The following is a 144,179-nucleotide window of genomic DNA, read 5'->3' as shown; positions in this document are numbered from 1 at the left end:
ATTAAGTTCAAGGTATTATACCTGGGTACAGAATACTATTAAGTACAGAGCACTATACCAGGGTACAGAATACTATTTAGTACAGAGCATTATACCAGTGTATAGAATGCTATTAAGTACAGAGCGTTATACCAGGTTACAGAATAGTATTAAGTACAAGGTATTATACCAGGCTACAGAATACTATTAATTAAAGAGCATTTTACCAGGGTATAGAATGCTATTAAATACAGAGCATTATACCATAGTACATAATACTATTAAGTAAAGAGCATTATACCAGGGTATAGAATGCTTATAAGTACAGAGCATTATACCAGGGTACAGAATACTATTAAGTACAGAGAATTATACTTGAGTATATAACGCTATTAAGTACAGAGCATTATACATGGGTGTAGAATGCTATTAAGTACAGAGCATTACACCAGGGTACAGAATGCTATTAAGTACAGCGCATTATACCTGGGTGTAGAATGCTATTAAGTACAGAGCATTATACCAGGGTACAGAATACTATATAAGTACAGAGCATTATACCAGTGTATAGAATGCTATTAAGTACAGAGCATTATACCAGGGTACAGAATACTATTAAGTTCAAGGTATTATACCTGGGTACAGAATACTATTAAGTACAGAGCATTATATCAGGGTACAGAATACTATTAAGTTCAAGGTATTATACCAGGGTATAGAATACTATTAAGTACAGAGCATTATACCAGGGTACACAATACTATTAAGTACAGAGCGTTATGCCAGGGTACACAATACTATTAAGTTCAAGGTATTATACCAGGGTACAATATACTATGACGTACAGAGCGTTATTCCAGGGTATATAATGCTACTAAATACAAAGCATTATACCAGGGTACAGAATACTATTAAGAAAAGAGCATTATAACAGGGTACAGAATAACATTAAGTTCAAGGTATTATACCAGGGTACAGAATATTATTAAGTGCAGAGCATTATACCAGCATTATACCAGGGTATATAACGCTATTAAGTACAGAGCATTATACCAGGGTACACAATACTATTAAGTACAGACCATTATACCATGGTACAGAATACTTTTAAGTAAAGAGCATTATACCAGTGTACAGAATACTATTAAATACAGAGTACTATACCAGTTTACAGAATACTATTGAGTACAGAGCATTATACCAGGGTAGATAATACTATTAAGTACAGAGCATTATACCAGGGTACAGAATACTATTAAGTAAAGCGCATTATACCAGGGTATAGAATACTATTAAGTACAGAGCATTATACCAGGGTACAGAAAACTATTAAATAAAGCGCATTATACCAGGGTACAGAATACTATTAGGTAAAGAGCATTTGTACCAGGGTATAGCATGCTATTAAGTACAGAACATTATACCATGGTACAGAATACTATTAGGAAAAGAGCATTATACCAGGGTACAGAATACTATTAATTTCAAGGTATTATACCTGGGTACAGAATACTATTAAGTACAGAGCATTACACCAGGGTGTAGAATACTATTAAGTTCAAGGTATTATACCTGGGTACAGAATACTATTAAGTACAGAGCATTACACCAGGGTATAGAATGCCATTAAGTACAGAGCATTATACCTGGGTCTAGAATGCTATTAAGTACAGAGCATTATACCAGGGTACAGAATACTATTAAGTACAGAGCATTACACCAGGGTATAGAATGCTATTAAGTACAGAGCATTATACCTGGGTGTAGAATGCTATTAAGTACAGAGCATTATACCAGGGTACAGAATACTATTAAGTACAGAGCATTATACCAGGGTATAGAATACTATTAAGTACAGAGCATTATACCAGGGTACACAATACTATTAAGTACAGAGCATTATGCCAGGGTACACAATACTATTAAGTTCAAGGTATTATACCAGGGTACAATATACTATGACGTACAGAGCGTTTTTCCAGGGTATATAATGCTACTAAATACAGAGCGTTATACCAGGGTACAGAATACTATTAAGAAAAGAGCATTATAACAGGGTACAGAATGACATTAAGTTCAAGGTATTATACCAGGGTACAGAATACTATTAAGTGCAGAGCATTATACCAGCATTATACCAGGGTATATAACGCTATTAAGTACAGAGCATTATACCAGGGTACACAATACTATTAAGTACAGACCATTATACCATGGTACAGAATACTTTTAAGTATAGAGCATTATACCAGTGTACAGAATACTCTTAAATACAGAGTACTATACCAGTTTACAGAATACTATTGAGTACAGAGCATTATACCAGGGTAGATAATACTATTAAGTACAGAGCATTATACCAGTGTACAGAATACTATTAAGTAAAGCGCATTATACCACGGTACAGAATACTATTAAGTAAAGCGCATTATACCAGGGTATAGAATGCTATTAAGTACAGAGCATTATACCAGGGTACAGAATACTATTAATTAAAGCGCATTATACCAGGGTATAGAATACTATTAAGTTCAAGGTATTATACCTGGGTACAGAATACTATTAAGTACAGAGCGTTTTACCAGGGTACAGAATACTATTAAGTATAGAGCATTATACCAGTGTATAGAATGCTATTAATTACAGAGCATTATACTAGGGTACAGAATACTATTAAGTTCAAGGTATTATACCTAGGTACAGAATACTATTAAGGACAGAGCATTATACCAGGGTACAGAATACTATTAAGTTCAAGGTATTATACCTGAGTACAGAATACTATTAAGTACAGAGCATTACACCAGGGTATAGAATGCTATTAAGTACAGAGCATTATACCTGGGTGTAGAATGCTATTAAGTACAGAGCATTATACCAGGGTACAGAATACTATTAGGTAAAGAGCATTATACCAGGGTACAGAATACTATTAAGTTCAAGGTATTATACCTGGGTACAGAATACTATTAAGTACAGAGCTTTATACCAGGGTACAGAATACTATTAAGTACAGAGCATTGTACCAGTGTATAGAATGCTATTAAGTACAGAGCATTATACCAGGGTACAGAATACTATTAAGTTCAAGGTATTATACCTGGGTACAGAATACTATTAAGTACAGAGCATTATATGAGGGTACAGAATACTATTAAGTTCAAGGTATTATACCTGGGTACAGAATACTATTAAGTACAGAGCATTATACCTGGGTTTAGAATGCTATTAAGTACAGAGCATTATACCAGGGTACAGAATACTATTAGGTAAAGAGCATTATACCAGGGTACAGAATACTATTAAGTTCAAGGTATTATACCTGGGTACAGAATACTATTAAGTACAGAGCATTATACCAGGGTACAGAATACTATTAAGTACAGAGCATTATACCAGTGTATAGAATGCTATTAAGTACAGAGCATTATACCAGGTTACAGAATACTATTAAGTACAAGGTATTATACCAGGCTACAGAATACTATCAATTAAAGAGCATTTTACCAGGGTATAGAATGCTATTAAATACAGAGCATTATACCATAGTACATAATACTATTAAGTAAAGAGCATTATACCAGGGTATAGAATGCTTATAAGTACAGAGCATTATACCAGGGTACAGAATACTATTAAGTACAGAGCATTATACCATGGTACAGAATAGCATTAAGTATAGAGCATTATACCAGTGTACAGAATACTATTAAATAAATAGTACTATACCAGTTTACAGAATACTATTGAGTACAGCGCATTATACCAGGGTACAGAATACTATTAAGTACAAGGTATTATACCAGGCTACAGAATACTATTAATTAAAGAGCATTTTACCAGTGTATAGAATACTATTAAGTACAGAGCATTATACCAGGGTATGTTACGCTATTAAGTACAGAGCATTATACCTGGGTGTAGAATGCTATTAAGTACAGAGCATTATACCAGGGTACAGAATACTATTAAGTAAAGCGCATTATACCACGATACAGAATACTATTAAGTAGAGCGCATTATACCAGGGTATAGAATACTATTAAGTACAGAGCATTATACCAGGGTACAGAATACTATTAAGTAAAGCGCATTATACCAGGGTACAGAATACTATTAGGTAAAGAGCATTATACCAGGGTACAGAATACTATTAAGTTCAAGGTATTATACCTGGGTACAGAATACTATTAAGTACAGAGCATTATACCTGGGTGTAGAATGCTATTAAGTACAGAGCATTATACCAGGGTACAGAATACTATTGGGTAAAGAGCATTATACCAGGGTACAGAATACTATTAAGTTCAAGGTATTATACCTGGGTACGGAATACTATTAAGTACAGAGCATTATACCAGGGTACAGAATACTATTAAGTACAGAGCATTATACCAGTGTATAGAATGCTATTAAGTACAGAGCATTATACCAGGGTACAGAATACTATTAAGTTCAAGGTATTATACCTGGGTACAGAATACTATTAAGTACAGAGCATTATATCAGGGTACATAATACTATTAAGTTCAAGGTATTATACCTGGGTACAGAATACTATTAAGTACAGAGCATTATACCAGGGTACAGAATACTATTAAGTACAGAGCATTACACCAGGGTATAGAATGCTATTAAGTACAGAGCATTATACCTGGGTGTAGAATGCTATTAAGTACAGAGCATTATACCAGGGTACAGAATACTATTAAGTACAGAGCATTATACCAGGGTATAGAATACTATTAAGTACAGAGCATTATACCAGGGTACACAATACTATTAAGTACAGAGCATTATGCCAGGGTACACAATACTATTAAGTTCAAGGTATTATACCAGGGTACAATATACTATGACGTACAGAGCGTTATTCCAGGGTATATAATGCTACTAAATACAGAGCGTTATACCAGGGTACAGAATACTATTAAGAAAAGAGCATTATAACAGGGTACAGAATGACATTAAGTTCAAGGTATTATACCAGGGTACAGAATACTATTAAGTGCAGAGCATTATACCAGCATTATACCAGGGTATATAACGCTATTAAGTACAGAGCATTATACCAGGGTACACAATACTATTAAGTACAGACCATTATACCATGGTACAGAATACTTTTAAGTATAGAGCATTATACCAGTGTACAGAATACTCTTAAATACAGAGTACTATACCAGTTTACAGAATACTATTGAGTACAGAGCATTATACCAGGGTAGATAATACTATTAAGTACAGAGCATTATACCAGTGTACAGAATACTATTAAGTAAAGCGCATTATACCACGGTACAGAATACTATTAAGTAAAGCGCATTATACCAGGGTATAGAATGCTATTAAGTACAGAGCATTATACCAGGGTACAGAATACTATTAATTAAAGCGCATTATACCAGGGTATAGAATACTATTAAGTTCAAGGTATTATACCTGCGTACAGAATACTATTAAGTACAGAGCGTTTTACCAGGGTACAGAATACTATTAAGTATAGAGCATTATACCAGTGTATAGAATGCTATTAATTACAGAGCATTATACTAGGGTACAGAATACTATTAAGTTCAAGGTATTATACCTAGGTACAGAATACTATTAAGTACAGAGCATTATACCAGGGTACAGAATACTATTAAGTTCAAGGTATTATACCTGAGTACAGAATACTATTAAGTACAGAGCATTACACCAGGGTATAGAATGCTGTTAAGTACAGAGCATTATACCTGGGTGTAGAATGCTATTAAGTACAGAGCATTATACCAGGGTACAGAATACTATTAGGTAAAGAGCATTATACCAGGGTACAGAATACTATTAAGTTCAAGGTATTATACCTGGGTACAGAATACTATTAAGTACAGAGCTTTATACCAGGGTACAGAATACTATTAAGTACAGAGCATTGTACCAGTGTATAGAATGCTATTAAGTACAGAGCATTATACCAGGGTACAGAATACTATTAAGTTCAAGGTATTATACCTGGGTACAGAATACTATTAAGTACAGAGCATTATATCAGGGTACAGAATACTATTAAGTTCAAGGTATTATACCTGGGTACAGAATACTATTAAGTACAGAGCATTATACCTGGGTTTAGAATGCTATTAAGTACAGAGCATTATACCAGGGTACAGAATACTATTAGGTAAAGAGCATTATACCAGGGTACAGAATACTATTAAGTTCAAGGTATTATACCTGGGTACAGAATACTATTAAGTACAGAGCATTATACCGGGGTACAGAATACTATTAAGTACAGAGCATTATACCAGTGTATAGAATGCTATTAAGTACAGAGCATTATACCAGGTTACAGAATACTATTAAGTACAAGGTATTATACCAGGCTACAGAATACTATTAATTAAAGAGCATTTTACCAGGGTATAGAATGCTATTAAATACAGAGCATTATACCATAGTACATAATACTATTAAGTAAAGAGCATTATACCATGGTATAGAATGCTTATAAGTACAGAGCATTATACCAGGGTACAGAATACTATTAAGTACAGAGCATTATACCATGGTACAGAATAGCATTAAGTATAGAGCATTATACCAGTGTACAGAATACTATTAAATAAAGAGTACTATACCAGTTTACAGAATACTATTGAGTACAGCGCATTATACCAGGGTACATAATACTATTAAGTACAAGGTATTATACCAGGCTACAGAATACTATTAATTAAAGAGCATTTTACCAGTGTATAGAATACTATTAAGTACAGAGCATTATACCAGGGTATGTTACGCTATTAAGTACAGAGCATTATACCTGGGTGTAGAATGCTATTAAGTACAGAGCATTATACCAGGGTACAGAATACTATTAAGTAAAGCGCATTATACCACGGTACAGAATACTATTAAGTAAAGCGCATTATACCAGGGTATAGAATACTATTAAGTACAGAGCATTATACCAGGGTACAGAATACTATTAAGTAAAGCGCATTATACCAGGGTACAGAATACTATTAGGTAAAGAGCATTATACCAGTGTATAGAATGCTATTAAGTACAGAGCGTTATACCAGGTTACAGAATAGTATTAAGTACAAGGTATTATACCAGGCTACAGAATACTATTAATTAAAGAGCATTTTACCAGGGTATAGAATGCTATTAAATACAGAGCATTATACCATAGTACATAATACTATTAAGTAAAGAGCATTATACCAGGGTATAGAATGCTTATAAGTACAGAGCATTATACCAGGGTACAGAATACTATTAAGTACAGAGAATTATACTTGAGTATATAACTTTATTAAGTACAGAGCATTATACATGGGTGTAGAATGCTATTAAGTACAGAGCATTATACCAGGGTACAGAATACTATTAAGTAAAGCGCATTATACCAGGGTACAGAATACTATTAAGTAAAGCGCATTATACCAGGGTACAGAATACTATTAAGTAAAGCGCATTATACCAGGGTATAGAATACTATTAAGTACAGAGCATTATACCAGGGTACAGAATACTATTAAGTAAAGCGCATTATACCAGGGTACAGAATACTATTAGGTAAAGAGCATTATACCAGGGTATAGAATGCTATTAAGTACAGAACATTATACCAGGGTACAGAATACTATTAGGTAAAGAGCATTATACCAGGGTACAGAATACTATTAAGTTCAAGGTATTATACCTGGGTACAGAATACTATTAAGTACAGAGCATTATACCAGGGTACAGAATACTATTAAGTACAGAGCATTATACCATGGTACATAATACTATTAGGTAAAGAGCATTATACCAGGGTACAGAATACTATTAGGTAAAGAGCATTATACCAGGGTACAGAATACTATTAAGTACAGAGCATTATACCAGGGTACAGAATGCTAATAAGTACAGAGCATTATACCAGGGTACAGAATACTATTAAGTTCAAGGTATTATACCTGGGTACAGAATACTATTAAGTACAGAGCATTATACCAGGGTACAGAATACTATTAAGTTCAAGGTATTATACCTGGGTACAGAATACTATTAAGTACAGAGCATTATATCAGGGTACATAATACTATTAAGTTCAAGGTATTATACCTGGGTACAGAATACTATTAAGTACAGAGCATTATACCAGGGTACAGAATACTATTAAGTACAGAGCATTACACCAGGGTATAGAATGCTATTAAGTACAGAGCATTATACCTGGGTGTAGAATGCTATTAAGTACAGAGCATTATACCAGGGTACAGAATACTATTAAGTACAGAGCATTATACCAGGGTATAGAATACTATTAAGTACAGAGCATTATACCAGGGTACACAATACTATTAAGTACAGAGCATTATGCCAGGGTACACAATACTATTAAGTTCAAGGTATTATACCAGGGTACAATATACTATGACGTACAGAGCGTTATTCCAGGGTATATAATGCTACTAAATACAGAGCATTATACCAGGGTACAGAATACTATTAAGAAAAGAGCATTATAACAGGGTACAGAATGACATTAAGTTCAAGGTATTATACCAGGGTACAGAATACTATTAAGTGCAGAGCATTATACCAGCATTATACCAGGGTATATAACGCTATTAAGTACAGAGCATTATACCAGGGTACACAATACTATTAAGTACAGACCATTATACCATGGTACAGAATACTTTTAAGTATAGAGCATTATACCAGTGTACAGGATACTCTTAAATACAGAGTACTATACCAGTTTACAGAATACTATTGAGTACAGAGCATTATACCAGGGTAGATAATACTATTAAGTACAGAGCATTATACCAGTGTACAGAATACTATTAAGTAAAGCGCATTATACCACGGTACAGAATACTATTAAGTAAAGCGCATTATACCAGGGTATAGAATGCTATTAAGTACAGAGCATTATACCAGGGTACAGAATACTATTAATTAAAGCGCATTATACCAGGGTATAGAATACTATTAAGTTCAAGGTATTATACCTGCGTACAGAATACTATTAAGTACAGAGCGTTTTACCAGGGTACAGAATACTATTAAGTATAGAGCATTATACCAGTGTATAGAATGCTATTAATTACAGAGCATTATACTAGGGTACAGAATACTATTAAGTTCAAGGTATTATACCTAGGTACAGAATACTATTAAGTACAGAGCATTATACCAGGGTACAGAATACTATTAAGTTCAAGGTATTATACCTGAGTACAGAATACTATTAAGTACAGAGCATTACACCAGGGTATAGAATGCTATTAAGTACAGAGCATTATACCTGGGTGTAGAATGCTATTAAGTACAGAGCATTATACCAGGGTACAGAATACTATTAGGTAAAGAGCATTATACCAGGGTACAGAATACTATTAAGTTCAAGGTATTATACCTGGGTACAGAATACTATTAAGTACAGAGCTTTATACCAGGGTACAGAATACTATTAAGTACAGAGCATTGTACCAGTGTATAGAATGCTATTAAGTACAGAGCATTATACCAGGGTACAGAATACTATTAAGTTCAAGGTATTATACCTGGGTACAGAATACTATTAAGTACAGAGCATTATATCAGGGTACAGAATACTATTAAGTTCAAGGTATTATACCTGGGTACAGAATACTATTAAGTACAGAGCATTATACCTGGGTTTAGAATGCTATTAAGTACAGAGCATTATACCAGGGTACAGAATACTATTAGGTAAAGAGCATTATACCAGGGTACAGAATACTATTAAGTTCAAGGTATTATACCTGGGTACAGAATACTATTAAGTACAGAGCATTATACCAGGGTACAGAATACTATTAAGTACAGAGCATTATACCAGTGTATAGAATGCTATTAAGTACAGAGCATTATACCAGGTTACAGAATACTATTAAGTACAAGGTATTATACCAGGCTACAGAATACTATTAATTAAAGAGCATTTTACCATGGTATAGAATGCTTATAAGTACAGAGCATTATACCAGGGTACAGAATACTATTAAGTACAGAGCATTATACCATGGTACAGAATAGCATTAAGTATAGAGCATTATACCAGTGTACAGAATACTATTAAATAAAGAGTACTATACCAGTTTACAGAATACTATTGAGTACAGCGCATTATACCAGGGTACATAATACTATTAAGTACAAGGTATTATACCAGGCTACAGAATACTATTAATTAAAGAGCATTTTACCAGTGTATAGAATACTATTAAGTACAGAGCATTATACCAGGGTATGTTACGCTATTAAGTACAGAGCATTATACCTGGGTGTAGAATGCTATTAAGTACAGAGCATTATACCAGGGTACAGAATACTGTTAAGTAAAGCGCATTATACCACGGTACAGAATACTATTAAGTAAAGCGCATTATACCAGGGTATAGAATACTATTAAGTACAGAGCATTATACCAGGGTACAGAATACTATTAAGTAAAGCGCATTATACCAGGGTACAGAATACTATTAGGTAAAGAGCATTATACCAGTGTATAGAATGCTATTAAGTACAGAGCGTTATACCAGGTTACAGAATAGTATTAAGTACAAGGTATTATACCAGGCTACAGAATACTATTAATTAAAGAGCATTTTACCAGGGTATAGAATGCTATTAAATACAGAGCATTATACCATAGTACATAATACTATTAAGTAAAGAGCATTATACCAGGGTATAGAATGCTTATAAGTACAGAGCATTATACCAGGGTACAGAATACTATTAAGTACAGAGAATTATACTTGAGTATATAACTTTATTAAGTACAGAGCATTATACATGGGTGTAGAATGCTATTAAGTACAGAGCATTATACCAGGGTACAGAATACTATTAAGTAAAGCGCATTATACCCGGGTACAGAATACTATTAAGTAAAGCGCATTATACCAGGGTACAGAATACTATTAAGTAAAGCGCATTATACCAGGGTATAGAATACTATTAAGTACAGAGCATTATACCAGGGTACAGAATACTATTAAGTAAAGCGCATTATACCAGGGTACAGAATACTATTAGGTAAAGAGCATTATACCAGGGTATAGAATGCTATTAAGTACAGAACATTATACCAGGGTACAGAATACTATTAGGTAAAGAGCATTATACCAGGGTACAGAATACTATTAAGTTCAAGGTATTATACCTGGGTACAGAATACTATTAAGTACAGAGCATTATACCAGGGTACAGAATACTATTAAGTACAGAGCATTATACCATGGTACAGAATACTATTAGGTAAAGAGCATTATACCAGGGTACAGAATACTATTAGGTAAAGAGCATTATACCAGGGTACAGAATACTATTAAGTACAGAGCATTATACCAGGGTACAGAATGCTAATAAGTACAGAGCATTATACCAGGGTACAGAATACTATTAAGTTCAAGGTATTATACCTGGGTACAGAATACTATTAAGTACAGAGCATTATACCAGGGTACAGAATACTATTAAGTTCAAGGTATTATACCTGGGTACAGAATACTATTAAGTACAGAGCATTATACCAGGGTACAGAATACTATTTAGTACAGAGCATTATACCAGTGTATAGAATGCTATTAAGTACAGAGCGTTATACCAGGTTACAGAATAGTATTAAGTACAAGGTATTATACCAGGCTACAGAATACTATTAATTAAAGAGCATTTTACCAGGGTATAGAATGCTATTAAATACAGAGCATTATACCATAGTACATAATACTATTAAGTAAAGAGCATTATACCAGGGTATAGAATGCTTATAAGTACAGAGCATTATACCAGGGTACAGAATACTATTAAGTACAGAGAATTATACTTGAGTATATAACGCTATTAAATACAGAGCATTATACATGGGTGTAGAATGCTATTAAGTAAAGCGCATTATACCAGGGTACAGAACACTATTAAGTAAAGCGCATTATACCAGGGTATAGAATACTATTAAGTACAGAGCATTATACCAGGGTACAGAATACTATTAAGTAAAGCCCATTATACCAGGGTACAGAATACTATTAGGTAAAGAACATTATACCAGGGTATAGAATGCTATTAAGTACAGAACCTTATACCAGGGTACAGAATACTATTATGTAAAGAGCATTATACCAGGGTACAGAATACTATTAAGTTCAAGGTATTATACCTGGGTACAGAATACTATTAAGTACAGAGCATTATACCAGGGTACAGAATACTATTAAGTAAAGCGCATTATACCAGGGTACAGAATACTATTAAGTTCAAGGTATTATACCTGGGTACAGAATACTATTAAGTACAGAACATTATACCAGGGTACAGAATACTATTAAGTACAGAGCATTATACCAGTGTATAGAATGCTATTAAGTACAGAGTATTATACCAGGTTACAGAATACTATTAAGTAAAGCGCATTATACCAGGGTACAGAATACTATTAAGTACAGAGCATTATACCTGGGTATATAACGCTATTAAGTACAGAGTATTATACCTGGGTGTAGAATGCTATTAAGTACAGAGCATTATACCAGGGTACAGAATACTATTAAGTAAAGCGCATTATACCAGGGTACAGAATACTATTAAGTAAAGCGCATTATACCAGGGTATAGAATACTATTAAGTACAGAGCATTATACCAGGGTACAGAATACTATTAAGTAAAGCGCATTATACCAGGGTACAGAATACTATTAGGTAAAGACCATTATACCAGGGTATAGAATGCTATTAAGTACAGAACATTATACCAGGGTACAGAATACTATTAGGTAAAGAGCATTATACCAGGGTACAGAATACTATTAAGTTCAAGGTATTATACCTGGGTACAGAATACTATTAAGTACAGAGCATTATACCAGGGTACAGAATACTATTAAGTACAGAGCATTATACCAGGGTACAGAATACTATTAAGTAAAGCGCATTATACCAGGGTACAGAATACTATTAAGTACAGAGCATTATACCAGGGTACAGAATACTATTAAGTACAGAGCATTATACCATGGTACAGAATACTATTAAGTATAGAGCATTATATCAGGGTATAGAATACTATTGAGTACAGAGCATTATACCAGGTTACAGAATACTATTAAGTACAAGGTATTATACCAGGCTACAGAATACTATTAATTAAAGAGCATTATACCAGTGTATATAATACTATTAAGTACAGAGCATTATACCTGGGTATATAACGCTATTAAGTACAGAGCATTATACCTGGGTGTAGAATGCTATTAAGTACAGCGCATTATACCAGGGTACAGAATACTATTAAGTAAAGCGCATTATACCAGGGTACAGAATACTATTAAGTAAAGCGCATTATACCAGGGTATAGAATACTATTAAGTACAGAGCATTATACCAGGGTACAGAATACTATTAAGTAAAGCGCATTATACCAGGGTACAGAATACTATTAGGTAAAGAGCATTATACCAGGGTATAGCATGCTATTAAGTACAGAGCATTATACCAGGGTACAGAATACTATTAAGTTCAAGGTATTATACCTGGGTACAGAATACTATTAAGTACAGAGCATTATATCAGGGTACAGAATACTATTAAGTTAAAGGTATTATACCTGGGTACAGAATACTGTTAAGTACAGAGCATTATACCAGGGTACAGAATACTATTAAGTACAGAGTATTATACCAGTGTATAGAATGCTATTAAGTACAGAGCATTATACCAGGTTACAGAATACTATTAAGTACAAGGTATTATACCAGGCTACAGAATACTATTAATTAAAGAGCATTTTACCAGGGTATAGAATGCTATTAAATACAGAGCATTATACCATAGTACATAATACTATTAAGTAAAGAGCATTATACCAGGGTATATAATGCTTATAAGTACAGAGCATTATACCAGGGTACAGAATACTATTAAGTACAGAGCATTATACCATGGTACAGAATAGCATTAAGTATAGAGCATTATACCAGTGTACAGAATACTATTAAATAAAGAGTACTATACCAGTTTACAGAATACTATTGAGTACAGTGCATTATACCAGGGTACAGAATACTATTAAGTACAAGGTATTATACCAGGCTACAGAATACTATTAATTAAAGAGCATTTTACCAGTGTATAGAATACTATTAAGTACAGAGCATTATACCTGGGTATGTTACGCTATTAAGTACAGAGCATTATACCTGGGTACAGAATACTATTAAGTACAGAGCATTATACCAGGGTACAGAATACTATTAAGTAAAGTGCATTATACCACGGTACAGAATACTATTAAGTAAAGCGCATTATACCAGGGTATAGAATACTATTAAGTACAGAGCATTATACCAGGGTACAGAATACTATTAAGTAAAGTGCATTATACCAGGGTACAGAATACTATTAAGTAAAGCGCATTATACCAGGGTATATAACGCTATTAAGTACAGAGCATTATACCTGGGTGTAGAATGCTATTAAGTACAGAGCATTATACCAGGGTACAGAATACTATTAGGTAAAGAGCATTATACCAGGGTACAGAATACTATTAAGTTCAAGGTATTATACCTAGGTACAGAATACTATTAAGTACAGAGCATTATACCAGGGTACAGAATACTATTAGGTAAAGAGCATTATACCAGGGTACAGAATACTATTAAGTACAGAGCATTATACCAGGGTACAGAATACTATTAGGTAAAGAGCATTATACCAGGGTACAGAATACTATTAAGTTCAAGGTATTATACCTAGGTACAGAATGCTATTAAGTACAGAGCATTATACCAGGGTACAGAATACTATTAGGTAAAGAGCATTATACCAGGGTACAGAATACTATTAGGTAAAGAGCATTATACCAGGGTACAGAATACTATTAAGTTCAAGGTATTATACCTGGGTACAGAATACTATTAAGTACAGAGCATTATACCAGGGTACAGAATACTATTAAGTACAGAGTATTATACCAGTGTATAGAATGCTATTAAGTACAGAGCATTATACCAGGGTACAGAATACTATTAAGTTCAAGGTATTATACCTGGGTAAAGAATACTATTAAGTACAGAGCATTATACCAGGTTACAGAATACTATTAAGTACAAGGTATTATACCAGGCTACAGAATACTATTAAGTACAAGGTATTATACCAGGCTACAGAATACTATTAATTAAAGAGCATTATACCAGTGTATATAATACTATTAAGTACAGAGCATTATACCTGGGTATATAACGCTATTAAGTACAGAGCATTATACCTGGGTGTAGAATGCTATTAAGTACAGCGCATTATACCAGGGTACAGAATACTATTAAGTAAAGCGCATTATACCAGGGTACAGAATACTATTAAGTAAAGCGCATTATACCAGGGTACAGAATACTATTAAGTAAAGCGCATTATACCAGGGTACAGAATACTATTAAGTAAAGCGCATTATACCAGGGTACAGAATACTATTAGGTAAAGAGCATTATACCAGGGTATAGCATGCTATTAAGTACAGAGCATTATACCAGGGTACAGAATACTATTAAGTTCAAGGTATTATACCTGGGTACAGAATACTATTAAGTACAGAGCATTATATCAGGGTACAGAATACTATTAAGTTAAAGGTATTATACCTGGGTACAGAATACTGTTAAGTACAGAGCATTATACCAGGGTACAGAATACTATTAAGTACAGAGCATTATACCAGTGTATAGAATGCTATTAAGTACAGAGCATTATACCAGGTTACAGAATACTATTAAGTACAAGGTATTATACCAGGCTACAGAATACTATTAATTAAAGAGCATTTTACCAGGGTATAGAATGCTATTAAATACAGAGCATTATACCATAGTACATAATACTATTAAGTAAAGAGCATTATACCAGGGTATAGAATGCTTATAAGTACAGAGCATTATACCAGGGTACAGAATACTATTAAGTACAGAGCATTATACCATGGTACAGAATAGCATTAAGTATAGAGCATTATACCAGTGTACAGAATACTATTAAATAAAGAGTACTATACCAGTTTACAGAATACTATTGAGTACAGTGCATTATACCAGGGTACAGAATACTATTAAGTACAAGGTATTATACCAGGCTACAGAATACTATTAATTAAAGAGCATTTTACCAGTGTATAGAATACTATTAAGTACAGAGCATTATACCTGGGTATGTTACGCTATTAAGTACAGAGCATTATACCTGGGTACAGAATACTATTAAGTACAGAGCATTATACCAGGGTACAGAATACTATTAAGTAAAGTGCATTATACCACGGTACAGAATACTATTAAGTAAAGCGCATTATACCAGGGTATAGAATACTATTAAGTACAGAGCATTATACCAGGGTACAGAATACTATTAAGTAAAGCGCATTATACCAGGGTACAGAATACTATTAAGTAAAGCGCATTATACCAGGGTACAGAATACTATTAAGTACAGAGCATTATACCAGGGTACAGAATACTATTAGGTAAAGAGCATTATACCAGGGTACAGAATACTATTAAGTTCAAGGTATTATACCTAGGTACAGAATGCTATTAAGTACAGAGCATTATACCAGGGTACAGAATACTATTAGGTAAAGAGCATTATACCAGGGTACAGAATACTATTAGGTAAAGAGCATTATACCAGGGTACAGAATACTATTAAGTTCAAGGTATTATACCTGGGTACAGAATACTATTAAGTACAGAGCATTATACCAGGGTACAGAATACTATTAAGTACAGAGTATTATACCAGTGTATAGAATGCTATTAAGTACAGAGCATTATACCAGGGTACAGAATACTATTAAGTTCAAGGTATTATACCTGGGTAAAGAATACTATTAAGTACAGAGCATTATACCAGGTTACAGAATACTATTAAGTACAAGGTATTATACCAGGCTACAGAATACTATTAAGTACAAGGTATTATACCAGGCTACAGAATACTATTAATTAAAGAGCATTATACCAGTGTATATAATACTATTAAGTACAGAGCATTATACCTGGGTATATAACGCTATTAAGTACAGAGCATTATACCTGGGTGTAGAATGCTATTAAGTACAGCGCATTATACCAGGGTACAGAATACTATTAAGTAAAGCGCATTATACCAGGGTACAGAATACTATTAAGTAAAGCGCATTATACCAGGGTACAGAATACTATTAAGTAAAGCGCATTATACCAGGGTACAGAATACTATTAAGTAAAGCGCATTATACCAGGGTACAGAATACTATTAGGTAAAGAGCATTATACCAGGGTATAGCATGCTATTAAGTACAGAGCATTATACCAGGGTACAGAATACTATTAAGTTCAAGGTATTATACCTGGGTACAGAATACTATTAAGTACAGAGCATTATATCAGGGTACAGAATACTATTAAGTTAAAGGTATTATACCTGGGTACAGAATACTGTTAAGTACAGAGCATTATACCAGGGTACAGAATACTATTAAGTACAGAGCATTATACCAGTGTATAGAATGCTATTAAGTACAGAGCATTATACCAGGTTACAGAATACTATTAAGTACAAGGTATTATACCAGGCTACAGAATACTATTAATTAAAGAGCATTTTACCAGGGTATAGAATGCTATTAAATACAGAGCATTATACCATAGTACATAATACTATTAAGTAAAGAGCATTATACCAGGGTATAGAATGCTTATAAGTACAGAGCATTATACCAGGGTACAGAATACTATTAAGTACAGAGCATTATACCATGGTACAGAATAGCATTAAGTATAGAGCATTATACCAGTGTACAGAATACTATTAAATAAAGAGTACTATACCAGTTTACAGAATACTATTGAGTACAGTGCATTATACCAGGGTACAGAATACTATTAAGTACAAGGTATTATACCAGGCTACAGAATACTATTAATTAAAGAGCATTTTACCAGTGTATAGAATACTATTAAGTACAGAGCATTATACCTGGGTATGTTACGCTATTAAGTACAGAGCATTATACCTGGGTACAGAATACTATTAAGTACAGAGCATTATACCAGGGTACAGAATACTATTAAGTAAAGTGCATTATACCACGGTACAGAATACTATTAAGTAAAGCGCATTATACCAGGGTATAGAATACTATTAAGTACAGAGCATTATACCAGGGTACAGAATACTATTAAGTAAAGCGCATTATACCAGGGTACAGAATACTATTAAGTAAAGCGCATTATACCAGGGTACAGAATACTATTAAGTACAGAGCATTATACCAGGGTACAGAATACTATTAGGTAAAGAGCATTATACCAGGGTACAGAATACTATTAAGTTCAAGGTATTATACCTAGGTACAGAATACTATTAAGTACAGAGCATTATACCAGGGTACAGAATACTATTAGGTAAAGAGCATTATACCAGGGTACAGAATACTATTAAGTACAGAGCATTATACCAGGGTACAGAATACTATTAGGTAAAGAGCATTATACCAGGGTACAGAATACTATTAAGTTCAAGGTATTATACCTAGGTACAGAATGCTATTAAGTACAGAGCATTATACCAGGGTACAGAATACTATTAGGTAAAGAGCATTATACCAGGGTACAGAATACTATTAGGTAAAGAGCATTATACCAGGGTACAGAATACTATTAAGTTCAAGGTATTATACCTGGGTACAGAATACTATTAAGTACAGAGCATTATACCAGGGTACAGAATACTATTAAGTACAGAGTATTATACCAGTGTATAGAATGCTATTAAGTACAGAGCATTATACCAGGGTACAGAATACTATTAAGTTCAAGGTATTATACCTGGGTAAAGAATACTATTAAGTACAGAGCATTATACCAGGTTACAGAATACTATTAAGTACAAGGTATTATACCAGGCTACAGAATACTATTAAGTACAAGGTATTATACCAGGCTACAGAATACTATTAATTAAAGAGCATTATACCAGTGTATATAATACTATTAAGTACAGAGCATTATACCTGGGTATATAACGCTATTAAGTACAGAGCATTATACCTGGGTGTAGAATGCTATTAAGTACAGCGCATTATACCAGGGTACAGAATACTATTAAGTAAAGCGCATTATACCAGGGTACAGAATACTATTAAGTAAAGCGCATTATACCAGGGTACAGAATACTATTAAGTAAAGCGCATTATACCAGGGTATAGAATACTATTAAGTACAGAGCATTATACCAGGGTACAGAATACTATTAAGTAAAGCGCATTATACCAGGGTACAGAATACTATTAGGTAAAGAGCATTATACCAGGGTATAGCATGCTATTAAGTACAGAGCATTATACCAGGGTACAGAATACTATTAAGTTCAAGGTATTATACCTGGGTACAGAATACTATTAAGTACAGAGCATTATATCAGGGTACAGAATACTATTAAGTTAAAGGTATTATACCTGGGTACAGAATACTGTTAAGTACAGAGCATTATACCAGGGTACAGAATACTATTAAGTACAGAGCATTATACCAGTGTATAGAATGCTATTAAGTACAGAGCATTATACCAGGTTACAGAATACTATTAAGTACAAGGTATTATACCAGGCTACATAATACTATTAATTAAAGAGCATTTTACCAGGGTATAGAATGCTATTAAATACAGAGCATTATACCATAGTACATAATACTATTAAGTAAAGAGCATTATACCAGGGTATAGAATGCTTATAAGTACAGAGCATTATACCAGGGTACAGAATACTATTAAGTACAGAGCATTATACCATGGTACAGAATAGCATTAAGTATAGAGCATTATACCAGTGTACAGAATACTATTAAATAAAGAGTACTATACCAGTTTACAGAATACTATTGAGTACAGTGCATTATACCAGGGTACAGAATACTATTAAGTACAAGGTATTATACCAGGCTACAGAATACTATTAATTAAAGAGCATTTTACCAGTGTATAGAATACTATTAAGTACAAAGCATTATACCTGGGTATGTTACGCTATTAAGTACAGAGCATTATACCTGGGTACAGAATACTATTAAGTACAGAGCATTATACCAGGGTACAGAATACTATTAAGTAAAGTGCATTATACCACGGTACAGAATACTATTAAGTAAAGCGCATTATACCAGGGTATAGAATACTATTAAGTACAGAGCATTATACCAGGGTACAGAATACTATTAAGTAAAGCGCATTATACCAGGGTACAGAATACTATTAAGTAAAGCGCATTATACCAGGGTATATAACGCTATTAAGTACAGAGCATTATACCTGGGTGTAGAATGCTATTAAGTACAGAGCATTATACCAGGGTACAGAATACTATTAGGTAAAGAGCATTATACCAGGGTACAGAATACTATTAAGTTCAAGGTATTATACCTAGGTACAGAATACTATTAAGTACAGAGCATTATACCAGGGTACAGAATACTATTAGGTAAAGAGCATTATACCAGGGTACAGAATACTATTAAGTACAGAGCATTATACCAGGGTACAGAATACTATTAGGTAAAGAGCATTATACCAGGGTACAGAATACTATTAAGTTCAAGGTATTATACCTAGGTACAGAATGCTATTAAGTACAGAGCATTATACCAGGGTACAGAATACTATTAGGTAAAGAGCATTATACCAGGGTACAGAATACTATTAGGTAAAGAGCATTATACCAGGGTACAGAATACTATTAAGTTCAAGGTATTATACCTGGGTACAGAATACTATTAAGTACAGAGCATTATACCAGGGTACAGAATACTATTAAGTACAGAGTATTATACCAGTGTATAGAATGCTATTAAGTACAGAGCATTATACCAGGGTACAGAATACTATTAAGTTCAAGGTATTATACCTGGGTAAAGAATACTATTAAGTACAGAGCATTATACCAGGTTACAGAATACTATTAAGTACAAGGTATTATACCAGGCTACAGAATACTATTAAGTACAAGGTATTATACCAGGCTACAGAATACTATTAATTAAAGAGCATTATACCAGTGTATATAATACTATTAAGTACAGAGCATTATACCTGGGTATATAACGCTATTAAGTACAGAGCATTATACCTGGGTGTAGAATGCTATTAAGTACAGCGCATTATACCAGGGTACAGAATACTATTAAGTTCAAGGTATTATACCTGGGTACAGAATACTATTAAGTACAGAGCATTATATCAGGGTACAGAATACTATTAAGTTCAAGGTATTATACCTGGGTACAGAATACTATTAAGTACAGAGCATTATACCTGGGTTTAGAATGCTATTAAGTACAGAGCATTATACCAGGGTACAGAATACTATTAGGTAAAGAGCATTATACCAGGGTACAGAATACTATTAAGTTCAAGGTATTATACCTGGGTACAGAATACTATTAAGTACAGAGCATTATACCAGTGTATAGAATGCTATTAAGTACAGAGCATTATACCAGGTTACAGAATACTATTAAGTACAAGGTATTATACCAGGCTACAGAATACTATCAATTAAAGAGCATTTTACCAGGGTATAGAATGCTATTAAATACAGAGCATTATACCATAGTACATAATACTATTAAGTAAAGAGCATTATACCAGGGTATAGAATGCTTATAAGTACAGAGCATTATACCAGGGTACAGAATACTATTAAGTACAGAGCATTATACCATGGTACAGAATAGCATTAAGTATAGAGCATTATACCAGTGTACAGAATACTATTAAATAAAGAGTACTATACCAGTTTACAGAATACTATTGAGTACAGCGCATTATACCAGGGTACAGAATACTATTAAGTACAAGGTATTATACCAGGCTACAGAATACTATTAATTAAAGAGCATTTTACCAGTGTATAGAATACTATTAAGTACAGAGCATTATACCAGGGTATGTTACGCTATTAAGTACAGAGCATTATACCTGGGTGTAGAATGCTATTAAGTACAGAGCATTATACCAGGGTACAGAATACTATTAAGTAAAGCGCATTATACCACGATACAGAATACTATTAAGTAAAGCACATTATACCAGGGTATAGAATACTATTAAGTACAGAGCATTATACCAGGGTACAGAATACTATTAAGTAAAGCGCATTATACCAGGGTACAGAATACTATTAGGTAAAGAGCATTATACCAGGGTACAGAATACTATTAAGTTCAAGGTATTATACCTGGGTACAGAATACTATTAAGTACAGAGCATTATACCTGGGTGTAGAATGCTATTAAGTACAGAGCATTATACCAGGGTACAGAATACTATTAGGTAAAGAGCATTATACCAGGGTACAGAATACTATTAAGTTCAAGGTATTATACCTGGGTACGGAATACTATTAAGTACAGAGCATTATACCAGGGTACAGAATACTATTAAGTACAGAGCATTATACCAGTGTATAGAATGCTATTAAGTACAGAGCATTATACCAGGGTACAGAATACTATTAAGTTCAAGGTATTATACCTGGGTACAGAATACTATTAAGTACAGAGCATTATATCAGGGTACATAATACTATTAAGTTCAAGGTATTATACCTGGGTACAGAATACTATTAAGTACAGAGCATTATACCAGGGTACAGAATACTATTAAGTACAGAGCATTACACCAGGGTATAGAATGCTATTAAGTACAGAGCATTATACCTGGGTGTAGAATGCTATTAAGTACAGAGCATTATACCAGGGTACAGAATACTATTAAGTACAGAGCATTATACCAGGGTATAGAATACTATTAAGTACAGAGCATTATACCAGGGTACACAATACTATTAAGTAAAGAGCATTATGCCAGGGTACACAATACTATTAAGTTCAAGGTATTATACCAGGGTACAATATACTATGACGTACAGAGCGTTATTCCAGGGTATATAATGCTACTAAATACAGAGCGTTATACCAGGGTACAGAATACTATTAAGAAAAGAGCATTATAACAGGGTACAGAATGACATTAAGTTCAAGGTATTATACCAGGGTACAGAATACTATTAAGTGCAGAGCATTATACCAGCATTATACCAGGGTATATAACGCTATTAAGTACAGAGCATTATACCAGGGTACACAATACTATTAAGTACAGACCATTATACCATGGTACAGAATACTTTTAAGTATAGAGCATTATACCAGTGTACAGAATACTCTTAAATACAGAGTACTATACCAGTTTACAGAATACTATTGAGTACAGAGCATTATACCAGGGTAGATAATACTATTAAGTACAGAGCATTATACCAGTGTACAGAATACTATTAAGTAAAGCGCATTATACCACGGTACAGAATACTATTAAGTAAAGCGCATTATACCAGGGTATAGAATGCTATTAAGTACAGAGCATTATACCAGGGTACAGAATACTATTAATTAAAGCGCATTATACCAGGGTATAGAATACTATTAAGTTCAAGGTATTATACCTGCGTACAGAATACTATTAAGTACAGAGCGTTTTACCAGGGTACAGAATACTATTAAGTATAGAGCATTATACCAGTGTATAGAATGCTATTAATTACAGAGCATTATACTAGGGTACAGAATACTATTAAGTTCAAGGTATTATACCTAGGTACAGAATACTATTAAGTACAGAGCATTATACCAGGGTACAGAATACTATTAAGTTCAAGGTATTATACCTGAGTACAGAATACTATTAAGTACAGAGCATTACACCAGGGTATAGAATGCTATTAAGTACAGAGCATTATACCTGGGTGTAGAATGCTATTAAGTACAGAGCATTATACCAGGGTACAGAATACTATTAGGTAAAGAGCATTATACCAGGGTACAGAATACTATTAAGTTCAAGGTATTATACCTGGGTACAGAATACTATTAAGTACAGAGCTTTATACCAGGGTACAGAATACTATTAAGTACAGAGCATTGTACCAGTGTATAGAATGCTATTAAGTACAGAGCATTATACCAGGGTACAGAATACTATTAAGTTCAAGGTATTATACCTGGGTACAGAATACTATTAAGTACAGAGCATTATATCAGGGTACAGAATACTATTAAGTTCAAGGTATTATACCTGGGTACAGAATACTATTAAGTACAGAGCATTATACCTGGGTTTAGAATGCTATTAAGTACAGAGCATTATACCAGGGTACAGAATACTATTAGGTAAAGAGCATTATACCAGGGTACAGAATACTATTAAGTTCAAGGTATTATACCTGGGTACAGAATACTATTAAGTACAGAGCATTATACCAGGGTACAGAATACTATTAAGTACAGAGCATTATACCAGTGTATAGAATGCTATTAAGTACAGAGCATTATACCAGGTTACAGAATACTATTAAGTACAAGGTATTATACCAGGCTACAGAATACTATTAATTAAAGAGCATTTTACCAGGGTATAGAATGCTATTAAATACAGAGCATTATACCATAGTACATAATACTATTAAGTAAAGAGCATTATACCATGGTATAGAATGCTTATAAGTACAGAGCATTATACCAGGGTACAGAATACTATTAAGTACAGAGCATTATACCATGGTACAGAATAGCATTAAGTATAGAGCATTATACCAGTGTACAGAATACTATTAAATAAAGAGTACTATACCAGTTTACAGAATACTATTGAGTACAGCGCATTATACCAGGGTACATAATACTATTAAGTACAAGGTATTATACCAGGCTACAGAATACTATTAATTAAAGAGCATTTTACCAGTGTATAGAATACTATTAAGTACAGAGCATTATACCAGGGTATGTTACGCTATTAAGTACAGAGCATTATACCTGGGTGTAGAATGCTATTAAGTACAGAGCATTATACCAGGGTACAGAATACTGTTAAGTAAAGCGCATTATACCACGGTACAGAATACTATTAAGTAAAGCGCATTATACCAGGGTATAGAATACTATTAAGTACAGAGCATTATACCAGGGTACAGAATACTATTAAGTAAAGCGCATTATACCAGGGTACAGAATACTATTAGGTAAAGAGCATTATACCAGTGTATAGAATGCTATTAAGTACAGAGCGTTATACCAGGTTACAGAATAGTATTAAGTACAAGGTATTATACCAGGCTACAGAATACTATTAATTAAAGAGCATTTTACCAGGGTATAGAATGCTATTAAATACAGAGCATTATACCATAGTACATAATACTATTAAGTAAAGAGCATTATACCAGGGTATAGAATGCTTATAAGTACAGAGCATTATACCAGGGTACAGAATACTATTAAGTACAGAGAATTATACTTGAGTATATAACTTTATTAAGTACAGAGCATTATACATGGGTGTAGAATGCTATTAAGTACAGAGCATTATACCAGGGTACAGAATACTATTAAGTAAAGCGCATTATACCCGGGTACAGAATACTATTAAGTAAAGCGCATTATACCAGGGTACAGAATACTATTAAGTAAAGCGCATTATACCAGGGTATAGAATACTATTAAGTACAGAGCATTATACCAGGGTACAGAATACTATTAAGTAAAGCGCATTATACCAGGGTACAGAATACTATTAGGTAAAGAGCATTATACCAGGGTATAGAATGCTATTAAGTACAGAACATTATACCAGGGTACAGAATACTATTAGGTAAAGAGCATTATACCAGGGTACATAATACTATTAAGTTCAAGGTATTATACCTGGGTACAGAATACTATTAAGTACAGAGCATTATACCAGGGTACAGAATACTATTAAGTACAGAGCATTATACCATGGTACAGAATACTATTAGGTAAAGAGCATTATACCAGGGTACAGAATACTATTAGGTAAAGAGCATTATACCAGGGTACAGAATACTATTAAGTACAGAGCATTATACCAGGGTACAGAATGCTAATAAGTACAGAGCATTATACCAGGGTACAGAATACTATTAAGTTCAAGGTATTATACCTGGGTACAGAATACTATTAAGTACAGAGCATTATACCAGGGTACAGAATACTATTAAGTTCAAGGTATTATACCTGGGTACAGAATACTATTAAGTACAGAGCATTATACCAGGGTACAGAATACTATTTAGTACAGAGCATTATACCAGTGTATAGAATGCTATTAAGTACAGAGCGTTATACCAGGTTACAGAATAGTATTAAGTACAAGGTATTATACCAGGCTACAGAATACTATTAATTAAAGAGCATTTTACCAGGGTATAGAATGCTATTAAATACAGAGCATTATACCATAGTACATAATACTATTAAGTAAAGAGCATTATACCAGGGTATAGAATGCTTATAAGTACAGAGCATTATACCAGGGTACAGAATACTATTAAGTACAGAGAATTATACTTGAGTATATAACGCTATTAAATACAGAGCATTATACATGGGTGTAGAATGCTATTAAGTACAGAGCATTATACCAGGGTACAGAATACTATTAAGTAAAGCGCATTATACCAGGGTACAGAATACTATTAAGTAAAGCGCATTATACCAGGGTATAGAATACTATTAAGTACAGAGCATTATACCAGGGTACATAATACTATTAAGTAAAGCCCATTATACCAGGGTACAGAATACTATTAGGTAAATAACATTATACCAGGGTATAGAATGCTATTAAGTACAGAACCTTATACCAGGGTACAGAATACTATTATGTAAAGAGCATTATACCAGGGTACAGAATACTATTAAGTTCAAGGTATTATACCTGGGTACAGAATACTATTAAGTACAGAGCATTATACCAGGGTACAGAATACTATTAAGTAAAGCGCATTATACCAGGGTACAGAATACTATTAAGTTCAAGGTATTATACCTGGGTACAGAATACTATTAAGTACAGAACATTATACCAGGGTACAGAATACTATTAAGTACAGAGCATTATACCAGTGTATAGAATGCTATTAAGTACAGAGTATTATACCAGGTTACAGAATACTATTAAGTAAAGCGCATTATACCAGGGTACAGAATACTATTAAGTACAGAGCATTATACCTGGGTATATAACGCTATTAAGTACAGAGTATTATACCTGGGTGTAGAATGCTATTAAGTACAGAGCATTATACCAGGGTACAGAATACTATTAAGTAAAGCGCATTATACCAGGGTACAGAATACTATTAAGTAAAGCGCATTATACCAGGGTATAGAATACTATTAAGTACAGAGCATTATACCAGGGTACAGAATACTATTAAGTAAAGCGCATTATACCAGGGTACAGAATACTATTAGGTAAAGACCATTATACCAGGGTATAGAATGCTATTAAGTACAGAACATTATACCAGGGTACAGAATACTATTAGGTAAAGAGCATTATACCAGGGTACAGAATACTATTAAGTTCAAGGTATTATACCTGGGTACAGAATACTATTAAGTACAGAGCATTATACCAGGGTACAGAATACTATTAAGTACAGAGCATTATACCAGGGTACAGAATACTATTAAGTAAAGCGCATTATACCAGGGTACATAATACTATTAAGTACAGAGCATTATACCAGGGTACAGAATACTATTAAGTACAGAGCATTATACCATGGTACAGAATACTATTAAGTATAGAGCATTATATCAGGGTATAGAATACTATTGAGTACAGAGCATTATACCAGGTTACAGAATACTATTAAGTACAAGGTATTATACCAGGCTACAGAATACTATTAATTAAAGAGCATTATACCAGTGTATATAATACTATTAAGTACAGAGCATTATACCTGGGTATATAACGCTATTAAGTACAGAGCATTATACCTGGGTGTAGAATGCTATTAAGTACAGCGCATTATACCAGGGTACAGAATACTATTAAGTAAAGCGCATTATACCAGGGTACAGAATACTATTAAGTAAAGCGCATTATACCAGGGTATAGAATACTATTAAGTACAGAGCATTATACCAGGGTACAGAATACTATTAAGTAAAGCGCATTATACCAGGGTACAGAATACTATTAGGTAAAGAGCATTATACCAGGGTATAGCATGCTATTAAGTACAGAGCATTATACCAGGGTACAGAATACTATTAAGTTCAAGGTATTATACCTGGGTACAGAATACTATTAAGTACAGAGCATTATATCAGGGTACAGAATACTATTAAGTTAAAGGTATTATACCTGGGTACAGAATACTGTTAAGTACAGAGCATTATACCAGGGTACAGAATACTATTAAGTACAGAGTATTATACCAGTGTATAGAATGCTATTAAGTACAGAGCATTATACCAGGTTACAGAATACTATTAAGTACAAGGTATTATACCAGGCTACAGAATACTATTAATTAAAGAGCATTTTACCAGGGTATAGAATGCTATTAAATACAGAGCATTATACCATAGTACATAATACTATTAAGTAAAGAGCATTATACCAGGGTATAGAATGCTTATAAGTACAGAGCATTATACCAGGGTACAGAATACTATTAAGTACAGAGCATTATACCATGGTACAGAATAGCATTAAGTATAGAGCATTATACCAGTGTACAGAATACTATTAAATAAAGAGTACTATACCAGTTTACAGAATACTATTGAGTACAGTGCATTATACCAGGGTACAGAATACTATTAAGTACAAGGTATTATACCAGGCTACAGAATACTATTAATTAAAGAGCATTTTACCAGTGTATAGAATACTATTAAGTACAGAGCATTATACCTGGGTATGTTACGCTATTAAGTACAGAGCATTATACCTGGGTACAGAATACTATTAAGTACAGAGCATTATACCAGGGTACAGAATACTATTAAGTAAAGTGCATTATACCACGGTACAGAATACTATTAAGTAAAGCGCATTATACCAGGGTATAGAATACTATTAAGTACAGAGCATTATACCAGGGTACAGAATACTATTAAGTAAAGTGCATTATACCAGGGTACAGAATACTATTAAGTAAAGCGCATTATACCAGGGTATATAACGCTATTAAGTACAGAGCATTATACCTGGGTGTAGAATGCTATTAAGTACAGAGCATTATACCAGGGTACAGAATACTATTAGGTAAAGAGCATTATACCAGGGTACAGAATACTATTAAGTTCAAGGTATTATACCTAGGTACAGAATACTATTAAGTACAGAGCATTATACCAGGGTACAGAATACTATTAGGTAAAGAGCATTATACCAGGGTACAGAATACTATTAAGTACAGAGCATTATACCAGGGTACAGAATACTATTAGGTAAAGAGCATTATACCAGGGTACAGAATACTATTAAGTTCAAGGTATTATACCTAGGTACAGAATGCTATTAAGTACAGAGCATTATACCAGGGTACAGAATACTATTAGGTAAAGAGCATTATACCAGGGTACAGAATACTATTAGGTAAAGAGCATTATACCAGGGTACAGAATACTATTAAGTTCAAGGTATTATACCTGGGTACAGAATACTATTAAGTACAGAGCATTATACCAGGGTACAGAATACTATTAAGTACAGAGTATTATACCAGTGTATAGAATGCTATTAAGTACAGAGCATTATACCAGGGTACAGAATACTATTAAGTTCAAGGTATTATACCTGGGTAAAGAATACTATTAAGTACAGAGCATTATACCAGGTTACAGAATACTATTAAGTACAAGGTATTATACCAGGCTACAGAATACTATTAAGTACAAGGTATTATACCAGGCTACAGAATACTATTAATTAAAGAGCATTATACCAGTGTATATAATACTATTAAGTACAGAGCATTATACCTGGGTATATAACGCTATTAAGTACAGAGCATTATACCTGGGTGTAGAATGCTATTAAGTACAGCGCATTATACCAGGGTACAGAATACTATTAAGTAAAGCGCATTATACCAGGGTACAGAATACTATTAAGTAAAGCGCATTATACCAGGGTACAGAATACTATTAAGTAAAGCGCATTATACCAGGGTACAGAATACTATTAAGTAAAGCGCATTATACCAGGGTACAGAATACTATTAGGTAAAGAGCATTATACCAGGGTATAGCATGCTATTAAGTACAGAGCATTATACCAGGGTACAGAATACTATTAAGTTCAAGGTATTATACCTGGGTACAGAATACTATTAAGTACAGAGCATTATATCAGGGTACAGAATACTATTAAGTTAAAGGTATTATACCTGGGTACAGAATACTGTTAAGTACAGAGCATTATACCAGGGTACAGAATTCTATTAAGTACAGAGCATTATACCAGTGTATAGAATGCTATTAAGTACAGAGCATTATACCAGGTTACAGAATACTATTAAGTACAAGGTATTATACCAGGCTACAGAATACTATTAATTAAAGAGCATTTTACCAGGGTATAGAATGCTATTAAATACAGAGCATTATACCATAGTACATAATACTATTAAGTAAAGAGCATTATACCAGGGTATAGAATGCTTATAAGTACAGAGCATTATACCAGGGTACAGAATACTATTAAGTACAGAGCATTATACCATGGTACAGAATAGCATTAAGTATAGAGCATTATACCAGTGTACAGAATACTATTAAATAAAGAGTACTATACCAGTTTACAGAATACTATTGAGTACAGTGCATTATACCAGGGTACAGAATACTATTAAGTACAAGGTATTATACCAGGCTACAGAATACTATTAATTAAAGAGCATTTTACCAGTGTATAGAATACTATTAAGTACAGAGCATTATACCTGGGTATGTTACGCTATTAAGTACAGAGCATTATACCTGGGTACAGAATACTATTAAGTACAGAGCATTATACCAGGGTACAGAATACTATTAAGTAAAGTGCATTATACCACGGTACAGAATACTATTAAGTAAAGCGCATTATACCAGGGTATAGAATACTATTAAGTACAGAGCATTATACCAGGGTACAGAATACTATTAAGTAAAGCGCATTATACCAGGGTACAGAATACTATTAAGTAAAGCGCATTATACCAGGGTACAGAATACTATTAAGTACAGAGCATTATACCAGGGTACAGAATACTATTAGGTAAAGAGCATTATACCAGGGTACAGAATACTATTAAGTTCAAGGTATTATACCTAGGTACAGAATACTATTAAGTACAGAGCATTATACCAGGGTACAGAATACTATTAGGTAAAGAGCATTATACCAGGGTACAGAATACTATTAAGTACAGAGCATTATACCAGGGTACAGAATACTATTAGGTAAAGAGCATTATACCAGGGTACAGAATACTATTAAGTTCAAGGTATTATACCTAGGTACAGAATGCTATTAAGTACAGAGCATTATACCAGGGTACAGAATACTATTAGGTAAAGAGCATTATACCAGGGTACAGAATACTATTAGGTAAAGAGCATTATACCAGGGTACAGAATACTATTAAGTTCAAGGTATTATACCTGGGTACAGAATACTATTAAGTACAGAGCATTATACCAGGGTACAGAATACTATTAAGTACAGAGTATTATACCAGTGTATAGAATGCTATTAAGTACAGAGCATTATACCAGGGTACAGAATACTATTAAGTTCAAGGTATTATACCTGGGTAAAGAATACTATTAAGTACAGAGCATTATACCAGGTTACAGAATACTATTAAGTACAAGGTATTATACCAGGCTACAGAATACTATTAAGTACAAGGTATTATACCAGGCTACAGAATACTATTAATTAAAGAGCATTATACCAGTGTATATAATACTATTAAGTACAGAGCATTATACCTGGGTATATAACGCTATTAAGTACAGAGCATTATACCTGGGTGTAGAATGCTATTAAGTACAGCGCATTATACCAGGGTACAGAATACTATTAAGTAAAGCGCATTATACCAGGGTACAGAATACTATTAAGTAAAGCGCATTATACCAGGGTACAGAATACTATTAAGTAAAGCGCATTATACCAGGGTATAGAATACTATTAAGTACAGAGCATTATACCAGGGTACAGAATACTATTAAGTAAAGCGCATTATACCAGGGTACAGAATACTATTAGGTAAAGAGCATTATACCAGGGTATAGCATGCTATTAAGTACAGAGCATTATACCAGGGTACAGAATACTATTAAGTTCAAGGTATTATACCTGGGTACAGAATACTATTAAGTACAGAGCATTATATCAGGGTACAGAATACTATTAAGTTAAAGGTATTATACCTGGGTACAGAATACTGTTAAGTACAGAGCATTATACCAGGGTACAGAATACTATTAAGTACAGAGCATTATACCAGTGTATAGAATGCTATTAAGTACAGAGCATTATACCAGGTTACAGAATACTATTAAGTACAAGGTATTATACCAGGCTACATAATACTATTAATTAAAGAGCATTTTACCAGGGTATAGCATGCTATTAAATACAGAGCATTATACCATAGTACATAATACTATTAAGTAAAGAGCATTATACCAGGGTATAGAATGCTTATAAGTACAGAGCATTATACCAGGGTACAGAATACTATTAAGTACAGAGCATTATACCATGGTACAGAATAGCATTAAGTATAGAGCATTATACCAGTGTACAGAATACTATTAAATAAAGAGTACTATACCAGTTTACAGAATACTATTGAGTACAGTGCATTATACCAGGGTACAGAATACTATTAAGTACAAGGTATTATACCAGGCTACAGAATACTATTAATTAAAGAGCATTTTACCAGTGTATAGAATACTATTAAGTACAAAGCATTATACCTGGGTATGTTACGCTATTAAGTACAGAGCATTATACCTGGGTACAGAATACTATTAAGTACAGAGCATTATACCAGGGTACAGAATACTATTAAGTAAAGTGCATTATACCACGGTACAGAATACTATTAAGTAAAGCGCATTATACCAGGGTATAGAATACTATTAAGTACAGAGCATTATACCAGGGTACAGAATACTATTAAGTAAAGCGCATTATACCAGGGTACAGAATACTATTAAGTAAAGCGCATTATACCAGGGTATATAACGCTATTAAGTACAGAGCATTATACCTGGGTGTAGAATGCTATTAAGTACAGAGCATTATACCAGGGTACAGAATACTATTAGGTAAAGAGCATTATACCAGGGTACAGAATACTATTAAGTTCAAGGTATTATACCTAGGTACAGAATACTATTAAGTACAGAGCATTATACCAGGGTACAGAATACTATTAGGTAAAGAGCATTATACCAGGGTACAGAATACTATTAAGTACAGAGCATTATACCAGGGTACAGAATACTATTAAGTACAGAGCATTATATCAGGGTACAGAATACTATTAAGTTCAAGGTATTATACCTGGGTACAGAATACTATTAAGTACAGAGCATTATACCTGGGTTTAGAATGCTATTAAGTACAGAGCATTATACCAGGGTACAGAATACTATTAGGTAAAGAGCATTATACCAGGGTACAGAATACTATTAAGTTCAAGGTATTATACCTGGGTACAGAATACTATTAAGTACAGAGCATTATACCAGGGTACAGAATACTATTAAGTACAGAGCATTATACCAGTGTATAGAATGCTATTAAGTACAGAGCATTATACCAGGTTACAGAATACTATTAAGTACAAGGTATTATACCAGGCTACAGAATACTATTAATTAAAGAGCATTTTACCAGGGTATAGAATGCTATTAAATACAGAGCATTATACCATAGTACATAATACTATTAAGTAAAGAGCATTATACCATGGTATAGAATGCTTATAAGTACAGAGCATTATACCAGGGTACAGAATACTATTAAGTACAGAGCATTATACCATGGTACAGAATAGCATTAAGTATAGAGCATTATACCAGTGTACAGAATACTATTAAATAAAGAGTACTATACCAGTTTACAGAATACTATTGAGTACAGCGCATTATACCAGGGTACATAATACTATTAAGTACAAGGTATTATACCAGGCTACAGAATACTATTAATTAAAGAGCATTTTACCAGTGTATAGAATACTATTAAGTACAGAGCATTATACCAGGGTATGTTACGCTATTAAGTACAGAGCATTATACCTGGGTGTAGAATGCTATTAAGTACAGAGCATTATACCAGGGTACAGAATACTGTTAAGTAAAGCGCATTATACCACGGTACAGAATACTATTAAGTAAAGCGCATTATACCAGGGTATAGAATACTATTAAGTACAGAGCATTATACCAGGGTACAGAATACTATTAAGTAAAGCGCATTATACCAGGGTACAGAATACTATTAGGTAAAGAGCATTATACCAGTGTATAGAATGCTATTAAGTACAGAGCGTTATACCAGGTTACAGAATAGTATTAAGTACAAGGTATTATACCAGGCTACAGAATACTATTAATTAAAGAGCATTTTACCAGGGTATAGAATGCTATTAAATACAGAGCATTATACCATAGTACATAATACTATTAAGTAAAGAGCATTATACCAGGGTATAGAATGCTTATAAGTACAGAGCATTATACCAGGGTACAGAATACTATTAAGTACAGAGAATTATACTTGAGTATATAACTTTATTAAGTACAGAGCATTATACATGGGTGTAGAATGCTATTAAGTACAGAGCATTATACCAGGGTACAGAATACTATTAAGTAAAGCGCATTATACCCGGGTACAGAATACTATTAAGTAAAGCGCATTATACCAGGGTACAGAATACTATTAAGTAAAGCGCATTATACCAGGGTATAGAATACTATTAAGTACAGAGCATTATACCAGGGTACAGAATACTATTAAGTAAAGCGCATTATACCAGGGTACAGAATACTATTAGGTAAAGAGCATTATACCAGGGTATAGAATGCTATTAAGTACAGAACATTATACCAGGGTACAGAATACTATTAGGTAAAGAGCATTATACCAGGGTACATAATACTATTAAGTTCAAGGTATTATACCTGGGTACAGAATACTATTAAGTACAGAGCATTATACCAGGGTACAGAATACTATTAAGTACAGAGCATTATACCATGGTACAGAATACTATTAGGTAAAGAGCATTATACCAGGGTACAGAATACTATTAGGTAAAGAGCATTATACCAGGGTACAGAATACTATTAAGTACAGAGCATTATACCAGGGTACAGAATGCTAATAAGTACAGAGCATTATACCAGGGTACAGAATACTATTAAGTTCAAGGTATTATACCTGGGTACAGAATACTATTAAGTACAGAGCATTATACCAGGGTACAGAATACTATTAAGTTCAAGGTATTATACCTGGGTACAGAATACTATTAAGTACAGAGCATTATACCAGGGTACAGAATACTATTTAGTACAGAGCATTATACCAGTGTATAGAATGCTATTAAGTACAGAGCGTTATACCAGGTTACAGAATAGTATTAAGTACAAGGTATTATACCAGGCTACAGAATACTATTAATTAAAGAGCATTTTACCAGGGTATAGAATGCTATTAAATACAGAGCATTATACCATAGTACATAATACTATTAAGTAAAGAGCATTATACCAGGGTATAGAATGCTTATAAGTACAGAGCATTATACCAGGGTACAGAATACTATTAAGTACAGAGAATTATACTTGAGTATATAACGCTATTAAATACAGAGCATTATACATGGGTGTAGAATGCTATTAAGTACAGAGCATTATACCAGGGTACAGAATACTATTAAGTAAAGCGCATTATACCAGGGTACAGAATACTATTAAGTAAAGCGCATTATACCAGGGTATAGAATACTATTAAGTACAGAGCATTATACCAGGGTACATAATACTATTAAGTAAAGCCCATTATACCAGGGTACAGAATACTATTAGGTAAATAACATTATACCAGGGTATAGAATGCTATTAAGTACAGAACCTTATACCAGGGTACAGAATACTATTATGTAAAGAGCATTATACCAGGGTACAGAATACTATTAAGTTCAAGGTATTATACCTGGGTACAGAATACTATTAAGTACAGAGCATTATACCAGGGTACAGAATACTATTAAGTAAAGCGCATTATACCAGGGTACAGAATACTATTAAGTTCAAGGTATTATACCTGGGTACAGAATACTATTAAGTACAGAACATTATACCAGGGTACAGAATACTATTAAGTACAGAGCATTATACCAGTGTATAGAATGCTATTAAGTACAGAGTATTATACCAGGTTACAGAATACTATTAAGTAAAGCGCATTATACCAGGGTACAGAATACTATTAAGTACAGAGCATTATACCTGGGTATATAACGCTATTAAGTACAGAGTATTATACCTGGGTGTAGAATGCTATTAAGTACAGAGCATTATACCAGGGTACAGAATACTATTAAGTAAAGCGCATTATACCAGGGTACAGAATACTATTAAGTAAAGCGCATTATACCAGGGTATAGAATACTATTAAGTACAGAGCATTATACCAGGGTACAGAATACTATTAAGTAAAGCGCATTATACCAGGGTACAGAATACTATTAGGTAAAGACCATTATACCAGGGTATAGAATGCTATTAAGTACAGAACATTATACCAGGGTACAGAATACTATTAGGTAAAGAGCATTATACCAGGGTACAGAATACTATTAAGTTCAAGGTATTATACCTGGGTACAGAATACTATTAAGTACAGAGCATTATACCAGGGTACAGAATACTATTAAGTACAGAGCATTATACCAGGGTACAGAATACTATTAAGTAAAGCGCATTATACCAGGGTACATAATACTATTAAGTACAGAGCATTATACCAGGGTACAGAATACTATTAAGTACAGAGCATTATACCATGGTACAGAATACTATTAAGTATAGAGCATTATATCAGGGTATAGAATACTATTGAGTACAGAGCATTATACCAGGTTACAGAATACTATTAAGTACAAGGTATTATACCAGGCTACAGAATACTATTAATTAAAGAGCATTATACCAGTGTATATAATACTATTAAGTACAGAGCATTATACCTGGGTATATAACGCTATTAAGTACAGAGCATTATACCTGGGTGTAGAATGCTATTAAGTACAGCGCATTATACCAGGGTACAGAATACTATTAAGTAAAGCGCATTATACCAGGGTACAGAATACTATTAAGTAAAGCGCATTATACCAGGGTATAGAATACTATTAAGTACAGAGCATTATACCAGGGTACAGAATACTATTAAGTAAAGCGCATTATACCAGGGTACAGAATACTATTAGGTAAAGAGCATTATACCAGGGTATAGCATGCTATTAAGTACAGAGCATTATACCAGGGTACAGAATACTATTAAGTTCAAGGTATTATACCTGGGTACAGAATACTATTAAGTACAGAGCATTATATCAGGGTACAGAATACTATTAAGTTAAAGGTATTATACCTGGGTACAGAATACTGTTAAGTACAGAGCATTATACCAGGGTACAGAATACTATTAAGTACAGAGTATTATACCAGTGTATAGAATGCTATTAAGTACAGAGCATTATACCAGGTTACAGAATACTATTAAGTACAAGGTATTATACCAGGCTACAGAATACTATTAATTAAAGAGCATTTTACCAGGGTATAGAATGCTATTAAATACAGAGCATTATACCATAGTACATAATACTATTAAGTAAAGAGCATTATACCAGGGTATAGAATGCTTATAAGTACAGAGCATTATACCAGGGTACAGAATACTATTAAGTACAGAGCATTATACCATGGTACAGAATAGCATTAAGTATAGAGCATTATACCAGTGTACAGAATACTATTAAATAAAGAGTACTATACCAGTTTACAGAATACTATTGAGTACAGTGCATTATACCAGGGTACAGAATACTATTAAGTACAAGGTATTATACCAGGCTACAGAATACTATTAATTAAAGAGCATTTTACCAGTGTATAGAATACTATTAAGTACAGAGCATTATACCTGGGTATGTTACGCTATTAAGTACAGAGCATTATACCTGGGTACAGAATACTATTAAGTACAGAGCATTATACCAGGGTACAGAATACTATTAAGTAAAGTGCATTATACCACGGTACAGAATACTATTAAGTAAAGCGCATTATACCAGGGTATAGAATACTATTAAGTACAGAGCATTATACCAGGGTACAGAATACTATTAAGTAAAGTGCATTATACCAGGGTACAGAATACTATTAAGTAAAGCGCATTATACCAGGGTATATAACGCTATTAAGTACAGAGCATTATACCTGGGTGTAGAATGCTATTAAGTACAGAGCATTATACCAGGGTACAGAATACTATTAGGTAAAGAGCATTATACCAGGGTACAGAATACTATTAAGTTCAAGGTATTATACCTAGGTACAGAATACTATTAAGTACAGAGCATTATACCAGGGTACAGAATACTATTAGGTAAAGAGCATTATACCAGGGTACAGAATACTATTAAGTACAGAGCATTATACCAGGGTACAGAATACTATTAGGTAAAGAGCATTATACCAGGGTACAGAATACTATTAAGTTCAAGGTATTATACCTAGGTACAGAATGCTATTAAGTACAGAGCATTATACCAGGGTACAGAATACTATTAGGTAAAGAGCATTATACCAGGGTACAGAATACTATTAGGTAAAGAGCATTATACCAGGGTACAGAATACTATTAAGTTCAAGGTATTATACCTGGGTACAGAATACTATTAAGTACAGAGCATTATACCAGGGTACAGAATACTATTAAGTACAGAGTATTATACCAGTGTATAGAATGCTATTAAGTACAGAGCATTATACCAGGGTACAGAATACTATTAAGTTCAAGGTATTATACCTGGGTAAAGAATACTATTAAGTACAGAGCATTATACCAGGTTACAGAATACTATTAAGTACAAGGTATTATACCAGGCTACAGAATACTATTAAGTACAAGGTATTATACCAGGCTACAGAATACTATTAATTAAAGAGCATTATACCAGTGTATATAATACTATTAAGTACAGAGCATTATACCTGGGTATATAACGCTATTAAGTACAGAGCATTATACCTGGGTGTAGAATGCTATTAAGTACAGCGCATTATACCAGGGTACAGAATACTATTAAGTAAAGCGCATTATACCAGGGTACAGAATACTATTAAGTAAAGCGCATTATACCAGGGTACAGAATACTATTAAGTAAAGCGCATTATACCAGGGTACAGAATACTATTAAGTAAAGCGCATTATACCAGGGTACAGAATACTATTAGGTAAAGAGCATTATACCAGGGTATAGCATGCTATTAAGTACAGAGCATTATACCAGGGTACAGAATACTATTAAGTTCAAGGTATTATACCTGGGTACAGAATACTATTAAGTACAGAGCATTATATCAGGGTACAGAATACTATTAAGTTAAAGGTATTATACCTGGGTACAGAATACTGTTAAGTACAGAGCATTATACCAGGGTACAGAATTCTATTAAGTACAGAGCATTATACCAGTGTATAGAATGCTATTAAGTACAGAGCATTATACCAGGTTACAGAATACTATTAAGTACAAGGTATTATACCAGGCTACAGAATACTATTAATTAAAGAGCATTTTACCAGGGTATAGAATGCTATTAAATACAGAGCATTATACCATAGTACATAATACTATTAAGTAAAGAGCATTATACCAGGGTATAGAATGCTTATAAGTACAGAGCATTATACCAGGGTACAGAATACTATTAAGTACAGAGCATTATACCATGGTACAGAATAGCATTAAGTATAGAGCATTATACCAGTGTACAGAATACTATTAAATAAAGAGTACTATACCAGTTTACAGAATACTATTGAGTACAGTGCATTATACCAGGGTACAGAATACTATTAAGTACAAGGTATTATACCAGGCTACAGAATACTATTAATTAAAGAGCATTTTACCAGTGTATAGAATACTATTAAGTACAGAGCATTATACCTGGGTATGTTACGCTATTAAGTACAGAGCATTATACCTGGGTACAGAATACTATTAAGTACAGAGCATTATACCAGGGTACAGAATACTATTAAGTAAAGTGCATTATACCACGGTACAGAATACTATTAAGTAAAGCGCATTATACCAGGGTATAGAATACTATTAAGTACAGAGCATTATACCAGGGTACAGAATACTATTAAGTAAAGCGCATTATACCAGGGTACAGAATACTATTAAGTAAAGCGCATTATACCAGGGTACAGAATACTATTAAGTACAGAGCATTATACCAGGGTACAGAATACTATTAGGTAAAGAGCATTATACCAGGGTACAGAATACTATTAAGTTCAAGGTATTATACCTAGGTACAGAATACTATTAAGTACAGAGCATTATACCAGGGTACAGAATACTATTAGGTAAAGAGCATTATACCAGGGTACAGAATACTATTAAGTACAGAGCATTATACCAGGGTACAGAATACTATTAGGTAAAGAGCATTATACCAGGGTACAGAATACTATTAAGTTCAAGGTATTATACCTAGGTACAGAATGCTATTAAGTACAGAGCATTATACCAGGGTACAGAATACTATTAGGTAAAGAGCATTATACCAGGGTACAGAATACTATTAGGTAAAGAGCATTATACCAGGGTACAGAATACTATTAAGTTCAAGGTATTATACCTGGGTACAGAATACTATTAAGTACAGAGCATTATACCAGGGTACAGAATACTATTAAGTACAGAGTATTATACCAGTGTATAGAATGCTATTAAGTACAGAGCATTATACCAGGGTACAGAATACTATTAAGTTCAAGGTATTATACCTGGGTAAAGAATACTATTAAGTACAGAGCATTATACCAGGTTACAGAATACTATTAAGTACAAGGTATTATACCAGGCTACAGAATACTATTAAGTACAAGGTATTATACCAGGCTACAGAATACTATTAATTAAAGAGCATTATACCAGTGTATATAATACTATTAAGTACAGAGCATTATACCTGGGTATATAACGCTATTAAGTACAGAGCATTATACCTGGGTGTAGAATGCTATTAAGTACAGCGCATTATACCAGGGTACAGAATACTATTAAGTAAAGCGCATTATACCAGGGTACAGAATACTATTAAGTAAAGCGCATTATACCAGGGTACAGAATACTATTAAGTAAAGCGCATTATACCAGGGTATAGAATACTATTAAGTACAGAGCATTATACCAGGGTACAGAATACTATTAAGTAAAGCGCATTATACCAGGGTACAGAATACTATTAGGTAAAGAGCATTATACCAGGGTATAGCATGCTATTAAGTACAGAGCATTATACCAGGGTACAGAATACTATTAAGTTCAAGGTATTATACCTGGGTACAGAATACTATTAAGTACAGAGCATTATATCAGGGTACAGAATACTATTAAGTTAAAGGTATTATACCTGGGTACAGAATACTGTTAAGTACAGAGCATTATACCAGGGTACAGAATACTATTAAGTACAGAGCATTATACCAGTGTATAGAATGCTATTAAGTACAGAGCATTATACCAGGTTACAGAATACTATTAAGTACAAGGTATTATACCAGGCTACATAATACTATTAATTAAAGAGCATTTTACCAGGGTATAGCATGCTATTAAATACAGAGCATTATACCATAGTACATAATACTATTAAGTAAAGAGCATTATACCAGGGTATAGAATGCTTATAAGTACAGAGCATTATACCAGGGTACAGAATACTATTAAGTACAGAGCATTATACCATGGTACAGAATAGCATTAAGTATAGAGCATTATACCAGTGTACAGAATACTATTAAATAAAGAGTACTATACCAGTTTACAGAATACTATTGAGTACAGTGCATTATACCAGGGTACAGAATACTATTAAGTACAAGGTATTATACCAGGCTACAGAATACTATTAATTAAAGAGCATTTTACCAGTGTATAGAATACTATTAAGTACAAAGCATTATACCTGGGTATGTTACGCTATTAAGTACAGAGCATTATACCTGGGTACAGAATACTATTAAGTACAGAGCATTATACCAGGGTACAGAATACTATTAAGTAAAGTGCATTATACCACGGTACAGAATACTATTAAGTAAAGCGCATTATACCAGGGTATAGAATACTATTAAGTACAGAGCATTATACCAGGGTACAGAATACTATTAAGTAAAGCGCATTATACCAGGGTACAGAATACTATTAAGTAAAGCGCATTATACCAGGGTATATAACGCTATTAAGTACAGAGCATTATACCTGGGTGTAGAATGCTATTAAGTACAGAGCATTATACCAGGGTACAGAATACTATTAGGTAAAGAGCATTATACCAGGGTACAGAATACTATTAAGTTCAAGGTATTATACCTAGGTACAGAATACTATTAAGTACAGAGCATTATACCAGGGTACAGAATACTATTAGGTAAAGAGCATTATACCAGGGTACAGAATACTATTAAGTACAGAGCATTATACCAGGGTACAGAATACTATTAGGTAAAGAGCATTATACCAGGGTACAGAATACTATTAAGTTCAAGGTATTATACCTAGGTACAGAATGCTATTAAGTACAGAGCATTATACCAGGGTACAGAATACTATTAGGTAAAGAGCATTATACCAGGGTACAGAATACTATTAGGTAAAGAGCATTATACCAGGGTACAGAATACTATTAAGTTCAAGGTATTATACCTGGGTACAGAATACTATTAAGTACAGAGCATTATACCAGGGTACAGAATACTATTAAGTACAGAGTATTATACCAGTGTATAGAATGCTATTAAGTACAGAGCATTATACCAGGGTACAGAATACTATTAAGTTCAAGGTATTATACCTGGGTAAAGAATACTATTAAGTACAGAGCATTATACCAGGTTACAGAATACTATTAAGAACAAGGTATTATACCAGGCTACAGAATACTATTAAGTACAAGGTATTATACCAGGCTACAGAATACTATTAATTAAAGAGCATTATACCAGTGTATATAATACTATTAAGTACAGAGCATTATACCTGGGTATATAACGCTATTAAGTACAGAGCATTATACCTGGGTGTAGAATGCTATTAAGTACAGCGCATTATACCAGGGTACAGAATACTATTAAGTAAAGCGCATTATACCAGGGTACAGAATACTATTAAGTAAAGCGCATTATACCAGGGTACAGAATACTATTAAGTAAAGCGCATTATACCAGGGTATAGAATACTATTAAGTACAGAGCATTATACCAGGGTACAGAATACTATTAAGTAAAGCGCATTATACCAGGGTACAGAATACTATTAGGTAAAGAGCATTATACCAGGGTATAGCATGCTATTAAGTACAGAGCATTATACCAGGGTACAGAATACTATTAAGTTCAAGGTATTATACCTGGGTACAGAATACTATTAAGTACAGAGCATTATATCAGGGTACAGAATACTATTAAGTTAAAGGTATTATACCTGGGTACAGAATACTGTTAAGTACAGAGCATTATACCAGGGTACAGAATACTATTAAGTACAGAGCATTATACCAGTGTATAGAATGCTATTAAGTACAGAGCATTATACCAGGTTACAGAATACTATTAAGTACAAGGTATTATACCAGGCTACATAATACTATTAATTAAAGAGCATTTTACCAGGGTATAGAATGCTATTAAATACAGAGCATTATACCATAGTACATAATACTATTAAGTAAAGAGCATTATACCAGGGTATAGAATGCTTATAAGTACAGAGCATTATACCAGGGTACAGAATACTATTAAGTACAGAGCATTATACCATGGTACAGAATAGCATTAAGTATAGAGCATTATACCAGTGTACAGAATACTATTAAATAAAGAGTACTATACCAGTTTACAGAATACTATTGAGTACAGTGCATTATACCAGGGTACAGAATACTATTAAGTACAAGGTATTATACCAGGCTACAGAATACTATTAATTAAAGAGCATTTTACCAGTGTATAGAATACTATTAAGTACAGAGCATTATACCTGGGTATGTTACGCTATTAAGTACAGAGCATTATACCTGGGTACAGAATACTATTAAGTACAGAGCATTATACCAGGGTACAGAATACTATTAAGTAAAGTGCATTATACCACGGTACAGAATACTATTAAGTAAAGCGCATTATACCAGGGTATATAATACTATTAAGTACAGAGCATTATACCAGGGTACAGATTACTATTAAGTAAAGCGCATTATACCAGGGTACAGAATACTATTAAGTAAAGCGCATTATACCAGGGTATATAACGCTATTAAGTACAGAGCATTATACCTGGGTGTAGAATGCTATTAAGTACAGAGCATTATACCAGGGTACAGAATACTATTAGGTAAAGAGCATTATACCAGGGTACAGAATACTATTAAGTTCAAGGTATTATACCTAGGTACAGAATACTATTAAGTACAGAGCATTATACCAGGGTACAGAATACTATTAGGTAAAGAGCATTATACCAGGGTACAGAATACTATTAAGTACAGAGCATTATACCAGGGTACAGAATACTATTAGGTAAAGAGCATTATACCAGGGTACAGAATACTATTAAGTTCAAGGTATTATACCTAGGTACAGAATGCTATTAAGTACAGAGCATTATACCAGGGTACAGAATACTATTAGGTAAAGAGCATTATACCAGGGTACAGAATACTATTAGGTAAAGAGCATTATACCAGGGTACAGAATACTATTAAGTTCAAGGTATTATACCTGGGTACAGAATACTATTAAGTACAGAGCATTATACCAGGGTACAGAATACTATTAAGTACAGAGTATTATACCAGTGTATAGAATGCTATTAAGTACAGAGCATTATACCAGGGTACAGAATACTATTAAGTTCAAGGTATTATACCTGGGTAAAGAATACTATTAAGTACAGAGCATTATACCAGGTTACAGAATACTATTAAGTACAAGGTATTATACCAGGCTACAGAATACTATTAAGTACAAGGTATTATACCAGGCTACAGAATACTATTAATTAAAGAGCATTATACCAGTGTATATAATACTATTAAGTAAAGCGCATTATACCAGGGTACAGAATACTATTAAGTAAAGCGCATTATACCTGGGTACAGAATACTATTAAGTAAAGCGCATTATACCAGGGTATAGAATACTATTAAGTACAGAGCATTATACCAGGGTACAGAATACTATTAAGTAAAGCGCATTATACCAGGGTACAGAATACTATTAGGTAAAGAGCATTATACCAGGGTATAGCATGCTATTAAGTACAGAGCATTATACCAGGGTACAGAATACTATTAAGTTCAAGGTATTATACCTGGGTACAGAATACTATTAAGTACAGAGCATTATATCAGGGTACAGAATACTATTAAGTTAAAGGTATTATACCTGGGTACAGAATACTGTTAAGTACAGAGCATTATACCAGGGTACAGAATACTATTAAGTACAGAGCATTATACCAGTGTATAGAATGCTATTAAGTACAGAGCATTATACCAGGTTACAGAATACTATTAAGTACAAGGTATTATACCAGGCTACATAATACTATTAATTAAAGAGCATTTTACCAGGGTATAGAATGCTATTAAATACAGAGCATTATACCATAGTACATAATACTATTAAGTAAAGAGCATTATACCAGGGTATAGAATGCTTATAAGTACAGAGCATTATACCAGGGTACAGAATACTATTAAGTACAGAGCATTATACCATGGTACAGAATAGCATTAAGTATAGAGCATTATACCAGTGTACAGAATACTATTAAATAAAGAGTACTATACCAGTTTACAGAATACTATTGAGTACAGTGCATTATACCAGGGTACAGAATACTATTAAGTACAAGGTATTATACCAGGCTACAGAATACTATTAATTAAAGAGCATTTTACCAGTGTATAGAATACTATTAAGTACAGAGCATTATACCTGGGTATGTTACGCTATTAAGTACAGAGCATTATACCTGGGTACAGAATACTATTAAGTACAGAGCATTATACCAGGGTACAGAATACTATTAAGTAAAGTGCATTATACCACGGTACAGAATACTATTAAGTAAAGCGCATTATACCAGGGTATAGAATACTATTAAGTACAGAGCATTATACCAGGGTACAGAATACTATTAAGTAAAGCGCATTATACCAGGGTACAGAATACTATTAAGTAAAGCGCATTATACCAGGGTATATAACGCTATTAAGTACAGAGCATTATACCTGGGTGTAGAATGCTACTAAGTACAGAGCATTATACCAGGGTACAGAATACTATTAGGTAAAGAGCATTATACCAGGGTACAGAATACTATTAAGTTCAAGGTATTATACCTAGGTACAGAATACTATTAAGTACAGAGCATTATACCAGGGTACAGAATACTATTAGGTAAAGAGCATTATACCAGGGTACAGAATACTATTAAGTACAGAGCATTATACCAGGGTACAGAATACTATTAGGTAAAGAGCATTATACCAGGGTACAGAATACTATTAAGTTCAAGGTATTATACCTAGGTACAGAATGCTATTAAGTACAGAGCATTATACCAGGGTACAGAATACTATTAGGTAAAGAGCATTATACCAGGGTACAGAATACTATTAGGTAAAGAGCATTATACCAGGGTACAGAATACTATTAAGTTCAAGGTATTATACCTGGGTACAGAATACTATTAAGTACAGAGCATTATACCAGGGTACAGAATACTATTAAGTACAGAGTATTATACCAGTGTATAGAATGCTATTAAGTACAGAGCATTATACCAGGGTACAGAATACTATTAAGTTCAAGGTATTATACCTGGGTAAAGAATACTATTAAGTACAGAGCATTATACCAGGTTACAGAATACTATTAAGTACAAGGTATTATACCAGGCTACAGAATACTATTAAGTACAAGGTATTATACCAGGCTACAGAATACTATTAATTAAAGAGCATTATACCAGTGTATATAATACTATTAAGTACAGAGCATTATACCTGGGTATATAACGCTATTAAGTACAGAGCATTATACCTGGGTGTAGAATGCTATTAAGTACAGCGCATTATACCAGGGTACAGAATACTATTAAGTAAAGCGCATTATACCAGGGTACAGAATACTATTAAGTAAAGCGCATTATACCAGGGTACAGAATACTATTAAGTAAAGCGCATTATACCAGGGTATAGAATACTATTAAGTACAGAGCATTATACCAGGGTACAGAATACTATTAAGTAAAGCGCATTATACCAGGGTACAGAATACTATTAAGTACAGAGCATTATACCAGTGTATAGAATGCTATTAAGTACAGAGCATTATACCAGGTTACAGAATACTATTAAGTACAAGGTATTATACCAGGCTACATAATACTATTAATTAAAGAGCATTTTACCAGGGTATAGAATGCTATTAAATACAGAGCATTATACCATAGTACATAATACTATTAAGTAAAGAGCATTATACCAGGGTATAGAATGCTTATAAGTACAGAGCATTATACCAGGGTACAGAATACTATTAAGTACAGAGCATTATACCATGGTACAGAATAGCATTAAGTATAGAGCATTATACCAGTGTACAGAATACTATTAAATAAAGAGTACTATACCAGTTTACAGAATACTATTGAGTACAGTGCATTATACCAGGGTACAGAATACTATTAAGTACAAGGTATTATACCAGGCTACAGAATACTATTAATTAAAGAGCATTTTACCAGTGTATAGAATACTATTAAGTACAGAGCATTATACCTGGGTATGTTACGCTATTAAGTACAGAGCATTATACCTGGGTACAGAATACTATTAAGTACAGAGCATTATACCAGGGTACAGAATACTATTAAGTAAAGTGCATTATACCACGGTACAGAATACTATTAAGTAAAGCGCATTATACCAGGGTATAGAATACTATTAAGTACAGAGCATTATACCAGGGTACAGAATACTATTAAGTAAAGCGCATTATACCAGGGTACAGAATACTATTAAGTAAAGCGCATTATACCAGGGTATATAACGCTATTAAGTACAGAGCATTATACCTGGGTGTAGAATGCTACTAAGTACAGAGCATTATACCAGGGTACAGAATACTATTAGGTAAAGAGCATTATACCAGGGTACAGAATACTATTAAGTTCAAGGTATTATACCTAGGTACAGAATACTATTAAGTACAGAGCATTATACCAGGGTACAGAATACTATTAGGTAAAGAGCATTATACCAGGGTACAGAATACTATTAAGTACAGAGCATTATACCAGGGTACAGAATACTATTAGGTAAAGAGCATTATACCAGGGTACAGAATACTATTAAGTTCAAGGTATTATACCTAGGTACAGAATGCTATTAAGTACAGAGCATTATACCAGGGTACAGAATACTATTAGGTAAAGAGCATTATACCAGGGTACAGAATACTATTAGGTAAAGAGCATTATACCAGGGTACAGAATACTATTAAGTTCAAGGTATTATACCTGGGTACAGAATACTATTAAGTACAGAGCATTATACCAGGGTACAGAATACTATTAAGTACAGAGTATTATACCAGTGTATAGAATGCTATTAAGTACAGAGCATTATACCAGGGTACAGAATACTATTAAGTTCAAGGTATTATACCTGGGTAAAGAATACTATTAAGTACAGAGCATTATACCAGGTTACAGAATACTATTAAGTACAAGGTATTATACCAGGCTACAGAATACTATTAAGTACAAGGTATTATACCAGGCTACAGAATACTATTAATTAAAGAGCATTATACCAGTGTATATAATACTATTAAGTACAGAGCATTATACCTGGGTATATAACGCTATTAAGTACAGAGCATTATACCTGGGTGTAGAATGCTATTAAGTACAGCGCATTATACCAGGGTACAGAATACTATTAAGTAAAGCGCATTATACCAGGGTACAGAATACTATTAAGTAAAGCGCATTATACCAGGGTACAGAATACTATTAAGTAAAGCGCATTATACCAGGGTATAGAATACTATTAAGTACAGAGCATTATACCAGGGTACAGAATACTATTAAGTAAAGCGCATTATACCAGGGTACAGAATACTATTAGGTAAAGAGCATTATACCAGGGTATAGCATGCTATTAAGTACAGAGCATTATACCAGGGTACAGAATACTATTAAGTTCAAGGTATTATACCTGGGTACAGAATACTATTAAGTACAGAGCATTATATCAGGGTACAGAATACTATTAAGTTAAAGGTATTATACCTGGGTACAGAATACTGTTAAGTACAGAGCATTATACCAGGGTACAGAATACTATTAAGTACAGAGCATTATACCAGTGTATAGAATGCTATTAAGTACAGAGCATTATACCAGGTTACAGAATACTATTAAGTACAAGGTATTATACCAGGCTACATAATACTATTAATTAAAGAGCATTTTACCAGGGTATAGAATGCTATTAAATACAGAGCATTATACCATAGTACATAATACTATTAAGTAAAGAGCATTATACCAGGGTATAGAATGCTTATAAGTACAGAGCATTATACCAGGGTACAGAATACTATTAAGTACAGAGCATTATACCATGGTACAGAATAGCATTAAGTATAGAGCATTATACCAGTGTACAGAATACTATTAAATAAAGAGTACTATACCAGTTTACAGAATACTATTGAGTACAGTGCATTATACCAGGGTACAGAATACTATTAAGTTCAAGGTATTATACCTGGGTACAGAATACTATTAAGTACAGAGCATTATACCAGGGTACAGAATACTATTAAGTACAGAGTATTATACCAGTGTATAGAATGCTATTAAGTACAGAGCATTATACCAGGGTACAGAATACTATTAAGTTCAAGGTATTATACCTGGGTAAAGAATACTATTAAGTACAGAGCATTATACCAGGTTACAGAATACTATTAAGTACAAGGTATTATACCAGGCTACAGAATACTATTAAGTACAAGGTATTATACCAGGCTACAGAATACTATTAATTAAAGAGCATTATACCAGTGTATATAATACTATTAAGTAAAGCGCATTATACCAGGGTACAGAATACTATTAAGTAAAGCGCATTATACCTGGGTACAGAATACTATTAAGTAAAGCGCATTATACCAGGGTATAGAATACTATTAAGTACAGAGCATTATACCAGGGTACAGAATACTATTAAGTAAAGCGCATTATACCAGGGTACAGAATACTATTAGGTAAAGAGCATTATACCAGGGTATAGCATGCTATTAAGTACAGAGCATTATACCAGGGTACAGAATACTATTAAGTTCAAGGTATTATACCTGGGTACAGAATACTATTAAGTACATAGCATTATATCAGGGTACAGAATACTATTAAGTTAAAGGTATTATACCTGGGTACAGAATACTGTTAAGTACAGAGCATTATACCAGGGTACAGAATACTATTAAGTACAGAGCATTATACCAGTGTATAGAATGCTATTAAGTACAGAGCATTATACCAGGTTACAGAATACTATTAAGTACAAGGTATTATACCAGGCTACATAATACTATTAATTAAAGAGCATTTTACCAGGGTATAGAATGCTATTAAATACAGAGCATTATACCATAGTACATAATACTATTAAGTAAAGAGCATTATACCAGGGTATAGAATGCTTATAAGTACAGAGCATTATACCAGGGTACAGAATACTATTAAGTACAGAGCATTATACCATGGTACAGAATAGCATTAAGTATAGAGCATTATACCAGTGTACAGAATACTATTAAATAAAGAGTACTATACCAGTTTACAGAATACTATTGAGTACAGTGCATTATACCAGGGTACAGAATACTATTAAGTACAAGGTATTATACCAGGCTACAGAATACTATTAATTAAAGAGCATTTTACCAGTGTATAGAATACTATTAAGTACAGAGCATTATACCTGGGTATGTTACGCTATTAAGTACAGAGCATTATACCTGGGTACAGAATACTATTAAGTACAGAGCATTATACCAGGGTACAGAATACTATTAAGTAAAGTGCATTATACCACGGTACAGAATACTATTAAGTAAAGCGCATTATACCAGGGTATAGAATACTATTAAGTACAGAGCATTATACCAGGGTACAGAATACTATTAAGTAAAGCGCATTATACCAGGGTACAGAATACTATTAAGTAAAGCGCATTATACCAGGGTATATAACGCTATTAAGTACAGAGCATTATACCTGGGTGTAGAATGCTATTAAGTACAGAGCATTATACCAGGGTACAGAATACTATTAGGTAAAGAGCATTATACCAGGGTACAGAATACTATTAAGTTCAAGGTATTATACCTAGGTACAGAATACTATTAAGTACAGAGCATTATACCAGGGTACAGAATACTATTAGGTAAAGAGCATTATACCAGGGTACAGAATACTATTAAGTACAGAGCATTATACCAGGGTACAGAATACTATTAGGTAAAGAGCATTATACCAGGGTACAGAATACTATTAAGTTCAAGGTATTATACCTAGGTACAGAATGCTATTAAGTACAGAGCATTATACCAGGGTACAGAATACTATTAGGTAAAGAGCATTATACCAGGGTACAGAATACTATTAGGTAAAGAGCATTATACCAGGGTACAGAATACTATTAAGTTCAAGGTATTATACCTGGGTACAGAATACTATTAAGTACAGAGCATTATACCAGGGTACAGAATACTATTAAGTACAGAGTATTATACCAGTGTATAGAATGCTATTAAGTACAGAGCATTATACCAGGGTACAGAATACTATTAAGTTCAAGGTATTATACCTGGGTAAAGAATACTATTAAGTACAGAGCATTATACCAGGTTACAGAATACTATTAAGTACAAGGTATTATACCAGGCTACAGAATACTATTAAGTACAAGGTATTATACCAGGCTACAGAATACTATTAATTAAAGAGCATTATACCAGTGTATATAATACTATTAAGTACAGAGCATTATACCTGGGTATATAACGCTATTAAGTACAGAGCATTATACCTGGGTGTAGAATGCTATTAAGTACAGCGCATTATACCAGGGTACAGAATACTATTAAGTAAAGCGCATTATACCAGGGTACAGAATACTATTAAGTAAAGCGCATTATACCAGGGTACAGAATACTATTAAGTAAAGCGCATTATACCAGGGTATAGAATACTATTAAGTACAGAGCATTATACCAGGGTACAGAATACTATTAAGTAAAGCGCATTATACCAGGGTACAGAATACTATTAGGTAAAGAGCATTATACCAGGGTATAGCATGCTATTAAGTACAGAGCATTATACCAGGGTACAGAATACTATTAAGTTCAAGGTATTATACCTGGGTACAGAATACTATTAAGTACAGAGCATTATATCAGGGTACAGAATACTATTAAGTTAAAGGTATTATACCTGGGTACAGAATACTGTTAAGTACAGAGCATTATACCAGGGTACAGAATACTATTAAGTACAGAGCATTATACCAGTGTATAGAATGCTATTAAGTACAGAGCATTATACCAGGTTACAGAATACTATTAAGTACAAGGTATTATACCAGGCTACATAATACTATTAATTAAAGAGCATTTTACCAGGGTATAGAATGCTATTAAATACAGAGCATTATACCATAGTACATAATACTATTAAGTAAAGAGCATTATACCAGGGTATAGAATGCTTATAAGTACAGAGCATTATACCAGGGTACAGAATACTATTAAGTACAGAGCATTATACCATGGTACAGAATAGCATTAAGTATAGAGCATTATACCAGTGTACAGAATACTATTAAATAAAGAGTACTATACCAGTTTACAGAATACTATTGAGTACAGTGCATTATACCAGGGTACAGAATACTATTAAGTACAAGGTATTATACCAGGCTACAGAATACTATTAATTAAAGAGCATTTTACCAGTGTATAGAATACTATTAAGTACAGAGCATTATACCTGGGTATGTTACGCTATTAAGTACAGAGCATTATACCTGGGTACAGAATACTATTAAGTACAGAGCATTATACCAGGGTACAGAATACTATTAAGTAAAGTGCATTATACCACGGTACAGAATACTATTAAGTAAAGCGCATTATACCAGGGTATAGAATACTATTAAGTACAGAGCATTATACCAGGGTACAGAATACTATTAAGTAAAGCGCATTATACCAGGGTACAGAATACTATTAATTAAAGCGCATTATACCAGGGTATATAACGCTATTAAGTACAGAGCATTATACCTGGGTGTAGAATGCTATTAAGTACAGAGCATTATACCAGGGTACAGAATACTATTAGGTAAAGAGCATTATACCAGGGTACAGAATACTATTAAGTTCAAGGTATTATACCTAGGTACAGAATACTATTAAGTACAGAGCATTATACCAGGGTACAGAATACTATTAGTTAAAGAGCATTATACCAGGGTACAGAATACTATTAAGTACAGAGCATTATACCAGGGTACAGAATACTATTAGGTAAAGAGCATTATACCAGGGTACAGAATACTATTAAGTTCAAGGTATTATACCTAGGTACAGAATGCTATTAAGTACAGAGCATTATACCAGGGTACAGAATACTATTAGGTAAAGAGCATTATACCAGGGTACAGAATACTATTAGGTAAAGAGCATTATACCAGGGTACAGAATACTATTAAGTTCAAGGTATTATACCTGGGTACAGAATACTATTAAGTACAGAGCATTATACCAGGGTACAGAATACTATTAAGTACAGAGTATTATACCAGTGTATAGAATGCTATTAAGTACAGAGCATTATACCAGGGTACAGAATACTATTAAGTTCAAGGTATTATACCTGGGTAAAGAATACTATTAAGTACAGAGCATTATACCAGGTTACAGAATACTATTAAGTACAAGGTATTATACCAGGCTACAGAATACTATTAAGTACAAGGTATTATACCAGGCTACAGAATACTATTAATTAAAGAGCATTATACCAGTGTATATAATACTATTAAGTACAGAGCATTATACCTGGGTATATAACGCTATTAAGTACAGAGCATTATACCTGGGTGTAGAATGCTATTAAGTACAGCGCATTATACCAGGGTACAGAATACTATTAAGTAAAGCGCATTATACCAGGGTACAGAATACTATTAAGTAAAGCGCATTATACCAGGGTATAGAATACTATTAAGTACAGAGCATTATACCAGGGTACAGAATACTATTAAGTAAAGCGCATTATACCAGGGTACAGAATACTCTTAGGTAAAGAGCATTATACCAGGGTATAGCATGCTATTAAGTACAGAACATTATACCATGGTACAGAATACTATTAGGAAAAGAGCATTATACCAGGGTACAGAATACTATTAAGTTCAAGGTATTATACCTGGGTACAGAATACTATTAAGTACAGAGCATTACACCAGGGTGTAGAATACTATTAAGTTCAAGGTATTATACCTGGGTACAGAATACTATTAAGTACAGAGCATTACACCAGGGTATAGAATGCTATTAAGTACAGAGCATTATACCTGGGTCTAGAATGCTATTAAGTACAGAGCATTATACCAGGGTACAGAATACTATTAGGTAAAGAGCATTATACCAGGGTACAGAATACTATTAAGTTCAAGGTATTATACCTGGGTACAGAATACTATTAAGTACAGAGCATTATACCAGGGTACAGAATACTATTAAGTACAGAGTATTATACCAGTGTATAGAATGCTATTAAGTACAGAGCATTATACCAGGGTACAGAATACTATTAAGTTCAAGGTATTATACCTGGGTACAGAATACTATTAAGTACAGATCATTATACCAGGGTACAGAATACTATTAAGTTCAAGGTATTATACCTGGGTACAGAATACTATTAAGTACAGAGCATTATACCAGGGTACAGAATACTATTAAGTACAGAGCATTATACCATGGTACAGAATACTATTAAGTATAGAGCATTATACCAGGGTATAGAATACTGTTGAGTACAGAGCATTATACCAGGTTACAGAATACTATTAAGTACAAGGTATTATACCAGGCTACAGAATACTATTAATTAAAGAGCATTATACCAGTGTATATAATACTATTAAGTACAGAGCATTATACCTGGGTATATAACGCTATTAAGTACAGAGCATTATACCTGGGTGTAGAATGCTATTAAGTACAGCGCATTATACCAGGGTACAGAATACTATTAAGTAAAGCGCATTATACCAGGGTACAGAATACTATTAAGTAAAGCGCATTATACCAGGGTATAGAATACTATTAAGTACAGAGCATTATACCAGGGTACAGAATACTATTAAGTAAAGCGCATTATACCAGGGTACAGAATACTATTAGGTAAAGAGCATTATACCAGGGTATAGCATGCTATTAAGTACAGAGCATTATACCAGGGTACAGAATACTATTAAGTTCAAGGTATTATACCTGGGTACAGAATACTATTAAGTACAGAGCATTATATCAGGGTACAGAATACTATTAAGTTAAAGGTATTATACCTGGGTACAGAATACTGTTAAGTACAGAGCATTATACCAGGGTACAGAATACTATTAAGTACAGAGCATTATACCAGTGTATAGAATGCTATTAAGTACAGAGCATTATACCAGGTTACAGAATACTATTAAGTACAAGGTATTATACCAGGCTACAGAATACTATTAATTAAAGAGCATTTTACCAGGGTATAGAATGCTATTAAATACAGAGCATTATACTATAGTACATAATACTATTAAGTAAAGAGCATTATACCAGGGTATAGAATGCTTATAAGTACAGAGCATTATACCAGGGTACAGAATACTATTAAGTACAGAGCATTATACCATGGTACAGAATAGCATTAAGTATAGAGCATTATACCAGTGTACAGAATACTATTAAATAAAGAGTACTATACCAGTTTACAGAATACTATTGAGTACAGTGCATTATACCAGGGTACAGAATACTATTAAGTACAAGGTATTATACCAGGCTACAGAATACTATTAATTAAAGAGCATTTTACCAGTGTATAGAATACTATTAAGTACAGAGCATTATACCTGGGTATGTTACGCTATTAAGTACAGAGCATTATACCTGGGTACAGAATACTATTAAGTACAGAGCATTATATCAGGGTACAGAATACTATTAAGTAAAGTGCATTATACCACGGTACAGAATACTATTAAGTAAAGCGCATTATACCAGGGTATAGAATACTATTAAGTACAGAGCATTATACCAGGGTACAGAATACTATTAAGTAAAGCGCATTATACCAGGGTACAGAATACTATTAAGTACAGAGCATTATACCTGGGTGTAGAATGCTACTAAGTACAGAGCATTATACCAGGGTACAGAATACTATTAGGTAAAGAGCATTATACCAGGGTACAGAATACTATTAAGTTCAAGGTATTATACCTAGGTACAGAATACTATTAAGTACAGAGCATTATACCAGGGTACAGAATACTATTAGGTAAAGAGCATTATACCAGGGTACAGAATACTATTAAGTACAGAGCATTATACCAGGGTACAGAATACTATTAGGTAAAGAGCATTATACCAGGGTACAGAATACTATTAAGTTCAAGGTATTATACCTAGGTACAGAATGCTATTAAGTACAGAGCATTATACCAGGGTACAGAATACTATTAGGTAAAGAGCATTATACCAGGGTACAGAATACTATTAGGTAAAGAGCATTATACCAGGGTACAGAATACTATTAAGTTCAAGGTATTATACCTGGGTACAGAATACTATTAAGTACAGAGCATTATACCAGGGTACAGAATACTATTAAGTACAGAGTATTATACCAGTGTATAGAATGCTATTAAGTACAGAGCATTATACCAGGGTACAGAATACTATTAAGTTCAAGGTATTATACCTGGGTAAAGAATACTATTAAGTACAGAGCATTATACCAGGTTACAGAATACTATTAAGTACAAGGTATTATACCAGGCTACAGAATACTATTAAGTACAAGGTATTATACCAGGCTACAGAATACTATTAATTAAAGAGCATTATACCAGTGTATATAATACTATTAAGTACAGAGCATTATACCTGGGTATATAACGCTATTAAGTACAGAGCATTATACCTGGGTGTAGAATGCTATTAAGTACAGCGCATTATACCAGGGTACAGAATACTATTAAGTAAAGCGCATTATACCAGGGTACAGAATACTATTAAGTAAAGCGCATTATACCAGGGTACAGAATACTATTAAGTAAAGCGCATTATACCAGGGTATAGAATACTATTAAGTACAGAGCATTATACCAGGGTACAGAATACTATTAAGTAAAGCGCATTATACCAGGGTACAGAATACTATTAGGTAAAGAGCATTATACCAGGGTATAGCATGCTATTAAGTACAGAGCATTATACCAGGGTACAGAATACTATTAAGTTCAAGGTATTATACCTGGGTACAGAATACTATTAAGTACAGAGCATTATATCAGGGTACAGAATACTATTAAGTTAAAGGTATTATACCTGGGTACAGAATACTGTTAAGTACAGAGCATTATACCAGGGTACAGAATACTATTAAGTACAGAGCATTATACCAGTGTATAGAATGCTATTAAGTACAGAGCATTATACCAGGTTACAGAATACTATTAAGTACAAGGTATTATACCAGGCTACATAATACTATTAATTAAAGAGCATTTTACCAGGGTATAGAATGCTATTAAATACAGAGCATTATACCATAGTACATAATACTATTAAGTAAAGAGCATTATACCAGGGTATAGAATGCTTATAAGTACAGAGCATTATACCAGGGTACAGAATACTATTAAGTACAGAACATTATACCATGGTACAGAATAGCATTAAGTATAGAGCATTATACCAGTGTACAGAATACTATTAAATAAAGAGTACTATACCAGTTTACAGAATACTATTGAGTACAGTGCATTATACCAGGGTACAGAATACTATTAAGTTCAAGGTATTATACCTGGGTACAGAATACTATTAAGTACAGAGCATTATACCAGGGTACAGAATACTATTAAGTACAGAGTATTATACCAGTGTATAGAATGCTATTAAGTACAGAGCATTATACCAGGGTACAGAATACTATTAAGTTCAAGGTATTATACCTGGGTAAAGAATACTATTAAGTACAGAGCATTATACCAGGTTACAGAATACTATTAAGTACAAGGTATTATACCAGGCTACAGAATACTATTAAGTACAAGGTATTATACCAGGCTACAGAATACTATTAATTAAAGAGCATTATACCAGTGTATATAATACTATTAAGTAAAGCGCATTATACCAGGGTACAGAATACTATTAAGTAAAGCGCATTATACCTGGGTACAGAATACTATTAAGTAAAGCGCATTATACCAGGGTATAGAATACTATTAAGTACAGAGCATTATACCAGGGTACAGAATACTATTAAGTAAAGCGCATTATACCAGGGTACAGAATACTATTAGGTAAAGAGCATTATACCAGGGTATAGCATGCTATTAAGTACAGAGCATTATACCAGGGTACAGAATACTATTAAGTTCAAGGTATTATACCTGGGTACAGAATACTATTAAGTACATAGCATTATATCAGGGTACAGAATACTATTAAGTTAAAGGTATTATACCTGGGTACAGAATACTGTTAAGTACAGAGCATTATACCAGGGTACAGAATACTATTAAGTACAGAGCATTATACCAGTGTATAGAATGCTATTAAGTACAGAGCATTATACCAGGTTACAGAATACTATTAAGTACAAGGTATTATACCAGGCTACATAATACTATTAAGTAAAGAGCATTATACCAGGGTATAGAATGCTTATAAGTACAGAGCATTATACCAGGGTACAGAATACTATTAAGTACAGAGCATTATACCATGGTACAGAATAGCATTAAGTATAGAGCATTATACCAGTGTACAGAATACTATTAAATAAAGAGTACTATACCAGTTTACAGAATACTATTGAGTACAGTGCATTATACCAGGGTACAGAATACTATTAAGTACAAGGTATTATACCAGGCTACAGAATACTATTAATTAAAGAGCATTTTACCAGTGTATAGAATACTATTAAGTACAGAGCATTATACCTGGGTATGTTACGCTATTAAGTACAGAGCATTATACCTGGGTACAGAATACTATTAAGTACAGAGCATTATACCAGGGTACAGAATACTATTAAGTAAAGTGCATTATACCACGGTACAGAATACTATTAAGTAAAGCGCATTATACCAGGGTATAGAATACTATTAAGTACAGAGCATTATACCAGGGTACAGAATACTATTAAGTAAAGCGCATTATACCAGGGTACAGAATACTATTAAGTAAAGCGCATTATACCAGGGTATATAACGCTATTAAGTACAGAGCATTATACCTGGGTGTAGAATGCTATTAAGTACAGAGCATTATACCAGGGTACAGAATACTATTAGGTAAAGAGCATTATACCAGGGTACAGAATACTATTAAGTTCAAGGTATTATACCTAGGTACAGAATACTATTAAGTACAGAGCATTATACCAGGGTACAGAATACTATTAGGTAAAGAGCATTATACCAGGGTACAGAATACTATTAAGTACAGAGCATTATACCAGGGTACAGAATACTATTAGGTAAAGAGCATTATACCAGGGTACAGAATACTATTAAGTTCAAGGTATTATACCTAGGTACAGAATGCTATTAAGTACAGAGCATTATACCAGGGTACAGAATACTATTAGGTAAAGAGCATTATACCAGGGTACAGAATACTATTAGGTAAAGAGCATTATACCAGGGTACAGAATACTATTAAGTTCAAGGTATTATACCTGGGTACAGAATACTATTAAGTACAGAGCATTATACCAGGGTACAGAATACTATTAAGTACAGAGTATTATACCAGTGTATAGAATGCTATTAAGTACAGAGCATTATACCAGGGTACAGAATACTATTAAGTTCAAGGTATTATACCTGGGTAAAGAATACTATTAAGTACAGAGCATTATACCAGGTTACAGAATACTATTAAGTACAAGGTATTATACCAGGCTACAGAATACTATTAAGTACAAGGTATTATACCAGGCTACAGAATACTATTAATTAAAGAGCATTATACCAGTGTATATAATACTATTAAGTACAGAGCATTATACCTGGGTATATAACGCTATTAAGTACAGAGCATTATACCTGGGTGTAGAATGCTATTAAGTACAGCGCATTATACCAGGGTACAGAATACTATTAAGTAAAGCGCATTATACCAGGGTACAGAATACTATTAAGTAAAGCGCATTATACCAGGGTACAGAATACTATTAAGTAAAGCGCATTATACCAGGGTATAGAATACTATTAAGTACAGAGCATTATACCAGGGTACAGAATACTATTAAGTAAAGCGCATTATACCAGGGTACAGAATACTATTAGGTAAAGAGCATTATACCAGGGTATAGCATGCTATTAAGTACAGAGCATTATACCAGGGTACAGAATACTATTAAGTTCAAGGTATTATACCTGGGTACAGAATACTATTAAGTACAGAGCATTATATCAGGGTACAGAATACTATTAAGTTAAAGGTATTATACCTGGGTACAGAATACTGTTAAGTACAGAGCATTATACCAGGGTACAGAATACTATTAAGTACAGAGCATTATACCAGTGTATAGAATGCTATTAAGTACAGAGCATTATACCAGGTTACAGAATACTATTAAGTACAAGGTATTATACCAGGCTACATAATACTATTAATTAAAGAGCATTTTACCAGGGTATAGAATGCTATTAAATACAGAGCATTATACCATAGTACATAATACTATTAAGTAAAGAGCATTATACCAGGGTATAGAATGCTTATAAGTACAGAGCATTATACCAGGGTACAGAATACTATTAAGTACAGAGCATTATACCATGGTACAGAATAGCATTAAGTATAGAGCATTATACCAGTGTACAGAATACTATTAAATAAAGAGTACTATACCAGTTTACAGAATACTATTGAGTACAGTGCATTATACCAGGGTACAGAATACTATTAAGTACAAGGTATTATACCAGGCTACAGAATACTATTAATTAAAGAGCATTTTACCAGTGTATAGAATACTATTAAGTACAGAGCATTATACCTGGGTATGTTACGCTATTAAGTACAGAGCATTATACCTGGGTACAGAATACTATTAAGTACAGAGCATTATACCAGGGTACAGAATACTATTAAGTAAAGTGCATTATACCACGGTACAGAATACTATTAAGTAAAGCGCATTATACCAGGGTATAGAATACTATTAAGTACAGAGCATTATACCAGGGTACAGAATACTATTAAGTAAAGCGCATTATACCAGGGTACAGAATACTATTAATTAAAGCGCATTATACCAGGGTATATAACGCTATTAAGTACAGAGCATTATACCTGGGTGTAGAATGCTATTAAGTACAGAGCATTATACCAGGGTACAGAATACTATTAGGTAAAGAGCATTATACCAGGGTACAGAATACTATTAAGTTCAAGGTATTATACCTAGGTACAGAATACTATTAAGTACAGAGCATTATACCAGGGTACAGAATACTATTAGTTAAAGAGCATTATACCAGGGTACAGAATACTATTAAGTACAGAGCATTATACCAGGGTACAGAATACTATTAGGTAAAGAGCATTATACCAGGGTACAGAATACTATTAAGTTCAAGGTATTATACCTAGGTACAGAATGCTATTAAGTACAGAGCATTATACCAGGGTACAGAATACTATTAGGTAAAGAGCATTATACCAGGGTACAGAATACTATTAGGTAAAGAGCATTATACCAGGGTACAGAATACTATTAAGTTCAAGGTATTATACCTGGGTACAGAATACTATTAAGTACAGAGCATTATACCAGGGTACAGAATACTATTAAGTACAGAGTATTATACCAGTGTATAGAATGCTATTAAGTACAGAGCATTATACCAGGGTACAGAATACTATTAAGTTCAAGGTATTATACCTGGGTAAAGAATACTATTAAGTACAGAGCATTATACCAGGTTACAGAATACTATTAAGTACAAGGTATTATACCAGGCTACAGAATACTATTAAGTACAAGGTATTATACCAGGCTACAGAATACTATTAATTAAAGAGCATTATACCAGTGTATATAATACTATTAAGTACAGAGCATTATACCTGGGTATATAACGCTATTAAGTACAGAGCATTATACCTGGGTGTAGAATGCTATTAAGTACAGCGCATTATACCAGGGTACAGAATACTATTAAGTAAAGCGCATTATACCAGGGTACAGAATACTATTAAGTAAAGCGCATTATACCAGGGTATAGAATACTATTAAGTACAGAGCATTATACCAGGGTACAGAATACTATTAAGTAAAGCGCATTATACCAGGGTACAGAATACTCTTAGGTAAAGAGCATTATACCAGGGTATAGCATGCTATTAAGTACAGAACATTATACCATGGTACAGAATACTATTAGGAAAAGAGCATTATACCAGGGTACAGAATACTATTAAGTTCAAGGTATTATACCTGGGTACAGAATACTATTAAGTACAGAGCATTACACCAGGGTGTAGAATACTATTAAGTTCAAGGTATTATACCTGGGTACAGAATACTATTAAGTACAGAGCATTACACCAGGGTATAGAATGCTATTAAGTACAGAGCATTATACCTGGGTCTAGAATGCTATTAAGTACAGAGCATTATACCAGGGTACAGAATACTATTAGGTAAAGAGCATTATACCAGGGTACAGAATACTATTAAGTTCAAGGTATTATACCTGGGTACAGAATACTATTAAGTACAGAGCATTATACCAGGGTACAGAATACTATTAAGTACAGAGTATTATACCAGTGTATAGAATGCTATTAAGTACAGAGCATTATACCAGGGTACAGAATACTATTAAGTTCAAGGTATTATACCTGGGTACAGAATACTATTAAGTACAGATCATTATACCAGGGTACAGAATACTATTAAGTTCAAGGTATTATACCTGGGTACAGAATACTATTAAGTACAGAGCATTATACCAGGGTACAGAATACTATTAAGTACAGAGCATTATACCATGGTACAGAATACTATTAAGTATAGAGCATTATACCAGGGTATAGAATACTGTTGAGTACAGAGCATTATACCAGGTTACAGAATACTATTAAGTACAAGGTATTATACCAGGCTACAGAATACTATTAATTAAAGAGCATTATACCAGTGTATATAATACTATTAAGTACAGAGCATTATACCTGGGTATATAACGCTATTAAGTACAGAGCATTATACCTGGGTGTAGAATGCTATTAAGTACAGCGCATTATACCAGGGTACAGAATACTATTAAGTAAAGCGCATTATACCAGGGTACAGAATACTATTAAGTAAAGCGCATTATACCAGGGTATAGAATACTATTAAGTACAGAGCATTATACCAGGGTACAGAATACTATTAAGTAAAGCGCATTATACCAGGGTACAGAATACTATTAGGTAAAGAGCATTATACCAGGGTATAGCATGCTATTAAGTACAGAGCATTATACCAGGGTACAGAATACTATTAAGTTCAAGGTATTATACCTGGGTACAGAATACTATTAAGTACAGAGCATTATATCAGGGTACAGAATACTATTAAGTTAAAGGTATTATACCTGGGTACAGAATACTGTTAAGTACAGAGCATTATACCAGGGTACAGAATACTATTAAGTACAGAGCATTATACCAGTGTATAGAATGCTATTAAGTACAGAGCATTATACCAGGTTACAGAATACTATTAAGTACAAGGTATTATACCAGGCTACAGAATACTATTAATTAAAGAGCATTTTACCAGGGTATAGAATGCTATTAAATACAGAGCATTATACTATAGTACATAATACTATTAAGTAAAGAGCATTATACCAGGGTATAGAATGCTTATAAGTACAGAGCATTATACCAGGGTACAGAATACTATTAAGTACAGAGCATTATACCATGGTACAGAATAGCATTAAGTATAGAGCATTATACCAGTGTACAGAATACTATTAAATAAAGAGTACTATACCAGTTTACAGAATACTATTGAGTACAGTGCATTATACCAGGGTACAGAATACTATTAAGTACAAGGTATTATACCAGGCTACAGAATACTATTAATTAAAGAGCATTTTACCAGTGTATAGAATACTATTAAGTACAGAGCATTATACCTGGGTATGTTACGCTATTAAGTACAGAGCATTATACCTGGGTACAGAATACTATTAAGTACAGAGCATTATATCAGGGTACAGAATACTATTAAGTAAAGTGCATTATACCACGGTACAGAATACTATTAAGTAAAGCGCATTATACCAGGGTATAGAATACTATTAAGTACAGAGCATTATACCAGGGTACAGAATACTATTAAGTAAAGCGCATTATACCAGGGTACAGAATACTATTAAGTAAAGCGCATTATACCAGGGTATATAACGCTATTAAGTACAGAGCATTATACCTGGGTGTAGAATGCTATTAAGTACAGAGCATTATACCAGGGTACAGAATACTATTAGGTAAAGAGCATTATACCAGGGTACAGAATACTATTAAGTTCAAGGTATTATACCTAGGTACAGAATACTATTAAGTACAGAGCATTATACCAGGGTACAGAATACTATTAGGTAAAGAGCATTATACCAGGGTATAGCATGCTATTAAGTACAGAGCATTATACCAGGGTACAGAATACTATTAAGTTCAAGGTATTATACCTGGGTACAGAATACTATTAAGTACAGAGCATTATATCAGGGTACAGAATACTATTAAGTTAAAGGTATTATACCTGGGTACAGAATACTGTTAAGTACAGAGCATTATACCAGGGTACAGAATACTATTAAGTACAGAGCATTATACCAGTGTATAGAATGCTATTAAGTACAGAGCATTATACCAGGTTACAGAATACTATTAAGTACAAGGTATTATACCAGGCTACAGAATACTATTAATTAAAGAGCATTTTACCAGGGTATAGAATGCTATTAAATACAGAGCATTATACCATAGTACATAATACTATTAAGTAAAGAGCATTATACCAGGGTATAGAATGCTTATAAGTACAGAGCATTATACCAGGGTACAGAATACTATTAAGTACAGAGCATTATACCATGGTACAGAATAGCATTAAGTATAGAGCATTATACCAGTGTACAGAATACTATTAAATAAAGAGTACTATACCAGTTTACAGAATACTATTGAGTACAGTGCATTATACCAGGGTACAGAATACTATTAAGTACAAGGTATTATACCAGGCTACAGAATACTATTAATTAAAGAGCATTTTACCAGTGTATAGAATACTATTAAGTACAGAGCATTATACCTGGGTATGTTACGCTATTAAGTACAGAGCATTATACCTGGGTACAGAATACTATTAAGTACAGAGCATTATACCAGGGTACAGAATACTATTAAGTAAAGTGCATTATACCACGGTACAGAATACTATTAAGTAAAGCGCATTATACCAGGGTATAGAATACTATTAAGTACAGAGCATTATACCAGGGTACAGAATACTATTAAGTACAGAGCATTATACCAGGGTACAGAATACTATTAGGTAAAGAGCATTATACCAGGGTACAGAATACTATTAAGTTCAAGGTATTATACCTAGGTACAGAATGCTATTAAGTACAGAGCATTATACCAGGGTACAGAATACTATTAGGTAAAGAGCATTATACCAGGGTACAGAATACTATTAGGTAAAGAGCATTATACCAGGGTACAGAATACTATTAAGTTCAAGGTATTATACCTGGGTACAGAATACTATTAAGTACAGAGCATTATACCAGGGTACAGAATACTATTAAGTACAGAGTATTATACCAGTGTATAGAATGCTATTAAGTACAGAGCATTATACCAGGGTACAGAATACTATTAAGTTCAAGGTATTATACCTGGGTAAAGAATACTATTAAGTACAGAGCATTATACCAGGTTACAGAATACTATTAAGTACAAGGTATTATACCAGGCTACAGAATACTATTAAGTACAAGGTATTATACCAGGCTACAGAATACTATTAATTAAAGAGCATTATACCAGTGTATATAATACTATTAAGTACAGAACATTATACCATGGTACAGAATACTATTAGGAAAAGAGCATTATACCAGGGTACAGAATACTATTAAGTTCAAGGTATTATACCTGGGTACAGAATACTATTAAGTACAGAGCATTATACCAGGGTACAGAATACTATTAAGTAAAGTGCATTATACCACGGTACAGAATACTATTAAGTAAAGCGCATTATACCAGGGTATAGAATACTATTAAGTACAGAGCATTATACCAGGGTACAGAATACTATTAAGTAAAGCGCATTATACCAGGGTACAGAATACTATTAAGTAAAGCGCATTATACCAGGGTATATAACGCTATTAAGTACAGAGCATTATACCTGGGTGTAGAATGCTATTAAGTACAGAGCATTATACCAGGGTACAGAATACTATTAGGTAAAGAGCATTATACCAGGGTACAGAATACTATTAAGTTCAAGGTATTATACCTAGGTACAGAATACTATTAAGTACAGAGCATTATACCAGGGTACAGAATACTATTAGGTAAAGAGCATTATACCAGGGTATAGCATGCTATTAAGTACAGAGCATTATACCAGGGTACAGAATACTATTAAGTTCAAGGTATTATACCTGGGTACAGAATACTATTAAGTACAGAGCATTATATCAGGGTACAGAATACTATTAAGTTAAAGGTATTATACCTGGGTACAGAATACTGTTAAGTACAGAGCATTATACCAGGGTACAGAATACTATTAAGTACAGAGCATTATACCAGTGTATAGAATGCTATTAAGTACAGAGCATTATACCAGGTTACAGAATACTATTAAGTACAAGGTATTATACCAGGCTACAGAATACTATTAATTAAAGAGCATTTTACCAGGGTATAGAATGCTATTAAATACAGAGCATTATACCATAGTACATAATACTATTAAGTAAATAGCATTATACCAGGGTATAGAATGCTTATAAGTACAGAGCATTATACCAGGGTACAGAATACTATTAAGTACAGAGCATTATACCATGGTACAGAATAGCATTAAGTATAGAGCATTATACCAGTGTATAGAATACTATTAAATAAAGAGTACTATACCAGTTTACAGAATACTATTGAGTACAGTGCATTATACCAGGGTACAGAATACTATTAAGCACAAGGTATTATACCAGGCTACAGAATACTATTAATTAAAGAGCATTTTACCAGTGTATAGAATACTATTAAGTACAGAGCATTATACCTGGGTTTGTTACGCTATTAAGTACAGAGCATTATACCTGGGTACAGAATACTATTAAGTACAGAGCATTATACCAGGGTACAGAATACTATTAAGTAAAGTGCATTATACCACGGTACAGAATACTATTAAGTAAAGCGCATTATACCAGGGTATAGAATACTATTAAGTACAGAGCATTATACCAGGGTACAGAATACTATTAAGTACAGAGCATTATACCTGGGTATGTTACGCTATTAAGTACAGAGCATTATATCTGGGTACAGAATACTATTAAGTACAGAGCATTATACCAGGGTACAGAATACTATTAAGTAAAGTGCATTATACCTGGGTACAGAATACTATTAAGTAAAGCGCATTATACCAGGGTACAGAATACTATTAAGTAAAGCGCATTATACCAGGGTACAGAATACTATTAAGTTCAAGGTATTATACCTGGGTAAAGAATACTATTAAGTACAGAGCATTATACCAGGTTACAGAATACTATTAAGTACAAGGTATTATACCAGGCTACAGAATACTATTAGGTAAAGAGCATTATACCAGGGTACAGAATACTATTAAGTTCAAGGTATTATACCTAGGTACAGAATGCTATTAAGTACAGAGCATTATACCAGGGTACAGAATACTATTAGGTAAAGAGCATTATACCAGGGTACAGAATACTATTAAGTTCAAGGTATTATACCTGGGTAAAGAATACTATTAAGTACAGAGCATTATACCAGGTTACAGAATACTATTAAGTACAAGGTATTATACCAGGCTACAGAATACTATTAAGTACAAGGTATTATACCAGGCTACAGAATACTATTAATTAAAGAGCATTATACCAGTGTATATAATACTATTAAGTACAGAGCATTATACCTGGGTATATAACGCTATTAAGTACAGAGCATTATACCTGGGTGTAGAATGCTATTAAGTACAGCGCATTATACCAGGGTACAGAATACTATTAAGTAAAGCGCATTATACCAGGGTACAGAATACTATTAAGTAAAGCGCATTATACCAGGGTACAGAATACTATTAAGTAAAGCGCATTATACCAGGGTATAGAATACTATTAAGTACAGAGCATTATACCAGGTTACAGAATACTATTAAGTACAAGGTATTATACCAGGCTACAGAATACTATTAAGTACAAGGTATTATACCAGGCTACAGAATACTATTAATTAAAGAGCATTATACCAGTGTATATAATACTATTAAGTACAGAGCATTATACCTGGGTATATAACGCTATTAAGTACAGAGCATTATACCTGGGTGTAGAATGCTATTAAGTACAGCGCATTATACCAGGGTACAGAATACTATTAAGTAAAGCGCATTATACCAGGGTACAGAATACTATTAGGTAAAGAGCATTATACCAGGGTACATTATACTATTAAGTTCAAGGTATTATACCTGGGTACAGAATACTATTAAGTACAGAGCATTATACCAGGGTACAGAATACTATTAGGTAAAGAGCATTATACCAGGGTACAGAATACTATTAAGTACAGAGCACTATACCAGGGTACAGAATACTATTAGGTAAAGAGCATTATACCAGGGTACAGAATACTATTAAGTTCAAGGTATTATACCTAGGTACAGAATGCTATTAAGTACAGAGCATTATACCAGGGTACAGAATACTATTAGGTAAAGAGCATTATACCAGGGTACAGAATACTATTAGGTAAAGAGCATTATACCAGGGTACAGAATACTATTAAGTTCAAGGTATTATACCTGGGTACAGAATACTATTAAGTACAGAGCATTATACCAGGGTACAGAATACTATTAAGTACAGAGTATTATACCAGTGTATAGAATGCTATTAAGTACAGAGCATTATACCAGGGTACATAATACTATTAAGTTCAAGGTATTATACCTGGGTAAAGAATACTATTAAGTACAGAGCATTATACCAGGTTACAGAATACTATTAAGTACAAGGTATTATACCAGGCTACAGAATACTATTAAGTACAAGGTATTATACCAGGCTACAGAATACTATTAATTAAAGAGCATTATACCAGTGTATATAATACTATTAAGTACAGAGCATTATACCTGGGTATATAACGCTATTAAGTACAGAGCATTATACCTGGGTGTAGAATGCTATTAAGTATAGCGCATTATACCAGGGTACAGAATACTATTAAGTAAAGCGCATTATACCAGGGTACAGAATACTATTAAGTAAAGCGCATTATACCAGGGTATAGAATACTATTAAGTACAGAGCATTATACCAGGGTACAGAATACTATTAAGTAAAGCGCATTATACCAGGGTACAGAATACTCTTAGGTAAAGAGCATTATACCAGGGTATAGCATGCTATTAAGTACAGAACATTATACCATGGTACAGAATACTATTAGGAAAAGAGCATTATACCAGGGTACAGAATACTATTAAGTTCAAGGTATTATACCTGGGTACAGAATACTATTAAGTACAGAGCATTACACCAGGGTGTAGAATACTATTAAGTTCAAGGTATTATACCTGGGTACAGAATACTATTAAGTACAGAGCATTACACCAGGGTATAGAATGCTATTAAGTACAGAGCATTATACCTGGGTCTAGAATGCTATTAAGTACAGAGCATTATACCAGGGTACAGAATACTATTAGGTAAAGAGCATTATACCAGGGTACAGAATACTATTAAGTTCAAGGTATTATACCTGGGTACAGAATACTATTAAGTACAGAGCATTATACCAGGGTACAGAATACTATTAAGTACAGAGTATTATACCAGTGTATAGAATGCTATTAAGTACAGAGCATTATACCAGGGTACAGAATACTATTAAGTTCAAGGTATTATACCTGGGTACAGAATACTATTAAGTACAGATCATTATACCAGGGTACAGAATACTATTAAGTTCAAGGTATTATACCTGGGTACAGAATACTATTAAGTACAGAGCATTATACCAGGGTACAGAATACTATTAAGTACAGAGCATTATACCATGGTACAGAATACTATTAAGTATAGAGCATTATACCAGGGTATAGAATACTGTTGAGTACAGAGCATTATACCAGGTTACAGAATACTATTAAGTACAAGGTATTATACCAGGCTACAGAATACTATTAATTAAAGAGCATTATACCAGTGTATATAATACTATTAAGTACAGAGCATTATACCTGGGTATATAACGCTATTAAGTACAGAGCATTATACCTGGGTGTAGAATGCTATTAAGTACAGCGCATTATACCAGGGTACAGAATACTATTAAGTAAAGCGCATTATACCAGGGTACAGAATACTATTAAGTAAAGCGCATTATACCAGGGTATAGAATACTATTAAGTACAGAGCATTATACCAGGGTACAGAATACTATTAAGTAAAGCGCATTATACCAGGGTACAGAATACTATTAGGTAAAGAGCATTATACCAGGGTATAGCATGCTATTAAGTACAGAGCATTATACCAGGGTACATAATACTATTAAGTAAAGAGCATTATACCAGGGTATAGAATGCTTATAAGTACAGAGCATTATACCAGGGTACAGAATACTATTAAGTACAGAGCATTATACCATGGTACAGAATAGCATTAAGTATAGAGCATTATACCAGTGTACAGAATACTATTAAATAAAGAGTACTATACCAGTTTACAGAATACTATTGAGTACAGTGCATTATACCAGGGTACAGAATACTATTAAGTACAAGGTATTATACCAGGCTACAGAATACTTTTAATTAAAGAGCATTTTACCAGTGTATAGAATACTATTAAGTACAGAGCATTATACCTGGGTATGTTACGCTATTAAGTACAGAGCATTATACCTGGGTACAGAATACTATTAAGTACAGAGCATTATACCAGGGTACAGAATACTATTAAGTAAAGTGCATTATACCACGGTACAGAATACTATTAAGTAAAGCGCATTATACCAGGGTATAGAATACTATTAAGTACAGAGCATTATACCAGGGTACAGAATACTATTAAGTACAGAGCATTATACCATGGTACAGAATAGCATTAAGTATAGAGCATTATACCAGTGTACAGAATACTATTAAATAAAGAGTACTATACCAGTTTACAGAATACTATTGAGTACAGTGCATTATACCAGGGTACAGAATACTATTAAGTACAAGGTATTATACCAGGCTACAGAATACTATTAATTAAAGAGCATTTTACCAGTGTATAGAATACTATTAAGTACAGAGCATTATACCTGGGTATGTTACGCTATTAAGTACAGAGCATTATACCTGGGTACAGAATACTATTAAGTACAGAGCATTATACCAGGGTACAGAATACTATTAAGTAAAGTGCATTATACCACGGTACAGAATACTATTAAGTAAAGCGCATTATACCAGGGTATAGAATACTATTAAGTACAGAGCATTATACCAGGGTACAGAATACTATTAAGTAAAGCGCATTATACCAGGGTACAGAATACTATTAAGTAAAGCGCATTATACCAGGGTATATAACGCTATTAAGTACAGAGCATTATACCTGGGTGTAGAATGCTATTAAGTACAGAGCATTATACCAGGGTACAGAATACTATTAGGTAAAGAGCATTATACCAGGGTACAGAATACTATTAAGTTCAAGGTATTATACCTATGTACAGAATACTATTAAGTACAGAGCATTATACCAGGGTACAGAATACTATTAGGTAAAGAGCATTATACCAGGGTATAGCATGCTATTAAGTACAGAGCATTATACCAGGGTACAGAATACTATTAAGTTCAAGGTATTATACCTGGGTACAGAATACTATTAAGTACAGAGCATTATATCAGGGTACAGAATACTATTAAGTTAAAGGTATTATACCTGGGTACAGAATACTGTTAAGTACAGAGCATTATACCAGGGTACAGAATACTATTAAGTACAGAGCATTATACCAGTGTATAGAATGCTATTAAGTACAGAGCATTATACCAGGTTACAGAATACTATTAAGTACAAGGTATTATACCAGGCTACAGAATACTATTAATTAAAGAGCATTTTACCAGGGTATAGAATGCTATTAAATACAGAGCATTATACCATAGTACATAATACTATTAAGTAAAGAGCATTATACCAGGGTATAGAATGCTTATAAGTACAGAGCATTATACCAGGGTACAGAATACTATTAAGTACAGAGCATTATACCATGGTACAGAATAGCATTAAGTATAGAGCATTATACCAGTGTACAGAATACTATTAAATAAAGAGTACTATACCAGTTTACAGAATACTATTGAGTACAGTGCATTATACCAGGGTACAGAATACTATTAAGTACAAGGTATTATACCAGGCTACAGAATACTATTAATTAAAGAGCATTTTACCAGTGTATAGAATACTATTAAGTACAGAGCATTATACCTGGGTTTGTTACGCTATTAAGTACAGAGCATTATACCTGGGTACAGAATACTATTAAGTACAGAGCATTATACCAGGGTACAGAATACTATTAAGTAAAGTGCATTATACCACGGTACAGAATACTATTAAGTAAAGCGCATTATACCAGGGTATAGAATACTATTAAGTACAGAGCATTATACCAGGGTACAGAATACTATTAAGTACAGAGCATTATACCTGGGTATGTTACGCTATTAAGTACAGAGCATTATATCTGGGTACAGAATACTATTAAGTACAGAGCATTATACCAGGGTACAGAATACTATTAAGTAAAGTGCATTATACCTGGGTACAGAATACTATTAAGTAAAGCGCATTATACCAGGGTACAGAATACTATTAAGTAAAGCGCATTATACCAGGGTACAGAATACTATTAAGTTCAAGGTATTATACCTGGGTAAAGAATACTATTAAGTACAGAGCATTATACCAGGTTACAGAATACTATTAAGTACAAGGTATTATACCAGGCTACAGAATACTATTAGGTAAAGAGCATTATACCAGGGTACAGAATACTATTAAGTTCAAGGTATTATACCTAGGTACAGAATGCTATTAAGTACAGAGCATTATACCAGGGTACAGAATACTATTAGGTAAAGAGCATTATACCAGGGTACAGAATACTATTAAGTTCAAGGTATTATACCTGGGTAAAGACTACTATTAAGTACAGAGCATTATACCAGGTTACAGAATACTATTAAGTACAAGGTATTATACCAGGCTACAGAATACTATTAAGTACAAGGTATTATACCAGGCTACAGAATACTATTAATTAAAGAGCATTATACCAGTGTATATAATACTATTAAGTACAGAGCATTATACCTGGGTATATAACGCTATTAAGTACAGAGCATTATACCTGGGTGTAGAATGCTATTAAGTACAGCGCATTATACCAGGGTACAGAATACTATTAAGTAAAGCGCATTATACCAGGGTACAGAATACTATTAAGTAAAGCGCATTATACCAGGGTACAGAATACTATTAAGTAAAGCGCATTATACCAGGGTATAGAATACTATTAAGTACAGAGCATTATACCAGGTTACAGAATACTATTAAGTACAAGGTATTATACCAGGCTACAGAATACTATTAAGTACATGGTATTATACCAGGCTACAGAATACTATTAATTAAAGAGCATTATACCAGTGTATATAATACTATTAAGTACAGAGCATTATACCTGGGTATATAACGCTATTAAGTACAGAGCATTATACCTGGGTGTAGAATGCTATTAAGTACAGCGCATTATACCAGGGTACAGAATACTATTAAGTAAAGCGCATTATACCAGGGTACAGAATACTATTAGGTAAAGAGCATTATACCAGGGTACATTATACTATTAAGTTCAAGGTATTATACCTGGGTACAGAATACTATTAAGTACAGAGCATTATACCAGGGTACAGAATACTATTAGGTAAAGAGCATTATACCAGGGTACAGAATACTATTAAGTACAGAGCATTATACCAGGGTACAGAATACTATTAGGTAAAGAGCATTATACCAGGGTACAGAATACTATTAAGTTCAAGGTATTATACCTAGGTACAGAATGCTATTAAGTACAGAGCATTATACCAGGGTACAGAATACTATTAGGTAAAGAGCATTATACCAGGGTACAGAATACTATTAGGTAAAGAGCATTATACCAGGGTACATTATACTATTAAGTTCAAGGTATTATACCTGGGTACAGAATACTATTAAGTACAGAGCATTATACCAGGGTACAGAATACTATTAAGTACAGAGTATTATACCAGTGTATAGAATGCTATTAAGTACAGAGCATTATACCAGGGTACAGAATACTATTAAGTTCAAGGTATTATACCTGGGTAAAGAATACTATTAAGTACAGAGCATTATACCAGGTTACAGAATACTATTAAGTACAAGGTATTATACCAGGCTACAGAATACTATTAAGTACAAGGTATTATACCAGGCTACAGAATACTATTAATTAAAGAGCATTATACCAGTGTATATAATACTATTAAGTACAGAGCATTATACCTGGGTATATAACGCTATTAAGTACAGAGCATTATACCTGGGTGTAGAATGCTATTAAGTACAGCGCATTATACCAGGGTACAGAATACTATTAAGTAAAGCGCATTATACCAGGGTACAGAATACTATTAAGTAAAGCGCATTATACCAGGGTACAGAATACTATTAAGTAAAGCGCATTATACCAGGGTATAGAATACTATTAAGTACAGAGCATTATACCAGGGTACAGAATACTATTAAGTAAAGCGCATTATACCAGGGTACAGAATACTATTAGGTAAAGAGCATTATACCAGGGTATAGCATGCTATTAAGTACAGAGCATTATACCAGGGTACAGAATACTATTAAGTTCAAGGTATTATACCTGGGTACAGAATACTATTAAGTACAGAGCATTATATCAGGGTACAGAATACTATTAAGTTAAAGGTATTATACCTGGGTACAGAATACTGTTAAGTACAGAGCATTATACCAGGGTACAGAATACTATTAAGTACAGAGCATTATACCAGGGTACAGAATACTATTAAGTACAGAGCATTATACCTGGGTACAGAATACTATTAAGTACAGAGCATTATACCAGGGTACAGAATACTATTAAGTAAAGTGCATTATACCACGGTACAGAATACTATTAAGTAAAGCGCATTATACCAGGGTATAGAATACTATTAAGTACAGAGCATTATACCAGGGTACAGAATACTATTAAGTAAAGCGCATTATACCAGGGTACAGAATACTATTAAGTAAAGCGCATTATACCAGGGTATATAACGCTATTAAGTACAGAGCATTATACCTGGGTGTATAATGCTATTAAGTACAGAGCATTATACCAGGGTACAGAATACTATTAGGTAAAGAGCATTATACCAGGGTACAGAATACTATTAAGTTCAAGGTATTATACCTAGGTACAGAATACTATTAAGTACAGAGCATTATACCAGGGTACAGAATACTATTAGGTAAAGAGCATTATACCAGGGTACAGAATACTATTAAGTACAGAGCATTATACCAGGGTACAGAATACTATTAGGTAAAGAGCATTATACCAGGGTACAGAATACTATTAAGTTCAAGGTATTATACCTAGGTACAGAATGCTATTAAGTACAGAGCATTATACCAGGGTACAGAATACTATTAGGTAAAGAGCATTATACCAGGGTACAGAATACTATTAGGTAAAGAGCATTATACCAGGGTACAGAATACTATTAAGTTCAAGGTATTATACCTGGGTACAGAATACTATTAAGTACAGAGCATTATACCAGGGTACAGAATACTATTAAGTACAGAGTATTATACCAGTGTATAGAATGCTATTAAGTACAGAGCATTATACCAGGGTACAGAATACTATTAAGTTCAAGGTATTATACCTGGGTAAAGAATACTATTAAGTACAGAGCATTATACCAGGTTACAGAATACTATTAAGTACAAGGTATTATACCAGGCTACAGAATACTATTAAGTACAAGGTATTATACCAGGCTACAGAATACTATTAATTAAAGAGCATTATACCAGTGTATATAATACTATTAAGTACAGAGCATTATACCTGGGTATATAACGCTATTAAGTACAGAGCATTATACCTGGGTGTAGAATGCTATTAAGTACAGCGCATTATACCAGGGTACAGAATACTATTAAGTAAAGCGCATTATACCAGGGTACAGAATACTATTAAGTAAAGCGCATTATACCAGGGTATAGAATACTATTAAGTACAGAGCATTATACCAGGGTACAGAATACTATTAAGTAAAGCGCATTATACCAGGGTACAGAATACTCTTAGGTAAAGAGCATTATACCAGGGTATAGCATGCTATTAAGTACAGAACATTATACCATGGTACAGAATACTATTAGGAAAAGAGCATTATACCAGGGTACAGAATACTATTAAGTTCAAGGTATTATACCTGGGTACAGAATACTATTAAGTACAGAGCATTACACCAGGGTGTAGAATACTATTAAGTTCAATGTATTATACCTGGGTACAGAATACTATTAAGTACAGAGCATTACACCAGGGTATAGAATGCTATTAAGTACAGAGCATTATACCTGGGTCTAGAATGCTATTAAGTACAGAGCATTATACCAGGGTACAGAATACTATTAGGTAAAGAGCATTATACCAGGGTACAGAATACTATTAAGTTCAAGGTATTATACCTGGGTACAGAATACTATTAAGTACAGAGCATTATACCAGGGTACAGAATACTATTAAGTACAGAGTATTATACCAGTGTATAGAATGCTATTAAGTACAGAGCATTATACCAGGGTACAGAATACTATTAAGTTCAAGGTATTATACCTGGGTACAGAATACTATTAAGTACAGATCATTATACCAGGGTACAGAATACTATTAAGTTCAAGGTATTATACCTGGGTACAGAATACTATTAAGTACAGAGCATTATACCAGGGTACAGAATACTATTAAGTACAGAGCATTATACCATGGTACAGAATACTATTAAGTATAGAGCATTATACCAGGGTATAGAATACTGTTGAGTACAGAGCATTATACCAGGTTACAGAATACTATTAAGTACAAGGTATTATACCAGGCTACAGAATACTATTAATTAAAGAGCATTATACCAGTGTATATAATACTATTAAGTACAGAGCATTATACCTGGGTATATAACGCTATTAAGTACAGAGCATTATACCTGGGTGTAGAATGCTATTAAGTACAGCGCATTATACCAGGGTACAGAATACTATTAAGTAAAGCGCATTATACCAGGGTACAGAATACTATTAAGTAAAGCGCATTATACCAGGGTAGAGAATACTATTAAGTACAGAGCATTATACCAGGGTACAGAATACTATTAAGTAAAGCGCATTATACCAGGGTACAGAATACTATTAGGTAAAGAGCATTATACCAGGGTATAGCATGCTATTAAGTACAGAGCATTATACCAGGTTACAGAATACTATTAAGTACAAGGTATTATACCAGGCTACAGAATACTATTAATTAAAGAGCATTTTACCAGGGTATAGAATGCTATTAAATACAGAGCATTATACCATAGTACATAATACTATTAAGTAAAGAGCATTATACCAGGGTATAGAATGCCTATAAGTACAGAGCATTATACCAGGGTACAGAATACTATTAAGTACAGAGCATTATACCATGGTACAGAATAGCATTAAGTATAGAGCATTATACCAGTGTACAGAATACTATTAAATAAAGAGTACTATACCAGTTTACAGAATACTATTGAGTACAGTGCATTATACCAGGGTACAGAATACTATTAAGTACAAGGTATTATACCAGGCTACAGAATACTATTAATTAAAGAGCATTTTACCAGTGTATAGAATACTATTAAGTACAGAGCATTATACCTGGGTATGTTACGCTATTAAGTACAGAGCATTATACCTGGGTACAGAATACTATTAAGTACAGAGCATTATACCAGGGTACAGAATACTATTAAGTAAAGTGCATTATACCACGGTACAGAATACTATTAAGTAAAGCGCATTATACCAGGGTATAGAATACTATTAAGTACAGAGCATTATACCAGGGTACAGAATACTATTAAGTAAAGCGCATTATACCAGGGTACAGAATACTATTAAGTAAAGCGCATTATACCAGGGTATATAACGCTATTAAGTACAGAGCATTATACCTGGGTGTAGAATGCTATTAAGTACAGAGCATTATACCAGGGTACAGAATACTATTAGGTAAAGAGCATTATACCAGGGTACAGAATACTATTAAGTTCAAGGTATTATACCTAGGTACAGAATACTATTAAGTACAGAGCATTATACCAGGGTACAGAATACTATTAGGTAAAGAGCATTATACCAGGGTATAGCATGCTATTAAGTACAGAGCATTATACCAGGGTACAGAATACTATTAAGTTCAAGGTATTATACCTGGGTACAGAATACTATTAAGTACAGAGCATTATATCAGGGTACAGAATACTATTAAGTTAAAGGTATTATACCTGGGTACAGAATACTGTTAAGTACAGAGCATTATACCAGGGTACAGAATACTATTAAGTACAGAGCATTATACCAGTGTATAGAATGCTATTAAGTACAGAGCATTATACCAGGTTACAGAATACTATTAAGTACAAGGTATTATACCAGGCTACAGAATACTATTAATTAAAGAGCATTTTACCAGGGTATAGAATGCTATTAAATACAGAGCATTATACCATAGTACATAATACTATTAAGTAAAGAGCATTATACCAGGGTATAGAATGCTTATAAGTACAGAGCATTATACCAGGGTACAGAATACTATTAAGTACAGAGCATTATACCATGGTACAGAATAGCATTAAGTATAGAGCATTATACCAGTGTACAGAATACTATTAAATAAAGAGTACTATACCAGTTTACAGAATACTATTGAGTACAGTGCATTATACCAGGGTACAGAATACTATTAAGTACAAGGTATTATACCAGGCTACAGAATACTATTAATTAAAGAGCATTTTACCAGTGTATAGAATACTATTAAGTACAGAGCATTATACCTGGGTATGTTACGCTATTAAGTACAGAGCATTATACCTGGGTACAGAATACTATTAAGTACAGAGCATTATACCAGGGTACAGAATACTATTAAGTAAAGTGCATTATACCACGGTACAGAATACTATTAAGTAAAGCGCATTATACCAGGGTATAGAATACTATTAAGTACAGAGCATTATACCAGGGTACAGAATACTATTAAGTAAAGCGCATTATACCAGGGTACAGAATACTATTAAGTAAAGCGCATTATACCAGGGTATATAACGCTATTAAGTACAGAGCATTATACCTGGGTGTAGAATGCTATTAAGTACAGAGCATTATACCAGGGTACAGAATACTATTAGGTAAAGAGCATTATACCAGGGTACAGAATACTATTAAGTTCAAGGTATTATACCTAGGTACAGAATACTATTAAGTACAGAGCATTATACCAGGGTACAGAATACTATTAGGTAAAGAGCATTATACCAGGGTACAGAATACTATTAAGTACAGAGCATTATACCAGGGTACAGAATACTATTAGGTAAAGAGCATTATACCAGGGTACAGAATACTATTAAGTTCAAGGTATTATACCTAGGTACAGAATGCTATTAAGTACAGAGCATTATACCAGGGTACAGAATACTATTAAGTACAGAGTATTATACCAGTGTATAGAATGCTATTAAGTACAGAGCATTATACCAGGGTACAGAATACTATTAAGTTCAAGGTATTATACCTGGGTACAGAATACTATTAAGTACAGAGCATTATACCAGGTTACAGAATACTATTAAGTACAAGGTTTTATACCAGGCTACAGAATACTATTAATTAAAGAGCATTTTACCAGGGTATAGAATGCTATTAAATACAGAGCATTATGCCATAGTACATAATACTATTAAGTAAAGAGCATTATACCAGGGTATAGAATGCTTATAAGTACAGAGCATTATACCAGGGTACAGAATACTATTAAGTAAAGCGCATTATACCAGGGTACAGAATACTATTAAGTACAGAGCACTATACCTGGGTATATAACGCTATTAAGTACAGAGTATTATACCTGGGTGTAGAATGCTATTAAGTACAGAGCATTATACCAGGGTACAGAATACTATTAAGTAAAGCGCATTATACCAGGGTACAGAATACTATTAAGTAAAGCGCATTATACCAGGTTATAGAATACTATTAAGTACAGAGCATTATACCAGGGTACAGAATACTATTAAGTAAAGCGCATTATACCAGGGTACAGAATACTATTAGGTAAAGAGCATTATACCAGGGTATAGAATGCTATTAAGTACAGAACATTATACCAGGGTACAGAATACTATTAGGTAAAGAGCCTTATACCAGGGTACAGAATACTATTAAGTTCAAGGTATTATACCTGGGTACAGAATACTATTAAGTACAGAGCATTATACCAGGGTACAGAATACTATTAAGTACAGAGCATTATACCAGGGTACAGAATACTATTAAGTAAAGCGCATTATACCAGGGTACAGAATACTATGAAGTACAGAGCATTATACCAGGGTACAGAATACTATTAAGTACAGAGCATTATACCATGGTACAGAATACTATTAAGTATAGAGCATTATACCAGGGTATAGAATACTATTGAGTACAGAGCATTATACCAGGTTACAGAATACTATTAAGTACAAGGTATTATACCAGGCTACAGAATACTATTAATTAAAGAGCATTATACCAGTGTATATAATACTATTAAGTACAGAGCATTATACCTGGGTATATAACGCTATTAAGTACAGAGCATTATACCTGGGTGTAGAATGCTATTAAGTACAGCGCATTATACCAGGGTACAGAATACTATTAAGTAAAGCGCATTATACCAGGGTACAGAATACTATTAAGTAAAGCGCATTATACCAGGGTATAGAATACTATTAAGTACAGAGCATTATACCAGGGTACAGAATACTATTAAGTAAAGCGCATTATACCAGGGTACAGAATACTATCAGGTAAAGAGCATTATACCAGGGTATAGCATGCTATTAAGTACAGAACATTATACCATGGTACAGAATACTATTAGGTAAAGAGCATTATACCAGGGTACAGAATACTATTAAGTTCAAGGTATTATACCTGGGTACAGAATACTATTAAGTACAGAGCATTACACCAGGGTGTAGAATACTATTAAGTTCAAGGTATTATACCTGGGTACAGAATACTATTAAGTACAGAGCATTACACCAGGGTATAGAATGCTATTAAGTACAGAGCATTATACCTGGGTCTAGAATGCTATTAAGTACAGAGCATTATACCAGCGTACAGAATACTATTAGGTAAAGAGCATTATACCAGGGTACAGAATACTATTAAGTTCAAGGTATTATACCTGGGTACAGAATACTATTAAGTACAGAGCATTATACCAGGGTACAGAATACTATTAAGTACAGAGTAGTATACCAGTGTATAGAATGCTATTAAGTACAGAGCATTATACCAGGGTACAGAATACTATTAAGTTCAAGGTATTATACCTGGGTACAGAATACTATTAAGTACAGAGCATTATACCAGGGTACAGAATACTATTAAGTTCAAGGTATTATACCTGGGTACAGAAAACTATTAAGTACAGAGCATTATACCAGGGTACAGAATACTATTTAGTACAGAGCATTATACCAGTGTATAGAATGCTATTAAGTACAGAGCATTATACCAGGTTACAGAATACTATTAAGTACAAGGTATTATACCAGGCTACAGAATACTATTAATTAAAGAGCATTTTACCAGGGTATAGAATGCTATTAAATACAGAGCATTATACCATAGTACATAATACTATTAAGTAAAGAGCATTATACCAGGGTATAGAATGCTTATAAGTACAGAGCATTATACCAGGGTACAGAATACTATTAAGTACAGAGAATTATACCTGGGTATATAACGCTATTAAGTACAGAGCATTATACCTGGGTGTAGAATGCTATTAAGTACAGAGCATTATACCAGGGTACAGAACACTATTAAGTAAAGCGCATTATACCAGGGTACAGAATACTATTAAGTAAAGCGCATTATACCAGGGTATAGAATACTATTAATTAAAGAGCATTTTACCAGTGTATAGAATACTATTAAGTACAGAGCATTATACCAGGGTACAGAATACTATTAAGTACAGAGCATTATACCATGGTACAGAATACTATTAAGTATAGCGCATTATACCAGTGTATAGAATACTATTAAGTACAGAGCATTATACCATGGTACAGAATACTATTAAGTATAGAGCATTATACCAGTGTATAGAATGCTATTAAGTACAGAGCATTATACCATGGTACAGAATACTATTAAGTACAGAGCATTATACCAGTGTATAGAATGCTATTAAGTACAGAGCGTTATACCAGGTTACAGAATAGTATTAAGTACAAGGTATTATACCAGGCTACAGAATACTATTAATTAAAGAGCATTTTACCAGGGTATAGAATGCTATTAAATACAGAGCATTATACCATAGTACATAATACTATTAAGTAAAGAGCATTATACCAGGGTATAGAATGCTTATAAGTACAGAGCATTATACCAGGGTACAGAATACTATTAAGTACAGAGAATTATACCTGGGTATATAACGCTATTAAGTACAGAGCATTACACCAGGGTGTAGAATACTATTACGTTCAAGGTATTATACCTGGGTACAGAATACTATTAAGTACAGAGCATTACACCAGGGTATAGAATGCTATTAAGTACAGAGCATTATACCTGGGTCTAGAATGCTATTAAGTACAGAGCATTATACCAGGGTACAGAATACTATTAGGTAAAGAGTATTATACCAGGGTACAGAATACTATTAAGTTCAAGGTATTATACATGGGTACAGAATACTATTAAGTACAGAGCATTATACCAGGGTACAGAATACTATTAAGTACAGAGTATTATACCAGTGTATAGAATGCTATTAAGTACAGAGCATTATACCAGGGTACAGAATACTATTAAGTTCAAGGTATTATACCTGGGTACAGAATACTATTAAGTACAGAGCATTATACCAGGTTACAGAATACTATTAAGTACAAGGTTTTATACCAGGCTACAGAATACTATTAATTAAAGAGCATTTTACCAGGGTATAGAATGCTATTAAATACAGAGCATTATGCCATAGTACATAATACTATTAAGTAAAGAGCATTATACCAGGGTATAGAATGCTTATAAGTACAGAGCATTATACCAGGGTACAGAATACTATTAAGTAAAGCGCATTATACCAGGGTACAGAATACTATTAAGTACAGAGCACTATACCTGGGTATATAACGCTATTAAGTACAGAGTATTATACCTGGGTGTAGAATGCTATTAAGTACAGAGCATTATACCAGGGTACAGAATACTATTAAGTAAAGCGCATTATACCAGGGTACAGAATACTATTAAGTAAAGCGCATTATACCAGGTTATAGAATACTATTAAGTACAGAGCATTATACCAGGGTACAGAATACTATTAAGTAAAGCGCATTATACCAGGGTACAGAATACTATTAGGTAAAGAGCATTATACCAGGGTATAGAATGCTATTAAGTACAGAACATTATACCAGGGTACAGAATACTATTAGGTAAAGAGCCTTATACCAGGGTACAGAATACTATTAAGTTCAAGGTATTATACCTGGGTACAGAATACTATTAAGTACAGAGCATTATACCAGGGTACAGAATACTATTAAGTACAGAGCATTATACCAGGGTACAGAATACTATTAAGTAAAGCGCATTATACCAGGGTACAGAATACTATGAAGTACAGAGCATTATACCAGGGTACAGAATACTATTAAGTACAGAGCATTATACCATGGTACAGAATACTATTAAGTATAGAGCATTATACCAGGGTATAGAATACTATTGAGTACAGAGCATTATACCAGGTTACAGAATACTATTAAGTACAAGGTATTATACCAGGCTACAGAATACTATTAATTAAAGAGCATTATACCAGTGTATATAATACTATTAAGTACAGAGCATTATACCTGGGTATATAACGCTATTAAGTACAGAGCATTATACCTGGGTGTAGAATGCTATTAAGTACAGCGCATTATACCAGGGTACAGAATACTATTAAGTAAAGCGCATTATACCAGGGTACAGAATACTATTAAGTAAAGCGCATTATACCAGGGTATAGAATACTATTAAGTACAGAGCATTATACCAGGGTACAGAATACTATTAAGTAAAGCGCATTATACCAGGGTACAGAATACTATTAGGTAAAGAGCATTATACCAGGGTATAGCATGCTATTAAGTACAGAACATTATACCATGGTACAGAATACTATTAGGTAAAGAGCATTATACCAGGGTACAGAATACTATTAAGTTCAAGGTATTATACCTGGGTACAGAATACTATTAAGTACAGAGCATTATACCAGGGTACAGAATACTATTAAGTACAGAGCATTATACCAGGGTACAGAATACTATTAAGTACAGAGCATTACACCAGGGTATAGAATGCTATTAAGTACAGAGCATTATACCTGGGTCTAGAATGCTATTAAGTACAGAGCATTATACCAGCGTACAGAATACTATTAGGTAAAGAGCATTATACCAGGGTACAGAATACTATTAAGTTCAAGGTATTATACCTGGGTACAGAATACTATTAAGTACAGAGCATTACACCAGGGTATAGAATGCTATTAAGTACAGAGCATTATACCTGGGTCTAGAATGCTATTAAGTACAGAGCATTATACCAGCGTACAGAATACTATTAGGTAAAGAGCATTATACCAGGGTACAGAATACTATTAAGTTCAAGGTATTATACCTGGGTACAGAATACTATTAAGTACAGAGCATTATACCAGGGTACAGAATACTATTAAGTACAGAGTAGTATACCAGTGTATAGAATGCTATTAAGTACAGAGCATTATACCAGGGTACAGAATACTATTAAGTTCAAGGTATTATACCTGGGTACAGAATACTATTAAGTACAGAGCATTATACCAGGGTACAGAATACTATTAAGTTCAAGGTATTATACCTGGGTACAGAAAACTATTAAGTACAGAGCATTATACCAGGGTACAGAATACTATTTAGTACAGAGCATTATACCAGTGTATAGAATGCTATTAAGTACAGAGCATTATACCAGGTTACAGAATACTATTAAGTACAAGGTATTATACCAGGCTACAGAATACTATTAATTAAAGAGCATTTTACCAGGGTATAGAATGCTATTAAATACAGAGCATTATACCATAGTACATAATACTATTAAGTAAAGAGCATTATACCAGGGTATAGAATGCTTATAAGTACAGAGCATTATACCAGGGTACAGAATACTATTAAGTTCAAGGTATTATACCTGGGTACAGAATACTATTAAGTACAGAGCATTATACCAGGGTACAGAATACTATTAAGTACAGAGCATTATACCAGGGTACAGAATACTATTAAGTACAGAGCATTATACCAGGGTACAGAATACTATTAAGTACAGAGCATTATACCAGGGTACAGAATACTATTAAGTACAGAGCATTACACCAGGGTATAGAATGCTATTAAGTACAGAGCATTATACCTGGGTCTAGAATGCTATTAAGTACAGAGCATTATACCAGCGTACAGAATACTATTAGGTAAAGAGCATTATACCAGGGTACAGAATACTATTAAGTTCAAGGTATTATACCTGGGTACAGAATACTATTAAGTACAGAGCATTATACCAGGGTACAGAATACTATTAAGTACAGAGTAGTATACCAGTGTATAGAATGCTATTAAGTACAGAGCATTATACCAGGGTACAGAATACTGTTAAGTTCAAGGTATTATACCTGGGTACAGAATACTATTAAGTACAGAGCATTATACCAGGGTACAGAATACTATTAAGTTCAAGGTATTATACCTGGGTACAGAAAACTATTAAGTACAGAGCATTATACCAGGGTACAGAATACTATTTAGTACAGAGCATTATACCAGTGTATAGAATGCTATTAAGTACAGAGCATTATACCAGGTTACAGAATACTATTAAGTACAAGGTATTATACCAGGCTACAGAATACTATTAATTAAAGAGCATTTTACCAGGGTATAGAATGCTATTAAATACAGAGCATTATACCATAGTACATAATACTATTAAGTAAAGAGCATTATACCAGGGTATAGAATGCTTATAAGTACAGAGCATTATACCAGGGTACAGAATACTATTAAGTACAGAGAATTATACCTGGGTATATAACGCTATTAAGTACAGAGCATTACACCAGGGTGTAGAATACTATTACGTTCAAGGTATTATACCTGGGTACAGAATACTATTAAGTACAGAGCATTACACCAGGGTATAGAATGCTATTAAGTACAGAGCATTATACCTGGGTCTAGAATGCTATTAAGTACAGAGCATTATACCAGGGTACATAATACTATTAGGTAAAGAGTATTATACCAGGGTACAGAATACTATTAAGTTCAAGGTATTATACATGGGTACAGAATACTATTAAGTACAGAGCATTATACCAGGGTACAGAATACTATTAAGTACAGAGTATTATACCAGTGTATAGAATGCTATTAAGTACAGAGCATTATACCAGGGTACAGAATACTATTAAGTTCAAGGTATTATACCTGGGTACAGAATACTATTAAGTACAGAGCATTATACCAGGTTACAGAATACTATTAAGTACAAGGTTTTATACCAGGCTACAGAATACTATTAATTAAAGAGCATTTTACCAGGGTATAGAATGCTATTAAATACAGAGCATTATGCCATAGTACATAATACTATTAAGTAAAGAGCATTATACCAGGGTATAGAATGCTTATAAGTACAGAGCATTATACCAGGGTACAGAATACTATTAAGTAAAGCGCATTATACCAGGGTACAGAATACTATTAAGTACAGAGCACTATACCTGGGTATATAACGCTATTAAGTACAGAGTATTATACCTGGGTGTAGAATGCTATTAAGTACAGAGCATTATACCAGGGTACAGAATACTATTAAGTAAAGCGCATTATACCAGTGTACAGAATACTATTAAGTAAAGCGCATTATACCAGGTTATAGAATACTATTAAGTACAGAGCATTATACCAGGGTACAGAATACTATTAAGTAAAGCGCATTATACCAGGGTACAGAATACTATTAGGTAAAGAGCATTATACCAGGGTATAGAATGCTATTAAGTACAGAACATTATACCAGGGTACAGAATACTATTAAGTTCAAGGTATTATACCTGGGTACAGAATACTATTAAGTACAGAGCATTATACCAGGGTACAGAATACTATTAAGTACAGAGCATTATACCAGGGTACAGAATACTATTAAGTAAAGCGCATTATACCAGGGTACAGAATACTATGAAGTACAGAGCATTATACCAGGGTACAGAATACTATTAAGTACAGAGCATTATACCATGGTACAGAATACTATTAAGTATAGAGCATTATACCAGGGTATAGAATACTATTGAGTACAGAGCATTATACCAGGTTACAGAATACTATTAAGTACAAGGTATTATACCAGGCTACAGAATACTATTAATTAAAGAGCATTATACCAGTGTATATAATACTATTAAGTACAGAGCATTATACCTGGGTATATAACGCTATTAAGTACAGAGCATTATACCTGGGTGTAGAATGCTATTAAGTACAGCGCATTATACCAGGGTACAGAATACTATTAAGTAAAGCGCATTATACCAGGGTACAGAATACTATTAAGTAAAGCGCATTATACCAGGGTATAGAATACTATTAAGTACAGAGCATTATACCAGGGTACAGAATACTATTAAGTAAAGCGCATTATACCAGGGTACAGAATACTATTAGGTAAAGAGCATTATACCAGGGTATAGCATGCTATTAAGTACAGAACATTATACCATGGTACAGAATACTATTAGGTAAAGAGCATTATACCAGGGTACAGAATACTATTAAGTTCAAGGTATTATACCTGGGTACAGAATACTATTAAGTACAGAGCATTACACCAGGGTGTAGAATACTATTAAGTTCAAGGTATTATACCTGGGTACAGAATACTATTAAGTACAGAGCATTATACCAGGGTACATAATACTATTAAGTAAAGAGCATTATACCAGGGTATAGAATGCTTATAAGTACAGAGCATTATACCAGGGTACAGAATACTATTAAGTACAGAGAATTATACCTGGGTATATAACGCTATTAAGTACAGAGCATTACACCAGGGTGTAGAATACTATTACGTTCAAGGTATTATACCTGGGTACAGAATACTATTAAGTACAGAGCATTACACCAGGGTATAGAATGCTATTAAGTACAGAGCATTATACCTGGGTCTAGAATGCTATTAAGTACAGAGCATTATACCAGGGTACAGAATACTATTAGGTAAAGAGTATTATACCAGGGTACAGAATACTATTAAGTTCAAGGTATTATACATGGGTACAGAATACTATTAAGTACAGAGCATTATACCAGGGTACAGAATACTATTAAGTACAGAGTATTATACCAGTGTATAGAATGCTATTAAGTACAGAGCATTATACCAGGGTACAGAATACTATTAAGTTCAAGGTATTATACCTGGGTACAGAATACTATTAAGTACAGAGCATTATACCAGGTTACAGAATACTATTAAGTACAAGGTTTTATACCAGGCTACAGAATACTATTAATTAAAGAGCATTTTACCAGGGTATAGAATGCTATTAAATACAGAGCATTATGCCATAGTACATAATACTATTAAGTAAAGAGCATTATACCAGGGTATAGAATGCTTATAAGTACAGAGCATTATACCAGGGTACAGAATACTATTAAATAAAGCGCATTATACCAGGGTACAGAATACTATTAAGTACAGAGCACTATACCTGGGTATATAACGCTATTAAGTACAGAGTATTATACCTGGGTGTAGAATGCTATTAAGTACAGAGCATTATACCAGGGTACAGAATACTATTAAGTAAAGCGCATTATACCAGGGTACAGAATACTATTAAGTAAAGCGCATTATACCAGGTTATAGAATACTATTAAGTACAGAGCATTATACCAGGGTACAGAATACTATTAAGTAAAGCGCATTATACCAGGGTACAGAATACTATTAGGTAAAGAGCATTATACCAGGGTATAGAATGCTATTAAGTTCAAGGTATTATACCTGGGTACAGAATACTATTAAGTACAGAACATTATACCAGGGTACAGAATACTATTAGGTAAAGAGCCTTATACCAGGGTACAGAATACTATTAAGTTCAAGGTATTATACCTGGGTACAGAATACTATTAAGTACAGAGCATTATACCAGGGTACAGAATACTATTAAGTACAGAGCATTATACCAGGGTACAGAATACTATTAAGTAAAGCGCATTATACCAGGGTACAGAATACTATGAAGTACAGAGCATTATACCAGGGTACAGAATACTATTAAGTACAGAGCATTATACCATGGTACAGAATACTATTAAGTATAGAGCATTATACCAGGGTATAGAATACTATTGAGTACAGAGCATTATACCAGGTTACAGAATACTATTAAGTACAAGGTATTATACCAGGCTACAGAATACTATTAATTAAAGAGCATTATACCAGTGTATATAATACTATTAAGTACAGAGCATTATACCTGGGTATATAACGCTATTAAGTACAGAGCATTATACCTGGGTGTAGAATGCTATTAAGTACAGCGCATTATACCAGGGTACAGAATACTATTAAGTAAAGCGCATTATACCAGGGTACAGAATACTATTAAGTAAAGCGCATTATACCAGGGTATAGAATACTATTAAGTACAGAGCATTATACCAGGGTACAGAATACTATTAAGTAAAGCGCATTATACCAGGGTACAGAATACTATTAGGTAAAGAGCATTATACCAGGGTATAGCATGCTATTAAGTACAGAACATTATACCATGGTACAGAATACTATTAGGTAAAGAGCATTATACCAGGGTACAGAATACTATTAAGTTCAAGGTATTATACCTGGGTACAGAATACTATTAAGTACAGAGCATTACACCAGGGTGTAGAATACTATTAAGTTCAAGGTATTATACCTGGGTACAGAATACTATTAAGTACAGAGCATTACACCAGGGTATAGAATGCTATTAAGTACAGAGCATTATACCTGGGTCTAGAATGCTATTAAGTACAGAGCATTATACCAGCGTACAGAATACTATTAGGTAAAGAGCATTATACCAGGGTACAGAATACTATTAAGTTCAAGGTATTATACCTGGGTACAGAATACTATTAAGTACAGAGCATTATACCAGGGTACAGAATACTATTAAGTACAGAGTAGTATACCAGTGTATAGAATGCTATTAAGTACAGAGCATTATACCAGGGTACAGAATACTATTAAGTTCAAGGTATTATACCTGGGTACAGAATACTATTAAGTACAGAGCATTATACCAGGGTACAGAATACTATTAAGTTCAAGGTATTATACCTGGGTACAGAAAACTATTAAGTACAGAGCATTATACCAGGGTACAGAATACTATTTAGTACAGAGCATTATACCAGTGTATAGAATGCTATTAAGTACAGAGCATTATACCAGGTTACAGAATACTATTAAGTACAAGGTATTATACCAGGCTACAGAATACTATTAATTAAAGAGCATTTTACCAGGGTATAGAATGCTATTAAATACAGAGCATTATACCATAGTACATAATACTATTAAGTAAAGAGCATTATACCAGGGTATAGAATGCTTATAAGTACAGAGCATTATACCAGGGTACAGAATACTATTAAGTACAGAGAATTATACCTGGGTATATAACGCTATTAAGTACAGAGCATTATACCTGGGTGTAGAATGCTATTAAGTACAGAGCATTATACCAGGGTACAGAACACTATTAAGTAAAGCGCATTATACCAGGGTACAGAATACTATTAAGTAAAGCGCATTATACCAGGGTATAGAATACTATTAATTAAAGAGCATTTTACCAGTGTATAGAATACTATTAAGTACAGAGCATTATACCAGGGTACAGAATACTATTAAGTACAGAGCATTATACCATGGTACAGAATACTATTAAGTATAGCGCATTATACCAGTGTATAGAATACTATTAAGTACAGAGCATTATACCATGGTACAGAATACTATTAAGTATAGAGCATTATACCAGTGTATAGAATGCTATTAAGTACAGAGCATTATACCATGGTACAGAATACTATTAAGTACAGAGCATTATACCAGTGTATAGAATGCTATTAAGTACAGAGCGTTATACCAGGTTACAGAATAGTATTAAGTACAAGGTATTATACCAGGCTACAGAATACTATTAATTAAAGAGCATTTTACCAGGGTATAGAATGCTATTAAATACAGAGCATTATACCATAGTACATAATACTATTAAGTAAAGAGGATTATACCAGGGTACAGAATACTATTAAGTACAGAGAATTATACCTGAGTATATAACGCTATTAAGTACAGAGCATTATACCTGGGTGTAGAATGCTATTAAGTACAGAGCATTATACCAGGGTACAGAATACTATTAAGTAAAGCGCATTATACCAGGGTACAGAATACTATTAAGTAAAGCGCATTATACCAGGGTATAGAATACTATTAAGTACAGAGCATTATACCAGGGTACAGAATACTATTAAGTAAAGCGCATTATACCAGGGTACAGAATACTATTAGGTAAAGAACATTATACCAGGGTATAGAATGCTATTAAGTACAGAACATTATACCAGGGTACAGAATACTATTATGTAAAGAGCATTATACCAGGGTACAGAATACTATTAAGTTCAAGGTATTATACCTGGGTACAGAATACTATTAAGTACAGAGCATTATACCAGGGTACAGAATACTATTAAGTACAGAGCATTATACCAGGGTACAGAATACTATTAAGTAAAGCGCATTATAACAGGGTACAGAATACTATTAAGTTCAAGGTATTATACCTGGGTACAGAATACTATTAAGTACAGAGCATTATACCAGGGTACAGAATACTATTAAGTACAGAGCATTATACCAGTGTATAGAATGCTATTAAGTACAGAGCATTATACCAGGGTAAAGAATACTATTAAGTTCAAGGTATTATACCTGGGTACAGAATACTATTAAGTACAGAGCATTATACCAGGGTACAGAATACTATTAAGTTCAAGGTATTATACCTGGGTACAGAATACTATTAAGTACAGAACATTATACCAGGGTACAGAATACTATTAAGTACAGAGCATTATACCAGTGTATAGAATGCTATTAAGTACAGAGCATTATACCAGGTTACAGAATACTATTAAGTAAAGCGCATTATACCAGGGTACAGAATACTATTAAGTACAGAGCATTATACCTGGGTATATAACGCTATTAAGTACAGAGTATTATACCTGGGTGTAGAATGCTATTAAGTACAGAGCATTATACCAGGGTACAGAATACTATTAAGTACAGAGAATTATACCTGAGTATATAACGCTATTAAGTACAGAGCATTATACCTGGGTGTAGAATGCTATTAAGTACAGAGCATTATACCAGGGTACAGAATACTATTAAGTAAAGCGCATTATACCAGGGTACAGAATACTATTAAGTAAAGCGCATTATACCAGGGTATAGAATACTATTAAGTACAGAGCATTATACCAGGGTACAGAATACTATTAAGTAAAGCGCATTATACCAGGGTACAGAATACTATTAGGTAAAGAACATTATACCAGGGTATAGAATGCTATTAAGTACAGAACATTATACCAGGGTACAGAATACTATTATGTAAAGAGCATTATACCAGGGTACAGAATACTATTAAGTTCAAGGTATTATACCTGGGTACAGAATACTATTAAGTACAGAGCATTATACCAGGGTACAGAATACTATTAAGTACAGAGCATTATACCAGGGTACAGAATACTATTAAGTAAAGCGCATTATAACAGGGTACAGAATACTATTAAGTTCAAGGTATTATACCTGGGTACAGAATACTATTAAGTACAGAGCATTATACCAGGGTACAGAATACTATTAAGTACAGAGCATTATACCAGTGTATAGAATGCTATTAAGTACAGAGCATTATACCAGGGTAAAGAATACTATTAAGTTCAAGGTATTATACCTGGGTACAGAATACTATTAAGTACAGAGCATTATACCAGGGTACAGAATACTATTAAGTTCAAGGTATTATACCTGGGTACAGAATACTATTAAGTACAGAACATTATACCAGGGTACAGAATACTATTAAGTACAGAGCATTATACCAGTGTATAGAATGCTATTAAGTACAGAGCATTATACCAGGTTACAGAATACTATTAAGTAAAGCGCATTATACCAGGGTACAGAATACTATTAAGTACAGAGCATTATACCTGGGTATATAACGCTATTAAGTACAGAGTATTATACCTGGGTGTAGAATGCTATTAAGTACAGAGCATTATACCAGGGTACAGAATACTATTAAGTAAAGCGCATTATACCAGGGTACAGAATACTATTAAGTAAAGCGCATTATACCAGGGTATAGAATACTATTAAGTACAGAGCATTATACCAGGGTACAGAATACTATTAAGTAAAGCGCATTATACCAGGGTACAGAATACTATTGGGTAAAGAGCATTATACCAAGGTATAGAATGCTATTAAGTATAGAGCATTATACCAGTGTATAGAATACTATTAAGTACAGAGCATTATACCATGGTACAGAATACTATTAAGTATAGAGCATTATACCAGTGTATAGAATGCTATTAAGTACAGAGCATTATACCATGGTACAGAATACTATTAAGTACAGAGCATTATACCAGTGTATAGAATGCTATTAAGTACAGAGCGTTATACCAGGTTACAGAATAGTATTAAGTACAAGGTATTATACCAGGCTACAGAATACTATTAATTAAAGAGCATTTTACCAGGGTATAGAATGCTATTAAATACAGAGCATTATACCATAGTACATAATACTATTAAGTAAAGAGCATTATACCAGGGTACAGAATACTATTAAGTACAGAGAATTATACCTGAGTATATAACGCTATTAAGTACAGAGCATTATACCTGGGTGTAGAATGCTATTAAGTACAGAGCATTATACCAGGGTACAGAATACTATTAAGTAAAGCGCATTATACCAGGGTACAGAATACTATTAAGTAAAGCGCATTATACCAGGGTATAGAATACTATTAAGTTCAAGGTATTATACCTGGGTACAGAATACTATTAAGTACAGAGCATTATACCAGGGTACAGAATACTATTAGGTAAAGAGCATTATACCAGGGTATAGCATGCTATTAAGTACAGAACATTATACCATGGTACAGAATACTATTATGTAAAGAGCATTATACCAGGGTACAGAATACTATTAAGTTCAAGGTATTATACCTGGGTACAGAATACTATTAAGTACAGAGCATTACACCAGGGTGTAGAATACTATTACGTTCAAGGTATTATACCTGGGTACAGAATACTATTAAGTACAGAGCATTACACCAGGGTATAGAATGCTATTAAGTACAGAGCATTATACCTGGGTCTAGAATGCTATTAAGTACAGAGCATTATACCAGGGTACAGAATACTATTAGGTAAAGAGCATTATACCAGGTTACAGAATACTATTAAGTTCAAGGTATTATACCTGGGTACAGAATACTATTAAGTACAGAGCATTATACCAGGGTACAGAATACTATTAAGTACAGAGTATTATACCAGTGTATAGAATGCTATTAAGTACAGAGCATTATACCAGGGTACAGAATACTATTAAGTTCAAGGTATTATACCTGGGTACAGAATACTATTAAGTACAGAGCATTATACCAGGTTACAGAATACTATTAAGTACAAGGTTTTATACCAGGCTACAGAATACTATTAATTAAAGAGCATTTTACCAGGGTATAGAATGCTATTAAATACAGAGCATTATGCCATAGTACATAATACTATTAAGTAAAGAGCATTATACCAGGGTATAGAATGCTTATAAGTACAGAGCATTATACCAGGGTACAGAATACTATTAAGTACAGAGAATTATACCTGGGTATATAACGCTATTAAGTACAGAGCATTATACCTGGGTGTAGAATGCTATTAAGTACAGAGAATTATACCAGGGTACAGAACACTATTAAGTAAAGCGCATTATACCAGGGTACAGAATACTATTAAGTACAGAGCATTATACCTGGGTATATAACGCTATTAAGCACAGAGTATTATACCTGGGTGTAGAATGCTATTAAGTACAGAGCATTATACCAGGGTACAGAATACTATTTAGTAAAGCGCATTATACCAGGGTACAGAATACTATTAAGTAAAGCGCATTATACCAGGGTACAGAATACTATTAGGTAAAGAGCATTATACCAGGGTATAGAATGCTATTAAGTACAGAACATTATACCAGGGTACAGAATACTATTAGGTAAAGAGCATTATACCAGGGTACAGAATACTATTAAGTTCAAGGTATTATACCTGGGTACAGAATACTATTAAGTACAGAGCATTATACCAGGGTACAGAATACTATTAAGTACAGAGCATTATACCAGGGTACAGAATACTATTAAGTAAAGCGCATTATACCAGGGTACAGAATACTATGAAGTACAGAGCATTATACCAGGGTACAGAATACTATTAAGTACAGAGCATTATACCATGGTACAGAATACTATTAAGTATAGAGCATTATACCAGGGTATAGAATACTATTGAGTACAGAGCATTATACCAGGTTACAGAATACTATTAAGTACAGAGCATTATACCATGGTACAGAATACTATTAAGTATAGAGCATTATACCAGGGTATAGAATACTATTGAGTACAGAGCATTATACCAGGTTACAGAATACTATTAAGTACAAGGTATTATACCAGGCTACAGAATACTATTAATTAAAGAGCATTATACCAGTGTATATAATACTATTAAGTACAGAGCATTATACCTGGGTATATAACGCTATTAAGTACAGAGCATTATACCTGGGTGTAGAATGCTATTAAGTACAGCGCATTATACCAGGGTACAGAATACTATTAAGTAAAGCCCATTATACCAGGGTACAGAATACTATTAAGTAAAGCGCATTATACCAGGGTATAGAATACTATTAAGTACAGAGCATTATACCAGGGTACAGAATACTATTAAGTAAAGCGCATTATACCAGGGTACAGAATACTATTAGGTAAAGAGCATTATACCAGGGTATAGCATGCTATTAAGTACAGAACATTATACCATGGTACAGAATACTATTAGGTAAAGAGCATTATACCAGGGTACAGAATACTATTAAGTTCAAGGTATTATACCTGGGTCCAGAATACTATTAAGTACAGAGCATTACACCAGGGTGTAGAATACTATTAAGTTCAAGGTATTATACCTGGGTACAGAATACTATTAAGTACAGAGCATTACACCAGGGTATAGAATGCTATTAAGTACAGAGCATTATACCTGGGTCTAGAATGCTATTAAGTACAGAGCATTATACCAGGGTACAGAATACTATTAGGTAAAGAGCATTATACCAGGGTACAGAATACTATTAAGTTCAAGGTATTATACCTGGGTACAGAATACTATTAAGTACAGAGCATTATACCAGGGTACAGAATACTATTAAGTACAGAGTAGTATACCAGTGTATAGAATGCTATTAAGTACAGAGCATTATACCAGGGTACAGAATACTATTAAGTTCAAGGTATTATACCTGGGTACAGAAAACTATTAAGTACAGAGCATTATACCAGGGTACAGAATACTATTTAGTACAGAGCATTATACCAGTGTATAGAATGCTATTAAGTACAGAGCGTTATACCAGGTTACAGAATACTATTAAGTACAAGGTATTATACCAGGCTACAGAATACTATTAATTAAAGAGCATTTTACCAGGGTATAGAATGCTATTAAATACAGAGCATTATACCATAGTACATAATACTATTAAGTAAAGAGGATTATACCAGGGTACAGAATACTATTAAGTACAGAGAATTATACCTGAGTATATAACGCTATTAAGTACAGAGCATTATACCTGGGTGTAGAATGCTATTAAGTACAGAGCATTATACCAGGGTACAGAATACTATTAAGTAAAGCGCATTATACCAGGGTACAGAATACTATTAAGTAAAGCGCATTATACCAGGGTATAGAATACTATTAAGTACAGAGCATTATACCAGGGTACAGAATACTATTAAGTAAAGCGCATTATACCAGGGTACAGAATACTATTAGGTAAAGAACATTATACCAGGGTATAGAATGCTATTAAATACAGAACATTATACCAGGGTACAGAATACTATTATGTAAAGAGCATTATACCAGGGTACAGAATACTATTAAGTTCAAGGTATCATACCTGGGTACAGAATACTATTAAGTACAGAGCATTATACCAGGGTACAGAATACTATTAAGTACAGAGCATTATACCAGGGTACAGAATACTATTAAGTAAAGCGCATTATACCAGGGTACAGAACACTATTAAGTTCAAGGTATCATACCTGGGTACAGAATACTATTAAGTACAGAGCATTATACCAGGGTACAGAATACTATTAAGTACAGAGCATTATACCAGTGTATAGAATGCTATTAAGTACAGAGGATTATACCAGGGTACAGAATACTATTAAGTACAGAGAATTATACCTGAGTATATAACGCTATTAAGTACAGAGCATTATACCTGGGTGTAGAATGCTATTAAGTACAGAGCATTATACCAGGGTACAGAATACTATTAAGTAAAGCGCATTATACCAGGGTACAGAATACTATTAAGTAAAGCGCATTATACCAGGGTACAGAATACTATTAAGTACAGAGCATTATACCTGGGTATATAACGCTATTAAGTACAGAGTATTATACCTGGGTGTAGAATGCTATTAAGTACAGAACATTATACCAGGGTACAGAATACTATTAAGTAAAGCGCATTATACCAGGGTACAGAATACTATTAGGTAAAGAGCATTATACCAGGGTATAGCATGCTATTAAGTACAGAACATTATACCATGGTACAGAATACTATTATGTAAAGAGCATTATACCAGGGTACAGAATACTATTAAGTTCAAGGTATTATACCTGGGTACAGAATACTATTAAGTACAGAGCATTACACCAGGGTGTAGAATACTATTACGTTCAAGGTATTATACCTGGGTACAGAATACTATTAAGTACAGAGCATTACACCAGGGTATAGAATGCTATTAAGTACAGAGCATTATACCTGGGTCTAGAATGCTATTAAGTACAGAGCATTATACCAGGGTACAGAATACTATTAGGTAAAGAGCATTATACCAGGGTACAGAATACTATTAAGTTCAAGGTATTATACCTGGGTACAGAATACTATTAAGTACAGAGCATTATACCAGGGTACAGAATACTAATAAGTAAAGCGCATTATACCAGGGTACAGAATACTATTAAGTAAAGCGCATTATACCAGGGTATAGAATACTATTAAGTTCAAGGTATTATACCTGGGTACAGAATACTATTAAGTACAGAGCATTATACCAGGGTACAGAATAATATTAGGTAAAGAGCATTATACCAGGGTATAGCATGCTATTAAGTACAGAACATTATACCATGGTACAGAATACTATTATGTAAAGAGCATTATACCAGGGTACAGAATACTATTAAGTTCAAGGTATTATACCTGGGTACAGAATACTATTAAGTACAGAGCATTACACCAGGGTGTAGAATACTATTACGTTCAAGGTATTATACCTGGGTACAGAATACTATTAAGTACAGAGCATTACACCAGGGTATAGAATGCTATTAAGTACAGAGCATTATACCTGGGTCTAGAATGCTATTAAGTACAGAGCATTATACCAGGGTACAGAATACTATTAGGTAAAGAGCATTATACCAGGGTACAGAATACTATTAAGTTCAAGGTATTATACCTGGGTACAGAATACTATTAAGTACAGAGCATTATACCAGGGTACAGAATACTATTAAGTACAGAGTATTATACCAGTGTATAGAATGCTATTAAGTACAGAGCATTATACCAGGGTACAGAATACTATTAAGTTCAAGGTATTATACCTGGGTACAGAATACTATTAAGTACAGAGCATTATACCAGGTTACAGAATGCTATTAAGTACAAGGTTTTATACCAGGCTACAGAATACTATTAATTAAAGAGCATTTTACCAGGGTATAGAATGCTATTAAATACAGAGCATTATGCCATAGTACATAATACTATTAAGTAAAGAGCATTATACCAGGGTATAGAATGCTTATAAGTACAGAGCATTATACCAGGGTACAGAATACTATTAAGTACAGAGAATTATACCTGGGTATATAACGCTATTAAGTACAGAGCATTATACCTGGGTGTAGAATGCTATTAAGTACAGAGCATTATACCAGGGTACAGAACACTATTAAGTAAAGCGCATTATACCAGGGTACAGAATACTATTAAGTACAGAGCATTATACCTGGGTATATAACGCTATTAAGTACAGAGCATTATACCAGGGTACAGAATACTATTTAGTAAAGCGCATTATACCAGGGTACAGAATACTATTAAGTAAAGCGCATTATACCAGGGTATAGAATACTATTAAGTACAGAGCATTATACCAGGGTACAGAATACTATTAAGTAAAGCGCATTATACCAGGGCACAGAATACTATTAGGTAAAGAGCATTATACCAGGGTATAGAATGCTATTAAGTACAGAACATTATACCAGGGTACAGAATACTATTAGGTAAAGAGCATTATACCAGGGTACAGAATACTATTAAGTTCAAGGTATTATACCTGGGTACAGAATACTATTAAGTACAGAGCATTATACCAGGGTACAGAATACTATTAATTACAGAGCATTATACCAGGGTACAGAATACTATTAAGTAAAGCGCATTATACCAGGGTACAGAATACTATGAAGTACAGAGCATTATACCAGGGTACAGAATACTATTAAGTACAGAGCATTATACCATGGTACAGAATACTATTAAGTATAGAGCATTATACCAGGGTATAGAATACTATTGAGTACAGAGCATTATACCAGGTTACAGAATACTATTAAGTACAAGGTATTATACCAGGCTACAGAATACTATTAATTAAAGAGCATTATACCAGTGTATATAATACTATTAAGTACAGAGCATTATACCTGGGTATATAACGCTATTAAGTACAGAGCATTATACCTGGGTGTAGAATGCTATTAAGTACAGCGCATTATACCAGGGTACAGAATACTATTAAGTAAAGCCCATTATACCAGGGTACAGAATACTATTAAGTAAAGCGCATTATACCAGGGTATAGAATACTATTAAGTACAGAGCATTATACCAGGGTACAGAATACTATTAAGTAAAGCGCATTATACCAGGGTACAGAATACTATTAGGTAAAGAGCATTATACCAGGGTACAGAATACTATTAAGTTCAAGGTATTATACCTGGGTACAGAATACTATTAAGTACAGAGCATTACACCAGGGTGTAGAATACTATTAAGTTCAAGGTAGTATACCTGGGTACAGAATACTATTAAGTACAGAGCATTACACCAGGGTATAGAATGCTATTAAGTACAGAGCATTATACCTGGGTCTAGAATGCTATTAAATACAGAGCATTATACCAGGGTACAGAATACTATTAGGTAAAGAGCATTATACCAGGGTACAGAATACTATTAAGTTCAAGGTATTATACCTGGGTACAGAATACTATTAAGTACAGAGCATTATACCAGGGTACAGAATACTATTAAGTACAGAGTAGTATACCAGTGTATAGAATGCTATTAAGTACAGAGCATTATACCAGGGTACAGAATACTATTAAGTTCAAGGTATTATACCTGGGTACAGAATACTATTAAGTACAGAGCATTATACCAGGGTACAGAATACTATTAAGTTCAAGGTATTATACCTGGGTACAGAAAACTATTAAGTACAGAGCATTATACCAGGGTACAGAATACTATTTAGTACAGAGCATTATACCAGTGTATAGAATGCTATTAAGTACAGAGCGTTATACCAGGTTACAGAATACTATTAAGTACAAGGTATTATACCAGGCTACAGAATACTATTAATTAAAGAGCATTTTACCAGGGTATAGAATGCTATTAAATACAGAGCATTATACCATAGTACATAATACTATTATGTAAAGAGCATTATACCAGGGTACAGAATACTATTAAGTTCAAGGTATCATACCTGGGTACAGAATACTATTAAGTACAGAGCATTATACCAGGGTACAGAATACTATTAAGTACAGAGCATTATACCAGGGTACAGAATACTATTAAGTAAAGCGCATTATACCAGGGTACAGAACACTATTAAGTTCAAGGTATCATACCTGGGTACAGAATACTATTAAGTACAGAGCATTATACCAGGGTACAGAATACTATTAAGTACAGAGCATTATACCAGTGTATAGAATGCTATTAAGTACAGAGCATTATACCAGGGTAAAGAATACTATTAAGTTCAAGGTATTATACCTGGGTACAGAATACTATTAAGTACAGAGCATTATACCAGGGTACATAATACTATTAAGTTCAAGGTATTATACCTGGGTACAGAATACTATTAAGTACAGAACATTATACCAGGGTACAGAATACTATTAAGTACAGAGCATTATACCAGTGTATAGAATGCTATTAAGTACAGAGCATTATACCAGGTTACAGAATACTATTAAGTAAAGCGCATTATACCAGGGTACAGAATACTATTAAGTACAGAGCATTATACCTGGGTATATAACGCTATTAAGTACAGAGTATTATACCTGGGTGTAGAATGCTATTAAGTACAGAACATTATACCAGGGTACAGAATACTATTAAGTAAAGCGCATTATACCAGGGTACAGAATACTATTAAGTACAGAGCATTATACCTGGGTATATAACGCTATTAAGTACAGAGTATTATACCTGGGTGTAGAATGCTATTAAGTACAGAACATTATACCAGGGTACAGAATACTATTAAGTAAAGCGCATTATACCAGGGTACAGAATACTATTAAGTTCAAGGTATCATACCTGGGTACAGAATACTATTAAGTACAGAGCATTATACCAGGGTACAGAATACTATTAAGTACAGAGCATTATACCAGGGTACAGAATACTATTAAGTAAAGCGCATTATACCAGGGTACAGAACACTATTAAGTTCAAGGTATCATACCTGGGTACAGAATACTATTAAGTACAGAGCATTATACCAGGGTACAGAATACTATTAAGTACAGAGCATTATACCAGTGTATAGAATGCTATTAAGTACAGAGGATTATACCAGGGTACAGAATACTATTAAGTACAGAGAATTATACCTGAGTATATAACGCTATTAAGTACAGAGCATTATACCTGGGTGTAGAATGCTATTAAGTACAGAGCATTATACCAGGGTACAGAATACTATTAAGTAAAGCGCATTATACCAGGGTACAGAATACTATTAAGTAAAGCGCATTATACCAGGGTACAGAATACTATTAAGTACAGAGCATTATACCTGGGTATATAACGCTATTAAGTACAGAGTATTATACCTGGGTGTAGAATGCTATTAAGTACAGAACATTATACCAGGGTACAGAATACTATTAAGTAAAGCGCATTATACCAGGGTACAGAATACTATTAGGTAAAGAGCATTATACCAGGGTATAGCATGCTATTAAGTACAGAACATTATACCATGGTACAGAATACTATTATGTAAAGAGCATTATACCAGGGTACAGAATACTATTAAGTTCAAGGTATTATACCTGGGTACAGAATACTATTAAGTACAGAGCATTACACCAGGGTGTAGAATACTATTACGTTCAAGGTATTATACCTGGGTACAGAATACTATTAAGTACAGAGCATTACACCAGGGTATAGAATGCTATTAAGTACAGAGCATTATACCTGGGTCTAGAATGCTATTAAGTACAGAGCATTATACCAGGGTACAGAATACTATTAGGTAAAGAGCATTATACCAGGGTACAGAATACTATTAAGTTCAAGGTATTATACCTGGGTACAGAATACTATTAAGTACAGAGCATTATACCAGGGTACAGAATACTATTAAGTACAGAGTATTATACCAGTGTATAGAATGCTATTAAGTACAGAGCATTATACCAGGGTACAGAATACTATTAAGTTCAAGGTATTATACCTGGGTACAGAATACTATTAAGTACAGAGCATTATACCAGGGTACAGAATACTAATAAGTAAAGCGCATTATACCAGGGTACAGAATACTATTAAGTAAAGCGCATTATACCAGGGTATAGAATACTATTAAGTTCAAGGTATTATACCTGGGTACAGAATACTATTAAGTACAGAGCATTATACCAGGGTACAGAATAATATTAGGTAAAGAGCATTATACCAGGGTATAGCATGCTATTAAGTACAGAACATTATACCATGGTACAGAATACTATTATGTAAAGAGCATTATACCAGGGTACAGAATACTATTAAGTTCAAGGTATTATACCTGGGTACAGAATACTATTAAGTACAGAGCATTACACCAGGGTGTAGAATACTATTACGTTCAAGGTATTATACCTGGGTACAGAATACTATTAAGTACAGAGCATTACACCAGGGTATAGAATGCTATTAAGTACAGAGCATTATACCTGGGTCTAGAATGCTATTAAGTATAGAGCATTATACCAGGGTACAGAATACTATTAAGTTCAAGGTATTATACCTGGGTACAGAATACTATTAAGTACAGAGCATTATACCAGGTTACAGAATACTATTAAGTACAAGGTTTTATACCAGGCTACAGAATACTATTAATTAAAGAGCATTTTACCAGGGTATATAATGCTATTAAATACAGAGCATTATGCCATAGTACATAATACTATTAAGTAAAGAGCATTATACCAGGGTATAGAATGCTTATAAGTACAGAGCATTATACCAGGGTACAGAATACTATTAAGTACAGAGAATTATACCTGGGTATATAACGCTATTAAGTACAGAGCATTATACCTGGGTGTAGAATGCTATTAAGTACAGAGCATTATACCAGGGTACAGAACACTATTAAGTAAAGCGCATTATACCAGGGTACAGAATACTATTAAGTACAGAGCATTATACCTGGGTATATAACGCTATTAAGTACAGAGCATTATACCAGGGTACAGAATACTATTTAGTAAAGCGCATTATACCAGGGTACAGAATACTATTAAGTAAAGCGCATTATACCAGGGTATAGAATACTATTAAGTACAGAGCATTATACCAGGGTACAGAATACTATTAAGTAAAGCGCATTATACCAGGGCACAGAATACTATTAGGTAAAGAGCATTATACCAGGGTATAGAATGCTATTAAGTACAGAACATTATACCAGGGTACAGAATACTATTAGGTAAAGAGCATTATACCAGGGTACAGAATACTATTAAGTTCAAGGTATTATACCTGGGTACAGAATACTATTAAGTACAGAGCATTATACCAGGGTACAGAATACTATTAATTACAGAGCATTATACCAGGGTACAGAATACTATTAAGTAAAGCGCATTATACCAGGGTACAGAATACTATGAAGTACAGAGCATTATACCAGGGTACAGAATACTATTAAGTACAGAGCATTATACCATGGTACAGAATACTATTAAGTATAGAGCATTATACCAGGGTATAGAATACTATTGAGTACAGAGCATTATACCAGGTTACAGAATACTATTAAGTACAAGGTATTATACCAGGCTACAGAATACTATTAATTAAAGAGCATTATACCAGTGTATATAATACTATTAAGTACAGAGCATTATACCTGGGTATATAACGCTATTAAGTACAGAGCATTATACCTGGGTGTAGAATGCTATTAAGTACAGCGCATTATACCAGGGTACAGAATACTATTAAGTAAAGCCCATTATACCAGGGTACAGAATACTATTAAGTAAAGCGCATTATACCAGGGTATAGAATACTATTAAGTACAGAGCATTATACCAGGGTACAGAATACTATTAAGTAAAGCGCATTATACCAGGGTACAGAATACTATTAGGTAAAGAGCATTATACCAGGGTACAGAATACTATTAAGTTCAAGGTATTATACCTGGGTACAGAATACTATTAAGTACAGAGCATTACACCAGGGTGTAGAATACTATTACGTTCAAGGTATTATACCTGGGTACAGAATACTATTAAGTACAGAGCATTACACCAGGGTATAGAATGCTATTAAGTACAGAGCATTATACCTGGGTCTAGAATGCTATTAAGTATAGAGCATTATACCAGGGTACAGAATACTATTAGGTAAAGAGCATTATACCAGGGTACAGAATACTATTAAGTTCAAGGTATTATACCTGGGTACAGAATACTATTAAGTACAGAGCATTATACCAGGGTACAGAATACTATTAAGTACAGAGTATTATACCAGTGTATAGAATGCTATTAAGTACAGAGCATTATACCAGGGTACAGAATACTATTAAGTTCAAGGTATTATACCTGGGTACAGAATACTATTAAGTACAGAGCATTATACCAGGTTACAGAATACTATTAAGTACAAGGTTTTATACCAGGCTACAGAATACTATTAATTAAAGAGCATTTTACCAGGGTATAGAATGCTATTAAATACAGAGCATTATGCCATAGTACATAATACTATTAAGTAAAGAGCATTATACCAGGGTATAGAATGCTTATAAGTACAGAGCATTATACCAGGGTACAGAATACTATTAAGTACAGAGAATTATACCTGGGTATATAACGCTATTAAGTACAGAGCATTATACCTGGGTGTAGAATGCTATTAAGTACAGAGCATTATACCAGGGTACAGAACACTATTAAGTAAAGCGCATTATACCAGGGTACAGAATACTATTAAGTACAGAGCATTATACCTGGGTATATAACGCTATTAAGTACAGAGCATTATACCAGGGTACAGAATACTATTTAGTAAAGCGCATTATACCAGGGTACAGAATACTATTAAGTAAAGCGCATTATACCAGGGTATAGAATACTATTAAGTACAGAGCATTATACCAGGGTACAGAATACTATTAAGTAAAGCGCATTATACCAGGGCACAGAATACTATTAGGTAAAGAGCATTATACCAGGGTATAGAATGCTATTAAGTACAGAACATTATACCAGGGTACAGAATACTATTAGGTAAAGAGCATTATACCAGGGTACAGAATACTATTAAGTTCAAGGTATTATACCTGGGTACAGAATACTATTAAGTACAGAGCATTATACCAGGGTACAGAATACTATTAATTACAGAGCATTATACCAGGGTACAGAATACTATTAAGTAAAGCGCATTATACCAGGGTACAGAATACTATGAAGTACAGAGCATTATACCAGGGTACAGAATACTATTAAGTACAGAGCATTATACCATGGTACAGAATACTATTAAGTATAGAGCATTATACCAGGGTATAGAATACTATTGAGTACAGAGCATTATACCAGGTTACAGAATACTATTAAGTACAAGGTATTATACCAGGCTACAGAATACTATTAATTAAAGAGCATTATACCAGTGTATATAATACTATTAAGTACAGAGCATTATACCTGGGTATATAACGCTATTAAGTACAGAGCATTATACCTGGGTGTAGAATGCTATTAAGTACAGCGCATTATACCAGGGTACAGAATACTATTAAGTAAAGCCCATTATACCAGGGTACAGAATACTATTAAGTAAAGCGCATTATACCAGGGTATAGAATACTATTAAGTACAGAGCATTATACCAGGGTACAGAATACTATTAAGTAAAGCGCATTATACCAGGGTACAGAATACTATTAGGTAAAGAGCATTATACCAGGGTACAGAATACTATTAAGTTCAAGGTATTATACCTGGGTACAGAATACTATTAAGTACAGAGCATTACACCAGGGTGTAGAATACTATTAAGTTCAAGGTAGTATACCTGGGTACAGAATACTATTAAGTACAGAGCATTACACCAGGGTATAGAATGCTATTAAGTACAGAGCATTATACCTGGGTCTAGAATGCTATTAAATACAGAGCATTATACCAGGGTACAGAATACTATTAGGTAAAGAGCATTATACCAGGGTACAGAATACTATTAAGTTCAAGGTATTATACCTGGGTACAGAATACTATTAAGTACAGAGCATTATACCAGGGTACAGAATACTATTAAGTACAGAGTAGTATACCAGTGTATAGAATGCTATTAAGTACAGAGCATTATACCAGGGTACAGAATACTATTAAGTTCAAGGTATTATACCTGGGTACAGAATACTATTAAGTACAGAGCATTATACCAGGGTACAGAATACTATTAAGTTCAAGGTATTATACCTGGGTACAGAAAACTATTAAGTACAGAGCATTATACCAGGGTACAGAATACTATTTAGTACAGAGCATTATACCAGTGTATAGAATGCTATTAAGTACAGAGCATTATACCAGGTTACAGAATACTATTAGGTACAAGGTATTATACCAGGCTACAGAATACTATTAATTAAAGAGCATTTTACCAGGGTATAGAATGCTATTAAATACAGAGCATTATACCATAGTACATAATACTATTATGTAAAGAGCATTATACCAGGGTACAGAATACTATTAAGTTCAAGGTATCATACCTGGGTACAGAATACTATTAAGTACAGAGCATTATACCAGGGTACAGAATACTATTAAGTACAGAGCATTATACCAGGGTACAGAATACTATTAAGTAAAGCGCATTATACCAGGGTACAGAACACTATTAAGTTCAAGGTATCATACCTGGGTACAGAATACTATTAAGTACAGAGCATTATACCAGGGTACAGAATACTATTAAGTACAGAGCATTATACCAGTGTATAGAATGCTATTAAGTACAGAGCATTATACCAGGGTAAAGAATACTATTAAGTTCAAGGTATTATACCTGGGTACAGAATACTATTAAGTACAGAGCATTATACCAGGGTACAGAATACTATTAAGTTCAAGGTATTATACCTGGGTACAGAATACTATTAAGTACAGAACATTATACCAGGGTACAGAATACTATTAAGTACAGAGCATTATACCAGTGTATAGAATGCTATTAAGTACAGAGCATTATACCAGGTTACAGAATACTATTAAGTAAAGCGCATTATACCAGGGTACAGAATACTATTAAGTACAGAGCATTATACCTGGGTATATAACGCTATTAAGTACAGAGTATTATACCTGGGTGTAGAATGCTATTAAGTACAGAACATTATACCAGGGTACAGAATACTATTAAGTAAAGCGCATTATACCAGGGTACAGAATACTATTAGGTAAAGAGCATTATACCAGGGTATAGCATGCTATTAAGTACAGAACATTATACCATGGTACAGAATACTATTATGTAAAGAGCATTATACCAGGGTACAGAATACTATTAAGTTCAAGGTATTATACCTGGGTACAGAATACTATTAAGTACAGAGCATTACACCAGGGTGTAGAATACTATTACGTTCAAGGTATTATACCTGGGTACAGAATACTATTAAGTAGAGAGCATTACACCAGGGTATAGAATGCTATTAAGTACAGAGCATTATACCTGGGTCTAGAATGCTATTAAGTACAGAGCATTATACCAGGGTACAGAATACTATTAGGTAAAGAGCATTATACCAGGGTACAGAATACTATTAAGTTCAAGGTATTATACCTGGGTACAGAATACTATTAAGTACAGAGCATTATACCAGGGTACAGAATACTATTAAGTACAGAGTATTATACCAGTGTATAGAATGCTATTAAGTACAGAGCATTATACCAGGGTACAGAATACTATTAAGTTCAAGGTATTATACCTGGGTACAGAATACTATTAAGTACAGAGCATTATACCAGGGTACAGAATACTATTAAGTAAAGCGCATTATACCAGGGTACAGAATACTATTAAGTAAAGCGCATTATACCAGGGTATAGAATACTATTAAGTTCAAGGTATTATACCTGGGTACAGAATACTTTTAAGTACAGAGCATTATACCAGGGTACAGAATACTATTAGGTAAAGAGCATTATACCAGGGTATAGCATGCTATTAAGTACAGAACATTATACCATGGTACAGAATACTATTATGTAAAGAGCATTATACCAGGGTACAGAATACTATTAAGTTCAAGGTATTATACCTGGGTACAGAATACTATTAAGTACAGAGCATTACACCAGGGTGTAGAATACTATTACGTTCAAGGTATTATACCTGGGTACAGAATACTATTAAGTACAGAGCATTACACCAGGGTATAGAATGCTATTAAGTACAGAGCATTATACCTGGGTCTAGAATGCTATTAAGTACAGAGCATTATACCAGGGTACAGAATACTATTAGGTAAAGAGCATTATACCAGGGTACAGAATACTATTAAGTTCAAGGTATTATACCTGGGTACAGAATACTATTAAGTACAGAGCATTATACCAGGGTACAGAATACTATTAAGTACAGAGTATTATACCAGTGTATAGAATGCTATTAAGTACAGAGCATTATACCAGGGTACAGAATACTATTAAGTTCAAGGTATTATACCTGGGTACAGAATACTATTAAGTACAGAGCATTATACCAGGTTACAGAATACTATTAAGTACAAGGTTTTATACCAGGCTACAGAATACTATTAATTAAAGAGCATTTTACCAGGGTATAGAATGCTATTAAATACAGAGCATTATGCCATAGTACATAATACTATTAAGTAAAGAGCATTATACCAGGGTATAGAATGCTTATAAGTACAGAGCATTATACCAGGGTACAGAATACTATTAAGTACAGAGAATTATACCTGGGTATATAACGCTATTAAGTACAGAGCATTATACCTGGGTGTAGAATGCTATTAAGTACAGAGCATTATACCAGGGTACAGAACACTATTAAGTAAAGCGCATTATACCAGGGTACAGAATACTATTAAGTACAGAGCATTATACCTGGGTATATAACGCTATTAAGTACAGAGTATTATACCTGGGTGTAGAATGCTAATAAGTACAGAGCATTATACCAGGGTACAGAATACTATTTAGTAAAGCGCATTATACCAGGGTACAGAATACTATTAAGTAAAGCGCATTATACCAGGGTATAGAATACTATTAAGTACAGAGCATTATACCAGGGTACAGAATACTATTAAGTAAAGCGCATTATACCAGGGTACAGAATACTATTAGGTAAAGAGCATTATACCAGGGTATAGAATGCTATTAAGTACAGAACATTATACCAGGGTACAGAATACTATTAGGTAAAGAGCATTATACCAGGGTACAGAATACTATTAAGTAAAGCGCATTATACCAGGGTACAGAATACTATGAAGTACAGAGCATTATACCAGGGTACAGAATACTATTAAGTAAAGCGCATTATACCAGGGTACAGAATACTATTAAGTAAAGCGCATTATACCAGGGTATAGAATACTATGAAGTACAGAGCATTATACCAGGGTACAGAATACTATTAAGTAAAGCGCATTATACCAGGGTACAGAATACTATTAAGTACAGAGAATTATACCTGGGTATATAACGCTATTAAGTACAGAGCATTATACCTGGGTGTAGAATGCTATTAAGTACAGAGCATTATACCAGGGTACAGAACACTATTAAGTAAAGCGCATTATACCAGGGTACAGAATACTATTAAGTACAGAGCATTATACCTGGGTATATAACGCTATTAAGTACAGAGTATTATACCTGGGTGTAGAATGCTATTAAGTACAGAGCATTATACCAGGGTACAGAATACTATTTAGTAAAGCGCATTATACCAGGGTACAGAATACTATTAAGTAAAGCGCATTATACCAGGGTATAGAATACTATTAAGTACAGAGCATTATACCAGGGTACAGAATACTATTAAGTAAAGCGCATTATACCAGGGTACAGAATACTATTAGGTAAAGAGCATTATACCAGGGTATAGAATGCTATTAAGTACAGAACATTATACCAGGGTACAGAATACTATTAGGTAAAGAGCATTATACCAGGGTACAGAATACTATTAAGTTCAAGGTATTATACCTGGGTACAGAATACTATTAAGTACAGAGCATTATACCAGGGTACAGAATACTATTAAGTACAGAGCATTATACCAGGGTACAGAATACTATTAAGTAAAGCGCATTATACCAGGGTACAGAATACTATGAAGTACAGAGCATTATACCAGGATACAGAATACTATTAAGTACAGAGCATTATACCATGGTACAGAATACTATTAAGTATAGAGCATTATACCAGGGTATAGAATACTATTGAGTACAGAGCATTATACCAGGTTACAGAATACTATTAAGTACAAGGTATTATACCAGGTTACAGAATACTATTAATTAAAGAGCATTATACCAGTGTATATAATACTATTAAGTACAGAGCATTATACCTGGGTATATAACGCTATTAAGTACAGAGCATTATACCTGGGTGTAGAATGCTATTAAGTACTGCGCATTATACCAGGGTACAGAATACTATTAAGTAAAGCCCATTATACCAGGGTACAGAATACTATTAAGTAAAGCGCATTATACCAGGGTATAGAATACTATTAAGTACAGAGCATTATACCAGGGTACAGAATACTATGAAGTAAAGCGCATTATACCAGGGTACAGAATACTATTAGGTAAAGAGCATTATACCAGGGTACAGAATACTATTAAGTTCAAGGTATTATACCTGGGTACAGAATACTATTAAGTACAGAGCATTACACCAGGGTGTAGAATACTATTAATTTCAAGGTATTATACCTGGGTACAGAATACTATTAAGTACAGAGCATTACACCAGGGTATAGAATGCTATTAAGTACAGAGCATTATACCTGGGTCTAGAATGCTATTAAATACAGAGCATTATACCAGGGTACAGAATACTATTAGGTAAAGAGCATTATACCAGGGTACAGAATACTATTAAGTTCAAGGTATTATACCTGGGTACAGAATACTATTAAGTACAGAGCATTATACCAGGGTACAGAATACTATTAAGTACAGAGTAGTATACCAGTGTATAGAATGCTATTAAGTACAGAGCATTATACCAGGGTACAGAATACTATTAAGTTCAAGGTATTATACCTGGGTACAGAATACTATTAAGTACAGAGCATTATACCAGGGTACAGAATACTATTAAGTTCAAGGTATTATACCTGGGTACAGAAAACTATTAAGTACAGAGCATTATACCAGGGTACAGAATACTATTTAGTACAGAGCATTATACCAGTGTATAGAATGCTATTAAGTACAGAGCATTATACCAGGGTACAGAATACTATTAAGTTCAAGGTATTATACCTGGGTACAGAATACTATTAAGTACAGAGCATTATACCAGGGTACAGAATACTATTAATTTCAAGGTATTATACCTGGGTACAGAATACTATTAAGTACAGAACATTATACCAGGGTACAGAATACTATTAAGTACAGAGCATTATACCAGGGTACAGAATGCTATTAAGTACAGAGCATTATACCAGGTTACAGAATACTATTAAGTAAAGCGCATTATACCAGGGTACAGAATACTATTAAGTACAGAGCATTATACCTGGGTATATAACGCTATTAAGTACAGAGTATTATACCTGGGTGTAGAATGCTATTAAGTACAGAACATTATACCAGGGTACAGAATACTATTAAGTAAAGCGCATTATACCAGGGTACAGAATACTATTAGGTAAAGAGCATTATACCAGGGTATAGCATGCTATTAAGTACAGAACATTATACCATGGTACAGAATACTATTATGTAAAGAGCATTATACCAGGGTACAGAATACTATTAAGTTCAAGGTATTATACCTGGGTACAGAATACTATTAAGTACAGAGCATTACACCAGGGTGTAGAATACTATTACGTTCAAGGTATTATACCTGGGTACAGAATACTATTAAGTAGAGAGCATTACACCAGGGTATAGAATGCTATTAAGTACAGAGCATTATACCTGGGTCTAGAATGCTATTAAGTACAGAGCATTATACCAGGGTACAGAATACTATTAGGTAAAGAGCATTATACCAGGGTACAGAATACTATTAAGTTCAAGGTATTATACCTGGGTACAGAATACTATTAAGTACAGAGCATTATACCAGGGTACAGAATACTATTAAGTACAGAGTATTATACCAGTGTATAGAATGCTATTAAGTACAGAGCATTATACCAGGGTACAGAATACTATTAAGTTCAAGGTATTATACCTGGGTACAGAATACTATTAAGTACAGAGCATTATACCAGGGTACAGAATACTATTAAGTAAAGCGCATTATACCAGGGTACAGAATACTATTAAGTAAAGCGCATTATACCAGGGTATAGAATACTATTAAGTTCAAGGTATTATACCTGGGTACAGAATACTATTAAGTACAGAGCATTATACCAGGGTACAGAATACTATTAGGTAAAGAGCATTATACCAGGGTATAGCATGCTATTAAGTACAGAACATTATACCATGGTACAGAATACTATTATGTAAAGAGCATTATACCAGGGTACAGAATACTATTAAGTTCAAGGTATTATACCTGGGTACAGAATACTATTAAGTACAGAGCATTACACCAGGGTGTAGAATACTATTACGTTCAAGGTATTATACCTGGGTACAGAATACTATTAAGTACAGAGCATTACACCAGGGTATAGAATGCTATTAAGTACAGAGCATTATACCTGGGTCTAGAATGCTATTAAGTACAGAGCATTATACCAGGGTACAGAATACTATTAGGTAAAGAGCATTATACCAGGGTACAGAATACTATTAAGTTCAAGGTATTATACCTGGGTACAGAATACTATTAAGTACAGAGCATTATACCAGGGTACAGAATACTATTAAGTACAGAGTATTATACCAGTGTATAGAATGCTATTAAGTACAGAGCATTATACCAGGGTACAGAATACTATTAAGTTCAAGGTATTATACCTGGGTACAGAATACTATTAAGTACAGAGCATTATACCAGGTTACAGAATACTATTAAGTACAAGGTTTTATACCAGGCTACAGAATACTATTAATTAAAGAGCATTTTACCAGGGTATAGAATGCTATTAAATACAGAGCATTATGCCATAGTACATAATACTATTAAGTAAAGAGCATTATACCAGGGTATAGAATGCTTATAAGTACAGAGCATTATACCAGGGTACAGAATACTATTAAGTACAGAGAATTATACCTGGGTATATAACGCTATTAAGTACAGAGCATTATACCTGGGTGTAGAATGCTATTAAGTACAGAGCATTATACCAGGGTACAGAACACTATTAAGTAAAGCGCATTATACCAGGGTACAGAATACTATTAAGTACAGAGCATTATACCTGGGTATATAACGCTATTAAGTACAGAGTATTATACCTGGGTGTAGAATGCTATTAAGTACAGAGCATTATACCAGGGTACAGAATACTATTTAGTAAAGCGCATTATACCAGGGTACAGAATACTATTAAGTAAAGCGCATTATACCAGGGTATAGAATACTATTAAGTACAGAGCATTATACCAGGGTACAGAATACTATTAAGTAAAGCGCATTATACCAGGGTACAGAATACTATTAGGTAAAGAGCATTATACCAGGGTATAGAATGCTATTAAGTACAGAACATTATACCAGGGTACAGAATACTATTAGGTAAAGAGCATTATACCAGGGTACAGAATACTATTAAGTAAAGCGCATTATACCAGGGTACAGAATACTATGAAGTACAGAGCATTATACCAGGGTACAGAATACTATTAAGTAAAGCGCATTATACCAGGGTACAGAATACTATTAAGTAAAGCGCATTATACCAGGGTATAGAATACTATGAAGTACAGAGCATTATACCAGGGTACAGAATACTATTAAGTAAAGCGCATTATACCAGGGTACAGAATACTATTAAGTACAGAGAATTATACCTGGGTATATAACGCTATTAAGTACAGAGCATTATACCTGGGTGTAGAATGCTATTAAGTACAGAGCATTATACCAGGGTACAGAACACTATTAAGTAAAGCGCATTATACCAGGGTACAGAATACTATTAAGTACAGAGCATTATACCTGGGTATATAACGCTATTAAGTACAGAGTATTATACCTGGGTGTAGAATGCTATTAAGTACAGAGCATTATACCAGGGTACAGAATACTATTTAGTAAAGCGCATTATACCAGGGTACAGAATACTATTAAGTAAAGCGCATTATACCAGGGTATAGAATACTATTAAGTACAGAGCATTATACCAGGGTACAGAATACTATTAAGTAAAGCGCATTATACCAGGGTACAGAATACTATTAGGTAAAGAGCATTATACCAGGGTATAGAATGCTATTAAGTACAGAACATTATACCAGGGTACAGAATACTATTAGGTAAAGAGCATTATACCAGGGTACAGAATACTATTAAGTTCAAGGTATTATACCTGGGTACAGAATACTATTAAGTACAGAGCATTATACCAGGGTACAGAATACTATTAAGTACAGAGCATTATACCAGGGTACAGAATACTATTAAGTAAAGCGCATTATACCAGGGTACAGAATACTATGAAGTACAGAGCATTATACCAGGATACAGAATACTATTAAGTACAGAGCATTATACCATGGTACAGAATACTATTAAGTATAGAGCATTATACCAGGGTATAGAATACTATTGAGTACAGAGCATTATACCAGGTTACAGAATACTATTAAGTACAAGGTATTATACCAGGTTACAGAATACTATTAATTAAAGAGCATTATACCAGTGTATATAATACTATTAAGTACAGAGCATTATACCTGGGTATATAACGCTATTAAGTACAGAGCATTATACCTGGGTGTAGAATGCTATTAAGTACTGCGCATTATACCAGGGTACAGAATACTATTAAGTAAAGCCCATTATACCAGGGTACAGAATACTATTAAGTAAAGCGCATTATACCAGGGTATAGAATACTATTAAGTACAGAGCATTATACCAGGGTACAGAATACTATTAAGTAAAGCGCATTATACCAGGGTACAGAATACTATTAGGTAAAGAGCATTATACCAGGGTACAGAATACTATTAAGTTCAAGGTATTATACCTGGGTACAGAATACTATTAAGTACAGAGCATTACACCAGGGTGTAGAATACTATTAAGTTCAAGGTATTATACCTGGGTACAGAATACTATTAAGTACAGAGCATTACACCAGGGTATAGAATGCTATTAAGTACAGAGCATTATACCTGGGTCTAGAATGCTATTAAATACAGAGCATTATACCAGGGTACAGAATACTATTAGGTAAAGAGCATTATACCAGGGTACAGAATACTATTAAGTTCAAGGTATTATACCTGGGTACAGAATACTATTAAGTACAGAGCATTATACCAGGGTACAGAATACTATTAAGTACAGAGTAGTATACCAGTGTATAGAATGCTATTAAGTACAGAGCATTATACCAGGGTACAGAATACTATTAAGTTCAAGGTATTATACCTGGGTACAGAATACTATTAAGTACAGAGCATTATACCAGGGTACAGAATACTATTAAGTTCAAGGTATTATACCTGGGTACAGAAAACTATTAAGTACAGAGCATTATACCAGGGTACAGAATACTATTTAGTACAGAGCATTATACCAGTGTATAGAATGCTATTAAGTACAGAGCGTTATACCAGGTTACAGAATACTATTAAGTACAAGGTATTATACCAGGCTACAGAATACTATTAATTAAAGAGCATTTTACCAGGGTATAGAATGCTATTAAATACAGAGCATTATACCATAGTACATAATACTATTAAGTAAAGAGCATTATACCAGGGTATAGAATGTTTATAAGTACAGAGCATTATACCAGGGTACAGAATACTATTAAGTACAGAGAATTATACCTGGGTATATAACGCTATTAAGTACAGAGCATTATACCTGGGTGTAGAATGCTATTAAGTACAGAGCATTATACCAGGGTACAGAACACTATTAAGTAAAGCGCATTATACCAGGGTACAGAATACTATTAAGTAAAGCGCATTATACCAGGGTATAGAATACTATTAATTAAAGAGCATTTTACCAGTGTATAGAATACTATTAAGTACAGAGCATTATACCAGGGTACAGAATACTATTAAGTACAGAGCATTATACCATGGTACAGAATACTATTAAGTATAGAGCATTATACCAGTGTATAGAATACTATTAAGTACAGAGCATTATACCATGGTACAGAATACTATTAAGTATAGAGCATTATACCAGTGTATAGAATGCTATTAAGTACAGAGCATTATACCATGGTACAGAATACTATTAAGTACAGAGCATTATACCAGTGTATAGAATGCTATTAAGTACAGAGCGTTATACCAGGTTACAGAATAGTATTAAGTACAAGGTATTATACCAGGCTACAGAATACTATTAATTAAAGAGCATTTTACCAGGGTATAGAATGCTATTAAATACAGAGCATTATACCATAGTACATAATACTATTAAGTAAAGAGGATTATACCAGGGTACAGAATACTATTAAGTACAGAGAATTATACCTGAGTATATAACGCTATTAAGTACAGAGCATTATACCTGGGTGTAGAATGCTATTAAGTACAGAGCATTATACCAGGGTACAGAATACTATTAAGTAAAGCGCATTATACCAGGGTACAGAATACTATTAAGTAAAGCGCATTATACCAGGGTATAGAATACTATTAAGTACAGAGCGTTATACCAGGGTACAGAATACTATTAAGTAAAGCGCATTATACCAGGGTACAGAATACTATTAGGTAAAGAACATTATACCAGGGTATAGAATGCTATTAAGTACAGAACATTATACCAGGGTACAGAATACTATTATGTAAAGAGCATTATACCAGGGTACAGAATACTATTAAGTTCAAGGTATCATACCTGGGTACAGAATACTATTAAGTACAGAGCATTATACCAGGGTACAGAATACTATTAAGTACAGAGCATTATACCAGGGTACAGAATACTATTAAGTAAAGCGCATTATACCAGGGTACAGAATACTATTAAGTTCAAGGTATTATACCTGGGTACAGAATACTATTAAGTACAGAGCATTATACCAGGGTACAGAATACTATTAAGTACAGAGCATTATACCAGTGTATAGAATGCTATTAAGTACAGAGCATTATACCAGGGTAAAGAATACTATTAAGTTCAAGGTATTATACCTGGGTACAGAATACTATTAAGTACAGAGCATTATACCAGGGTACAGAATACTATTAAGTTCAAGGTATTATACCTGGGTACAGAATACTATTAAGTACAGAACATTATACCAGGGTACAGAATACTATTAAGTACAGAGCATTATACCAGTGTATAGAATGCTATTAAGTACAGAGCATTATACCAGGTTACAGAATACTATTAAGTAAAGCGCATTATACCAGGGTACAGAATACTATTAAGTACAGAGCATTATACCTGGGTATATAACGCTATTAAGTACAGAGTATTATACCTGGGTGTAGAATGCTATTAAGTACAGAGCATTATACCAGGGTACAGAATACTATTAAGTAAAGCGCATTATACCAGGGTACAGAATACTATTAGGTAAAGAGCATTATACCAGGGTATAGCATGCTATTAAGTACAGAACATTATACCATGGTACAGAATACTATTATGTAAAGAGCATTATACCAGGGTACAGAATACTATTAAGTTCAAGGTATTATACCTGGGTACAGAATACTATTAAGTACAGAGCATTACACCAGGGTGTAGAATACTATTACGTTCAAGGTATTATACCTGGGTACAGAATACTATTAAGTACAGAGCATTACACCAGGGTACAGAATACTATTAAGTTAAAGGTATTATACCTGGGTACAGAATACTATTAAGTACAGAGCATTATACCAGGGTACAGAATACTATTAAGTACAGAGTAGTATACCAGTGTATAGAATGCTATTAAGTACAGAGCATTATACCAGGGTACAGAATACTATTAAGTTCAAGATATTATACCTGGGTACAGAATACTATTAAGTACAGAGCATTATACCAGGGTACAGAATACTATTAAGTTCAAGGTGTTATACCTGGGTACAGAAAACTATTAAGTACAGAGCATTATACCAGGGTACAGAATACTATTTAGTACAGAGCATTATACCAGTGTATAGAATGCTATTAAGTACAGAGCGTTATACCAGGTTACAGAATACTATTAAGTACAAGGTATTATACCAGGCTACAGAATGCTATTAATTAAAGAGCATTTTACCAGGGTATAGAATGCTATTAAATACAGAGCATTATACCATAGTACATAATACTATTAAGTAAAGAGCATTATACCAGGGTATAGAATGCTTATAAGTACAGAGCATTATACCAGGTTACAGAATACTATTAAGTACAAGGTATTATACCAGGCTACAGAATACTATTAATTAAAGAGCATTTTACCAGGGTATAGAATGCTATTAAATACAGAGCATTATACCATAGTACATAATACTATTAAGTAAAGAGCATTATACCAGGGTATAGAATGCTTATAAGTACAGAGCATTATACCAGGGTACAGAATACTATTAAGTACAGAGAATTATACCTGGGTATATAACGCTATTAAGTACAGAGCATTATACCTGGGTGTAGAATGCTATTAAGTACAGAGCATTATACCAGGGTAATGAACACTATTAAGTAAAGCGCATTATACCAGGGTACAGAATACTATTAAATAAAGCGCATTATACCAGGGTATAGAATACTATTAATTAAAGAGCATTTTACCAGTGTATAGAATACTATTAAGTACAGAGCATTATACCAGGGTACAGAATACTATTAAGTACAGAGCATTATACCATGGTACAGAATACTATTAAGTATAGAGCATTATACCAGTGTATAGAATACTATTAAGTACAGAGCATTATAACATGGTACAGAATACTATTAAGTATAGAGCATTATACCAGTGTATAGAATGCTATTAAGTACAGAGCATTATACCATGGTACAGAATACTATTAAGTACAGAGCATTATACCAGTGTATAGAATGCTATTAAGTACAGAGCGTTATACCAGGTTACAGAATAGTATTAAGTACAAGGTATTATACCAGGCTACAGAATACTATTAATTAAAGAGCATTTTACCAGGGTATAGAATGCTATTAAATACAGAGCATTATACCATAGTACATAATACTATTAAGTAAAGAGGATTATACCAGGGTACAGAATACTATTAAGTACAGAGAATTATACCTGAGTATATAACGCTATTAAGTACAGAGCATTATACCTGGGTGTAGAATGCTATTAAGTACAGAGCATTATACCAGGGTACAGAATACTATTAAGTAAAGCGCATTATACCAGGGTACAGAATACTATTAAGTAAAGCGCATTATACCAGGGTATAGAATACTATTAAGTACAGAGCATTATACCAGGGTACAGAATACTATTAAGTAAAGCGCATTATACCAGGGTACAGAATACTATTAGGTAAAGAACATTATACCAGGGTATAGAATGCTATTAAGTACAGAACATTATACCAGGGTACAGAATACTATTATGTAAAGAGCATTATACCAGGGTACAGAATACTATTAAGTTCAAGGTATCATACCTGGGTACAGAATACTATTAAGTACAGAGCATTATACCAGGGTACAGAATACTATTAAGTACAGAGCATTATACCAGGGTACAGAATACTATTAAGTAAAGCGCATTATACCAGGGTACAGAATACTATTAAGTTCAAGGTATCATACCTGGGTACAGAATACTATTAAGTACAGAGCATTATACCAGGGTACAGAATACTATTAAGTACAGAGCATTATACCAGTGTATAGAATGCTATTAAGTACAGAGCATTATACCAGGGTAAAGAATACTATTAAGTTCAAGGTATTATACCTGGGTACAGAATACTATTAAGTACAGAGCATTATACCAGGGTACAGAATACTATTAAGTTCAAGGTATTATACCTGGGTACAGAATACTATTAAGTACAGAACATTATACCAGGGTACAGAATACTATTAAGTACAGAGCATTATACCAGTGTATAGAATGCTATTAAGTACAGAGCATTATACCAGGTTACAGAATACTATTAAGTAAAGCGCATTATACCAGGGTACAGAATACTATTAAGTACAGAGCATTATACCTGGGTATATAACGCTATTAAGTACAGAGTATTATACCTGGGTGTAGAATGCTATTAAGTACAGAACATTATACCAGGGTACAGAATACTATTAAGTAAAGCGCATTATACCAGGGTACAGAATACTATTAGGTAAAGAGCATTATACCAGGGTATAGCATGCTATTAAGTACAGAACATTATACCATGGTACAGAATACTATTATGTAAAGAGCATTATACCAGGGTACAGAATACTATTAAGTTCAAGGTATTATACCTGGGTACAGAATACTATTAAGTACAGAGCATTACACCAGGGTGTAGAATACTATTACGTTCAAGGTATTATACCTGGGTACAGAATACTATTAAGTACAGAGCATTACACCAGGGTATAGAATGCTATTAAGTACAGAGCATTATACCTGGGTCTAGAATGCTATTAAGTACAGAGCATTATACCAGGGTACAGAATACTATTAGGTAAAGAGCATTATACCAGGGTACAGAATACTATTAAGTTCAAGGTATTATACCTGGGTACAGAATACTATTAAGTACAGAGCATTATACCTGGGTACAGAATACTATTAAGTACAGAGTATTATACCAGTGTATAGAATGCTATTAAGTACAGAGCATTATACCAGGGTACAGAATACTATTAAGTTCAAGGTATTATACCTGGGTACAGAATACTATTAAGTACAGAGCATTATACCAGGTTACAGAATACTATTAAGTACAAGGTTTTATACCAGGCTACAGAATACTATTAATTAAAGAGCATTTTACCAGGGTATAGAATGCTATTAAATACAGAGCATTATGCCATAGTACATAATACTATTAAGTAAAGAGCATTATACCAGGGTATAGAATGCTTATAAGTACAGAGTATTATACCAGGGTACAGAATACTATTAAGTACAGAGAATTATACCTGGGTATATAACGCTATTAAGTACAGAGCATTATACCTGGGTGTAGAATGCTATTAAGTACAGAGCATTATACCAGGGTACAGAACACTATTAAGTAAAGCGCATTATACCAGGGTACAGAATACTATTAAGTACAGAGCATTATACCTGGGTATATAACGCTATTAAGTACAGAGTATTATACCTGGGTGTAGAATGCTATTAAGTACAGAGCATTATACCAGGGTACAGAATACTATTAAGTAAAGCGCATTATACCAGGGTACAGAATACTATTAAGTAAAGCGCATTATACCAGGGTATAGAATACTATTAAGTACAGAGCATTATACCAGGGTACAGAATACTATTAAGTAAAGCGCATTATACCAGGGTACATAATACTATTAGGTAAAGAGCATTATACCAGGGTATAGAATGCTATTAAGTACAGAACATTATACCAGGGTACAGAATACTATTAAGTACAGAGAATTATACCTGGGTATATAACGCTATTAAGTACAGAGCATTATACCTGGGTGTAGAATGCTATTAAGTACAGAGCATTATACCAGGGTACAGAACACTATTAAGTAAAGCGCATTATACCATGGTACAGAATACTATTAAGTATAGAGCATTATACAAGTGTATAGAATGCTATTAAGTACAGAGCATTATACCAGGTTACAGAATAGTATTAAGTACAAGGTATTATACCAGGCTACAGAATACTATTAATTAAAGAGCATTTACCAGGGTATAGAATGCTATTAAATACAGAGCATTATACCATAGTACATAATACTATTAAGTAAAGAGCATTATACCAGGGTATAGAATGCTTATAAGTACAGAGCATTATACCAGGGTACAGAATACTATTAAGTACAGAGAATTATACCTGTGTATATAACGCTATTAAGTACAGAGCATTATACCTGGGTGTAGAATGCTATTAAGTACAGAGCATTATACCAGGGTACAGAATACTATTAAGTAAAGCGCATTATACCAGGGTATAGAATACTATTAAATACAGAGCATTATACCAGGGTACAGAATACTATTAAGTAAAGCGCATTATACCAGGGTACAGAATACTATTAGGTAAAGAACATTATACCAGGGTATAGAATGCTATTAAGTACAGAACATTATACCAGGGTACAGAATAATATTATGTAAAGAGCATTATACCAGGGTACAGAATACTATTAAGTTCAAGGTATTATACCTGGGTACAGAATACTATTAAGTACAGAGCATTATACCAGGGTACAGAATACTATTAAGTACAGAGCATTATACCAGGGTACATAATACTATTAAGTAAAGCGCATTATACCAGGGTACAGAATACTATTAAGTTCAAGGTATTATACCTGGGTACAGAATACTATTAAGTACAGAGCATTATACCTAGGTACAGAATACTATTAAGTACAGAGCATTATACCAGTGTATAGAATGCTATTAAGTACAGAGCATTATACCAGGGTACAGAATACTATTAAGTTCAAGGTATTATACCAGGCTACAGAATACTATTAATTAAAGAGCATTTACCAGGGTATAGAATGCTATTAAATACAGAGCATTATACCATAGTACATAATACTATTAAGTAAAGAGCATTATACCAGGGTATAGAATGCTTATAAGTACAGAGCATTATACCAGGGTACAGAATACTATTAAGTACAGAGAATTATACCTGTGTATATAACGCTATTAAGTACAGAGCATTATACCTGGGTGTAGAATGCTATTAAGTACAGAGCATTATACCAGGGTACAGAATACTATTAAGTAAAGCGCATTATACCAGGGTATAGAATACTATTAAATACAGAGCATTATACCAGGGTACAGAATACTATTAAGTAAAGCGCATTATACCAGGGTACAGAATACTATTAGGTAAAGAACATTATACCAGGGTATAGAATGCTATTAAGTACAGAACATTATACCAGGGTACAGAATACTATTATGTAAAGAGCATTATACCAGGGTACAGAATACTATTAAGTTCAAGGTATTATACCTGGGTACAGAATACTATTAAGTACAGAGCATTATACCAGGGTACAGAATGCTATTAAATACAGAGCATTATACCATAGTACATAATACTATTAAGTAAAGAGCATTATACCAGGGTATAGAATGCTTATAAGTACAGAGCATTATACCAGGGTACAGAATGCTATTAAGTACAGAGAATTATACCTGTGTATACAACGCTATTAAGTACAGAGCATTATACCTGGGTGTAGAATGCTATTAAGTACAGAGCATTATACCAGGGTACAGAATACTATTAAGTAAAGCGCATTATACCAGGGTATAGAATACTATTAAATACAGAGCATTATACCAGGGTACAGAATACTATTAAGTAAAGCGCATTATACCAGGGTACAGAATACTATTAGGTAAAGAACATTATACCAGGGTATAGAATGCTATTAAGTACAGAACATTATACCAGGGTACAGAATACTATTATGTAAAGAGCATTATACCAGGGTACAGAATACTATTAAGTTCAAGGTATTATACCTGGGTACAGAATACTATTAAGTACAGAGCATTATACCAGGGTACAGAATACTATTAAGTACAGAGCATTATACCAGGGTACATAATACTATTAAGTAAAGCGCATTATACCAGGGTACAGAATACTATTAAGTTCAAGGTATTATACCTGGGTACAGAATACTATTAAGTACAGAGCATTATACCAGGGTACAGAATACTATTAAGTACAGAGCATTATACCAGTGTATAGAATGGTATTAAGTACAGAGCATTATACCAGGGTACAGAATACTATTAAGTTCAAGGTATTATACCTGGGTACAGAATACTATTAAGTACAGAGCATTATACCAGGGTACAGAATACTATTAATTTCAAGGTATTATACCTGGGTACAGAATACTATTAAGTACAGAACATTATACCAGGGTACAGAATACTATTAAGTACAGAGCATTATACCAGTGTATAGAATGCTATTAAGTACAGAGCATTATACCAGGTTACAGAATACTATTAAGTAAAGCGCATTATACCAGGGTACAGAATACTATTAAGTAGAGAGCATTGTACCTGGGTATAGAATGCTATTAAGTACAGAGCATTACACCTGGGTGTAGAATGCTATTAAGTACAGAGCATTATACCAGGGTACAGAATACTATTGAGTAAAGCGCATTATACCAGGGTATAGAATGCTATTAAGTAGAGAGCATTATACCAGGGTACAGAATACTATTAGGTAAAGAGCATTATACCAGAGTATAGAATGCTATTAAGTACAGAACATTATACCAGGGTATAGAATACTATTAGGTAAAGACTATTATACCAGGGTACAGAATACTATTAAGTTCAAGGTATTATACCAGGGTACAGAATACTATTAAGTACAGAGCATTATACCAGGGTACAGAATACCATTAAGTACAGAGTATTATACCAGTGTATAGAATGCTATTAAGTACAGAGCATTATACCAGGGTACAGAATACTATTAAGTAAAGCGCATTATACCAGGGTACAGAATACTATTAGGTAAAGAACATTATACCAGGGTATATAATGCTATTAAGTACAGAACATTATACCAGGGTACAGAATACTATTATGTAAAGAGCATTATACCAGGGTACAGAATACTATTAAGTTCAAGGTATTATACCTGGGTACAGAATACTATTAAGTACAGAGCATTATACCAGGGTACAGAATACTATTAAGTACAGAGCATTATACCAGGGTACAGAATACTATTAAGTAAAGCGCATTATACCAGGGTACAGAATACTATTAAGTTCAAGGTATTATACCTGGGTACAGAATACTATTAAGTACAGAGCATTATACCAGGGTACAGAATACTATTAAGTACAGAGCATTATACCAGTGTATAGAATGCTATTAAGTACAGAGCATTATACCAGGGTACAGAATACTATTAAGTTCAAGGTATTATACCTGGGTACAGAATACTATTAAGTACAGAGCATTATACCAGGGTACAGAATACTATTAATTTCAAGGTATTATACCTGGGTACAGAATACTATTAAGTACAGAACATTATACCAGGGTACAGAATACTATTAAGTACAGAGCATTATACCAGTGTATAGAATGCTATTAAGTACAGAGCATTACACCTGGGTGTAGAATGCTATTAAGTACAGAGCATTATACCAGGGTACAGAATACTATTGAGTAAAGCGCATTATACCAGGGTATAGAATGCTATTAAGTAGAGAGCATTATACCAGGGTACAGAATACTATTAGGTAAAGAGCATTATACCAGAGTATAGAATGCTATTAAGTACAGAACATTATACCAGGGTATAGAATACTATTAGGTAAAGACTATTATACCAGGGTACAGAATACTATTAAGTTCAAGGTATTATACCAGGGTACAGAATACTATTAAGTACAGAGCATTATACCAGGGTACAGAATACCATTAAGTACAGAGTATTATACCAGTGTATAGAATGCTATTAAGTACAGAGCATTATACCAGGGTACAGAATACTATTAAGTAAAGCGCATTATACCAGGGTACAGAATACTATTAGGTAAAGAACATTATACCAGGGTATAGAATGCTATTAAGTACAGAACATTATACCAGGGTACAGAATACTATTATGTAAAGAGCATTATACCAGGGTACAGAATACTATTAAGTTCAAGGTATTATACCTGGGTACAGAATACTATTAAGTACAGAGCATTATACCAGGGTACAGAATACTATTAAGTACAGAGCATTATACCAGGGTACAGAATACTATTAAGTAAAGCGCATTATACCAGGGTACAGAATACTATTAAGTTCAAGGTATTATACCTGGGTACAGAATACTATTAAGTACAGAGCATTATACCAGGGTACAGAATACTATTAAGTACAGAGCATTATACCAGTGTATAGAATGCTATTAAGTACAGAGCATTATACCAGGGTACAGAATACTATTAAGTTCAAGGTATTATACCTGGGTACAGAATACTATTAAGTACAGAGCATTATACCAGGGTACAGAATACTATTAATTTCAAGGTATTATACCTGGGTACAGAATACTATTAAGTACAGAACATTATACCAGGGTACAGAATACTATTAAGTACAGAGCATTATACCAGTGTATAGAATGCTATTAAGTACAGAGCATTATACCAGGTTACAGAATACTATTAAGTAAAGCGCATTATACCAGGGTACAGAATACTATTAAGTAGAGAGCATTGTACCTGGGTATAGAATGCTATTAAGTACAGAGCATTACACCTGGGTGTAGAATGCTATTAAGTAAAGCGCATTATACCAGGGTACAGAATACTATTATGTAAAGAGCATTATACCAGGGTACAGAATACTATTAAGTTCAAGGTATTATACCTGGGTACAGAATACTATTAAGTACAGAGCATTATACCAGGGTACAGAATACTATTAAGTACAGAGCATTATACCAGGGTACAGAATACTATTAAGTAAAGCGCATTATACCAGGGTACAGAATACTATTAAGTTCAAGGTATTATACCTGGGTACAGAATACTATTAAGTACAGAGCATTATACCAGGGTACAGAATACTATTAAGTACAGAGCATTATACGAGTGTATAGAATGCTATTAAGTACAGAGCATTATACCAGGGTACAGAATACTATTAAGTTCAAGGTATTATACCTGGGTACAGAATACTATTAAGTACAGAGCATTATACCAGGGTACAGAATACTATTAATTTCAAGGTATTATACCTGGGTACAGAATACTCTTAAGTACAGAACATTATACCAGGGTACAGAATACTATTAAGTACAGAGCATTATACCAGTGTATAGAATGCTATTAAGTACAGAGCATTATACCAGGTTACAGAATACTATTAAGTAAAGCGCATTATACCAGGGTACAGAATACTATTAAGTAGAGAGCATTGTACCTGGGTATAGAATGCTATTAAGTACAGAGCATTACACCTGGGTGTAGAATGCTATTAAGTACAGAGCATTATACCAGGGTACAGAATACTATTAAGTAAAGCGCATTATACCAGGGTATAGAATGCTATTAAGTAGAGAGCATTATACCAGGGTACAGAATACTATTAGGTAAAGAGCATTATACCAGAGTATAGAATGCTATTAAGTACAGAACATTATACCAGGGTATAGAATACTATTAGGTAAAGACTATTATACCAGGGTACAGAATACTATTAAGTTCAAGGTATTTTACCAGGGTACAGAATACTATTAAGTACAGAGCATTATACCAGGGTACAGAATACCATTAAGTACAGAGTATTATACCAGTGTATAGAATGCTATTAAGTACAGAGCATTATACCAGGTTACAGAATACTATTAAGTAAAGCGCATTATACCTGGGTATAGAATGCTATTAAGTACAGAGTATTATACCAGGGTACATAATGCTATAAAGTACAGAGCATTATACCAGGGTACAGAATACTATTAAGTAAAGATCATTATACCAGGGTACAGAATACTATTAAATACAGAGCATTATACCAGGGTACAGAATACTATTAAGTAAAGATCATTATACCAGGGTACAGAATACTATTAAGTAAAGAGCATTATACCAGGGTATAGAATGCTATTAGGTACAGAGCATTATACCAGGGTACACAATACTATTAAGTAAAGAGCATTATACCAGGGTATAGAATACTATTAAGTACAGAGCATTATACCAGGGTACACAATACTATTAAGTACAGAGCATTATACCAGGATATAGAATACTATTAAGTACAGAGCATTATGCCAGGGTACACAATACTATTAAGTACAGAGCATTATGCCAGGGTACACAATACTATTAAGTTCAAGGTATTATACCAGGGTACAAAATACTATGAAGTACAGAGCGTTATTCCAGGGTATATAATGCTACTAAATACAGAGCATTATACCAGGGTGCAGAATACTATTAAGAAAAGAGCATTATAACAGGGTACAGAATACCATTAAGTTCAAGGTATTATACCAGGGTACAGAAAACTATTAAGTGCAGAGCATTATACCAGCATTATACCATGGTATATAACGCTATTAAGTACAGAGCATTATGCCAGGGTACACAATACTATTAAATTCAAGGTATCATACCAGGGTACAGAATACTATTAAGTAAAGAGCATTATACCAGGGTACAGAATACCATTAAGTTCAAGGTATTATACCAGGGTACAGAATACTATTAAGTACAGAGGATTATACCTGGGTATATAACGCTATTAAGTGCAGAGCATTATACCAGGGTACAGAATACTATTAAGTACTACTACTACTACTACTACTACTTTCGGCTGCTCCCGTTAGCGGTCTCCTTCCTTAGTGTCCAACCTCTCATACAACTCATCATACGCCTTTTCCTTTGCCTTTGCCACCTCTCTCTTTGCTTTACGCTGCATCTCCTTGTACTCCTGTCTACTTTCTTCATCTCTCTTACTATCCCACTTCCTCTTTGCCAACCTTGTCCTCTGTATAATTTGCTGTAGTTCCTCATTCCACCACCAAGTCTCCTTGTCTTCCTTCCTCTGTCCTGATGACACACCAAGTACCTTCCTAGCTGTCTCCCTCACTATTTCTGCAGTGGTTGTCCAGCCATCTGGCAACTCTTCACTACCACCCAGTGCCTGTCTTAACTCCTGCCTGAACTCCACACAACAGTCTTCCTTCTTCAACTTCCACCATTTGATCTTCGGATGTGTCTTCACTCGCTTCCTCTTCTTGGTCTCCAAAGTCATCCTACAGACCACCAACCGATGCTGCCTAGCTACGTTCTCCCGTCACCACCTTGCAGTCTCCAATCCCTTTTAGATGGTGCCTTCTACATAAGATATAGTCCACCTGTGTGCACTTTCCTCCACTCTTGTATGTCACCCTGTGTTTTTCCCTCTTCTTGAAATATGTATTCACCACAGCCATTTCCATCCTTTTCGCAAAATCGACCACCATCTGTCCTTCCACATTTCTCTTCTTGACTCCATACTTTCCCATCACCTCCTCATCACCTCTGTTCCCTTCACCAACATGTCCATTGAAGTCCGCTCCAATCACCACTCTCTCCTCCTTGGGTACCCTCTCTACCATGTCGTCCAACTCATTCCAGAATTCTTCTTTCTCTTCCATCTCACACACAACTTGCGGGGCATATGTGCTGATAACATTCAGCAATAAACCTTCAATTTCCAGCTTCATACTCATCACTCTGTCTGACACTCTCTTCACCTCCAGCACGCTCTTGACATACTCTTCCTTCAGAATTACCCCTACCCCATTACTCCTCCCATTCACACCATGGTAGAAGAGTTTAAAGCCACTTCCGTTACTCCTGGCCTTTCTCCCCTTCCACATGGTCTCTTGCACACAAAGTATGCCTGCCTTTCTTCTTTCCATCATGTCAGCCAGCTCTCTCCCTTTACCGGTCATAGTGCCAACATTCAAAGTTCCAACTCTCACCTCCACATGCCTACCCTTCCTCCTCTCTAGCTGCCTCTGGACATGCTTTCCCCCTCTCCTTCTCCTTCGCCCAACAGTAGCATAGTTTCCACCGACACCCTGCTGGTTAACAGTACCGGTGGCGGTCGTTGGTAACCCGGGCCTCGACCGATCCGGTATGTAAGTCTTATTTATGATCCGCATATTTGATTTGGCAAAGATTTTACGGCGGATGCCCTTCCTGACGCAACCCTCCCCATTTGTCCGGGCTTGGGACCGGCACTAAGGATGCACTGGCTTGTGCATCCTCAGTGGCTGGGTTGTATTGAGGCTAAAGATTCGTGTAATATGATCAGTGAATGGAGGCTATAGGATGGAGTAATATGATCAGTGTACGGAGGCTACAGGATGGGTGTAATATATTCACTGTATGGAGGTTATAGGAGAGTGTAATATGATCGGTGTATGGAGGCTAATGGATTGTGTAATATGATAAGTGTATGGAGGCCACAGGATGGGTGTAATATGATCAGTATGTGGAGGCTATAGGATGGGTGTAATATGATCAGTGTCTAGATGCTACAGGATGGTGTAATATGATCAGTGTATGGAGGCTATAGGTTGGTTGTAATATGATCCATGTATGGAGGCTTTAGGTATGTATCCTATGATCAGTGTATGGAGGCTACAGGATGGGTGTAATATGATCAATGTAGGGAGGCGACAGGATGGTGTCATATGATCAGTGTCTGGAGGCTATAGGATGGTGTAATATGATCAGTTTATGGAGGCTACAGGATGTGTGTAAAATGGTCAGTGTATGGAGGTGATAGGATGATGTAATATGATCAGGGAATGGAGGCTATAGGATGGTATCATATGATCAGTGTATGGAGGCTACAGGATGGGTGTAATATGATCCGTGTATGGAGGCTATAGGATGGTATCATATGATCAATGTATGGAGGCTACAGGATGGGTGTAATATGATCAATGTATGGAGGCTACAGGATGGTGTAATATGATCAGTGTATGGAGGCTACAGGATGGGTGTAATATGATCAGTGAATGGAGGCTATAGGATGGTATCATATGATCAGTGTATGGAGGCTACAGGATGGGTGTAATATGATCAGTGCGAGGAGGTCATAGGATGGTGTAATATGATCAGTGTGAGGACGCTGCAGGATTGTCTAATATGATCAATGTATCGACGCTATAGTATGGTGAAACATGATCAGTGTAAGGAGCCTATATGATGGAGTAATATGATCAATGCGTGGAGGTTATAGGATGGTGTAATATGATCAGTGTATTGAGGCTATAGGATGGTGAGTTATGATCAGTGTATGGAGGTCATAGGATGGTGTAATATGATCAGTGTATTGAGGCTATAGGATGGTGTGAAATGATCAGTGTCTGGAGGCTACAGGGTGGGTGTAATATGATCAGTGTACGGAGGCTACAGGATGGGTGTAATATGATCAGTGTATGAAGGCTACTGGATGGTGTAATGGTGATCAGTATAAGGAGGGTAAAGGATGGTGACGTATGATCAGTGCATGGAGGCTATAGGATAGGTGTCATATGATCAGTCTACGGATGCTATAGTATGGCGTAATATCATTAGTGTACGGAGGCTACAGGATGGGTGTAATATGATCAATGTAGGGAGGCGACAGGATGGTGTCATATGATCAGTGTCTGGAGAATACAGGATGGGTGTAAAATGGTCAGTGTATGGAGGTGATAGGATGATGTAATATGATCAGTGAATGGAGGCTATAGGATGGTGTAATATGATAAGTGTATGGAGGATTTAGGATGATGTAATATGATCCTTGTATGGAGGCGACAGGATGGTGTAATATGATCAATGTATGGAGGCTACAGGATGGTGTAATATGATCAGTGTATGGAGGCTACAGGATGGTGTAACATGATCAGTGTATGGAGGCTTTATGATGGTGTAATATGATCAGTGTATGGAGGCGACAGGATGGTGCAATAATATCAATGAATGGAGGCTATAGGATAGGTGTCATATGATCAGTGTTTGGAGGCTATAGGATGGTGTAATATGATCAATGCGTGGAGGTTATAGGATGGTGTAATATGATCAGTGTATTGAGGCTATAGGATGGTGTGATATGATCAGTGTATGGAGGTCATAGGATGGTGTAATATGATCAGTTTATTGAGGCTATAGGATGGTGTAATATGATCAGTGTACGGAGGCTACAGGATGGGTGTAATACGATCAGTGCATGGAAGTTATAGGATGGTGTAATATGATCAGTGTATGGAGGCTATAGTGTGCTGAAATATGATCAGTGTAAGGATCCTATATGATGGTGTAATACGATCAGTGTATGGAGGCGACAGGATGGTGTAATATGATCAATGTATGGAGGCTACAGGATGGTGCCATATGATCAGTGTATGGAGGCTATAGGATGGTGTAATATGATCAGTGTCTGGAGGCTACAGGATGGTGTAATATGATCAGTGTCTGGAGGCTACAGGATGGGTGTAATATGATCAGTGTACAGAGGCTACAGGATGGGTGTAATATGTTCAGTGTATGGAAGTTATAGGATGGTGTAATATGATCAGTGTCTGGAGGCTATAGGAAGGTGTAATATGATCAGTGTACGGAGGCTACAGGATGGGTGTAATACGATCAGTGCATGGAAGTTATAGGATGGTGTAATATGATCAGTGTATGGAGGCTATAGTATGGTGAAATATGATCAGTGTAAGGAGCCTATATGATGTTGTAATACGATGAGTGTATGGAGGCGACAGGATGGTGTCATATGATCAGTGTCTGGAGTCTATAGGATAGGTGTCATATGATCAGTGTATGGAGGCTACAGGATTGGTGTAATATGATCATTGTATGAAGGTTATAGGATTGTGTAATATGTTCAGTGTATTGAGGCTATAGGATGGTGTAATATGATCAGTGTTTGGAGGCTACAGGATGGGTATAATATGATCAGTGTACGGAGGCTACAGGATGGGTGTAATATGATCAGTGTATGCAGGCTATAGTATGGTGTAATATGATGAGTGTATGGTCGCTATAGGACGGTGCAATATGATCAGTGTATTGAGGCTATAGGATTGTGTAATATGATCAGTGTACGGAGGCTAAAGGATGGGTGTAATATGTTCAGTGTATGGAAGTTATACGATGGTGTAATATGATCAGTGTCTGGAGGCTATAGGATGGTTTAATATGATCAGTTTATGGAGGCTACAGGATGGGTGTAATATGATCAGTGTATGGAGGTCATAGGATGGTGTAATATGATCAGTGTATTAAGGCTATAGGATGGTGTAATATGATCAGTGTCTGGAGGCTACAGGTTGGGTATAATATGATCAGTGTACGGAGGCTACAGGATGGGTGTAATATGATCAGTTTATGAAGGCTATTGGAGGGTGTAATATGATCAGTATAAGGATGATACAGGAGGGTGTCGTATGATCAGTGTATGGGGGCTATAGGATAGGTGTCATATGATCAGTCTATGGATGCTATAGTATGGTGTAATATCATTAGTGTATGGTCGCTATAGGATGGTGCAATATGATCAGTGTATTGAGGCTATAGGATGGTGTAATATGATCAGTGAATAAGGCTATAGGACAGTGTAATATGATCGGTGTATGGAGGCTAATAGATGGTGTAATATGATAAGTGTATTGAGGCTACAGCATAGGTGTAATATGATCAGTATATGGATGCTATAGGATGGGTGTAATATGATCAGTGTCTAGATGATACAGGATGGTGCAATATGATCAGTGTATGGAGGCTATAGGTCTGTTGTAATATGATCCGTGTATGGAGGCTTTAGATATGTATCCTATGATCAGTGTATGGAGGCTACAGGATGGGTGTAAAATGGTCAGTGTATGGAGTTGATAGGATGGTGTAATATGGTCAGTGTATTGAGGATATAGGATGATGTAATATGATCAGTGTATGGAGGTTATAGGATGGTGTAATATGATCAGTGTATTGATGCTATAGGATGGTGTAATATGATCAGTGTACGGAGGCTACAGGATGGGTGTAATACGATCAGTGCATGGAAGTTATAGGATGGTGTAATAAGATCAGTGTATGGAGGCTATAGTATGGTGAAATATGATCAGTGTAAGGAGCCTATATGATGGTGTAATACGATCAGTGTATGGAGGCGAAAGGATGGTGTCATATGATCAGTGTATGGAGTCTATAGGATAGGTGTCATATGATCAGTGTATGGAGGCTACAGGATTGGTGTAATATGATCATTGTATGAAGGCTATAGGATGGTGTAATATGTTCAGTGTATTGAGGCTATAGGATGGTGTAATATGATCAGTGTTTTGGAGGCTACAGGATGGGAGTAATATGATCAGTGTATGGAGGCTACAGGATGGGTGTAATATGATCAGTGTACGGAGGCTACAGGATGGGTGTAATATTTTCAGTGCATGGTAGTTATACGATGGTGTAATATGATCAGTGTATTGAGGCTATAGGATCGTGTAATATGATCAGTGAATAGAGGCTATAGGATAGTGTAATATGATCGGTATATGGATGCTATAGGATGGGTGTAATATGATCAATGTATGGACTCGACAGGATGGTGTCATATGATCCGTGTATGGAGGCTTTAGGATGGTGTAATATGATCAGTTTATGGAGGCTACAGGATGGGTGTAAAATGGTCAGTGTATGGAGTTGATAGGATGGTGTAATATGGTCAGTGTATTGAGGGTATAGGATGGTGTAATATGATCAGTGAATGGAGGCTATAGGATGGTGTAATATCATAAGTGTATGGAGATTATGGATGGTGTAATATGATCAGTGTATTGAGGCTATAGGATGGTGTAATATGATCAGTGTCTGGAGGCTACAGGATGGGTGTAATATGATCAGTATATGGATGCTATAGGATGGGTGTAATATGATCAGTGTCTAGATGCTACAGGATGGTGCAATATGATCAGTGTAATGAGGCTATAGGTTGGTTGTAATATGATCCGTGTATGGAGGCTTTAGATATGTATCCTATGATCAGTGTATGGAGGCCACAGGATGGGTGTAAAATGGTCAGTGTATGGAGGCTACAGGATGGGTGTAATACGATCAGTGCATGGAAGTTATAGGATGGTGTAATATGATCAGTGTATGGAGGCTATAGTATGGTGAAATATGATCAGTGTAAGGAGCCTATATGATGGTGTAATACGATCAGTGTATGGAGGCGAAAGGATGGTGTCATATGATCAGTGTATGGAATCTCTAGGAAAGGTGTCATAGGATCAGTGTATGGAGGCTACAGGATTGGTGTAATATGATCATTGTATGAAGGCTATAGGATGGTGTAATATGTTCAGTGTATTGATGCTATAGGATGGTGTAATATGATCAGTGTTTGGAGGCTACAGGATGGGAGTAATATGATCAGTGTATGGAGGCTACAGGATGGGTGTAATATGATCAGTGTACGGAGGCTACAGGATGGGTGTAATATTTTCAGTGTATGGTAGTTATACGATGGTGTAATATGATCAGTGTATTGAGGCTATAGGATCGTGTAATATGATCAGTGAATAGAGGCTATAGGATAGTGTAATATGATCGGTATATGGATGCTATAGGATGGGTGTAATATGATCAATGTATGGAGTTGACAGGATGGTGTCATATGATCCGTGTATGGAGGCTTTAGGATGGTGTAATATGATCAGTTTATGGAGGCTACAGGATGGGTGTAAAATGGTCAGTGTATGGAGTAGATAGGATGGTGTAATATGGTCAGTGTATTGAGGGTATAGGATGGTGTAATATGATCAGTGAATGGAGGCTATAGGATGGTGTAATATCATAGGTGTATGGAGATTATGGATGGTGTAATATGATCAGTGTATTGAGGCTATAGGATGGTGTAATATGATCAGTGTCTGGAGGCTACAGGATGGGTGTAATATGATCAGTGTACGGAGGCTACAGGATGGGTGTAAAATGTTCAGTGTATGGAGGCCATAGGATGGTGTACTATGATCAGTGTATGGAGGCGACAGGATGGTTGTAATATGATCCGTGTATGGAGGCTTTAGATATGTATCCTATGATCAGTGTATTGAGGCTATAGTATGGCGTAATATGATCAATGAATGGAGGCTATAGGATGGTGTAATATGATAGGTGTATGGAGGATATAATATGGTGTAATATCATTAGTGTATGTTCGCTATAGGATGGTGCAATATGATCAGTGTATTGAGGCTATAGGATGGTGTGATATGATCAGTGAATGGAGGCTATAGGATGGGTGTAATATGATCAGTGTATTGAGGCTATAGGATGGTGTAATATGATCATTGTCTGGAGGCTACAGGGTGGGTGTAATATGATCAGTGTACGGAGGCTACATGATGGGTGTAATAAGATCAGTGTATGAAGGCTATTGGATGGTGTCATGGTGATCAGTATAAGGAGGGTACAGGAAGGTGACGTATGATCAGTGTATGGAGGCTATAGCATAGGTGTCATATGATCCGTCTACGAATGCTATAGTATGGTGTAATATCATTAGTGTATGGTCGCTATAGGATGGTGCAATATGATCAGTGTATTGAGGCTATAGGATGGTGTAATGAGATCAGTGCATGGAGGCGACAGGATGGTGTAATATGATCAATGTATGGAGGCTACAGGATGGTGCCATATGATCAGTGTATGGAGGCTATAGTATGGTGAAATTTGATCAGTGTAAGGAGCCTATATGATGGTGTAATACGATCAGTGTATGGAGGCTATAGTATGGTGTAATATGATTAGTGTATGGTCGCTATAGGACGGTGCAATATGATCAGTGTATTGAGGCTATAGGATTGTGTAATATGATCAGTGTCTGGAGGCTACAGGATGGGTGTAATATGATCAGTGTACGGAGGCTACAGGATGGGTGTAATATGTTCAGTGTATGGAAGTTATACGATGGTGTAATATGATCTGTGTCTGGAGGCTATAGGATGGTTTAATATGATCAGTTTATGGAGGCTACAGGATGGGTGTAATATGATCAGTGTATGGAGGTCATAGGATGGTGTAATATGATCAGTGTATTGAGGCTATAGGATGGTGTAATATGATCAGTGTCTGGAGGCTAGAGGGTGGGTGTAATATGATCAGTGTACGGAGGCTACAGGATGGGTGTAATATGATCAGTATATGAAGGCTATTGGAGGGTGTAATATGATCAGTATAAGGAGGATACAGGAGGGTGTCGTATGATCAGTGTATGGGGGCTATAGGATAGGTGTCATATGATCAGTCTATGGATGCTATAGTATGGTGTAATATCATTAGTGTATGGTCGCTATAGGATGGTGCAATATGATCAGTGTATTGAGGCTATAGGATGGTGTAATATGATCAGTGAATAGAGGCTATAGGATGGTGTAATATGATCAGTGTTTTGGAGGCTACAGGATGGGAGTAATATGATCAGTGTATGGAGGCTACAGGATGGGTGTAATATGATCAGTGTACGGAGGCTACAGGATGGGTGTAATATTTTCAGTGCATGGTAGTTATACGATGGTGTAATATGATCAGTGTATTGAGGCTATAGGATCGTGTAATATGATCAGTGAATAGAGGCTATAGGATAGTGTAATATGATCGGTATATGGATGCTATAGGATGGGTGTAATATGATCAATGTATGGACTCGACAGGATGGTGTCATATGATCCGTGTATGGAGGCTTTAGGATGGTGTAATATGATCAGTTTATGGAGGCTACAGGATGGGTGTAAAATGGTCAGTGTATGGAGTTGATAGGATGGTGTAATATGGTCAGTGTATTGAGGGTATAGGATGGTGTAATATGATCAGTGAATGGAGGCTATAGGATGGTGTAATATCATAAGTGTATGGAGATTATGGATGGTGTAATATGATCAGTGTATTGAGGCTATAGGATGGTGTAATATGATCAGTGTCTGGAGGCTACAGGATGGGTGTAATATGATCAGTATATGGATGCTATAGGATGGGTGTAATATGATCAGTGTCTAGATGCTACAGGATGGTGCAATATGATCAGTGTAATGAGGCTATAGGTTGGTTGTAATATGATCCGTGTATGGAGGCTTTAGATATGTATCCTATGATCAGTGTATGGAGGCCACAGGATGGGTGTAAAATGGTCAGTGTATGGAGGCTACAGGATGGGTGTAATACGATCAGTGCATGGAAGTTATAGGATGGTGTAATATGATCAGTGTATGGAGGCTATAGTATGGTGAAATATGATCAGTGTAAGGAGCCTATATGATGGTGTAATACGATCAGTGTATGGAGGCGAAAGGATGGTGTCATATGATCAGTGTATGGAATCTCTAGGAAAGGTGTCATAGGATCAGTGTATGGAGGCTACAGGATTGGTGTAATATGATCATTGTATGAAGGCTATAGGATGGTGTAATATGTTCAGTGTATTGATGCTATAGGATGGTGTAATATGATCAGTGTTTGGAGGCTACAGGATGGGAGTAATATGATCAGTGTATGGAGGCTACAGGATGGGTGTAATATGATCAGTGTACGGAGGCTACAGGATGGGTGTAATATTTTCAGTGTATGGTAGTTATACGATGGTGTAATATGATCAGTGTATTGAGGCTATAGGATCGTGTAATATGATCAGTGAATAGAGGCTATAGGATAGTGTAATATGATCGGTATATGGATGCTATAGGATGGGTGTAATATGATCAATGTATGGAGTTGACAGGATGGTGTCATATGATCCGTGTATGGAGGCTTTAGGATGGTGTAATATGATCAGTTTATGGAGGCTACAGGATGGGTGTAAAATGGTCAGTGTATGGAGTTGATAGGATGGTGTAATATGGTCAGTGTATTGAGGGTATAGGATGGTGTAATATGATCAGTGAATGGAGGCTATAGGATGGTGTAATATCATAGGTGTATGGAGATTATGGATGGTGTAATATGATCAGTGTATTGAGGCTATAGGATGGTGTAATATGATCAGTGTCTGGAGGCTACAGGATGGGTGTAATATGATCAGTGTACGGAGGCTACAGGATGGGTGTAAAATGTTCAGTGTATGGAGGCCATAGGATGGTGTACTATGATCAGTGTATGGAGGCGACAGGATGGTTGTAATATGATCCGTGTATGGAGGCTTTAGATATGTATCCTATGATCAGTGTATTGAGGCTATAGTATGGCGTAATATGATCAATGAATGGAGGCTATAGGATGGTGTAATATGATAGGTGTATGGAGGATATAATATGGTGTAATATCATTAGTGTATGTTCGCTATAGGATGGTGCAATATGATCAGTGTATTGAGGCTATAGGATGGTGTGATATGATCAGTGAATGGAGGCTATAGGATGGGTGTAATATGATCAGTGTATTGAGGCTATAGGATGGTGTAATATGATCATTGTCTGGAGGCTACAGGGTGGGTGTAATATGATCAGTGTACGGAGGCTACATGATGGGTGTAATAAGATCAGTGTATGAAGGCTATTGGATGGTGTCATGGTGATCAGTATAAGGAGGGTACAGGAAGGTGACGTATGATCAGTGTATGGAGGCTATAGCATAGGTGTCATATGATCCGTCTACGAATGCTATAGTATGGTGTAATATCATTAGTGTATGGTCGCTATAGGATGGTGCAATATGATCAGTGTATTGAGGCTATAGGATGGTGTAATGAGATCAGTGCATGGAGGCGACAGGATGGTGTAATATGATCAATGTATGGAGGCTACAGGATGGTGCCATATGATCAGTGTATGGAGGCTATAGTATGGTGAAATTTGATCAGTGTAAGGAGCCTATATGATGGTGTAATACGATCAGTGTATGGAGGCTATAGTATGGTGTAATATGATTAGTGTATGGTCGCTATAGGACGGTGCAATATGATCAGTGTATTGAGGCTATAGGATTGTGTAATATGATCAGTGTCTGGAGGCTACAGGATGGGTGTAATATGATCAGTGTACGGAGGCTACAGGATGGGTGTAATATGTTCAGTGTATGGAAGTTATACGATGGTGTAATATGATCTGTGTCTGGAGGCTATAGGATGGTTTAATATGATCAGTTTATGGAGGCTACAGGATGGGTGTAATATGATCAGTGTATGGAGGTCATAGGATGGTGTAATATGATCAGTGTATTGAGGCTATAGGATGGTGTAATATGATCAGTGTCTGGAGGCTAGAGGGTGGGTGTAATATGATCAGTGTACGGAGGCTACAGGATGGGTGTAATATGATCAGTATATGAAGGCTATTGGAGGGTGTAATATGATCAGTATAAGGAGGATACAGGAGGGTGTCGTATGATCAGTGTATGGGGGCTATAGGATAGGTGTCATATGATCAGTCTATGGATGCTATAGTATGGTGTAATATCATTAGTGTATGGTCGCTATAGGATGGTGCAATATGATCAGTGTATTGAGGCTATAGGATGGTGTAATATGATCAGTGAATAGAGGCTATAGGATAGTGTAATATGATCGGTGTATGGAGGCTAATAGATGGTGTAATATGATAAGTGTATTGAGGCTACAGCATAGGTGTAATATGATCAGTATATGGATGCTATAGGATGGGTGTAATATGATCAGTGTCTAGATGCTACAGGAGGGTGCAATATGATCAGTGTAATGAGGCTATAGGTTGGTTGTAATATGATCCGTGTATGGAGGCTTTAGATATGTATCCTATGATCAGTGTATGGAGGCCACAGGATGGGTGTAAAATGGTCAGTGTATGGAGTTGATAGGATGGTGTAATATGGTCAGTGTATTGAGGATATAGGATGATGTAATATGATCAGTGTATGGAGGTTATAGGATGGTGTAATATGATCAGTGTATTGAGGCTATAGGATGGTGTAATATGATCAGTGTATGGAGGCTACAGGATGGGTGTAATACGATCAGTGCATGGAAGTTATAGGATGGTGTAATATGATCAGTGTATGGAGGCTATAGTATGGTGAAATATGATCAATGTAAGGAGCCTATATGATGGTGTAATACGATCAGTGTATGGAGGCGAAAGGATGGTGTCATATGATCAGTGTATGGAGTCTATAGGATAGGTGTCATATGATCAGAGTATGGAGGCTACAGGATTGGTGTAAGATGATCATTGTATGAAGGCTATAATATGGTGAAATATGATCAGTATGGAGGTCATAGGATGGTGTAATACGATCAGTGCGTGGAGATTATGGGATGGTGTAATATGATCAGTGTATTGAGGCTTTAGGATGGTTGGATATGATCACTGAATGCAGGCTATAGGATGGGTGTAATATGATCAGTGTATGGTAGATATACGATGGTGTAATATGATCAGTGTATTGAGGCTATAGGATCGTGTAATATGATCAGTGAATAGAGGCTATAGGATAGTGTAATATGATCAG

This window comes from Lampris incognitus, chromosome 4 (genome assembly GCF_029633865.1).
Source record: "Lampris incognitus isolate fLamInc1 chromosome 4, fLamInc1.hap2, whole genome shotgun sequence".
Taxonomy (NCBI): domain Eukaryota; kingdom Metazoa; phylum Chordata; class Actinopteri; order Lampriformes; family Lampridae; genus Lampris; species Lampris incognitus.
Note: the sequence above shows the minus strand (reverse complement) of the source record.